Here is a 144,179-nt window from a genome sequence, read left to right as displayed (position 1 = left end):
GAGAAAATTTACAGCCCTTTTTGGCGTGTATTAGTGGCAAAAAAAAGTATTTTCCGTTCAGAGTTGCAGTTATATGTTCTAAAGTCTTTTGTGGCGTGTATTAGTGGCAAAAAAGGGCTTATTAGCCTTTGTGTGATGAAGTAACAAAATTACAGCCCTTTTTGGCGTGTATTAATGGCAAAAAAAAGTATTTGCTGCTTAGCGATGCAGTTATATGTTTTAAATCCTAAACCCTTTTTTGACTTGTATTAGTGGCAAAAAAAAGGATTGTTAGCCATTGTGTGGTGAAGTAAGAAAGTTACAGCCCTTTTTGGTATGTATTAGTGGCAAAAAAATGTATTATTTGCTGTTAAGCGGTGCAGTTTTATGTTTTAAAGCCTTTTTTGGCGTGTATTAGTAGCCAAAAAAAGGGTTATTAGCTGTTGTGTGGTGAAGTGACAAAATTACAGCCCTTTTTGGTATGTATTAGTGGCAAAAAAAAGTATTATTTGCCGTTAAGCGGTGCAGTTTTATGTTTTAAAGCCTTTTTTGGCGTGTATTAGTAGCAAAAAAAGGGTTATTATTAGCCATTGTGTGGTGAAGTGACAAAATGACAGCCCTTTTTGGCGTGTATTAGTAGCAAAATAAAAAGTATTTGCCATTCAGCGGTGCAGTTATATGTTCTAAATCCTTTTGTGGCATGTATTAGTGGCAAGTCGGTAGTGTGGGCGGGAGTAAGCAGGGTGGCAGCAGTGGGAGGTCAGTAGCCAAATGTGCCCAGGGTAGACCTCCTGCTTCTCATGAGCCTACCTGCCGGAAAGTAGTGGTGCAGGGGTTCACGGAGTCAGTGGCGGTATTAATAAGTCAGTGTGGAGTGTTGGGGGTAAATTCACCTACTTGGCGGTGTGGCAGTTTTTTGTTAAGCCTCTGTAGGAAGTAAACATGGCCATTTGCCGAATCTGTGGGCAGAAGGTGAAGTGTGTCCACGGTGCCAATGTTGACACCACGGCCCTGCGTCAACATATGCAGTGTCACCATAAAGTGGCCTGGAAAAAACGTGACTCCAATGTGATGGTCCAGCCTGCCGCAGCAACCACTGCATTACCCAGTAGCACACACCCGATTACAGGCAGTCAAGGCTCCAACACCTCATCCGAAGGGAGCTGTCTGTCCTTCCCATTATCTGCTGGTCCTGATGCTCCTTGCCCTCCTACTCCTCGTCAGTCATTTAGTCATCAATTGATCACTGAAGCTGTTACCAAGAAACAACAGTATGCATGCACTCATCCAATGGCGCAGAAGCTGAACGTGCTCTTGGCCAAGTTGCTGGTGCTGCTGTCCTTCCCTTTCCAAGTGGTGGACTCTGCACCTTTCAGAGAACTGATGGCTTTTGCCAAGCCAAGGTGGAGAGTCCCAAGTCTTTGCCAAAAAGGCAGTACCAGCCCTGCACAAATATGTAGAACAGAAGGTGGGCCAGTCCTTGAGCCTGTCAGTGTCTGCCAAAGTGCACGGCAGCGCCGCCGTGTGGAGCTGTAACTATGGTCAAGGACAATATATGTCAAGAGTATAATTCCACCCGTTGGAATTCCACCCTCCATATGCTGGACCGAATATATGAACAAGGAAAAGCCATAAACGATTTCTCCAAGCAGACAGGAGTACTCCCCTGTGTAACTTCGATGTCAGCCAGTGGCAACTTATGCAAGACACCTGCCATTTGCTCAGGCCTTTTGAGGATGCCACGTTATTTGTCAGTCACCAGGACTATGGAATGAACAACGTCATTCCACTGCTTCGTATCCTGGAACAGATGCCTGTAAATCTGGCTGGTCAGGGAACTGGAGACGTGGTGCCTACATCTTAGGGTTACATGAACCCTCTGGGGGCTGAACTGGAGGAGGAGTATTGGAGCACAAGCAATGCGTAACAAAATGGGTGGTTTTTCTACACCGGTGACAGGAGAGGAGGAGCAGCCAGAGGAGAAAGAGGGAGAAGAGGAAGACGAGGCAGATGACCCAGGCACACTGTGCAATGGAGATGGAGTCACTCCGAGTGACTTGCGCAAATGGCCAGTTACATGCTCACTTGTGTGGGTAGTGATAGCCGAATTGTCACCATTAGGCAGAGAGATGACTTCTGACTCTCCACCTTGTGGGACCCTCGCTACCAGTCCAAAATGGAGGCCTTTTTTACATCTGCTGAGAGGGAGGACAAACTAAACTACTATAGCGACATCCTATGTAGTCAGTTGACCACTGCCTATCTGCACCATCGTCCATCCTCTCGCAAGTCTGACCGAGGGGGGCCCCCTGCGCTCTCGTTTCACTGCCATGGTTGGGGGGTAGAAGCAGTACTAGCTCCATCATCAGCAGCTTGAGTCTAGAGTCGATGATGAGCAGCTTTCTCTTAACCCGCCTAGTGAAGAAACTACTCACTAGTGTCGAGCGTGAATATTTGAATTGCGTATTTTAATCGCGAATATCGCCACTTCAAGAATTTGAGAATATTTAGAATATAGTGCTATATATTCGTATTCGCGAATAGTGTTGAATATTCTAATCACAAATTTATTGCAAATATATTACATTGCCGATTGTGGCAATCAAGTAAACAATGACTGGAGATCACAAATTCTCATATTTGCAAATTTATGGCGAATATTGCCTAAGCCGCTCATCAATACTACTCACCAGCAGCAGCAGATAGACCTGGAGCAGAACCTGAACCAGCAGGTGGTGGCATACTTGGACAGTACCCTGCCATTCCATTTAAAAAATCCGCTGGACTACTGGGCAGCCAAACTGGATTTGCGGCCACAACTGGCAGAGCTTGCGCTGGAAAAGCTGTCCTACCCGGCCAATAGTGTGGCATCAGAGCGGGTGATCCACCCACCAAAATGTGGCGAGACTGACCTTTGCCAAGATGAATCAGGCGTGGATCAGGCAGGATTTCCACCCACCAATGCCTGATGCATCAGATTAGATCATCCATGCTGCCTCACCCAAACCTTGAAAAAAGAGATAGGTTTCTTCTTACTACCAGCTTCAGCTACTATTCTGATGCTACCACGCGCCTTATGCCACACATCTGATGCCAAGTGCTCCTTCTTACACCCACCATTGTCAGCGGGTACTGTTATTGCCACCCACCTCCCCACTTTGTCACCTGGTCACTCTGTGGTCTCTTGATGCTGCTGCCACCTCACCACTCAGGTCTCCTCATGCTGCTGCTGCCACCTCCACACTATGTAATCTTGCCAGTCTGTGGCCTCCTCATGCTGCTGCTGCCACCTTTACACTCTGTCATTGTGCCACTCTGTGGTCTCCTCCTGCTGCTGCCACCTCCACACTCTGTCATTGTGCCAGTCTGTGGTCTCCTCATGCTGCTGCTGCCTCCTTCACACTATGTCACCTTGCCACTACGTGGTCTCCTCATGCTGCTGCTAAATAAACACTATGTCACTGGGCCACTCTGTGGCCTCCTCATGCTGCTGCCGCCTCCATACTATGTCACCTTGCCACTCTGTGGCCTCCTCATGCTGCTGCTAACTTAACACTATGTGTGGCCTCCTCACTATGTCACTTTGCCAGTCTGTAGCCTCCTCATGCTGCTACCACCTCAACACTATGTAACTGGGCCACTCTGTGGTCTCCTCATGCTGCTGCTGCCACCTACCCACTATGTCATTGGTCCACTCTGTGGTCTCCTCATGCTGCTGCTACCTCAACACTATATCATTGGGCCATTCTGTGGATTTCTCAAGGTGTTCTCCCACCCTTCCCATTCCATGACTTGGCCACTATTTTGCCTTTTTGGCCTGGTTGACTTCATCATTTATTTGACCCTTCTTCTGATCTGTCAGAAGGAAAGAAAAATGAGATGCAGCTGTAAGGCCTGTGTAGCAGCTGTAAGGCCTGTATTGTTACTTCAGAATTAGCTCATGATTTGGTAGCCAAAAGCAGGAGTGGGTACAAAACACAGATGACAGGCAAATATTCCATTCATCTCTGTTTTGGATACACTCCTGTTTTATTTATTTTTTGCTTTAGCAATATTGATGGATTACTGACCAAATGCTGACCAAGTGAAGGCAGGTGCTCAACAAACAGGATCAGTTTTTTGGGTGGTTATTGTTCTAACGAATCAGAGGAAGGGCAAAATAATCAGTGACATCAACACAAACTTACTGCTGACACACTCTCCACTCTGTCAGGGGGGCTCTATTTGTATAAGCGTTCTGTAGACATCTATGTGGAATCAGCTGACGATGGGTAAAAGGAGTGCGCTTTTTCACGCTACAGTAGGATCTTGGGCCTCTGCACGCTTCTTTAGACCTGGCGCTAACATCGAGCTGTAAGACTGAGTTCACACTTAAGTTGTTTGGTCAGTTTTAGCCCATAACTGCCCAAATAAGTGAAGTGTACAGTGATTCTAAGTGATTCTAAGAGCGAAGTCTGTAATGTGCGTGTCATACTGACTGTTTCACTACTCCCTATGCGTGTTACTGCAAGGCACAGTGTTCCACACCACTATACAGGCTCTCTGCAGCCAGGAAATAGACATTCGCCGCAAATAAATTCGGATGGAATCTAATCTTTTCGGAAAATTCAGCGATTCTGATATGTCCGAAGAACAGAAAAAAACCTGATCCATTATTTTGAGCATCCGTTATTAGTGATGGACAAACATCGCAAGTTCACGGTGAGCCCCATTCACTTTAATGGCAGGCAAACCTGAAAAATTCATATTTGCAGCCAACAAAGTGGAAGTGCACAAATAGTTCCACAACATGGACAGTGACATACTAGTGAAAATTTGGCCGGAGGTTTATTACACAGTCAATGGCTATCAATTTTACTGCAGGCCAGTACAAATACAGGTCAAATACATATGTTTAAAAGAACTAAAAATATAAAATTGAATTAAAAACATGGCTAACAAAATCCCCTCTCTTGAAAAAAACCCTAATGATAATAGTTGAAATTCGATAACACGTGGTTGTACAGAAAAGAACAAGTAAGGCTACTTTCACACTAGCGTTCGGGCGGATCCGTTCTGAACGGATCCGCTCATAATAATGCAGACGGAGGCTCCGTTCAGAACGGATCCGTCTGCATTAAAATGGCAAAAAAAAAGCTAAGTGTGAAAATAGCCTCGGACGGATCCGTCCAGACTTTCAATGTAAAGTCAATGGGGGACGGATCCGCTTGAAGATTGAGCCACATTGTGGCATCTTCAAACGGATCCGTCCCCATTGACTTACATTGTAAGTCTGGACGGATCCGCACGCCTCCGCACGGCCAGGCGGACACCCGAACGCTGCAAGCAGCGTTCAGCTGTCCGCCTGTCCGTGCGGAGGCGAGCGGAGCGGAGGCTGAACACCGCCAGACTGATGCAGTCTGAGCGGATCCGCTCCATTCAGACTGCATCAGGGCTGGACGGCTGCGTTCGGGTCCGCTCGTGAGCCCCTTCAAACGGAGCTCACGAGCGGACCGACGAACGCTAGTGTGAAAGTAGCCTAAGTATGTGGCTGGAGGTAGATTACACGGTCATTGATATAAATTTTACAGCAGGCCAGTGGACTACAGGCCCCAAAAAGTATGCATTCAGCGTACAGAAAAGAACAAGTGATTATGTGGCTGGAGGTCTATTAGACGGTCAAGGGATATCAATTTTACTGAATGCAAGTACAAATACAGGTCAAATACATATGTTTAAAAGAACTAAAAATATTAAATTATATTAAAAACATGGCTAATAAAATCCCCCCTCTTGAAAAAAAACTCTAATGATAATAGTTGAAACACGTGGTCGTCACAGGTGTTGAATTCTTCCGAGGCCCAAAACATTAGGCAGTCACTGGACAGAAAAGACCTTTTATGCCGATGTAATTACCTAAGACAGGGACCATTATTTGTTCTGGGTGGTGGCGGATATTTGTGGGCTGTCATGAGGAAATTCAATTAAACATTGTCGTTACATGTGTTTAATTCCTCTGAGATCCATGCCTCATTCATTTATAGAAATGTGAGGTAGTCCACACTGTCGTGAGCTAGGCGAGTGCACTTATCGGTCACGATCTCCACTGCTGTGCTGAACGTCCTTTCAGACAGGACACTGGACGAGGGGCAAGCCAAGCGTTCCATGGCAAATTGTGCCAGGTCTGGCCACAGGTCAAGCCTGCACAACCAGTAGTCCAGAGGTTCCTCAATTCTCAGAGCGTCCACATCGGCCGTTAACCCGATGTAGTCGGACACCTGCCGGTCTAGGCGTTCCCTGAGGCTAGATCTGGAGGGCGGCTGTCGATTGGTTGGCTGCGAGAATGATCTCTCATATCCAAAGTGACCAACACATCTTCAAACCGCCCTCTTCTTCCATGCACTGTTGGATTGGTACCCGTAACTGTTTCTCTGTGAGTAGAAATTCCTCTGCCAGTGCCCACAAAAGCAGAATGCAGCATTTCTCGAAGCAAGGCCTGGAAGTACTGCATTCTGACAGCCCTCTGTGATGCTGGTAACATGTCCGCCATTTTGTGTTTGTACCGAGGGTCTAATTATGTTTTCACCCAGTACTGGTCCTTGTTCTTTATGCTTTTTATACGGGGGTCCCTCTTCAAACACTGGAGCACGAAGGCCCCAATTTGCACTAAACTGGAAGCGATGGGGTGGCCTGGCTCCTGCTCATCATCCAGGATAATGTCATCCTCGTTCTCCTCCCCCCAGCCACGGACAACAACAGCTCCTGCTCCTCGATGGCTTGATCAATAGTAATGAGCGGCAGGGGCAATATTCGAATTTGTGATATTTTGGGAATATTTGGGCAAATATTCGCCATATATTCGCAAATTTGAGAATTTGTTCTCAGTCATTATTTTTTTGATTGCGCAAATAGGCAATTGAAAAATTTGCAATACAAAAGTTTGCAATTCGAATATTCGTGATCAACACTATTGATCAATGACACGACGCAATGCACGCTCCAGAAAGAAGGCGTAAGGTACAATGTCACTGATGGCACCCTGGCTGTGACTTTGGTGATCTCATCAAATGGCCGCAGAAGACTGCATGTGTCACGCATGAGCAGACATTGGCGTGGTGAAAAATCCAAGCTCCCCAGAACCTGTCCTGCCGCAGAGTTCGCACAGGTAGTCGTTAACTGCACGTTTCTGCACCAGTAGAAATTATTTGTTCCAATAGCGTCTGTCACTCTGTGTAGCTGCGGTAACGCAGAAAAACTGCAAACAAATGCTGCACTGCCCAAATGCACTATATAGAAAGTATATTATTGGTATATAACACCTCTGCCTCAATCACTTTTTTTTTGGGGGGGGCAACTGGTATATAACACCAGTAGAAATTTGTTCCAATAGCGTTTGTCACTCTGTGTAGATGCGGTAACGCAGCAAAACCGCAAACAAATGCTGCACTACCCAAATGCACTAAATAGAAAGTATATTATTGGTATATAACACTTCTGCTATAATCTGTTTTTTGGGGGGGCAACTGGTATATCACACCAGTTGAAATGATTTGTTCCAATAGCGTTTGCCCCTCTGTATAGCTGCAGTATTGCAAACTGTTAGTAATTATTTCATAACTTCTAGCAGGAATAGTAAAGGAATGGCAAAACATAGAGTCATAAGAATAGATAATGCAGAATTTGTAGAACATTGGGAATGCAAGTAGTTACTAAAACAGACATGTCAGGAGAGGTTTACATTAGAGTTGAGCGAACACCTGGATGTTCGGGTTCGAGAAGTTCGGCCGAACATCCCGGAAATGTTCGGGTTCGGGATCCGAACCCGATCCGAACTTCGTCCCGAACCCGAACCCCATTGAAGTCAATGGGGACCCGAACTTTTCGGCACTAAAAAGGCTGTAAAACAGCCCAGGAAAGAGCTAGAGGGCTGCAAAAGGCAGCAACATGTAGGTAAATCCCCTGCAAACAAATGTGGATAGGGAAATGAATTAAAATAAAAATTAAATAAATAAAAATTAACCAAAATCAATTGGAGAGAGGTTCCATAGCAGAGAATCTGGCTTCCCGTCACCCACCACTGGAACAGTCCATTCTCAGATATTTAGGCCCCGGCACCCAGGCAGAGGAGAGAGGTCCCGTAACAGAGAATCTGTCTTCATGTCAGCAGAGAATTAGTCTGCATGTCATAGCAGAGAATGAGGCTTCACGTCAGCCACCACTGCAACAGTCCATTGGCATATATTTAGGCCCAGCACCCAGGCAGAGGAGGGAGGTCCCGTAACAGAGAATCTGTCTTCATGTCAGCAGAGAATTAGTCTGCATGTCATAGCAGAGAATGAGGCTTCACGTCAGCCACCACTGCAACAGTCCATTGGCATATATTTAGGCCCAGCACACACACAGGCAGAGGAGAGAGGTCCCGTAACAGAGAATCTGGCTTCATGTCAGCAGAGAATCAGTCTGCATGTCATAGCAGAGAATGAGGCTTCACGTCAGCCACCACTGCAACAGTCCATTGGCATATATTTAGGCCCAGCACACACACAGGCAGAGGAGAGAGGTCCCGTAACAGAGGATCTGGCTTCATGTCAGCAGAGAATCAGTCTGCATGTCATAGCAGAGAATCAGGCTTCACGTCAGCCACCACTGCAACAGTCCATTGTCATAAATTTAGGCCCAGCACCCAGGCAGAGGAGAGAGGTCCCGTAACAGACAATCTGGCTTCATGTCAGCAGAGAATTAGTCTGCATGTCATAGCAGAGAATGAGGCTTCACGTCAGCCACCACTGCAACAGTCCATTGGCATATATTTAGGCCTAGCACACAGGCAGAGGAGAGAGGTCCCGTAACAGACAATCTGGCTTCATGTCAGCAGAGAATCAGTCTGCATGTCATAGCAGAGAATGAGTCTTAATAACCACAGGCGAGTCTAGAGTACCCCTCGGTCACGAGGGGAACGAAAAGACAAAAGAAGGGGTATGGGGAGCGCACAATAGGGTAATACGTTCAATGAAAACTTAATTTTTAAAAACAAGTTTTAAGGTGCTCACCTTTTTGGGTTGTGCAATAATAGACACAACTCTATTGTAGATATATAAGTGAATGAGGGATTTTTCGGATCCGTGGATGCAGCCGCAGAAAAGGTGTCTTTGGGATCGGAGGCCCAATCCCCCAAAGGATGCTTGTAGAGAAGAAGGTTTCTGGTCAGGCGCAAGACACATAGGATCCAATCCGTCTTTTATCGGTGAAACTTTTTTTTATTTCATAAGAGATGTAAAACAACGCTTTTCGGGGCTCAAAATGTCCCCTTCATCAGGTTAGCAATAATCACAATAGATAATGTTGATACAGGTATATAAAGGTGCAAAAAAACCGCCAAAAAACGGATTACCTGAGAGCTGCCCACAAATGGGAGGGGCTAAGCTACAGGCAGTCTGTCAAAGGTGGACATAAGATCGGTCAAATCATATATATAGTTACAAGATATAGTTACAGGCCATCATTATAGATAATCCAGGCGGATTTATTTCGAATAATCTATAGTTATCTCCTAATTTTACTATGAAAAAAACGGAGTGTCAGAGTCACATGACCGCAGTGATGTGGTCATGTGATCGGAGCGGAGCGGCTCCTGTTTAAGGCGCTCGGCGTCTGTGATCTGCCCATCTATCCTGCTTGTACGTGCGCCCGGTCATGTGATCGCTACCATCGCGATCACATGGCCAGTATCCATGACTACAGGGACGCCTCTCTACGGAGGCACAGAGTGTGCGCTCGCACTAAACACATAGAGGGCGGCTGTTTGGATGAAGGCACAGTAATGGTCAATCTCTATTTAACTATTGGAAATGGTATTGGGGGGGGGGGCGAGGATTAAAAGCAATGGGCTTAGTATATTAAAATGCTGTACTGTGGATTAGTCCGCACCTAATATGAAAAGTACATATATGGGCCAAATCAATCTACATATAAATACATGTACAGAGAAAGATAGAATGAACCATAAAAACTGAAAAATGAAAAATGAGTATAAACAAATATATATATATATATATGAAAATAATGCGCTCAAATGATTTAATTTATATAAATAAAAAAATAATGAATAAATAATGAATTAATAATGAATTAAAAAGGGTATATGTATTGTTGCTGAAGGAACTAATACTCATGAGGACCGTTTTTTGTCCTGGGGTAAAAATATCTCAACGTCATAAATTAATATGTAAAAAAATGCATATATATAAAAAAGTGCATATATAAAAAAATTTGCATATATAAAAAAATTGTAAAAAAAAAAAAAAAAAAAAAAAAAAAAAAAAAAAAAATCTGTATATATAAAAAAAATTATATATTGTTATAAAATTTATATATAAATTTCCTATAGATTAATCTCAAAAGCTTCATTGAGGCCATACGGATGCAAACTGTTCAACTTGAAGATCCAGTACATTTCTCTACGTCTAATGTGCTGGATATCTTTTTGTAGGTGACGTGGAATTTGTTCGATTGGGGTTACTCTAAATTCGGCTGAACTACCCCCATGGTGTTCCGCAGCATGTCTAGAAACACTATGTTTCCAAAATTTCTTCTTGATCTTAGATCTATGCGTGTTTACTCTATTTCGCAGTGTTTGGATCGTGCGCCCCACATACTGTAAGTTGCATGGACATTCTAGGAGATATATAATATGACTAGATTGACAATTAAGTGCGGACATAATGGGGAATGATTCCCCACTCACTTGGCTGTAAAAAACAGAAGTTTGGCATATATTAAGGCAGCATAGGCATTTTTTATGTCCACACTTAAAGCTACCTTTGGGGGTAACAACATCGTTATTCTCATTGTGATTTGTGGCAGAATTCAGTTTACTAGGTGCCAGAATATTTTTGAGGGTACGTGCTCTTTTATATGTAAGTCTAGGAAATTCGGGAATGACTTGATTCAGAATCGGGTCTCTTTTTAGAATGTGCCAATGTTTTTCTAAAACCGCTTTGATTGATAGATGGTTTTGGTTAAAGGTAGTAATAAAATTGCAACCATATTCTCCATTACTAATTTCTTTCTTCTTTTTATTTTTAGATTTAGACAGTGGGATCAGACATTCTTCTTGGGTGAGTTCCATAGCCTTTATCCTCGCGCCAGAAATAATATTCGAAGGATACCCTTTCTGAGTAAACCTGGAGGCCAAAATATTGCACTGCTGGTGAAAATCATCTTCGCGAGTACAGTTCCGTCTAAGTCGTTTAAATTGACTGAAGGGGATATTCGTTTTCCATTTTCTATAGTGTGTACTCTTGAAGTCTAAATAGCTATTGCTATCTACTTTTTTGAAAAAAGTTCGTGTGTTTATTCTGCTGTCTTGAATAAAGATCTCTAAATCAAGAAACTCAGTTCTTTTGTTATCAGAAGTACCAGTAAAGGTAATGCCCCAATCATTGGTATTGATATATGAGATGAAGTTATCTATAGATGTATGGTCCCCATTCCAAATAAAAATCAGATCATCTATATATCTGCGGAAGAAGACGATGTTGTTATTGGACCAAAAACTGGATCCATATATGAAAGTTTCCTCAAACGCCCCCATGAACAAATTCGCAAAGCTGGGCGCGAAACGCGTCCCCATCGCGGTTCCCCGTATTTGTTTGTAGGTATCGTTTTGAAATGTAAACACGTTATGCGTGAGTATAAACTCAATACCCCTCATAATAAATATTTTTTGCACAGTTGGCATGTCTTGATCATTATCGAGAAAACTTGAAGTGCACTTCATCCCTAAGTCATGGGAAATATTCGAGTACAGTGCTGATACATCCAAAGTCACCCAATGGTAACCATCTGACCACTCGATGTCTTTGAGTAAGGAGATAAGTGATGCGGAGTCTCTAAGATGGGATTTTAAATTCAGAACATATTTCTGCAAATGAATGTCAATGTAGTGTGACAGATTTCGTGTGAGGGAAGAGACTCCCGATATTATGGGACGTCCCGGTGGATTTTGGGTATCTTTATGAATTTTGGGAAGATGGTAAAAGGTCGCTGGTGTGGACTCTTTTACCATAATGTATTCCCTTTCTTTCTTGTTTAGACACAGATCCCCAGATTTTATCAGAGTCTGAAACTCTTCTACATAGGTTTCAGAGGGATCACACTCAAGAGGCAAATAGTATTTGTTATTGGAAAGAATATTCAGAGCTTCTTTCACATAGTCTGTACGGTTCTGAATAACAACCCCCCCCCCCCCTTGTCTGCATTTCTAATGATTAGATCGGTATCAAGTTGTAGTTTTCTCAAAGCTGATATCTCAGATGGTTTCATGTTCTGCCTTGTTTCTGATTTCTTATTGATATCCCTGAAGTCATTTGACACCACAGAATAGAATGTGTCAAGGAAGTTTCCCTTATGATGAATGGGATAAAATGTAGAAGGTGGTTTGAGGCCAGTGGGTATTGGGGGTGGGACTACGGTCTGTTCCATATTCGGGGATATGGTACTGGGCTCTGGATTGGACCCAGTGTTTGAATTTTCTTTAATTTTAAAGTGTCTTTTTAAGGTAAGTTTCTTTATATACCGATTAAGGTCGAGAAAGAGGTCAAATTCTTTAATTTTGTTGGTGGGACAAAACGAGAGTCCTTTAGAGAGTACTGCGATCTCATTATGTGTCAATATATGACTGGACAGATTAAAGATGCCATAGGAGAGGGGTGATATGTCTCAGTTTGCTCCGATTTGGAGGTTGACTCCCTTCTCACCATCCATGAGAGTACCCCTCCATCAACCACCTCACACGCAGATACACAAATTAACACATCCTCCATTACCCCTGTTTATATTGATCATAATCAACCAAATGGCTCACCTACCATAGAATCCTCATCAGTTGGTCCCTTTACATCAATGGTATCCTTTTTAGATCTCCCTCCCCTGATCCATCCCACTACCATCCAACCCATTCCGAAAAGCCCTAAAACCACCAATATAGCTCATTTTTTTCGCCCACTAGGCCACAAATCTGTAAAAAGAAAAAATCAAGGAGAGGCTGTAGAGCAGGCCAGCGCAAAAAGAAAAATTCCAACCCCTCGCAACCAACATTGACCTCCAAACAAGACATATCACCCCTCTCCTATGGCATCTTTAATCTGTCCAGTCATATATTGACACATAATGAGATCGCAGTACTCTCTAAAGGACTCTCGTTTTGTCCCACCAACAAAATTAAAGAATTTGACCTCTTTCTCGACCTTAATCGGTATATAAAGAAACTTACCTTAAAAAGACACTTTAAAATTAAAGAAAATTCAAACACTGGGTCCAATCCAGAGCCCAGTACCATATCCCCGAATATGGAACAGACCGTAGTCCCACCCCCAATACCCACTGGCCTCAAACCACCTTCTACATTTTATCCCATTCATCATAAGGGAAACTTCCTTGACACATTCTATTCTGTGGTGTCAAATGACTTCAGGGATATCAATAAGAAATCAGAAACAAGGCAGAACATGAAACCATCTGAGATATCAGCTTTGAGAAAACTACAACTTGATACCGATCTAATCATTAGAAATGCAGACAAGGGGGGGGGGGGGTTGTTATTCAGAACCGTACAGACTATGTGAAAGAAGCTCTGAATATTCTTTCCAATAACAAATACTATTTGCCTCTTGAGTGTGATCCCTCTGAAACCTATGTAGAAGAGTTTCAGACTCTGATAAAATCTGGGGATCTGTGTCTAAACAAGAAAGAAAGGGAATACATTATGGTAAAAGAGTCCACACCAGCGACCTTTTACCATCTTCCCAAAATTCATAAAGATACCCAAAATCCACCGGGACGTCCCATAATATCGGGAGTCTCTTCCCTCACACGAAATCTGTCACACTACATTGACATTCATTTGCAGAAATATGTTCTGAATTTAAAATCCCATCTTAGAGACTCCGCATCACTTATCTCCTTACTCAAAGACATCGAGTGGTCAGATGGTTACCATTGGGTGACTTTGGATGTATCAGCACTGTACTCGAATATTTCCCATGACTTAGGGATGAAGTGCACTTCAAGTTTTCTCGATAATGATCAAGACATGCCAACTGTGCAAAAAATATTTATTATGAGGGGTATTGAGTTTATACTCACGCATAACGTGTTTACATTTCAAAACGATACCTACAAACAAATACGGGGAACCGCGATGGGGACGCGTTTCGCGCCCAGCTTTGCGAATTTGTTCATGGGGGCGTTTGAGGAAACTTTCATATATGGATCCAGTTTTTGGTCCAATAACAACATCGTCTTCTTCCGCAGATATATAGATGATCTGATTTTTATTTGGAATGGGGACCATACATCTATAGATAACTTCATCTCATATATCAATACCAATGATTGGGGCATTACCTTTACTGGTACTTCTGATAACAAAAGAACTGAGTTTCTTGATTTAGAGATCTTTATTCAAGACAGCAGAATAAACACACGAACTTTTTTCAAAAAAGTAGATAGCAATAGCTATTTAGACTTCAAGAGTACACACTATAGAAAATGGAAAACGAATATCCCCTTCAGTCAATTTAAACGACTTAGACGGAACTGTACTCGCGAAGATGATTTTCACCAGCAGTGCAATATTTTGGCCTCCAGGTTTACTCAGAAAGGGTATCCTTCGAATATTATTTCTGGCGCGAGGATAAAGGCTATGGAACTCACCCAAGAAGAATGTCTGATCCCACTGTCTAAATCTAAAAATAAAAAGAAGAAAGAAATTAGTAATGGAGAATATGGTTGCAATTTTATTACTACCTTTAACCAAAACCATCTATCAATCAAAGCGGTTTTAGAAAAACATTGGCACATTCTAAAAAGAGACCCGATTCTGAATCAAATCATTCCCGAATTTCCTAGACTTACATATAAAAGAGCACGTACCCTCAAAAATATTCTGGCACCTAGTAAACTGAATTCTGCCACAAATCACAATGAGAATAACGATGTTGTTACCCCCAAAGGTAGCTTTAAGTGTGGACATAAAAAATGCCTATGCTGCCTTAATATATGCCAAACTTCTGTTTTTTACAGCCAAGTGAGTGGGGAATCATTCCCCATTATGTCCGCACTTAATTGTCAATCTAGTCATATTATATATCTCCTAGAATGTCCATGCAACTTACAGTATGTGGGGCGCACGATCCAAACACTGCGAAATAGAGTAAACACGCATAGATCTAAGATCAAGAAGAAATTTTGGAAACATAGTGTTTCTAGACATGCTGCGGAACACCATGGGGGTAGTTCAGCCGAATTTAGAGTAACCCCAATCGAACAAATTCCACGTCACCTACAAAAAGATATCCAGCACATTAGACGTAGAGAAATGTACTGGATCTTCAAGTTGAACAGTTTGCATCCGTATGGCCTCAATGAAGCTTTTGAGATTAATCTATAGGAAATTTATATATAAATTTTATAACAATATATAATTTTTTTTATATATACAGATTTTTTTTTTTTTTTTTTTTTTTTTTTTTTTTTTTTTTTTTTTTACAATTTTTTTATATATGCAAATTTTTTTATATATGCACTTTTTTATATATATGCATTTTTTTACATATTAATTTATGACGTTGAGATATTTTTACCCCAGGACAAAAAACGGTCCTCATGAGTATTAGTTCCTTCAGCAACAATACATATACCCTTTTTAATTCATTATTAATTCATTATTTATTCATTATTTTTTATTTATATAAATTAAATCATTTGAGCGCATTATTTTCATATATATATATATATATTTGTTTATACTCATTTTTCATTTTTCAGTTTTTATGGTTCATTCTATCTTTCTCTGTACATGTATTTATATGTAGATTGATTTGGCCCATATATGTACTTTTCATATTAGGTGCGGACTAATCCACAGTACAGCATTTTAATATACTAAGCCCATTGCTTTTAATCCTCGCCCCCCCCCCCCCAATACCATTTCCAATAGTTAAATAGAGATTGACCATTACTGTGCCTTCATCCAAACAGCCGCCCTCTATGTGTTTAGTGCGAGCGCACACTCTGTGCCTCCGTAGAGAGGCGTCCCTGTAGTCATGGATACTGGCCATGTGATCGCGATGGTAGCGATCACATGACCGGGCGCACGTACAAGCAGGATAGATGGGCAGATCACAGACGCCGAGCGCCTTAAACAGGAGCCGCTCCGCTCCGATCACATGACCACATCACTGCGGTCATGTGACTCTGACACTCCGTTTTTTTCATAGTAAAATTAGGAGATAACTATAGATTATTCGAAATAAATCCGCCTGGATTATCTATAATGATGGCCTGTAACTATATCTTGTAACTATATATATGATTTGACCGATCTTATGTCCACCTTTGACAGACTGCCTGTAGCTTAGCCCCTCCCATTTGTGGGCAGCTCTCAGGTAATCCGTTTTTTGGCGGTTTTTTTGCACCTTTATATACCTGTATCAACATTATCTATTGTGATTATTGCTAACCTGATGAAGGGGACATTTTGAGCCCCGAAACGCGTTGTTTTACATCTCTTATGAAATAAAAAAAAAGTTTCACCGATAAAAGACGGATTGGATCCTATGTGTCTTGCGCCTGACCAGAAACCTTCTTCTCTACATAGCAGAGAATGAGGCTTCACGTCACCCACCACTGCAACAGTCCATTGGCATATATTTAGGCCTAGCACACAGGCAGAGCAGAGAGGTCCCGTAACAGACAATCTGGCTTCATGACAGCAGAGAATCAGTCTGCATGTCATAGCAGAGAATGAGGCTTCACGTCACCCACCACTGCAACAGTCCATTGGCATATATTTAGGCCTAGCACACAGGCAGAGCAGAGAGGTCCCGTAACAGACGATCTGGCTTCATGTCAGCAGAGAATCAGTCTGCATGTCATAGCAGAGAATGAGGCTTCACGTCAGCCACCACTGCAACAGTCCATTGGCATATATTTAGGCCTAGCACACAGGCAGAGGAGAGAGGTCCCGTAACAGACAATCTGGCTTCATGTCAGCAGAGAATCAGTCTGCATGTCATAGCAGAGAATGAGGCTTCACGTCAGCCACCACTGCAACAGTCCATTGGCATATATTTAGGCCCAGCACCCAGGCAGAGGAGGGAGGTCCCGTAACAGACAATCTGGCTTCATGTCAGCAGAGAATCAGTCTGCATGTCATAGCAGAGAATGAGGCTTCACGTCACCCACCACTGCAACAGTCCATTGGCATATATTTAGGCCCAGCACCCAGGCAGAGGAGGGAGGTCCCGTAACAGAGAATCTGTCTTCATGTCAGCAGAGAATTAGTCTGCATGTCATAGCAGAGAATGAGGCTTCACGTCAGCCACCACTGCAACAGTCCATTGGCATATATTTAGGCCCAGCACCCAGGCAGAGGAGGGAGGTCCCGTAACAGAGAATCTGTCTTCATGTCAGCAGAGAATTAGTCTGCATGTCATAGCAGAGAATGAGGCTTCACGTCAGCCACCACTGCAACAGTCCATTGGCATATATTTAGGCCCAGCACACACACAGGCAGAGGAGAGAGGGCCCGTAACAGACAATCTGGCTTCATGTCAGCAGAGAATTAGTCTGCATGTCATAGCAGAGAATGAGGCTTCACGTCAGCCACCACTGCAACAGTCCATTGGCATATATTTAGGCCCAGCACACACACAGGCAGAGGAGAGAGGTCCCGTAACAGAGAATCTGTCTTCATGTCAGCAGAGAATTAGTCTGCATGTCATAGCAGAGAATGAGGCTTCACGTCAGCCACCACTGCAACAGTCCATTGGCATATATTTAGGCCCAGCACACACACAGGCAGAGGAGAGAGGTCCCGTAACAGACAATCTGGCTTCATGTCAGCAGAGAATTAGTCTGCATGTCATAGCAGAGAATGAGGCTTCACGTCAGCCACCACTGCAACAGTCCATTGGCATATATTTAGGCCCAGCACACACACAGGCAGAGGAGGGAGGTCCCGTAACAGAGAATCTGTCTTCATGTCAGCAGAGAATTAGTCTGCATGTCATAGCAGAGAATGAGGCTTCACGTCACCCACCACTGCAACAGTCCATTGGCATATATTTAGGCCTAGCACACAGGCAGAGGAGAGGTTCATTCAACTTTGGGTAGCCTCGCAATATAATGGTAAAATGAAAATAAAAATAGGATTGAATGAGGAAGTGCCCTGGAGTCCAATAATATATGGTTATGGGGAGGTAGTTAATGTCTAATCTGGACAAGGGACGGACAGGTCCTGTGGGATCCATGCCTGGTTCATTTTTATGAACGTCAGCTTGTCCACATTGGCTGTAGACAGGCGGCTGCGTTTGTCTGTAATGACGCCCCCTGCCGTGCTGAATACACGTTCAGACAAAACGCTGGCTGCCGGGCAGGCCAGCACCTCCAAGGCATAAAAGGCTAGCTCTGGCCACGTGGACAATTTAGAGACCCAGAAGTTGAATGGGGCCGAACCATCAGTCAGTACGTGGAGGGGTGTGCACACGTACTGTTCCACCATGTTAGTGAAATGTTGCCTCCTGCTAACACGTTGCGTATCAGGTGGTGGTGCAGTTAGCTGTGGCGTGTTGACAAAAGTTTTCCACATCTCTGCCATGCTAACCCTGCCCTCAGAGGAGCTGGCCGTGACACAGCTGCCTTGGCGACCTCTTGCTCCTCCTCTGCCTTGGCCTTGGGCTTCCACTTGTTCCCCTGTGACATTTGGGAATGCTCTCAGTAGCGCGTCTACCAACGTGCGCTTGTACTCGCGCATCTTCCTATCACGCTCCAGTGCAGGAAGTAAGGTGGGCACATTGTCTTTGTAGCGTGGATCCAGCAGGGTGGCAACCCAGTAGTCCGCACAGGTTAAAATGTGGGCAACTCTGCTGTCGTTGCGCAGGCACTGCAGCATGTAGTCGCTCATGTGTGCCAGGCTGCCCAGGGGTAAGGACAAGCTGTCCTCTGTGGGAGGCGTATCGTCATCGTCCTGCCTTTCCCCCCAGCCACGCACCAGTGATGGACCCGAGCTGCGTTGGGTGCCACCCCGCTGTGACCATGCTTCATCCTCATCCTCCTCCACCTCCTCCTCATCCTCGTCCTCCTCGTCCTCCAGTAGTGGGCCCTGGCTGGCCACATTTGTACCTGGCCTCTGCTGTTGCCAAAAACCTCCCTCTGAGTCACTTCGAAGAGACTGGCCTGAAAGTGCTAAAAATGACCCCTCTTCCTCCTCCTCCTCCTCCTCCTGGGCCACCTCCTCTTCCATCATCGCCCTAAGTGTTTTCTCAAGGAGACATAGAAGTGGTATTGTAACGCTGATAACGGTGTCATCGCCACTGGCCATGTTGGTGGAGTACTCGAAACAGCGCAACAGGGCACACAGGTCTCGCATGGAGGCCCAGTCATTGGTGGTGAAGTGGTGCTGTTCTGTAGTGCGACTGACCCGTGCGTGCTGCAGCTGAAACTCCACTATGGCCTGCTGCTGCTCGCACAGTCTGTCCAGCATGTGCAAGGTGGAGTTCCACCTGGTGGGCACGTCGCATATGAGGCGGTGAGCGGGAAGGCCGAAGTTACGCTGTAGCGCAGACAGGCGAGCAGCAGCAGGATGTGAACGCCGGAAGCGCGAACAGACGGCCCGCACTTTATGCAGCAGCTCTGACATGTCGGGGTAGTTGTGAATGAACTTCTGCACCACCAAATTCAGCACATGCGCCAAGCAAGGGATGTGCGTCAAATTGGCTAGTCCCAGAGCTGCAACGAGATTTCGCCCATTATCACACACCACCAGGCCGGGCTTGAGGCTCACCGGCAGCAACCACTCGTCGGTCTGTTGTTCAATACCCCGCCACAACTCCTGTGCGGTGTGGGGCCTGTCCCCCAAACATATGAGTTTCAGAATGGCCTGCTGACGTTTACCCCGGGCTGTGCTGAAGTTGGTGGTGAAGGTGTGTGGCTGACTGGATGAGCAGGTGGAAGAAGAGGAGGAGGAAGCCGAGAAGGAGGAGGTGGCAACAGGAGGCAAAGAATGTTGCCCTGCGATCCTTGGCGGCGGAAGGACGTGCGCCAAACAGCTCTCCGCCTGGGGCCCAGCTGCCACTACATTTACCCAGTGTGCAGTTAGGGAGATATAGCGTCCCTGGCCGTGCTTACTGGTCCACGTATCTGTGGTTAGGTGGACCTTGCCACAGATGGCGTTGCGCAGTGCACACTTGATTTTATCGGATACTTGGTTGTGCAGGGAAGGCACGGCTCTCTTGGAGAAGTAGTGCCGGCTGGGAACAACATACTGTGGGACAGCAAGCGACATGAGCTGTTTGAAGCTGTCTGTGTCCACCAGCCTAAATGACAGCATTTCATAGGCCAGTAGTTTAGAAATGCTGGCATTCAGGGCCAGGGATCGAGGGTGGCTAGGTGGGAATTTACGCTTTCTATCAAATGTTTGTGAGATGGAGAGCTGAACGCTGGCGTGTGACATGGTTGAGACGCTTGGTGACGGAGGTGGTGGTGGTGGTGTTGGTGGTACATCCCCTGTTTGCTGGGCGGCAGGTGCCAACGTTCCTCCAGAGGCGGAGGAAGAGGCCGAGGCGGCAGCAGCAGAATAGGCCGAGGCGGCAGCAGCAGAAGAGGTAGCAGGGGGAGCCTGAGTGACTTCCTTGGTTTTAAGGTGTTTACTCCACTGCAGTTCATGCTTTGCATGCAGGTGCCTGGTCATGCAGGTTGTGCTCAGGTTCAGAACGTTAATGCCTCGCTTCAGGCTCTGATGGCACAGCGTGCAAACCACTCGGGTCTTGTCGTCAGCACATTGTTTGAAGAAGTGCCATGCCAGGGAACTTCTTGAAGCTGCCTTTGGGGTGCTCGGTCCCAGATGGCGGCGGTCAGTAGCAGGCGGAGTCTCTTGGCGGCGGGTGTTCTGCTTTTGCCCACTGCTCCCTCTTTTGCTACGCTGTTGGCTCGGTCTCACCACTGCCTCTTCCTCCGAACTGTGAAAGTCAGTGGCACGACCTTCATTCCATGTGGGGTCTAGGACCTCATCGTCCCCTGCATCGTCTTCCACCCAGTCTTGATCCCTGACCTCCTGTTCAGTCTGCACACTGCAGAAAGACGCAGCAGTTGGCACCTGTGTTTCGTCATCATCAGAGACATGCTGAGGTGGTATTCCCATGTCCTCATCATCAGGAAACATAAGTGGTTGTGCGTCAGTGCATTCTATGTCTTTCACCGCTGGGGAAGGGCTAGGTGGATGCCCTTGGGAAACCCTGCCAGCGGAGTCTTCAAACAGCATAAGAGACTGCTGCATAACTTGAGGCTGAGACAGTTTCCCTGGTATGCATGGGGGTGATGTGACAGACTGATGGGGTTGGTTTTCAGGCGCCATCTGTGCGCTTTCTGCAGAAGACTGGGTGGGAGATAATGTGAACGTGCTGGATCCACTGTCGGCCACCCAATTGACTAATGCCTGTACCTGCTCAGGCCTTACCATCCTTAGAACGGCATTGGGCCCCACCATATATCGCTGTAAATTCTGGCGGCTACTGGGACCTGAGGTAGTTGGTACACTAGGACGTGTGGATGTGGCAGAACGGCCACGTCCTCTCCCAGCACCAGAGGGTCCACTAACACCACCACGACCATGTCCACGTCCGCGTCCCTTACTAGATGTTTTTCTCATTGTTATGGTTCACCACAACAACAAATATATTATTTGGCCCAATGTATTGTATTCAAATTCAGCGGGATATAAATTTGAGGCCTAGTATTTAGGCGCTGGGTGACCGGTATGGATTTAGTGACAGAATTAGACTTGGAAATGCACAGAAGCGTGTGTGTGAAGTTATTCTGAATGACCCTATGTGCACCTTCAATATGATCTACCCTTTTAGGGATAGATTTCAAATAGCTCTGATATAGCAGAAACGACTAAATTATGAAATTGCTAAATTGGGAATTGTATTTCAACCCAGAACAAAAAATGTGCTTTGACGGACACTAAATAACTTTCCCAGCCACAACAGGACAGCGGTAACGAGAGATTTAGCGGGATATAAATTTGAGGCCTAGTATTTAGGCGCTGGGTGACAGGTATGGGTTTAGTGACAGAATTAGATTTGGAAATGCACAGTAGCGGGTGTGTGAAGTTATTCTGAATGACCCTATGTGCACCTTGAATATTATATACCCTTTTAGGGATAGATTTCAAATAGCTCTGATATAGCAGAAACCACTAAATTATGAAATTGCTAAATTGGGAATTGTATTTCAACCCAGAACAAGAAATGTGCTTGAACGGACACTAAATAACTCGCCCAGCTACAGCACTAGGGACAGATTTAGCGGGATATAAATTTGAGGCCTAGTATTTAGGCGCTGGGTGACAGGTATGGGTTTAGTGCCAGAATTAGACTTGGAAATACACAGTAGCGGGTGTGTGTGAAGTTATTCTGAATGACCCAATGTGCACCTTGAATATTATATACCCTTTTAGGGATAGATTTCAAATAGCTCTGATATAGCAGAAACCACTAAATTATGAAATTGCTAAATTGGGAATTGTATTTCAACCCAGAACAAGAAATGTGCTTGAACGGACACTAAATAACTCGCCCAGCTACAGCACTAGGGACAGATTTAGCGGGATATAAATTTGAGGCCTAGTATTTAGGCGCTGGGTGACAGGTATGGGTTTAGTGCCAGAATTAGACTTGGAAATACACAGTAGCGGGTGTGTGTGAAGTTATTCTGAATGACCCAATGTGCACCTTGAATATTATATACCCTTTTAGGGATAGATTTCAAATAGCTCTGATATAGCAGAAACCACTAAATTATGAAATTGCTAAATTGGGAATTGTATTTCAACCCAGAACAAGAAATGTGCTTGAACGGACACTAAATAACTCGCCCAGCTACAGCACTAAGGACAGATTTAGCGGGATATAAATTTGAGGCCTAGTATTTAGGCGCTGGGTGACAGGTATGGGTTTAGTGCCAGAATTAGACTTGGAAATACACAGTAGCGGGTGTGTGTGAAGTTATTCTGAATGACCCAATGTGCACCTTGAATATTATATACCCTTTTAGGGATAGATTTCAAATAGCTCTGATATAGCAGAAACCACTAAATTATGAAATTGCTAAATTGGGAATTGTATTTCAACCCAGAACAAGAAATGTGCTTGAACGGACACTAAATAACTCGCCCAGCTACAGCACTAAGGACAGATTTAGCGGGATATAAATTTGAGGCCTAGTATTTAGGCGCTGGGTGACAGGTATGGGTTTAGTGCCAGAATTAGACTTGGAAATACACAGTAGCGGGTGTGTGTGAAGTTATTCTGAATGACCCAATGTGCACCTTGAATATTATATACCCTTTTAGGGATAGATTTCAAATAGCTCTGATATAGCAGAAACCACTAAATTATGAAATTGCTAAATTGGGAATTGTATTTCAACCCAGAACAAGAAATGTGCTTGAACGGACACTAAATAACTCGCCCAGCTACAGCACTAAGGACAGATTTAGCGGGATATAAATTTGAGGCCTAGTATTTAGGCGCTGGGTGACAGGTATGGGTTTAGTGCCAGAATTAGACTTGGAAATACACAGTAGCGGGTGTGTGTGAAGTTATTCTGAATGACCCAATGTGCACCTTGAATATTATATACCCTTTTAGGGATAGATTTCAAATAGCTCTGATATAGCAGAAACCACTAAATTATGAAATTGCTAAATTGGGAATTGTATTTCAACCCAGAACAAGAAATGTGCTTGAACGGACACTAAATAACTCGCCCAGCTACAGCACTAGGGACAGATTTAGCGGGATATAAATTTGAGGCCTAGTATTTAGGCGCTGGGTGACAGGTATGGGTTTAGTGCCAGAATTAGACTTGGAAATACACAGTAGCGGGTGTGTGTGAAGTTATTCTGAATGACCCAATGTGCACCTTGAATATTATATACCCTTTTAGGGATAGATTTCAAATAGCTCTGATATAGCAGAAACCACTAAATTATGAAATTGCTAAATTGGGAATTGTATTTCAACCCAGAACAAGAAATGTGCTTGAACGGACACTAAATAACTCGCCCAGCTACAGCACTAAGGACAGATTTAGCGGGATATAAATTTGAGGCCTAGTATTTAGGCGCTGGGTGACAGGTATGGGTTTAGTGCCAGAATTAGACTTGGAAATACACAGTAGCGGGTGTGTGTGAAGTTATTCTGAATGACCCAATGTGCACCTTGAATATTATATACCCTTTTAGGGATAGATTTCAAATAGCTCTGATATAGCAGAAACCACTAAATTATGAAATTGCTAAATTGGGAATTGTATTTCAACCCAGAACAAGAAATGTGCTTGAACGGACACTAAATAACTCGCCCAGCTACAGCACTAAGGACAGATTTAGCGGGATATAAATTTGAGGCCTAGTATTTAGGCGCTGGGTGACAGGTATGGGTTTAGTGCCAGAATTAGACTTGGAAATACACAGTAGCGGGTGTGTGTGAAGTTATTCTGAATGACCCAATGTGCACCTTGAATATTATATACCCTTTTAGGGATAGATTTCAAATAGCTGTGATATAGCAGAAACCACTAAATTATGAAATTGCTAAATTGGGAATTGTATTTCAACCCAGAACAAGAAATGTGCTTGAACGGACACTAAATAACTCGCCCAGCTACAGCACTAAGGACAGATTTAGCGGGATATAAATTTGAGGCCTAGTATTTAGGCGCTGGGTGACAGGTATGGGTTTAGTGCCAGAATTAGACTTGGAAATACACAGTAGCGGGTGTGTGTGAAGTTATTCTGAATGACCCAATGTGCACCTTGAATATTATATACCCTTTTAGGGATAGATTTCAAATAGCTCTGATATAGCAGAAACCACTAAATTATGAAATTGCTAAATTGGGAATTGTATTTCAACCCAGAACAAGAAATGTGCTTGAACGGACACTAAATAACTCGCCCAGCTACAGCACTAGGGACAGATTTAGCGGGATATAAATTTGAGGCCTAGTATTTAGGCGCTGGGTGACAGGTATGGGTTTAGTGCCAGAATTAGACTTGGAAATACACAGTAGCGGGTGTGTGTGAAGTTATTCTGAATGACCCAATGTGCACCTTGAATATTATATACCCTTTTAGGGATAGATTTCAAATAGCTCTGATATAGCAGAAACCACTAAATTATGAAATTGCTAAATTGGGAATTGTATTTCAACCCAGAACAAGAAATGTGCTTGAACGGACACTAAATAACTCGCCCAGCTACAGCACTAAGGACAGATTTAGCGGGATATAAATTTGAGGCCTAGTATTTAGGCGCTGGGTGACAGGTATGGGTTTAGTGCCAGAATTAGACTTGGAAATACACAGTAGCGGGTGTGTGTGAAGTTATTCTGAATGACCCAATGTGCACCTTGAATATTATATACCCTTTTAGGGATAGATTTCAAATAGCTCTGATATAGCAGAAACCACTAAATTATGAAATTGCTAAATTGGGAATTGTATTTCAACCCAGAACAAGAAATGTGCTTGAACGGACACTAAATAACTCGCCCAGCTACAGCACTAAGGACAGATTTAGCGGGATATAAATTTGAGGCCTAGTATTTAGGCGCTGGGTGACAGGTATGGGTTTAGTGCCAGAATTAGACTTGGAAATACACAGTAGCGGGTGTGTGTGAAGTTATTCTGAATGACCCAATGTGCACCTTGAATATTATATACCCTTTTAGGGATAGATTTCAAATAGCTCTGATATAGCAGAAACCACTAAATTATGAAATTGCTAAATTGGGAATTGTATTTCAACCCAGAACAAGAAATGTGCTTGAACGGACACTAAATAACTCGCCCAGCTACAGCACTAAGGACAGATTTAGCGGGATATAAATTTGAGGCCTAGTATTTAGGCGCTGGGTGACAGGTATGGGTTTAGTGCCAGAATTAGACTTGGAAATACACAGTAGCGGGTGTGTGTGAAGTTATTCTGAATGACCCAATGTGCACCTTGAATATTATATACCCTTTTAGGGATAGATTTCAAATAGCTCTGATATAGCAGAAACCACTAAATTATGAAATTGCTAAATTGGGAATTGTATTTCAACCCAGAACAAGAAATGTGCTTGAACGGACACTAAATAACTCGCCCAGCTACAGCACTAGGGACAGATTTAGCTGGATATAAATTTGAGGCCTAGTATTTAGGCGCTGGGTGACAGGTATGGGTTTAGTGCCAGAATTAGACTTGGAAATACACAGTAGCGGGTGTGTGTGAAGTTATTCTGAATGACCCAATGTGCACCTTGAATATTATATACCCTTTTAGGGATAGATTTCAAATAGCTCTGATATAGCAGAAACCACTAAATTATGAAATTGCTAAATTGGGAATTGTATTTCAACCCAGAACAAGAAATGTGCTTGAACGGACACTAAATAACTCGCCCAGCTACAGCACTAAGGACAGATTTAGCGGGATATAAATTTGAGGCCTAGTATTTAGGCGCTGGGTGACAGGTATGGGTTTAGTGCCAGAATTAGACTTGGAAATACACAGTAGCGGGTGTGTGTGAAGTTATTCTGAATGACCCAATGTGCACCTTGAATATTATATACCCTTTTAGGGATAGATTTCAAATAGCTCTGATATAGCAGAAACCACTAAATTATGAAATTGCTAAATTGGGAATTGTATTTCAACCCAGAACAAGAAATGTGCTTGAACGGACACTAAATAACTCGCCCAGCTACAGCACTAAGGACAGATTTAGCGGGATATAAATTTGAGGCCTAGTATTTAGGCGCTGGGTGACAGGTATGGGTTTAGTGCCAGAATTAGACTTGGAAATACACAGTAGCGGGTGTGTGTGAAGTTATTCTGAATGACCCAATGTGCACCTTGAATATTATATACCCTTTTAGGGATAGATTTCAAATAGCTCTGATATAGCAGAAACCACTAAATTATGAAATTGCTAAATTGGGAATTGTATTTCAACCCAGAACAAGAAATGTGCTTGAACGGACACTAAATAACTCGCCCAGCTACAGCACTAAGGACAGATTTAGCGGGATATAAATTTGAGGCCTAGTATTTAGGCGCTGGGTGACCGGTATGGATTTAGTGACAGAATTAGACTGGGATATGGCCAAAAAATAAACAGACTATTGCTGGTTAAATGCACTTGGTGTGACAGCTTCACCCTGATGTAGGCTTTAGCCAAAAAACAACCACACCATTGAGGGTTAAATGCACTTGGTGACAGGCGCAGCTTGCCCCTGATTTAGTATATGGCCAAAAAATGAACAGACTATTGCTGGTTAAATGCACTTGGTGTGACAGCTTCACCCTGATGTAGGCTTTAGCCAAAAAACAACCACACCATTGAGGGTTAAATGCACTTGGTGACAGGCGCAGCTTGCCCCTGATTTAGTATATGGCCAAAAAATGAACAGACTATTGCTGGTTAAATGCACTTGGTGTGACAGCTTCACCCTGATGTAGGCTTTAGCCAAAAAACAACCACACCATTGAGGGTTAAATGCACTTGGTGACAGGCGCAGCTTGCCCCTGATTTTGTATATGGCCAAAAAATGAACAGACTATTGCTGGTTAAATGCACTTGGTGTGACAGCTTCACCCTGATGTAGGCTTTAGCCAAAAAACAACCACACCATTGAGGGTTAAATGCACTTGGTCGCAGCTTGTGCTGGCGCACCACAAGACACAAAATGGCCGCCGATCACCCCAGAAAAATGTGACTGACAAACGGTCTGGGCAGCCTAAAAACAGTGAGCAATTGAGGATCAGCAGCTCAATGATCCACAGCTGCAGATCGATCAGTTAATCAAGTCCTTTGGAGGAGTTAATCTGCCTAATCTCGCCCTACTGTCGCAGCCGCAACCTCTCCCTACGCTAATCAGAGCAGAGTGACGGGCGGCGCTATGTGACTCCAGCTTAAATAGAGGCTGGGTCACATGGTGCTCTGGCCAATCACAGCCATGCCAATAGTAGGCATGGCTGTGATGGCCTCTTGGGGCAAGTAGTATGACGCTTGTTGATTGGCTGCTTTGCAGCCTTTCAAAAAGCGCCAAGAAAGCGTCACAAAAGCGCGAAGAAAGCGACGAACACCGAACCCGAACCCGGACTTTTACGAAAATGTCCGGGTTCGGGTCCGTGTCACGGACACCCCAAAATTCGGTACGAACCCGAACTATACAGTTCGAGTTCGCTCATCCCTAGTTTACATGTCCTCTTTAAACCTCATGTCACCTGTCTGCTTGTGACATTGTATATTATAGTATATAGGATCTGAATATGTTCTAAAAAGTTTCTTTGGTGAGAAATCTGTCTGGCATGATTGCATCATTATGCCATTAGTATAAAATGGATACATTCACATGGTCACACCTTTGGGCCTCTGCATCATTTATATGTTGCAAAAATTGGTCAAAACAGTGTGGCCATGTTTGGGGTCTTATGGCTTTCTGCATTTTAAATCTTTTTAAATTTTAAACATCAGGGCTTTGTCATAGATTTGCAGCAGGTTCTACCCATGATCTGTAATGACAAAAACACAGCAATCAAAACAACACTTAAAAACTACGATCACATTTACCAGTGACGTTACAGTCATTGGTCACCTGGTCTATTTGCAGCTAAGTTCCATTCAAGTTAATGGGCCTGGGTTGCAATACCAAGCACAGTCACTATGCAATGTATGGCGTAGTGCTTTGTATACTCTGAGGAGCACAGTGGTCTTTTCAAACAGCTGATCATTGGAGGTGCCGAGAATCAATCAGATATTGATGACTTATCCTAAGGATAGGAAATCAATATATAAGTCCTAGAAAAAACCCTTTAATATTTCAAATACTGAGGAAACAAGTCATAAATAAAGTTGGTGATCTCACATATGTGAGAAGCTTGAGACAAGCAGGTATGAGGCTGGCCTCCATACTAATGTTCATCATATCTGTTGTACCCTATGACTTGACACAACATACAGGGTAAAGGCTTCGAGAAACAAGCCTGGGAAGTTAAAAAAAGATTTAGTGACAGGGGTTATAAGGACAGATTTATGGATACAGGTTACTAAATGGGACAGGGATAAGGAGAGAATAGAGCTAAGGCACAAAGGATAAGATGGATCTATTACTATTGATGTTTCAGTGTTCCCTGTGGTACAGATTAGTGTTGAGCGAATTTGTGTTTTAAGTTCGGCGTCTAAAGTTCGGGTTCGGATTATCGAAGTATCTCGTTATGAATTCTAAATTCCGTTATGGTCCGTAGTACCGGAATCCATAACGGGATACTTCAATAAACCGAACTTTAGACGCCAAACTTAAAACACAAGTTCGCCCAACACTAATATCGATCTCACCAAGTGCAAGCAATAACAATAAGTACATTTGGTTAGATTAAAACAATAACTTTTGGGGAGATTTATCAAAAGTGGTGTAAAGGAAAACATAATGAAAAATGAAAAGTGAAATCTGATTGGTATGGGCAACTAAGCCAGTTTTCTGTTACACCAGTGTTGGTAATCTCCACCTTTATTCTGCCAATATCATTTATTGCTTCTATTTTTATAAAAAAAACATTAAAAGTAACAAAGTAATTACTAATTTATAATTCTCAGTGCCATAGTGTATTTTTTAGTGATAAAATAGGACCTCTATAAAATGTATGCCAAGCACTAGGCCTTATGATAGAAAACCTGGCTGGAATAACACGAGAGGCTAATCTTGGGCTAAGCACATTAACAGGGCTTGGACTAGAGCTGTTCAGATCTGTTTAATTACTAAACCCAGAGCCTGAGCTAATTCGCCAGTCAATCCATACCCAAGTGACTGGTTAACAGCGTAATCCACAAATATGCTATATGATCCTCCATATACACAAAAAAGTCAGATCTAGGGCTGCCAGCCGTTCATAAATTCATGGACAGTCTGTAAAATTAAATGATCATAATTTTTTTTAATCTCGAGGAGCTAGTTCTGTGGCTGGAATTCTCATCCTTGTACAGACCACAGTAAATGCTGTGCTCCTGGGAATATTTTATATACATGTTACTTGTTATATTTTTGATTCACTTATGTTTTTCGCTATTAGTTTGGGGGGACATTTATCATGGCAAAGTTAAAAAGTCGCAATTTATGCTGCATGCCATTTTTGTGAAATAATTTGCCACTTTTCTGAAGTGGTGAGAAACAGGGGCGGATTAAGTGGATCATAGGCCCTGGGCTGTTTCCCAAACTTTTGCCCCTTTCCTCTATTTATCAATGACCCCACCCCCCCCTCCCCCCACTTTTATTTAATCATCTGAATAAAATTAGCAGTACAGTAGTAGGGATGAGCGGCAGGGGCTATATTAAAATTTGCGATATCTCACAGATATTTTGTAGAATATTCGTCATATATTCGCGAATTTTGAGAATATTTTATTGAATGCAAAAAGTCGGCAATGTAAAAATCACGTAATGCGAATTCGTAACGCAAAATAAGGCGTGGGTCACTTTGGCTACATTTTTCAAGCTGCTAGAAGTTACATGAGTTTCTCCTGAGACTGGAGAAAATGGTTGGCACGGCAGAACATTACAATAGCTTTATATGCAGATAGAGTCAAGTGCTCCAATATAGTCACGATTGCGCTAATCGACAGTGATTAGAATACTTTTTCGCACTACGTGCAACTTCACATTTTAGCAGGTCTGACTACAGAATACGGATTGGTGCACTAAGTATTGTTGTGAACTTGACATTGCTTCCTTCTCATTGGCCTGCAAGCAAGAAGCAGAGAGGAATCATGTGTTCAGATGGAAAAAATGCCTAATATTCGATATAACGAATATATAGCACTATATTCGAAATATTCGTGAATTCTTGAAGTGGCAATATTCACGATAAAAATTCGCTATTTGAATATTCGTGCTCAACACTAGTCAGCAGTAGATCACCCATCGCATACGTGATATTCAAACACTTGATGTGCCATTATTAATCCACCATTTCTATGGTCAAACACACCTTGTGCTGGGCAGTGGCACCTGTGAAAAAAGAGGCAGAGCAGGCAGAGAGAGAGACTGAGGCCAGCAGCAGCCATTTCCGTCAGATTAGAGACAAAGCTGCAGAGTGGCTATAATCTGACAAAAATGGCTGCTGCTGGCCTCAGTGGGTCTCTCTGCCGCTGCTGCTCTGACTGTGTGCCTCTCACTTACAGAGCCTACTGACCTGCCCTGTCGCCCATCAACATTCATTAAAATTTACTATGGAGCTTTGGCTGCTGCTGGAAGCAGGTCCTCCTTCTTGCTGGTTTCTCACAGACCCAGCCCGCGGTCTGATGAAACTGTGCTGGCACTAAGAAGACTGGGGGCGGGCATTAGTTAGGTTATGGGGCGGGCACATCAGCACTGGCGGGGATAAAGCACTGAAGCTCGCCTTCTGTGCCAGAGGAGGTGGAGCTCCAGTAAGTTCCGTGCCCTCCCCTCCTACGCACTCTGTCTTCCGCCTAGCTTCATTTTTCCAGCCTTCCACGGTGGCGCTGATGGGGGCTGGACTAACCCAGCTGTTAATGTCTGCAGCGGGCAGCATATATTTTGCTATATGAGTATTGGTGGCGCAAAATGGGGCATTTGGGATGGAAAATCGGCGATGGGCCCTTCACTCACCCTGGGCCCAGGGCTGCCGACCCAAAGGCCTAATTATAATCCGCCAGTGGTGAGAAAAGGGGGCATGGCAGGCAGGAGGGGGTGTGGTCAATAGGGCTGCAATCCAGGCTGCAACTACCCTGCAATCCAGCAAAGGTAGCCGTGCTTGCACACTTGAGAAAAACACTAGCCTATGTGCAGTTTCATGGTCCCGGTCACCAGAGAGGCTTTTTCCTATAATGTGCAAGCACAGCCACAGCTGATGGATTACAGGGTGGTTGTAACCATGAAAATTTGCAGTGTATAATGTGATTGAAAAATAAATCCAGGCAGCAAAGGAGGCAATATGGACAATCACAGTACATTAGTAATTGGTTTGTATTAACTTTCTCTACATGATAAATGCCACTTGCTTAAGAGACACAACCCCTTTAAGTGGTTCTGTGGGCTCTCATGACATGTCTATTTCAGTCAATAATTTCATTCTCCATATTATAACTATTCATCTTCTGTTATAATTGTGCCCTGTTATTCCTTCTAGAGATGTATGAATACGTTGTCAACAGGTTGTCACCAGTTAAGTGGCAAAATGGAAAACGGTAAATCCCAGTTGTCAATTTATTCATATACTTCTAGAAGGAAAAACAGAGGCATTGCACCACTCAAAGATAAGAAAGGCTAGTTACATAGATTGCCATCAACAAGCCTCAAAATATGTGCACAAAGGCAGACACAGGATGACATCTACCTTACAATATTACCCCCAGATTATTAGAAATAAAATGATGAAATCTATCATACACTAAGTAATTATTGCAAAGAAAAATTGGGGGTCAGTAAGCACATCCAGTGCGCAGGTGCGCATTTCCATAGCTAAAAGCACAAAGGCCAAAAAATATATACAATGCAACAGCACTATGCAAACCAAAAAAAGTACAATAATGCCAAAATAATAGAAAGTATTCTGGTGCAAATGCTACGCTAATAAATTTGAGAAGCTTGGCAAATCATTTTGTACAAAATTATTTGGGCCCGTCTGCCAAACGTCAAGGCGATCTCAGTAGGACGGGAACCTAACTCTAAATACCACATTAACTGGTGCCATACTGACCTCCATTACATTCAGGGAATGCAGGTTCCACATGCATGCCGAGCCCACATTATATTATGCCTCTTGTGGTGCCAAAATGGCCTCCATTATATTCAGGGGATGCAGGCTCCTCATGCATGCCGAACCCACATTATATAATACCTCTTTGGTGCCAGCCTCCATTTTGTTCAAGGAATGCAGGAGGCCATTTTGGCACCATAAGTGACATAATATAATGTGGAATCAGCATGCATGTGGAACCTGTATTCCCTGAATGTAATGGCACCAGTTAATGTGGTATTTAGTGTCAGGTTCCCGTCTTACTGAGATCGCCTTGACGTTTGGCAGACGGACCCAAATAATTTTGTACAAAATGATTTGCCAAGCTTCTCAAATTTATTAGCATAGCATTCACACCAGAATACTTTCTATTATTTTGGCATTATTGTACTTTATTTGGTTTGCAGAGTGCTGTTGCATTGTATTTTTTTGGACTATGTAATTACTGTACCTTCAGTCCTTTGTTTGCTTCTATTTTGTTGTGTTTTGCGATAATGAGGAGATAACAAAAAACAATTATTTAGTGATCTGCTGCTTTATAGCGAATCTTAGCTCTTACAGCAAAGATTTAGCGTGTAATGGATGGTATTGGAAACTCATTCCACAGCAATAAGCATCGGAGCGTACAAGGCTTGCTATGCTTTTGACATGTTTATGTTGCTTTTAAGTATATTGAGTGTCAATAATGTTTCACAGCGCACACAACTTATCTTCCTTTTATTTACATGTTCAGTCTGCTGGGTCAGATGTATCATTAACCTCTTGGTTAAATAATCTGCAAAAGGTGTAAGAGACAGACAGCTCCTGTTACAGAGTTATCTGAACCTGATGAGTGGAACCATTTTACCCACATGGCTTACAGTTAAAGGTGTAGCGTTCTTAAGGCGCTGGCAACTTTGTGTTGGAATAATCTCTCTACACAGACCTTTGATTTATGTTCTACTCAGCAGATGATCTGAAGTTAGGCCAGTCGAGCGCTTCTCTACTGGTGGTCGCCTATTCATAAATCTGGTGGGTAGCAGATCACAGGAGAAAGGTGGGTCTTTATGCAGAAAAATAACAGATGCACTATATCATAGAGAGGTTGAGTATAACTCTAACTATAATTTATTATATACAGGGTAAGACAAAAGTCGTGCGCACCCCTATAATTGGTGTAATTTGTAGATAATTGTCTTCTAATGTGTGAAAGGATTAATTGGGATGGAGGCTATATTATTTGGTAGAGAAAACATTTTGAGCTGTCATTTTGAAATCCACCATATTGAATTCAGCTCAGGTTTTTCCAATGGGAAAGGGGTCATGCGATATATCAATCTTGGATAGAATTTATTAAGAAACACACTGGAAGGGTCAGTTAAGTTTTGAACAATCTTCACCTGTTTAGAGCTTAAGCTAGGTCAAAGGTTCCTAAAGGGCTTTATATAATGTGTTTGAAGTGGCCACCATTCTGCCAGATGGTTAAACGTTTAATCCAGTCTTCGTAACTGTATAAGGCAACTTTCCTATTGGTTTGCTAATGGTATGTGTATTTTACGAATATTCACTATATTGCTATATATTCTTGTTTTAGAATATGACGAATATTCTAAAAAATGAAGTTATAGCAATATAGCTAATATTCGTAAAATACACATATATACTGCAATTGAACTAATATCTTTTGAACTTCAGATTTGGAAAAAAGGTACCCTATTATCCTTTGGAAAATAAAAGTTGGTTGTTAGGGGGCCAGTTCTACTTTACACCAGTTTGATAAATTATCCCATAAGTAATCAATACAGTGAAAAATAGTGAGACTCTTGTGTGTCACCATTTTTTATATATTTCTGCCTGCGCACCAGTAAGATCACAGTTACATGAGACTCAGGAATATCAGGAGGTTGAAGCACTACACATGCAAAAAGACAGGAGAAGAAAAGCAATATTACTCCATAGTGATGAGCGGCAGGGGTCATATTCGAATTCGCAATATTTTGCAAATATTTTTTAGAATATTCGTTGAATATTCGAAAATTCGAAAATTCTAAAAAAAATTTACTAGAAAAATCGGCAAGGTAATGATTGTGTAATATGTGAATTTACGTAATTCTAATTTTTATTGCGAATTTTTCAACTATTAGACAAAGATTATAGCACTATATTAGCTAAATTGCTCTATATTAGTTTTTTTTCGAATATTCGCTATATTGCTATAACTTAGTTTTTTCGAATATTCATAATATTCTAAAAAGAATATATAGCAATATAGCGAATATTCGAAAAAAACGAATATAGAGCAATTTAGCTAATATAGTGCTATAATCTTTTTTTATAGTTGTAATTTTTTCCAATCTGAACTTCTTCAACTATTAGACAAAGAAGATTATAGCACTATATTAGCTAAATTGCTCCATATTCGTTTTTTTTCGAATATTCGCTATATTGCTATATTTTTGTTTTTTCGAATATTCATAATATTCTAAAACAAGAATATATAGCAATATAGCGAATATTCAAAAAAAATGAATATAGAGCAATTTAGCTAATATAGTGCTATAATCTTCTTTGTCTAATAGGTGTAATTTTTTTCTCATCTGAAGTTTTACAACTATAAAAAAAAGATTATAGCACTATATTAGCTAAATTGCTCTATATTAGTTTTTTTTTCTCGAATATTCGCTATATTGCTATAACTTCTAAAACAAGAATATATAGCAGTATAGCGAATATTCGGAAAAACAAATATAGAGCAAAATTCGCAAACACTACTACTCCTAAAGTCAAGTATATTGCAGCCTTCTTATTGGCCCACAAGCTAGAAGCAGGGAGGGATCATGTGTACTGATTTTAAAAAATTGAATAAAAAAAAAAAAAAAAAGGAAAAAAAAATTGAATATTCGAAATTACGAATATATATAACTATTCGCGATAAAAATTCGAAATTCGAATATTAGTGATCAACACAATACTCCAATGTCTGCCGTGCAATACAGTCGTGGGTCACTGTTGCTACTTTTTTTAAGCTTCTAGAAGTTTCTTGAGACTGGAGAAAACATTACAATAGCTTTATATGCAGATAGAGTGCTCCAATATATTCACAATTGCGTAAATCTGCAATTAATGATGCGCATATTTTTGCGCAATACTTGCAGCTTCACATTTTAGCAGGTCTGACTACATATTACTGATTGGTGCACTAAGTATTGTTGTGAACTTGTGACATCACATCAAATATGTAGCATGTATGTATGGACAGCAGAACCTATCACACTACCTAACACCCTGCACTGGAAAATATCAGCTACACTATATCACTATCTAACCTACACTGACTATCTCCCACTAACTCTCTGTATTATATATATATATAATACAGAGAGGCTGCAATGTCTTTGTCTGAGCTTAGCAACATCCCTAGCAACCAATAGGAAAGTTGACTACCCCTTTACTATTTAAGAACCTCCCCAGCAGCCATTTTCTGCATTTATTTGCATTCATGAGAGAGACAGCAGCGTCATTGCTGTGCTCTGTGCTTTAATGTTTAATTGCATTACATTAGTTAGTTAGCTTATATATATATATATATATATACACAGTACAGACCAAAAGTTTGGACACACCTTCTCATTCAAAGAGTTTTCTCTATGAAAATTGTAGATTCACACTGAAGGCATCAAAACTATGAATTAACACATGTGGAATTATATACATAACAAAAAAGTGCGACACAACTGAAAATATGTCATATTCTAGGTTCTTCAAAGTAGCCACCTTTTGCTTTGATTACTGCTTTGCACACTCGTGGCATTCTCTTGATGAGCTTCAAGAGGTAGTCACCTGAAATGATTTTCACTTCACAGGTGTGCCCTGTCAGGTTTAATAAGTGGGATTTCTTGCCTTATAAATGGGGTTGACACCATCAGTTGCGTTGTGGAGAAGTCAGGTGGATATACAGCTGATAGTCCTACTGAATAGACTGTTAGAATTTGTATTGTGGCAAGAAAAAAGCGAGTGGCCATCATTACGTTAAGAAATTAAGGCCAGTCAGTCCGAAAAATTGGGAAAACTTTGAAAGTGTCCCCAAGTGCACTCACAAAAACAATCAAGCGCTACAAAGAAACTGGCTCACATGTGGACCGCTCCAGGAAAGTAAGTCCAAGAGTCACCTCTGCTGCGGAGGATAAGTACATCTGAGTTACCAGCCTCAGAAATCGACGGTTAACAGCAGCTCAGATTAGAGACCAGGTCAATGCCACACAGAGTTCTAACAGCAGACACATCTCTAGAACAACTGTTAAGAGGAGACTGTGTGAATCAGGCCTTCATGGTAGAATATCTGCTAGGAAACCACTGCTAAGGACCGGCAACAAGCAGAAGAGACTTGTTTGGGCTAAAGAACACAAGGAATGAACATTAGACCAGTAAAAATCTGTGCTTTGGTCTGATGAGTCCAAATTTGAGATCTTTGGTTCCAACCACCGTGTCTTTGTGAGACGCAGAAAAGGTGAATGGATGGACTCTACATGCCTGGTTCCCACCGTGAAGCATGGAGGGGGACGTGTGATGGTGTGGGGGTGCTTTGCTGGTGACACTGTTGGGGATTTATTCAAAATTGAAGGCATACTGAACCAGCATGGCTACCACAGCATCTTGCAGCGGCATGCTATTCCATCCGGTTTGCGTTTAGTTGGACCATCATTTATTTTTCAACAGGACAATGACCCCAAACACACCTCCAGGCTGTGTAAGGGCTATTTGACCATGAAGGAGAGTGATGGGGTGCTGTGCCAGATGTCCTGGCCTCCACAGTCACCGGACCTGAACCCAATCGAGATGGTTTGGGGTGAGCTGGACCGCAGAGTGAAGGCAAAAGGGCCAACAAGTGCTAAGCATCTCTGGGATCTCCTTCAATACTGTTGGAAGACCATTTCAGGTGACTACCTCTTGAAGCTCATCAAGAGAATGCCAAGAGTGTGCAAAGCAGTAATCAAAGCAAAAGGTGGCTACTTTGAAGAACCTAGAATATGACATATTTTCAGTTGTTTCACACTTTTTTTTATTTATATAATTCCACATGTGTTAATTCACAGTTTTGATGCCTTCAGTGTGAATCTACAATTTTCATAGTCATGAAAATAAAGAAAACTCTTTGAATGAGAAGTTGTGTCCAAATTTTTGGTCTGTACTGTGTATATATATATATATATATATATATATATACTAACTAATGTAATGCAATTAAACATTAAAGCACAGAGCACAGCAATGACGCTGCTGTCTCTCTCATGAATGCAAAAAAATGCAGAAAATGGCTGCTGGGGAGGTTCTTAAATAATAAAGGGGTAGTCAACTTTCCTATTGGTTGCTAGGGATGTTGCTAAGCTCAGACAAAGACATTGCAGCCTCCTCATTGGCCCACAGGCAAGAAGCAGGGAGGGATCATGTGTTCAGGTAAAAAAAATCTAGAATATTCGTGAATAGGAATACATAGCACTATATTCGAATATTCGCGCCCAACACTATCAACAGTCTGGCCATGATAGGGATGCAAACAAATCCCTTGCAGAGAGGCACAGTTTTTGAATGTTATACAGTCTAGCTTATAGTTATAACAGCAGTGCTTCCCACACGGTACTGATGCCAAATATGTAATTCTTCACTGTTTCAGGGGTATGTGGTTGTATGGTGACTATGACCTGCAGACCTGCTGAAGATGTGACAAACACATGCAGAATCTCCTTGAAAGGTTTGTCCATGTTTGGGGGCGTTTTGGCCTGAACCCCACCAAATCCCTAGAATAGAAATTTATATAAAACATGATACATAACATCAATAAAAATAGCAGCAATACATGAGGTGCTGTGACAAAAAGTATTCTTCCACCATCAACCGGGTCACAAATTTATAAATTAGAACTGGATATACAGTACGCTAGATGAACTTATTGACCAAATATGTCAATATTTGTATCATCCATACATTTAGTTGCCCTGGTCCAATCTCAAAGTATTATATGCCACAATATAGTTCATCTCCATATCCAACAACAAAATAACTGCTAATGCAAAAAAGTCTCTAGATAGGGCTCAAAGTAATTGGTGTTTGATATGAAAAACATAGTAAGCAACATAAACCGGTGGCAAGAAAATTACATAAAGACCCAGGACCTGGATGGAACACCAACCCCGACACCAACCCCGAACACCAACCCTCGCTTCCTCTTGGGGGGCAGTGTGGTGGAAATTACTATGTGGGGGCAGTGTGGGGCAAATTACTATGTAGGGGAAATTACTGTGTGGGGGCAAACTACTATATGGGGGCAGTTTGGGGGAAATTACTGCGTGGGGGAAAATTACTATGGGGGGATTACAATGTGGGGGCAGTGTGGTGAAAATTACTATATGGGGGTGTTGCTATTGGGGAGGCACTGTAGGGGCAATTCTATTATTTTTGGGGACACTATACAGGGATTATTACCTGGAGCACAATATAGGGTGTTATTATTAGTAGGCGCACTCTAGGGGACATTATAGCTGCTGTGGACACTATAGGAACATTTGGGGTAATTTATCAAACTGGTGTAAAGCAGAACTGGCTTAGTTGCCCATAGCAGCCAATCAGATTCCACCTTTCATATTTGACAGCTCTTTTGGAAATCCAATTCTACTTTACACCAGCTTGGTAAATGACTCGAATTATGTCTATTAGGGTCACTATTTTTTCAGCAGCATAGTACCTTGGACATTGGGGAGCAAAACGGGCACAGTATTGGGAGTGGCAGCAGGATGACACTGTGGGGACACCAGGATGAGGAGGTTGATGGAAAAATTTAAAAATCTAACGTGTCTTTGTTACAAACTGTAGAGACGAGATGTGGCTGAAAGAATTTGCCATGGTGGTCTGGGTCAAATGGAGGAGAAGAGGAAAGAGAAGGTCTACATGACAGGAGATGTCACTGGATGTAAGAGGTATGTGGTGCTGTATTCTCCTTCATGTCTTTTTTATTATAATGTTATGTATTTTAAATGTGGCGACCAAACTTTTCAGTTTAGGACCCAATTTGGGGTATTTTTTTTAGCCTTAAGATGTCATATGGCCTAGGAAGAGACTGTGGCGCTTATAAAGCGACGCAGCCTCTTCATACAAAAAAAAAAAAGCCTCGGGCCTGTCATGCACTTAATCCGCCCCTGACCGTACAGTACATCGCTGATTATCCCAGTTGCCCCAATTTTCTGCTCTAAATTTATAGATATCTGTGTCACTGCTTCTTCCACTGATTATTCGATTTGGTAGTCACATAAAAATGTTCATCTTTAATATATGACCTGGTTAACATGTTCCTTTTTTTTTTTTTTTTTTTGTGCCTGCCTTTTTACAACATTTGTCATGGTTCTGAGATATGACGATTGCCCATGCAGCTTTTAAAGGTGAAACACAAAATTCTGAAAAAAAACAGAAAAAAACAAACTGCAATGTGTAAACCTACCCAAAGTTTGAGAAAAATCAATCTAAAAGTATTTGTACACATATACTGGATGCATTTAACCCAAAATTGAAGACAAATATGCTTGCTGGCTGAAATGATACTTCAAGGGCTTATCTTTTACAGCAATGTACAAGTTCTGTTACATTTATGGTCCATCTAGTATCCATGGACAGCACACAGGCGTCTATCACAGTCACTCATTAATCTTTGTTTTGACAGGTCCTCACCTCCACTCATAAATCAGGTTAGCAGCCTCAGGCAGATTTTATTAAGCTGTGAGGGTGTATCCTTAATCATCTCCTCTGTATCCATGTCAGATATATAATCTGATGGCGCATCTACCTTTACATTTTTTGTTGTTGTAAGAAAACAGCAGCATAAATGATAAGGAGCGGTTTCCTAATATACTTCACAAGACCATGCTACTCTGTCTCTTTGGTATAGAGAATCGTTTCTCTGTTTCTCTTGCCTTACATTGTTGGCATTGCTAGCACCCAGCATCCAGGGCACATGCCCGGTGCCTCAAATCTTTAGGGAATGCAGATATAGTTAAAAACTATGGCAGAAGCATTGACTCCCTGCAGAACATTTTCTCTCTTAAGCCTGGTCAGACATGTGTCCTATGAGACATTGCATGTGGCGCAGTGACTTTACTGCATTGTGCCACCTGCACTGATGGCACAGAAGAAGCAATGCTCTTTGTGGGAAGGGCTAAGTACCTGTAAGTTGTATTTTTCTAATGTCACAAACACAAATGAGGCACTAATAATGGGGGTTTGCCACCCAAAAGAGACAATACTAATGTGTGGGGGGAACATGGCCATCATAGCGCCGGAGTGCTGCCCCTAAGTATGTGGGGTAGTTCTTCTTTTCTGTGCCTTTTCGTATCTCAGTACCGCTCCTATTCACACTCACATTAGCAGCTCCTGATGAGGCATCTTCATGATGCAGAAACACGTTGAGCTGAGGGGTTAAGTCTTTATATGTGCAGCATGTGCAGGGCGAGCTAGGTATCAATGGTATCTTTATAGACATGCTGTGTGGGAGGAGGGGGGTATGCACTGTAGGGATTTGCAACCAGCATCACTATTTGTTTATTGTGGTTGCGTTCCCCTGCCTGTAAGTTAGAGACTAGCTGTTCACTATTTAGTGGCAGTGTCTCCCACACGCATTGGTCTAATAGTTCAACAGGCTTTGGGTGTTTGATCAGCTGCTTTGACAGTTGCACGCCCAAACCCTGAGGTTGATGTTCGGCCCATTGCTATTGCCTATTCCAACTGTGTGATACTGTTTGAGGGGGTTCATTTACCACGTGATTCCGTGACTGGTTCATTGTGATCCCAGTTGGTATTCTTTCAATAGGCGTGTGGACCTGACATCATATATACATTTTGGGTTTTATTTGCCTACTTTCTATTTACATCAATAAACTTTTTTTAGTTTTTTTGATTTTAGCACCCCAAAACTTATTTCAATTATTTACTAGAGTCACTTGGTGGTGCCCACCTGATCCGTGCTTAATTTAGTGAGCTGACAGTTTAGAGACCTGCTTCAATTTGTACCTTTGTAGGAGGCCAAGGAAAGGATCCAGTCTTAACTGGAAAAAACCCTTGTGGAATACAGGTTCGAAATACATGTACTGTACTTCATCTATACGTGTCTCTGTTTGCCAGTGCACTGTATGAGCTCCTATTGACCACATTGGCCCTCTTGGGGTAATTATGGGAAAGTATGTGAGTGGATAGAGCAGAGGAACATTACTTTCTACTAAAATAGCACTGTAAACTTAAAAGGGTTATCAAATACCATAAACTGCCCCCCATGTGCCAGGCCCCTTACAGGAAATATACTTACCCCTCTTCCCGTTCCCTGCGACGCTCCTGGTCCCGCACCGCCGCTGCTGCTTCTCCCTGTGCCTGGATGAAAGCAGCAGTAGCGGCGGGGGGAGGCAGGACCTGGAGCGGCACGGGGAGCGGTGTAAGTATATTCTCTGTGAGAGGTCCGGCACATGAAGGGGCAGTTTATAGTATTGGATAACCCCTTTAATAAAGGTAAAATGAAATATACCAAACTCATGTAAAAATACTGCACATAGCCCATCAGGTTGCTAGTAACATGGTAGGTTGCATATCCATAAATCATCTACTGTATTACAGCTCAATCAATTAAGAATGTATGAATTAAACAAAAAATTATGCAAGTATTAACAATGATTTCCACTCAAGGGGCTTTCTGAACTGTATCTATACTGCCCAATCTCTAGAATTAAGTCTTTTTTTGTAAAAATCACTCACTGAACAATTTTTCTTACAGTATAGCAGCATTAATGCATTCTTTAAATACTTAGCTTCTATCAGCCAAAGCTTGAGGTTTAGAACTATAGCAGCATAGTTTAGTGGCTATTTTGAGGGTCATAACAAAATTTCAGAAGGTCTGGTTAGACACAAAACAGAACTATTCAGAATAACCTGGCATGAATTCTTTTACAAGGGGCTCGATTCATCCTCAAGTTCTGCAGTTCTGTAGGGGACAGAAAATAAAATGCATTTTGCTGCCTCATTTGTGCTTGAAGAAAGCAATCTCTTGTTATCAATTTAGCAACTGTGTTGAGTCCAATGGCCTATTTTGCCCTTGAGGTTTTAATATGAAATTCCGTTGGAACATACACGCAAGTGGATTTCCCATGGAAAGTTTTCTCCAAATCTGGAAATAATAGACATTTCTAGTGCATACTGTATTTCTTTTAATTTATTTAAAATCCAGTTACATACATTTGTGTGTATTTATGAAACTACAATTTATATAAAAATAATAAAAGGCTGTTGAGTATATTAGGTATATGTATGTGTTAGAGCCTGTAATAGTCAGATTAGAAAGGTTTTACAGCTTTGACTAGGTTCATACCACATTTGATTATTGCATTAAAACAATGCTACCAAATATATTTCCAGAATATATATAAGTTTACATTTGCATCACATTTCTTTTAACTTACATCTGACTAATTGAGATATACCATATTTTTCCCCCTATAAGATGCACTGGCCAATAAGAAGCACCTAGGTTTTAGAGGAGGACAATAAGAAAAAAATATTTTTCATTAGACCTCAGGTCAGACCACCAATCAGACCCCCAATGTTAATCAGACCTCAGCTGACAATCCCAATCCGACCCTCAATGTTAATAAGACCCCAATAAGACTTTAGATCAGACCCTCAATTAGACCTCAGCTCACACTCCAATGTGAATGACCCCCAATCAGACCTCAGATAAGAGCCCCATGCATCAGCCCCCATATGCCTCTCACCAGCCCCCAGCAGTCTCATATCAGCTCCCAGCAGCCCCCATTGCCTCATATCAGCCACCAACAGCCCCATTGCCTCTCATATTAGCCCCCAGCAGTCACCATTGCCTCATATCAGCAATAGCCCCAATTGCCTCTCATATTAGCCCCCATTGCCTCATATCATCCCCAAGTAGCCCCCATTGCCTCTCATAATAGCCCCCATTGCCTCTTATGTTAGCCCCTATTGCCTCAGATCATCCCCCAGCAGCCCCATATTGCCTCAAATCATCCCCCAGCAGCACCATATTGTCTCAGATCATCCCTCATCAGCCCCATAGTGCCCCAGATCATCCCCCAGTAGCTCCATATTGCCTCAGATCATTCCCCAGCAACTACCATATTGCCCCAGATCATCCTCCAGCAGCCCCATATTGCCCCAGATCATCCCCAGCAGCTCCATATTGCCTCAGATCACCACCCAGCAGCCCCATATTGCCTCAGATCATGCCCAACAGCCCCATATTGCCTCAGATCACCCCCCAGCAGCCCCATATTGCCTCAGATCATGCCCAACAGCCCCATATTGCCTCAGATCACCCCCAGCAGCCCCATATTGCCTCAGATCATGCCCAGCAGCCCCATATTGCCTCATGTTTTATAATATAAAATAAAACACTTACCTCTCCTGCTCCGCTGCTCCTCTGCTCCAGTTCTCTTCTTCCTCCTCTTCCATCGGCTGTGATCTGATGCGCACAGTGTGAGGTCACAGAGCACCCTCACACTGTGCGCAGCCACAGTACAGTGACAGCCGAGAACCAGGAAGCGGTGATTACAGAGCCTTCACCGCTTCCCGGTCCTCTGGTACTAATGAGCACTTCCATAAAGAAGCGCTCATTAGTATTTGCCCCATAAGATGCAGGGGCCTTTTCCCCCACTTTTGGGGGGGAAAAATGCATCTTATGGGGCGAAAAATATGGTAGTCTATGTGTGCTTTAGATGTAAACAAGAGATGGGGGAATCGATTCTAAACACATTTTCATCTGCCAAACAAATCCAAAGCTTTTGCGCTTCTTTTCAAATGAATGGCGTAAAAATAGCACCTAGCACCATTTTACTGTTAATATTGGTGGGGAAAACTACAAGGGAGAAAGAAGGATCACATGACATTGGGAGAAAGTGTGGTGGAGGGCTTGCCCTGATTGACTCAGAGCCTTAAAGACAGCCTTATCAGCTAATAAGGGGGCAATAGGAAGTAAGATTCATATGCTGATCGAGAAGAAGTATGATACTGCGTTCAGCTTCTGACCTGGAAGGAGTGTGCCTGGCAGTGTCTGACAAAAAAAAATGATTATTTAAGCAACTAATATAGTGTGATAGGTACAATATAGGCAGAAAGAGAGATAATTGTGTACATTTTAGGGAATTTAAACAGGGAAAGCTTTGAAGGATTGAGGCGCTGGTCACACTGTGCTTAATACAACTGCTTTTCTGGCAGTTCTGCATTACAAAACCCCCTGCAAGAAAAAAAGAAATTTTTTTTTCAATATATGCAATTATATGAACAGAGACAGCTTTTTTATTCAATATGTCAAGTTTCTACATAGGATTATTACCAGCTCAGCATGGCAATAGCATTCTGCTGCAAGCACACTTTTTCACTTTTGCTAAAAAATTTCAGTGCATTAAATTAGTGTAAATAAACACAATGGATTTAAGAAAAAGTATTTTACTGCAATGACAACATTTTTATTCCCTATGAACGCATAGTTCATATTTTATAGCAAACACTGCATTGTTATATCATTATTAGCAGACACTTTACCACAAGGCCGTGTGTTTCATAGACATCTTAGTACAAAAAATTCATTGTTGAACCAGTGATATTAAACACAGAGTTCAAATATATTTCACCACAAACACTACATTATTTACAAAGTTAATTGTCAATACCAGTGTGTAGTGTGTTTGTAGAAGGGGAGAGACATTTAATTGTGCCTTTGCTTTTAAATGACAGAAAACACACTTATAGTTTTGCTAGAACTGTTTAATAATCTGTTTGTACCAAACTCATGATTTTTTCTTTATTGGAAGCCCGTGAATTTTGATTTATTGGCATCATAATAAAATGTCTGGGAAACAGAAGGGTGCAAAATGAAAGATCCATGCCTCATCCTCCCACAGTCGAAAAGTCAAACTGTGGGTATTAGCAGCATTAGCAGCACCAGCAATCCAGCCAGTAGCAGTAGTAGTAGTAGGCCACAGTTCAACTTGGCTTCCAAAAAGTGAAACATTATTATTAAGGATAAAGAGTATGAGACTGGATGGCTTATTCCTCCTCTCAGTCATGGCAGGATGATGTGGAGGTCACCTCTGAATCTGATGCCATACCTTGGAGCCAGGAGTCACAGTATTCCTCCTACTCTTACTCCTTGCAACCCCAGAGAAGCCTTTCAGGTGCATCCTCTCAGTCTTTACTACCCCCTCCTAGAGAGATTACTTATTTTTACCTAAGAAGAGGCAACAGAACCCCACCATGAAAGATTCTCGAGAGAGTCTCCCTGTTGATGATTTATGTGGGAACAGTCAGCATTTGGACTGCCATGAGGAGGAGGTTCAGGGGGATGCATGTGACCCAATGCATAGCTGTGTTAGTGGTAGTAGTGCCAAATGTAGCCATAGTCATGCTGGCAGATGCACTGGTAGTGAGACAGGCACTTAGAGCAAATAGAGAGCAGGAAAGGGGTCCAAGGAGCCACACAGCGGATTACTTGCTAAAATGCATCAAACAGTAAATATCCAAATATCCAACTGGCTGTCTCCCTGTGAACTCCACCTAGGCAGGGGCAGCTATAACAACGATACATTTACACAAGTACGCTTCGAAATGCTGCGATACCTAAAACCGCAACAGGGAAGAAAAGTCCAGCTGTCTGTGGATGACACTTTTATAGAGAGGGGGATCTGTGGATGACACTGCTATGGGGGAGATCTGTGGATGCCACATACCGGGTATAGCATCTTATGCTATATGTGTCATCCACAGATCCACCCCATGACAGTGTCATCCCCATTTCCCCCTCCATAACAGTGTCATCCCCATTTCCCCCTCCATAACAGTGTCATCCACAGATCCCCCTCCCCGCCTCTCACAGGAGTGTACATTTGACATTTCTAAACCGTAATCCATATCCTGCAGTAACTTTAACTTTAAATCAGGAATCAGCAGCCGCTCATCTCTACTAGTACCTTAACCTTACACCACTCGGCTAGCTTCGGTAACAGGGCCAGGCTACAGCCTACAGGTACTGCCTGTTAGTTGTTATCGAGCGAGCGCTCATTTCTGCAGGTCAGAGGATACGGATTACAGTTTAGAAGAAATGTACACTCCTGTGAGCGGTCCAGACCAGTGGCGGATCCAGAGCCTGGTCTCGGGAGAGGCACTTCCAGATTATTTTCTGTCCGCCGCCACAGAACAAGGGTGCTTATAGAACAGACTCCACAGTGTAGCGGTATACTGTATACTGTGTGGCACAGTGTAGCGGTATATTGTATATCGTGGGGCACAGTGTAGAGGTATACTGTATATTGTGTGGCACAGTGTAGAGGTATACTGTATATTGTGGGGCACAGTGTAGCTGTATACTGTGTGGCAATAGCGGTATACTGTATATCGTGGGGCACAGTGTAGAGGTATACTGTATATCGTGGGGCACAGTGTAGAGGTATACGGTATACTGTGTGGCACAGTGTAGAGGTATACTGTGTGGCACAGTGTAGAGGTATACTGTGTGGCACAGTGTAGAGGTATACTGTGTGGCACAGTGTAGAGGTATACTGTGTGGCACAGTGTAGAGGTATACTGTGTGGCACAGTGTAGAGGTATACTGTATATTGTGTGGCACAGTGTAGAGGTATACTGTATATTGTGTGGCACAGTGTAGAGGTATACTGTATATTGTGTGGCACAGTGTAGAGGTATACTGTATATTGTGTGGCACAGTGTAGCGGTATACTGTATATTGTGTGGCACAGTGTAGCGGTATACTGTGTGGCACAGTGTAGAGGTATACTGTATATTGTGTGGCACAGTGTAGAGGTATACTGTATATTGTGTGGCACAGTGTAGCGGTATACTGTATATTGTGTGGCACAGTGTAGAGGTATACTGTATATTGTGTGGCACAGTGTAGAGGTATACTGTATATTGTGTGGCACAGTGTAGAGGTATACTGTATATTGTGTGGCACAGTGTAGCGGTATACTGTATATTGTGTGGCACAGTGTAGCTGTATACTGTGTGGCACAGTGTAGAGGTATACTGTATATTGTGTGGCACAGTGTAGAGGTATACTGTATATTGTGTGGCACAGTGTAGCGGTATACTGTATATTGTGTGGCACAGTGTAGGCTATATGTGTATAACATAAACATATTTCACATGAACACTTACAGTTACTTGGCTTGGCCCTTGGGGATCTCGGACGCCACTTCCACACTTTGTCCGGGGGCTCGGCGGAGCTGATGTGTTTTATCCTAATGAGAAAGATTTCATATTAAGGATTTGGAGAAGGAGCAGAGGGATAGCAGAGCAGGGAGAGGCTGGTGCTGCTACTAGGGGGTCATACCATGGAGGAGTAATAAAGCCCACCATTATGCCCCCCAGTAGAAATAATTCTCCTTATAATGTGACAATGCAAAAAATACCCCCTTATGCCCCCAGTTGAGCTAATGTCCTCCATAATGTGCCAGTATAAAATACCCCTATATAGTGCCCCCAGTAAATGCCCCCATAGTGCTCCTCTCCCCCTTCCTCCTAGTGCCCCCCATAATGTACCAGTATAAAATGCCCCAGTAGATGCCCTCAGTGTCCCCCATAATTTTGCAAGTATAAATTACCCCTTCTTAGTGCCCCCGTAGATGACTCCATAGTACTCCTCTCCCCCCTTCCCCATAGTACCCACCATAATGTGTCCCAGTATAAAATGCTACTGTACAGAGCCCCCCATATAAAACACCCCTTCTTTATGGCCTCAGTAGATGCCCCTATAGTGCCCCCCAATGTGCCAGTAATAAGCCCCCCATCACGTGCCAGTAATAAGCCCCCCATTACGTGCCAGTAATAAGCCCCCCATCATGTGCCAGTAATAAGCCCCCCCATCATGTGCCAGTAATAAGCCCCCCATTACGTGTCAGTAATAAGCCCCCCATTACGTGCCAGTAATCATGTGCCATTATTAAGTCGCCCCCCATTACGTGTCAGTAATAAGCCCCCCATTACGTGCCAGTAATCATGTGCCATTATTAAGTCCCCCCATCATGTGCCATTATTAAGTCCCCCCCCATCATGTGCCATTATTAAGTCCCCCCATCATGTGCCATTATTAAGTCCCCCCTCCGTCATGTGCCATTATTAAGTCCCCCCCATCATGTGGCATTATTAAGTCCCCCCCATCATGTGGCATTATTAAGTCCCCCACCCCTTCAGTATCACTATTGTAAGAAAAAAAAAAAAAAAAAAAAGAACACACATACTTACCTCAGTGGCAGCGATGCGATGCAGGCCTCTTCTGGTCTGTGTCCCACGCTGTATGGCTCAGGCAGCGCGATGACGTCATCGCGCCGCCTGCGCCGGCTTCTGATAGGCTGCCGGCCTAGTGCCGGCAGCCTATCAGAGCAAGGGAAAGGGACACGCCTCTCCCTCCCCTGCACCGCCGCTAGCACAGGCAGTAGTAAGGAGATGAGCGCAATGGAAGCGCTCATCTCCCTGTGCCCGGCGGCGGCGGCTCACTTTGGGGGGGGGGCGCATTTTAGTTGGGGGGGCACATGGGGGGGCCGAGCATGATGTAGGGGGGGCCGTGGCCTCCTCTGGCCCCCCCCTGGCGACGCCACTGCCTCCTAAACTTGCAGCATCAGAATGGTCTGCCATTGCACTTCTTCATCCATGACATTCAAGCTCACTGGAATTCCACCTTGCATATGCTAGAGCAGGGATGGGCAAACTGCGGTTCTCTAGCTGTTGTAAAACTACAAATCCCATCATGCTATGCTGTAGGCAGACTGGGCATGATGGGATTTGTAGTTTTGCAACAGCTGGAGAGCCGCAGTTTGCCCATCCCTGTGCTAGAGCATCTGTAGGAACAGCATATAGCAGTGAATGATTTTGTCAAGCACCTCAACGTGGAGCATGTGTTGCTTCAAGCTCAGGCCCTTCAAAGAGGCCACCAGATTTGACAGTGTCATCCCCTTGATATTTATCTTAGAGCAGAAACTAATGCATTTATCTTAGAGCAGAAACAGCAAACGACAAATAGATGATGCATTTTGCTGGACACCCTGTAGCTGTTGGGGACCCACACACAAAGTCCCATGGAGGAAGATGTGGAGGATGAGGAGATACCACAGGAGAAGGAGGAGGAGTAAGTGGTGTAGGAATAGCAGAATGCTTATCATGACAACACTGGCTATTATGACCAATCTTCAGAGTAAGGGGTGGAGTTAGAAAGAACAGGTTCCTCCGACACAGTGGCCAGAATTGCAAGCTGTACGCATGCTTGCTTACTTAATGACGCTGTGTCCCAATGCAGACAGTCGCAATGGTGCCATAGTATTCAACTGTTTTGAAGAACTAAGGTATGCATCATATTGCACAAAACTTGGCTTCAAAGAGCAATATAAATTAGTCAACTCTACCTGTATTTGTAGCATTCGTATGGACGCTTGTTAGTGATGATTTGGCAGTGTAATGCTGCCGCTGATTACCTGATGAAAGAGTAATTAAAATCTTTTAGCAGGTTTAAAAATCATCATTTGCCGGTGGCAGATCCTGCTGTGTAATCAGGGTCTGCGGCAAATAATGATACAGTAGGGAACAAGTGATGGCATTTGCAATCGCTCCTCTACATACTGAGGAGGAGATTGCTGCATGTAATAGCAGCGGACGAGCAAGCGATTGCCGGGAAGGAACACTTCCTCCCTGACAATGGCCTAGATGATCTACTGGATCCAATTCCTGGCTCAGCAAAAAACTAAACATGTTGCATTATCGAACTGAAATTAACAGGAAAAACCTTATTTAAGGTAACTTTATGTTATTAAACATTTGGAAACATTTAAATGTTTTAAGCAGTAATATTTTAACGTATGCTGATGATATTTCTAAGGGTGAAATAATAGACTTCCATTGAGAAGCATGGTAGCCCAGTCCTTTACACTGTTTTCTTGTGGCCCTGAGCCCTGGGTTGAAATGTGACTTGAGGAACCATTGGTATAAAGTAAAAAAAATGTAAATGAGGTAAATGAAGCTGGACATAGTGCTATGTAGTGAGTGGGATAGGGAGTTATGGGAATTATTACTCTCAGTGTTTAGCAATATAGAATATATAGGCCTGTGTTGCTTGATAGGGTTTCATAGCACCCTTGGATTCTATGGAACCCTAAAACAGGTTCCACACATTGTCTGTGGTTCAGAACTTTGCAAAGATGTCTATCAGGATCTCAGTGCTTATAGTTGTAACCAGGCCACATAGTCCAGGCCTCTGTCACATCAGGTCCTTTAGAATTCAGCACACAAGGTCCTAATGCTGATCAGCATCTAGATTTTGTGTACTGTATACATCCTGGTGCTGGCTGGTGTCAGGACCTGTGTGCAGAGCCCGGAAGACAAGAGAATCTGGGAGCAAGGAGAGGCAAACATACTTTTGGGGTTTGTTTTTGAGCGAAGTCCTGGGGTCTGATTCAGTGGTGTGAAGTCTCACTTAGGAGTCTTATCCTTCGTCAGATACATTTAGGACTCTGTGGTCTTATTAATTAAGGGTCTAATGTGGGGTCCGAATTAACTTTGTGGTCTGCTCTGGGTCTGAATTAATTTTGTTGGACTGGTCTGGGGCTTGAGTAAACTTAGGGATCTGATCTGGGGTCTGAATTATTCATGGGTTACATCTGGGTCCTGAATAAATTTAAGGATTTATTCTTTGGACTGATTGATTTAGAGTCTTTTAATTTTTTAACTCATCGCGTTATCTTGAGACAAAAGCCATCGAAAAGAAATTTAAAGGTGTTTGCTTAGATTAGATAACACAACTCAGAAATCTCAGAAAACAGGAGTGTTAACTCTACTCCATCCGTATCTCGGGTCTGAATAATTTAATGATCTGGTGCCTGAATAATGTAGGATCTGAGCTGGGGTCTGAAATAATTTTGAGAGTCTCTGTAAGGACAGTTTCACCCATAGCTTTTACCTGCTTTCTTACTTCAGAGAATTATTTTCACAATTTTTTTACTTTATTACTTGGCAATTTTTTGTGTGAAATTTGGGACATTTATTTTTTGAAACGGGTAAGCATATTTATGAAGCAGGTAAGCATGACTGGCTGAGTGGGCATGGCTTAATGGTAGAGAAATGGTTTATTGGGAAAGAGGGTGTGGCTTATGATGCTACATTTTGCCTCAACATTTGGCCAAAAAATCTGTTGCAGAGTGAGGCAACCAATAGGTGGTATAAAGTTAGAGAAAAGTATCTATCTGTGAACCTAATTTATCATTCAGCCTGAACGATTGGGATAAATTTGACAGATCTTATGACAGTCTGTTATTCTGTGTACAGTCGTGGCCAAAAGTTTTGAGAATGACACAAATATTGGTTTTCACAAAGTTTACTGCTAAACTGCTTTTAGATCTTTGTTTCAGTTGTTTCTGTGATGTAGTGAAATATAATTACACGCACTTCATACGTTTCAAAGGCTTTTATCGACAATTACATGACATTTATGCAAAGAGTCAGTATTTGCAGTGTTGGCCCTTCTTTTTCAGGACCTCTGCAATTCGACTGGGCATGCTCTCAATCAACTTCTGGGCCAATTCCTGACTGATAGCAACCCATTCTTTCATAATCACTTCTTGGAGTTTGTCAGAATTAGTGGGTTTTTGTTTGTCCACCCGCCTCTTGAGGATTGACCACAAGTTCTCAATGGGATTAAGATCTGGGGAGTTTTCAGGCCATGGACCCAAAATATCAACGTTTTGGTCCCAGAGCCACTAAGTTATCACTTTTGTCTTATGGCACGGTGCTCCATCTTGCTGGAAAATGCATTGTTCTTCACCAAACTGTTGTTGGATTGTTGGAAGACGTTGCTGTTGGAGGGTGTTTTGGTACCATTCTTTAGTCATGGCTGTGTTTTGGGGCAAAATTGTGAGTGAGCCCACTCCCTTGGATAAGAAGCAAAACCCACACATGAATGGTCATTGGCTTCAAATTCAGCTTAATTTTTTTTCTCCTGGACATTTGGGGCCCACTATGGTATCAGAGCCTATCCACACCAGAGAATCCTTTGGTGCTCTGATGGGCCAGTCCAACACTGCACATCTATATACTGTAGCAGCTGGAGCTTTTTTGTTCCAGATTTTCAAAACTCACTGTATAGTGGCAAAGTTAAAGGGGTTGTCACTTCAGCAAATAGCATTTATTATATAGAGAAAGTTAATACAAGGCACTTACTAATGTATTGTTATTACCCATGTTGCTTCCTTTGCTGGCTGGATTCATTTTTCTATCACATTATACACTGCTTGTTCCACAGTCACGTCCACCCTGAAATCCATCAGCAGTGGCGGTGCTTGCACACTATAGAAAAAAGCACTGGCCTATCCATCCTCCCATGGCCCTGGCCACCAGAGAGGCCGGCATTTTTTCCTGTAGTGTGTAAATACGGCCAATGCTGATGTATTGCAGAGTGGTCATAACTAGTGATGGTCAGTTCGCAGTGTTCGCCAGTGAACACATGTGAGCTGCCATCTATAGTAAGGTAGACTCACCCATCCGGTGATGCACAGGTAAGCCCATTTGATTTCAGACCGGCTCCCGGCAAAGGCACAGGTAAGGTCTTACCTGTGCATCGCCGGACGGGTGAGTCTACCTTACTAAAGATGGCAGCCCGCATGTGTTAACTGGCGAACACTGCGAACAGACCATCACTGGTCATGACCGTGGAAACAAACTGTGTAAAATGTGATGGAAAAATGAATTCTGCCACTAGGGGAAGCACAGATGCTAACTGTTTACTATTTGAACTCAATAATAACAGTACCCAGTAAGCTGCTAAGCTCTCCCTAGTGGTAACACATATATATAATTTATCTTTATGGCTGTGCAAAGGATATGTAGTTATTTATTACAAAACAAAAGCTCCTATAACGAAACTAGCAATGTTATTTTAGACAGACAACCATATACCAAGCCAGCCGAAGATAGAAGTGCTGCAGGCCAATCGAAAATACATATCAAATGGATGTGTGTAAAAGTAATATTAAGTTAAAAAAAGTTTACTTATTTTTCATTTTTCCACGCTGAAATGTCCCAGGTTGTCTGTTGGTCTTGCTTATGTCAGTAAAGAAATGATGGATCAACTTCAACAGCATCCAGTCAATGACGTCAGTAAGGTTGCCACCGAGGGCTGTGGCCAGCTGTGACATAAACAAAGACAACTATGAATCCGACAACAATGGGGCGTTTAAACAGTAAGAACACATTTATTTTGTTATTCTAACACATTTATGGATTAAAAATAAATTATGGCACTGTAACACCTTTTTTAACAAAACTTACTGTTTATGCAAGTGCATTATGAGAAAATAATTGCAGACATACTTTTTTTTTCTTTTTTGAGTACATTTAGAGTAAGTGAAATCTTTCTATAATGGAAAGAAACAAGAAGCATCCTAAATACATGTCTTGTAACATTTTATATTTTTATTTGTCAATAAAGACACATTAGGGACATTTAGGGTTCCTAAGAGCCAGTCTTGAGCCCAGTACATCATTGTGAGATGCGCCTAATTTATTAAGTCTATGCGCAGTCCATGCACCAGAAACTGCAGTCTGGTAGTGTCACGACCCTTGGTCATGGTCGTGACTCCTTGGGAGCCGCATGCGGTTGCCTGCGGCTTGGTGTTGTCAACCGCAGCTGGGGGCACTTAGTTGTTGGCCTCAGGTGCGGTTGCCGCGGACAATAGGCATGCGTGCGGTTGCCCTTGGCAACGTGTTTTTTGTGCACTCCCTTTGTGTGTTTGTTGTGCACGAGGTTGTGTTGGTTGTATGCACTTGGACACCTCCCTTCACCTGCGGTGGTCCGCGGCAACGTCTGGTGTTGTGTGCATGTGGTGGCAGGGTCTCGGCCTGCTGGTTGTTCTTCAGGACACGGCTGCCACGCATGCCGTTGCCAGCGGTAACAGGTGAGTGAGTGTGTGTGTGCTATTTCCCTTTAAGTTGGTGTTTTCCCTTTTCTGTGTGCTGGAAGGGTTAACTCCCTTCCCAGTGTGTGTGATGTCACTGGGTGTGGTTGACCGGTGGGTGTGGCCTTTTGGCCTATATAGCCTGAGTCTCTTGCAGGCTTCAGTAGGTTGCTTCAGCCCTGCTAGCTGGAGCAGCCTCCTGTGTATTTTACCATCTACCAGTGGGGGCCTCCCTTCTGGTCATAAACCTTTGTTACCTTGTCTTATGTTATGTTTATGTGTATGTGGTTGCTGGCTTGTTGCACCTTATGGTTCCCTGGTTCCCTGTGTGATGTATGGTGTGTGCTGTTGTCTTTTCTGTTGTTGTAGACAGACAGCACTTTTGCATGGGTTCCGGGCTGTGTGTTTGTGGCAGGTAGGTGAGGTTGTAGTTCCACATACCTGCCACTGCCATAAGTTGTATTGGATTCCCCTTATTACCAGCTTGGCCTTTCTAGGCTCCTGTTCCTCCGTGTTCTGGAGGAACAGGTAGTCTATCCAGCTCCTAGCCTAGGGACCTGCGGAGGGATAGTAGGGACCCGAGGTTCCTGCGCATGGGTCCTCCTACCCTAAAGGTCGGCCCATGCAGGTTAGGAGTTAGGGTCAGATCAGGGAGACTTTAGGAGGTGATCTGCTCCCTGATCCTGTGGTCCTGGCCTTGCAGCGACCAAACATCTTCGGGTACCGCACGGCTGGGGGTTTCCCCCACCACCAGCCGTGACAGTATGAACAGAACTGGCACCTCACCTGGTCTCCTTCGTAAGAGGGTGAAGCATGCATCCATTGACCATTGGGGTGCATGCGCGTTCTCCGGAGGGAGAGCGTTACGGGGTTCACCGTTAACGGCACGGTTGGTGGCTTTTCCCCGCCACCTTGCTAACCGTGTCCGTGTTGGTGACCCCTCGTCCCTCTCAGGGTTCCTATCTCTGGTCGTCTGCTGGCAGCATTCCTTCGGTGTTCCGGCAGGTGTGCTGGTTGGGGAGTGTCTGCTGGCAGCGACCTGGAGTAGGAACGTCCTCCTGAGTTGGACGCGGTGTCCTGTTTTCCTCCTCCAGACTGCTTTGTTGGCTGGCGACCTGGGGACTGTTGTGTACGGTCCAGGTCTGTTGGCGGCAGTTCTGGGGGGAGATACGGGCATCGGTCTGGTGTCCTGTGCTCCTCCTCCGGACTGCTTTGTTGGCTGGCGACCTGGGACTGTTGTGTACGGTCCAGGTCTGTTGGCGGCAGTCCTGGGGGGAGATACGGGCATCTGTCTGGCAGTGCCTCCAGTTGTTCTCCCTTCCAGTCTGCTTTGTTGGCTGGCAACCTGGGACTGTTGTGTACGGTCCAGGTTTGTTGGCGGCAGCACTGGAGGGAGACACTGGTGATTAGCAGGCATTGCCCCTCCCCCCTCCCTGTTTGGTCCCACCAGCTTCCCTTTTCGGTTGGGGGGGGGCTTTGAGGGGAGGGAGTGTCACGACCCTTGGTCATGGTCGTGACTCCTTGGGAGCCGCATGCGGTTGCCTGCGGCTTGGTGTTGTCAACCGCAGCTGGGGGCACTTAGTTGTTGGCCTCAGGTGCGGTTGCCGCGGACAATAGGCATGCGTGCGGTTGCCCTTGGCAACGTGTTTTTTGTGCACTCCCTTTGTGTGTTTGTTGTGCACGAGGTTGTGTTGGTTGTATGCACTTGGACACCTCCCTTCACCTGCGGTGGTCCGCGGCAACGTCTGGTGTTGTGTGCATGTGGTGGCAGGGTCTCGGCCTGCTGGTTGTTCTTCAGGACACGGCTGCTACGCATGCCGTTGCCAGCGGTAACAGGTGAGTGAGTGTGTGTGTGCTATTTCCCTTTAAGTTGGTGTTTTCCCTTTTCTGTGTACTGGAAGGGTTAACTCCCTTCCCAGTGTGTGTGATGTCACTGGGTGTGGTTGACCGGTGGGTGTGGCCTTTTGGCCTATATAGCCTGAGTCTCTTGCAGGCTTCAGTAGGTTGCTTCAGCCCTGCTAGCTGGAGCAGCCTCCTGTGTATTTTACCATCTACCAGTGGGGGCCTCCCTTCTGGTCAAAAACCTTTGTCAGTAAATTCTATGTTTCACGGTGTTATTTAGGTGTGTATGGGATTGTGTTATTGCAGCCTATGGTCCAGGGTTCCTGTGTGATGTCTGGTGTGTGCTGTGTCCATTGTTGTCTTGTACTTACAGCACCTGCACATGGGTTCCTGGTTGTGTTGTCTGTGGCAGGTGAGTGATGAGTTGGTTCCATTTGACTGCCACTGCCATAGCTGTTTTCGTATCCCCTGTGTTGCTTGGCCATTGAGACTCCTGCTCCTCCGTGTCTAGGAGGAGCAGGTCGTCTTACTCTGTCCCCTAGTTCAGAGCCGACTTGAGGGCTTGCAGGGACTTTTAGGTTCCGGCGTATGAGCCCTCCTACCACCAAGGTCGGCTCATACTGACAGGAGACAGGGTCAGCGTTAGGGACGCAATAGGAGGTGACCTGCTCCCTAACTCTGTGGTCCCGGCCAAGGGGTAACCCTACCATCTCCTGGCACCGCACGGCTGGGGGTTTCCCCCTCCGCCAGCCGTGACAGGTAGTCTGTCTGGGTATTTCGGAGCCTGTTTGCCATGTGTGTGTGTGCTCTCACATAAACACTGCCCCCAACACTTCCTAACAGCTAGTTCAGAACAACCAAAAGGGTGGCCAATTTATCAAACTGGCAATCCTGCTTCTATTAGTCCAATGATGTACTTCCACTCAAAGTCTGTCAACTGGGCAAGATGTCTTCAAATGCATTGTAGCCGCATGTCTAGCAGTCAATGATCTCTCACCAAGTGGTAGACTACCCAAAAGTAACCTCTGAGAGTAGAGTTGGAGGCACTTTCACGTCCTCTTGTGGCAAGACTCACACCTGTAATCATTTACATATCTGCCTGAGAGATAGCGGTGTATACTTACATTTTCATCCTTTCTATTCCAGTTCACAGATAAGCAGTTTTCAATGCATGGATTCAATTGAGTGATGGATATGATACAATAGATCTGTTTAGGTTCGTTTTCCAATGACGTCTAAGAGCCATTAGACAGCCAATCTGAACGTGCATGTTTATGAGTTTGGAAAGCTATCATAAGTGTCACAAACAACATCCATTGTACATCTATTGCTAAGGATAAAAGAGAAAGCAATCTAGCACTCCAATAATTTTTGAGCCGTCGGTTCCTTTATTACAGTGATAAGAATTCGCACAGTGGTACAACCTCCATTAGTGCCATTCGCAATCTACGCGTTTCGAACTAAACAGTTCTTATTCATGACTCCATGTGTAACTCAAATCCATGTAAAATATATATAGACTCCTGAGGAAAAAAGGTTCCTCCTCTATAGCGGAGGAGGCCACTCAGGTGTTTTAATTATCAAGCTGGATCCAAAGTCCACATGGTAGCTGAGAACCTTTTCACATGTGATTAATTAAAACTATGATTCCCAACAGAAGAAATACAAAAAACACAGAAAACACAGAAAAAAAAATCATGTATATATACACAAATAAAATAATCGGAGAGCTGAATCTAAGCCATATGCTTGTCCAGTGGTCTGAAGATTTGTGTCTTGTACACTGAATTTGATGTAAGGCAATCGAAAATTACATGACATAAAACAGGAAACAGGGAAAAAAACAACTGAAGGTAATGACATTGATTTAATCCTGTAGTACCAGAGGAAAGAAAAAGAGAGGGGGGGGGGGGGGTGAGAACTCAATAGAAGTGCATCAATTCCTTCGTGTAATTTAGGCCTTTGGGAATTGTGGTTTCTAGTCTAAATATCCGAAATGCCTCTCTCTGTAGTAGTATTCTTTTAATGCTACCACCTCTTAAAGGGGACAACACTTTTTCTATCCCAAAGGCACTGAAGGTATGTGCTCTTCTATTATGTCTCTCTACAAAATGTTTGGCAGCTCCTGAAAGGTTCACATAAGATGCGTTACTTATATATTAAGATGCTCCAGTATTCTGTTCTTCAATTTTCTTGTGGTGCTTCCCACATATAAAAGATCACACTGGGTACATCTGATAACATAAATAACATTTTAACTGTAAAAATTAATATAAGATTTTATTGCGAAATCTGAACTGTGCTCTGAATCACTAAAGGTTTTTGTGGGTGTGGTGCACCTACATCTCTTACATGGATGTCCTCCACAATGTGCAAAACCTATGTATCTCAACCAAGTGTGAACAGTGGCTTTGGAGCTGGAGGAAAAGAAAGAAGGTGACAAAATAGAAGCTACAGTGGAGGAGCATCTTGATAACCACTCTGCAGCCCCCTACAAGTTTTCTGTGCACCCAAGGACTGCAAAACACGTGGCAGGTGAGCTGGTTTACCTTACAAGTCTTACATCTATTTCTATCTTTATTCATAAATGCAAAAAATGGGGGTCAGTCTGCACATCCCAATGTGCAGGTGCACACTGCCATGGCTAGAAACATACAGAAAAAAACCACAATGCAACAGCACTCTGCAAACACAAATAAAGTAGAATAATGCCATAATTATAGAAAACATTCTGGTGCTAATGCTACACTTATTTTGCAAATTTTAGTTTCTTGGCAAATACATTTTGAACAAAATTATTTCGGCCCGTCTGCCACACGTCAAGGCGATCTCTATCAGACGGGAACCTATCACTGCCTGTTATGTGCCCTAATGGCCACCATAAAATTCAGGGAGTGCAGGTTCCACATGCATGCTGGGTCCACTCTGCTTTTTACCATTTTTGGTGCCATAATGGCCTCTATTAAACCTGCACTCCCTGAATTTAAGTACATTAGTAAGTTGCAATGCCTGACAGGACAAGCACAGAGAAAGGGAAAAATGTATACATGGATAACCCCTTTAACTTGCTGTCATTAGCCCTTAAAGAGAACCTGTCACCCAAAAGTTTAATGCAAATTGCTAGAAGCATGTTATAGAAAGGAGGAACCGAGTGTCATGGTCTTACCTCCTTGCTGTTCTCCTTCGTTTGACATGTGCTGGCGGCCATCTTGGTTTCTGGGTTTCTTGTAGCCTCCCACCCTGCGGCTCCTCCTTCCCACTGGGAGGAGCTGGATGCCTAGCTCATATATATAGGAGTTCTGTGGCTTCAGTTCCCTGCTTGGTCCTCCTGTGCTCACATGCTTCTAAGACTGCTGCTGCTTCTGGTTCCTGATCCTGGCTTCGTCTGACTACCCTGCTGATTCCTGATCCTGGCTTCGTCTGACTACCCTGTTGGTTCCTGATCCTGGCTTCATCTGACTACCCTTCTGGTTCCTGATCTCTGGTTTCGCAAGACCCTGCTTCGGTTTAGCCATCCGTTTGGACTTTTGCCTTACAGCTTTATTTTCAATAAAGCCTTCTTATTTCCACTCATCTCTTGTTGTACGTCTGGTTCATGGTTCCATGACATTAGGACCAAGCCATGAATTCTGACGGTACAGGGCCATCCTCGCTACCTACGCTGGTTGCCAGACTTGATCAGCAGGATCACCTGTTGGGTCGGTTCGCTGTGGCGTTGCAAACCCTGCTTGAATGCACGGCTCATTTAGCTTCCGTTGCCGATGGGTCGGTTGTCGCTCCTGGGCCCGCTCCTACTGCCACTCCGGTTGTTGCGCCAGAGTCTACCCCGACACCTGTTGCTGCGCCTGCGGTGTTTCGGGGTATGACCGGTTCTGCCCCCCTTCCACAGCGCTTTGGGGGAGAGCCAACTCAGTGCCGAGGTTTCCTTAACCAGGTGGGCATTTACTTCGAGTTGCTGCCACATGCCTTTCCTACTGAGAGATCAAAGGTGGGCTTCTTGATCTCGCTGCTCTCGGACAAGGCCTTGGCCTGGGCCAGCCCTTTATGGGAGAACAACAATCCGGTGGTTGCCGAGTTTTCCGGTTTTGTTGCTTCTCTTCGGAAGGTATTCGATGTGCCGGCTCGTGCTGCCTCTGCTGCGAAGCTCCTTATGTCCATCAGACAGGGTTCACGATCCGTAGCTGAATACGCCATTGAGTTTCGTACCCTGGCAGCAGAGGTGGGCTGGAATAATGAGGCTCTGGTCGCTGCTTTCTCTCATGGTCTCTCGGATGCCTTGAAGGATGAGGTTGCAGCTAAGGACCTACCTGTGGAGCTCGAGTCTCTTATTTCTTTCCTGATTTTGATTGACACCAGACTCAGGGAGAGACCTTCCTTTCAGGAGAGCCTGCGGAGGCCTTCTAACAGATTGGCGCCTACGTTTGCTGTCCCACCCGTGCCTCCCTCTCCTCCCACACCTCCTGGGGATGACTTGTCTGGGGGTGAACCCATGCAGCTGGGGTTTGCTCGCCTGTCCGAGGGGGAGAGGGTACTCCGGAGACGCGAGGGCCGATGCATGTACTGTGGTCTCGGTGGGCATTTTCGGTTGGCATGCCCGAACCGTCTGGGAAACGCTCGCACCTGAGATCCTGTCGGGGGCAGATCTTGGGTGGAGTCTCCTCGTCCCCGGTTTCCCGTGTTGACAAACCACTGATTACTGTTGTCCTCTCCTGGGTCGGGGGCTCGGTGACGACCCAGGCGTTGGTGGACTCTGGTGCTGGTGGTTTGTTCATTGATAGTGTGTTCGCTGCCGCCAATTCCATTCCTCTGCAGCCTTGAGGTTCCCCACTGGCTCTTGAGGCGATAGACGGCAGACCCCTTCTGCCGCCACACGTGACTCATGAGACCCTTCCAGTGGGGATGGCCATTGGTGCCGTTCACAGAGAGTCGGTCTGTCTCCAGGTTATTTCGTCTCCACACTACTCGGTGGTCTTGGGGTACCCCTGGCTCCAGAAGCATAATCCGACTTTCGATTGGAAATCGGCCGAGATCCTCTCGTGGTCACCGCAGTGTGGGGCTAGTTGCATCCATGGGCCTGTCAAGTTGCTGTGTACTTCCTCGGACTCTCTGTTGCCTCCTGAATACGAGGAGTACCGGGATGTATTCGATAAGGTGCGTGCGGTTGCCCTACCTCCGCACCGCCCATACGATTGTGCCATAGAGTTACAATCTGGTGCCGTTCCTCCTCGTGGCAAAGTCTATCCACTGTCGGTAGCGGAGAATGAGGCCATGGAGGAGTACGTGAGGGAGGCGCTTTCACGCGGACACATTCGCAAATCCTCGTCCCCGGCAGGGGCTGGATTTTTCTTTGTGAAAAAGAAGGGCGGTGAGTTGAGGCCTTGCATCGATTACAGGGGTCTCAATCGCATCACGATCAAGAACGCTTACCCGATACCCTTGATTTCCGAGCTGTTCGATCGCCTCAAAGGGGCCACGGTCTTTACCAAACTCGACCTGAGGGCGGCATATAACCTGGTAAGGATCAAGGCGGGCGATGAGTGGAAGACCGCGTTTAACACCAGGACCGGTCATTATGAATCCTTGGTTATGCCCTTTGGGTTGTGCAATGCGCCCGCAGTCTTCCAGGAATTCATCAACGATGTTTTCCGTGACCTGTTGCAGCAGTGTGTGGTGGTCTATTTGGATGACATCTTGGTATATTCTGAATCCATGGAGGCCCACATTCTGGATGTCAGACGAGTGTTGCAACGGTTACGAGAGAACAAGCTGTTCGGTAAGCTTGAGAAATGCGAATTTCACCGATCCCAGGTAACCTTCTTAGGTTACATCATTTCCGCTGAGGGGTTCTCCATGGATCCTGAGAAGGTTTCGGCTGTCTTACAGTGGCCCCAGCCCAGTGGTCTTCGTGCCCTGCAGCGCTTTTTGGGCTTCGCCAATTATTATCGGAAGTTCATCAGGGACTTTTCCATGCTAGCCAAGCCTCTCACGGATCTGACCAGGAAGGGCAGTAATCCCCAGGTCTGGCCGCCCGAGGCCATCCGAGCTTTTGAGGCTCTAAAGTCCGCCTTTGTGTCGGCTCCGATTCTGTCGCATCCCAACCCTGGGTTGCCGTTTGTCCTCGAGGTGGACGCGTCTGAGACGGGAGTAGGCGCCCTCCTGTCTCAGCGTAGAACACCAGAGGGTCCTCTGCTTCCTTGTGGGTTTTACTCCCGGAAACTGTCTTCCGCGGAGTGCAACTATCAGATTGGTGACAGGGAGTTATTGGCCATCGTGCAGGCCCTTAAAGAATGGAGGCATTTGCTCGAGGGCTCGGTGGTTCCGGTTCTCATCCTGACGGACCACAAGAATCTGACCTACCTCTCTGAGGCCAAGAGATTGACACCACGTCAGGCCAGATGGGCTCTGTTCTTGTCACGTTTTAATTACGTGGTCTCCTACCTACCCGGTTCCAAGAACATCAGAGCGGATGCCTTATCACGGCAGTACTCCGAGCTGTCCGGGGAGGAGTCGATTCCGACTTCGGTCATACCTCCGAATCAGATCCTGGCCGCCATTCGCACCAGCCTGACCTCTCCCCTGGGTGAGCAGATTTTGGCGGCTCAATCTGGTGCTCCCTCTGGGAGACCCAACGGCAGGTGTTTTGTGCCTGAGGAGTTGCGCACTCGGTTGTTGCGAACCTACCATAACTCCAAGGCCGCGGGGCATCCTGGAAAGAATCAGCTGTCCTGGGCTGTTTCACGTCTGTTCTGGTGGCCTTCTCTACGTTCCGACATCGCCGCATATGTAGCGGCATGCTCCGTTTGTGCCCAGAGTAAGTCCCCTCGGCACCTTCCGTTGGGCCTTTTGCAACCCATAGCCACCGGGGAGCGTCCATGGTCACACCTGGGGATGGATTTCATTGTGGACCTCCCTGCATCCCGAGGCCATACGGTCATTCTCATGATAGTGGATCGGTTTTCCAAAATGTGCCACTGTGTACCTCTCAAGAAGTTACCCTCTGCACAAGAGTTGGCTTCGATTTTTGCCAGGGAGGTCTTCCGGTTGCACGGTTTGCCCAAGGAGATTGTGTCGGATCGGGGGAGTCAGTTTGTGTCCAGGTTCTGGCGCGCCTTTTGCTCCCAGTTGGGGATTCATCTCTCTTTCTCCTCGGCCTACCACCCTCAGTCCAATGGGGCCGCAGAACGATCCAATCAGGCCTTGGAGCAATTCCTTCGTTGCTATGTCTCCGATCACCAAGACAATTGGGTTGACCTCCTGCCTTGGGCTGAGTTTGCCAGGAACACGGCGGTGAATTATTCCTCTGGGACGTCTCCCTTCATGGCCAATTATGGGTTCCAACCTGCCGTGTTACCGGAGGTATTCTCTCCCCAGGATATTCCGGCTGTGGAGGATCACCTTTCCGTCCTACGTGCTTCTTGGGTACAGATCCAGAGGTCCCTTGAGGTCTCTGCACAGCGCCAGAGACTCCAGGCTGATCGCAGACGAGCGCCCGCTCCTTCCTACCAGGTCGGAGACCGCGTATGGTTGTCCACCCGCAACCTCAACCTTCGAGTGCCCACTCCCAAGCTGGCGCCTCGCTTTGTTGGTCCCTTCCGAGTGCTTCGCAGGGTAAACCCGGTAGCCTATGCCCTTGCGCTTCCTCCTGGCATGCGGATCTCCAACGTGTTTCATGTCTCCCTCTTGAAGCCACTGGTGTGTAATCGTTTCACTTCCTCGATTCCTCGGCCTCGTCCGGTCCAAGTGGGCAATCGTGAGGAGTATGAGGTGAGCAATATCCTGGACTCACGCCTGGTCCGCGGCCGCGTGCAGTTTTTGGTCCATTGGCGTGGTTATGGTCCAGAGGAGCGTTCCTGGGTTCCCTCCGCAGATGTCCATGCTCCTGCCTTGCTCCGAGCCTTCCACGCACGCTTCCCTCAGAAACCGTTCCTTACTCCGCGGAGGAGGGGCCCTTGAGGGGGAGGTACTGTCATGGTCTTACCTCCTTGCTGTTCTCCTTCGTTTGACATGTGCTGGCGGCCATCTTGGTTTCTGGGTTTCTTGTAGCCTCCCACCCTGCGGCTCCTCCTTCCCACTGGGAGGAGCTGGATGCCTAGCTCATATATATAGGAGGTCTGTGGCTTCAGTTCCCTGCTTGGTCCTCCTGTGCTCACATGCTTCTAAGACTGCTGCTGCTTCTGGTTCCTGATCCTGGCTTCGTCTCACTACCCTGCTGATTCCTGATCCTGGCTTCGTCTGACTACCCTGTTGGTTCCTGATCCTGGCTTCATCTGACTACCCTTCTGGTTCCTGATCTCTGGTTTCGCAAGACCCTGCTTCGGTTTAGCCATCCTTTTGGACTTTTGCCTTACAGCTTTATTTTCAATAAAGCCTTCTTATTTCCACTCATCTCTTGTTGTACGTCTGGTTCATGGTTCCATGACACCGAGCAGATCGATATAGTTTTATGGGAATAAAATTTAGTATTATTTGTAGTTTATACATTTATAGTCTGCTTCCTGAGCTTAGTTGTACACAGGGGAGATGTTATCAATCAGTGATTAATAATATACTCTGTGTTAGGGCTCAGTCAGACAACCGCTATTTATGTGTCCGCATCCGTTCTGCAATTTAGCAAACTTTTTAAAATACTTGAAATTTTTGCAATTACATAGTAACATAGTACATAAGGCCGAAAAAAGACATTTGTCCATCCAGTTCGACCTGTCATCCTGCAAGTTGATCCAGAGGAAGGCAAAAAACCCCAGTGAGGTAGAAGCCAATTTTCCTCACTTTAGGGGAATAAAAATTCCTTCCCGACTCCAATCAGGCAATCAGAATAAATCCCTGGATCAACGATATCTCTCTAGTAGCTATAGCCTGTAATATTATTACGCTCCAGAAATACATCCAGGCCCCTCTTGAATTCCTTTATTGTACTCACCATCACCACCTCCTCAGGCAGAGAGTTCCATAGTCTCACTGCTCTTACCGTAAAGAATCCTCTTCTATGTTTGTGTACAAACCTTCTTTCCTCCAGACGCATAGGATGTCTTCTCGTCACAGTCACCGTCCTGGGAATAAATAGATGACGGGATAGATCTCTGTACTGACCCCTGATATATTTATACATATTAATTAGATCTCCTCTCAGTCGTCTTTTTTCTAAAGTGAATAACCCTAATTTTGATAATCTTTCAGGGTACTGTAGTTGCCCCATTCCAGTTATTACTTTAGTTGCCCTCCTCTGGACCCTCTCCAGCTCTGCTATGTCTGCTTTGTTCACTGGAGCCCAGAACTGTACACAGTACTCCATGTGTGGTCTGACTAATGATTTGTAAAGTGGTAGGACTATGTTCTCATCACGGGCATCTATGCGCCTTTTGATGCAACCCATTATCTTATTTGCCTTGGCAGCAGCTGCCTGACACTGTTTTTTGCAGCTTAGTTTGCTGTTTATTAAAATTCCTAGATCTTTTTCCATGTCAGTGTTACCGAGTGTTTTACCATTTAATAAGTACGGGTGACTTGCATTATTCCTTCCCATGTGCATAACTTTACATTTGTCAGTGTTAAACCTCATCTGCCACTTATCTGCCCAAGCCTCCAATCTATCCAGATCACTCTGTAGTAGTATACTGTCCTCTTCAGTGTTAATTACTTTACACAGTTTAGTGTCATCTGCAAAAATTGATATTTTACTATGCAAGCCTTCTACAAGATCATTAATAAATATATTGAAGAGAATAGGGCCCAATACTGACCCCTGAGGTACTCCACTAGTGACAGTGACCCAATCTGAGTATTTACCATTAATAACCACCCTCTGTTTTCTATCACTGAGCCAGTTACTTACCCACTTACAGACGTTTTCTCCCAGTCCGAGCATTCTCATTTTATATACTAACCTTTTATGTGGTACAGTGTCAAATGCTTTGGAGAAGTCAAGATACACGACATCCATTGATTCGCCGCTGTCAAGTCTAGAACTTACCTCCTCATAGAAACTGATTAAATTTGTTTGACATGATCGATCCCTCACGAAGCCATGCTGATATGGCGTTATTTGCTTATTTCCGTTAAGATGCTCTAACATAGCATCTCTCAGAAAACCTTCAAACAGTTTACCCACAACACATGTTAAACTTACCTGCCTATAGTTTCCAGGCTCTGTTTTTGGACCCTTTTTGAATATTGGCACCACATTTGCCATGCGCCAATCCTGTGGGACATTCCCTGTCAAAATAGAATCTGCAAATATCAGAAATAAGGGTCTGGCTATGACATTACTTAATTCCCTTAGGATACGAGGGTGTATGCCATCCGGTCCTGGCGATTTGTCTATTTTAATCTTTTTAAGTCGCTGATGTACTTCTTCCTGGGTCAGACAGGACACTTTTAATGGGGAATTTATTTCAACATTCGGCATGTCATCTGACAGTTTATTTTCCTCAGTGAATACATTGGAGAAAAAAAATATTTAACAGCTTTGCTTTCTCCTCGTCGCTCTCTGCGACTCCCCCCTCATTACTCTTTAACGGGCCGACACCTTCAGATTTATACTTTTTAACATTTATATAATTGAAGAACATTTTAGGGTTAGTTTTACTCTCTTTGGCAATTAATCTCTCAGTCTCTAGTTTGGCCGCTTTTATTTGTTTTTTACATGTTCTATTTTTTTCCTTATAGTTTTTCAATGCTTCCGTGCTACCTTCCTGTTTTAGTGTTTTATATGCTTTCTTTTTGTCATTTATTGCTTTCTTTACAGTTCTGTTTATCCACATTGGTTTCTTTTTGTTCCTTAACCTTTTATTCCTATACGGTATGTACCTCTCACAATGAGATTTTAGGATGCTTTTAAAGATATCCCATTTTGTGGCTGTATTTTTATTTGTGAGGACTTTATCCCAGTTAGTTAGGCCTATGGCCTCTCTTAGTTGGCTAAATTTAGCTTTTTTGAAGTTTGGTATTTTTATTCCTCCCTGTACAAACGCTCTCTTGAATGATAATTGGAAGGTTATTACTTTGTGGTCACTATTTCCCAGGTGTCCCCCGACCTGCACGTCTGTTGTTCTGTCAGGCCTATTGGTTAATACTAAGTCCAGTATGGCCATCCCTCTAGTCGGGTCCTGAACCAGTTGGGAGAGGTAATTGTCTTTGGTTATTGCCAAGAACCTGTTTCCTTTATGAGATACACAAGTTTCAGTTTCCCAGTCTATATCTGGGTAGTTGAAGTCCCCCATAATAACCACCTCATTATGATTTGCCGCCTCATCTATCTCGTTTAGTAGTAGATTTTCTGTGGACTCTGGTATATTAGGTGGTTTATAGTAAACGCCTATTAGTAATTTATTATTGTTTTTATCGCCATGTATCTCTACCCACAGTGACTCCACATGTTCATGTCCCTCACTTATATCTTCACGGAGTGTGGGCTTTAGACAGGACTTTACATAAAGGCAGACCCCTCCTCCTCTCCGGTTTTGACGATCCTTTCTAAACAGGCTGTAACCCTGTACATTAACTGCCCAGTCATAGCTATCATCCAGCCATGTCTCAGTTATGTCATAGTCCTCCTCACACATCACTAATTATTATTTTTTAAATCATATTACGGGATTATTATTTTTCAACTTTATTTTAAACTTGTAATACTTAAACTCCTGTATGCTAATACATTACACCCTGCATCAATATGACACAGGTTGCTTTTAAGGCAACATTAGAAAGCTCCCGATCAAATGACCCAAATGCAGGTGGCGAGTCCTCTTTGATCATGTCACTGTCCATTGCCAAACAAAGGGTTAGTAGCTGGGATTGGGTATGAAGCAGGAGCTTGCTCTAAGAACCCCAGCCAAACAGTCAGTATTGAGAGCATCACCAAATGACATCACTGCAGATTGAGGAACCCCACAACCCACTATTAAAAGACAGAGGGTGGTTGATAGGGGAACAGAACAAAAAAATGTATAGAAGTGCCAGATTCAGCATATAAGTGACTCTCACTGTGCTAAACAAATCCCTTGATTATAATGGGGTAAATTCAGTTTCGGTTTGGGGAGTACACTTTCTTAGCCAAGAAAAAGTGACTGCAATGCCTGCAAAGCCTCCAACGCAGATGGGAAAATGCCCTAAAAACTCACACACACATTAGTGTATTGTCAACAGTGTATGGAGCTCCCAGCTCTACCCTGACTGACGACGTTGTGGAGAAAAGATCGGGCTAAGTGAAAATTTTTGCCTGAACCATTTCTCCTCCTAGGAAATATGCTGCTTCCAGAGGGGTCTGGCAGCGTCTTGCTCCCCTCTCCCCATTGAATACACTTGGCCGCACCAAACATGTGTGTGTATGGAAAAGTTTGAATGGAATCGGGAGAGATAGCTGTCGGCCGAATTGAAAGTGTATGTGGCAGCGGCTGTTGAATGTGTATGATAGCCTTAGAAGAGTTAAACATTATGTTCAGCTTCTCGCTCTCCTGAAATGAACAATAGATTCGATTTTACAGCATTCAGAAACGTACACTATTTTAGTTTCTAAAAATAGGAAAAAGAAAACACGTAGATGCACAACTTTTATTCCAGTATCTCAAGAGCAAGGCTTCTACAGCAACATGAGTGGTCGATGACGCTAGTAACATCTGTACTTCATTACTAATTGATTACATGTTAGTTCCCTTGAGTACTGATGACCTATAATATTTATCATGATACGTGACTGATGAGCTGCTTTAGACATTTACTATATGTTTTTCTTGACTCCATTTTTCCTTGCTCTGAGTTCCATTTTCCTAAACTGTACCATTTTGGGAGTGCACACGTTTCCCTCAGCAGAAGCAATGAGAAATCACAAAGCCCCTGTTGAACTGAATGCATTTACATAACATAGTGACAATGGAATGTTGTGCAGCCCCTCTGTGCTCAATACCCCCCCATGCATCAGCTTCATTCCTTTGTCTGCAACTCATTTGTGGTTTGTTTCACTGGAAACTACCTAATTCCACTTCCAAAATTGAATCTGATGTAAGTGATAAAAATCTGTTGCCTCAGATGACCAGCTTTAGACACGTGTGAAGACAAAGTGATAAAATCATGGAGAGGCGTACACTCTGAGTTCGGGAAATGGTTTTTTACAGTACAAATTAATTTATGAAGTTATTACCTGAAGTCTCGTGAGACTTCGCGAAGCAATAACTTTGGCTTATTGGAGCTAATACATTCTAATACTGTAGGGAGCTCCTGCTCCGTACAGTTTTGGAACAAAGTTTTATGCAAATCAACTTTGGATGTTTCATCCGAAGTCGATTCGCTCATCCCTAATAGCCACCACAGCAGGACAGGTTTTGGGGAGGTACTCGGGAACAGCTAATCTGTGTTTGGGGGGGTGTTGATCAGATATTGACAGCCTATCCTGAGGACAGACGGTCAATAAAAAATCCTGGAAAATCCCTTTAATCATTCGACATCTAAACCATAAATGTATGTCTTGAAAATCCCTTTCTGAAGTTATACCCCTTAGTTCACGATATCCTGCATATCTTTGAAACTGTCTGCTTGGTGGTAGATGATGCCGTGTATGTTATCTTCAGGCCATTCAGTCTTGTGCTTGAAGCTTGTACAGTGCAGCCTAAAACAGGCACTGTTTGCAGTGTGCGCGGTACATTTCCCCTGTTCTGGGCAGAGGAATCAACTTTGTTCTGCGCATGTGCTGGTTCTGGTGTCACATTGTTTCCTTGCTGCAGCTAAATTACCCAATCAATTAGATAAACCTGAGGACCTGGATGCTACATTGGGACAGTGCAAAAAAAAACTTAGAACCTCAGTCCAGAACAGGGCAGACACCAGGGCTGGATTAGGACTTAAAGAGGACCTTTAACCTGGATATCCTTAATCTAATTATTATCCTACCTTATAGTGCGGCCCCCACTGATGTCTTGGCACATTTTTTTTTTCTAAAGAACCGCCCGTTTGTCCGCTGTGGTCCCCGTATCTTTTGACGCCTCATATAACTGATGGTTATACTAGGTGTGGGCTTGTATTTCTCCTGGGCACGGTTATCTTCTCCCTGGCTGCGAGCGCATCCAATCAAAGCGCCCCGGTCTTAGCCAGGGAGAAGGAGCTCAAGTTCTTGCGAGAATCGCAGCACCTTCTCCCTGGCTAAGAGCAGGGCGCTCTGATTGGATGCGCTCGCAGCCAGGGAGAAGATAACCGCACCCAGGAGAAATACAAGTCCTTAGTATAACCGAGTCGCCTCATTAGAATATGAGGCGCCAAAAGATAAGGGGACCACAGCAAATGAACGGGGGGTTCTTTAGAAAAAAAAAAATGGGGGCCACACTATAAGGTAGGATAATAATTAGATTAAGGATATCCAGGTCAAAGGTCCTCTTTAAAATAAGCCCTGGAATGTTTAACCACATGGGCTCACCAAGGCTATCATGATAAAAAGTCTAACACACTAAACTCATACTGTACATGCCACTCACACACTGTACACATACAACACACCCCACTGACACATGCTTCACACACCACTGACACTCTGGACACATGTTTCACACACCACTGACTCACTGGACACATGTGGCATATACCAGTGACACACTAGACACATGTGGCATATACCACTGACACACTAGACACATGTGGCATATACCACTGACAAACTTGACAGATGCAGCACACAATACTGACACACTGGACACATGCTGGTACACATACCACTGGTACACTGGACATGTGGCATACACCACTGACACACTGGACACATGCTTCACACACCACTGACAACATGTGGCATATACCACCGACACACTGGACACATATGGCACATGCCACTGACACAATGGACACATGCGGGACACACCACTGACTCACTGGACACATGCTTCACAAACCACTGGCACACTGGACACATGTGTCATATACCCCTGACATTCTGGATATATGCTGCACACACTACTAATACACTGGACACATGTGGCATATACCACTGACACACTTGACACATGCAGCACACAATACTGACACACTGGAGAAATGCGTCACACGCCACTGACACACTGGACACATGCTGGTACATACACCACTGGTACACTGGACACATGGCATACACCACTGACATGCTAGACACATATCACACACACCACTGACACTGGAGGACACATGTGGCACACACCACTGACACACTGGATATATGCTGCACACTCCACTGACACACTGGACACATGCTGCACACACCAATGACAGACTAGACACATGCTGCTTCGCAAACTGCTGGCACCCTGGACACATGTGGCATATACCCCTAACACACTATATATATACTGCTTTACACACTACTGACACACTGAACACATGTGGCATACAACACTGACACTCTGGTTATATGCTGCACACACCACTGAAACACTGGACACATGCGGCACACACCTCTGACACAATGGATATTTGCGGCACACACCTCTGACACACAGGACATATGGCATACACCTCTGACACTCTGGACACATGCGCCACATACCTCTGTCATACTGGACACGTGGAATACACCTCTGACACACTGGACACATGTGGCATACACCTCTGACCTGAGACCGGATATATTCTGCACACACTAGTGCCTTTTTCTCATAATTCAGACATATTTCAGTAATTCATCACACGCAGTGCTTGTATCATTCATATACCTTTCTTTAACCTGTAGAGGACCCATGTACGGCAAAGATGTCCATGACTTAAAGACCAGCGCTGTACATCCGCGGCAGGGGTCTGGCAGTCACTGATATCTGGACCCCTGCTTTATGCGCCTGCTTTGGTGAAATCACTGATGCCGGCGAATTAACCCTTGATGTGCTGCGGGTATCGGAGCTTCCATCAGTTCCCCGTGCTGCTGTGACGGGGACCCAATGGCAGGGAAGCCAGCCCGATGCCTTCCTTAGGCATCATGGCTGCCTTCCGGGAGAGCCTGTGAGATCATAACATAATTTGGATGATTATGGCTTACATCTTATGAAAACCCCAAAGTCACAATTTTGAGGTACCCTTTGCTCAGGGGGCATGGATTAATTAGTTGACTAGAGGGTGACACTTTGAGCCTAGAATATTGAACCTTTTCACAAAACTCTAATTTTAAGCTGCATTTATGCAATTCCTTTTCATTTGCATTACTGAAATAAATGGACTTTTGCACGATATTCTAATTTTTCACTTTTCACTTGTATATCAACGTGGGACTAATAAGTATAACCTTATGAAAGAATTTTCAACTTGGGGAACCGGGGTACTGGCTTTCCTTAACCACCTAACTGTTTTGCCGGAGTCCAGCTCAGGCAGTGGGAAAAGTAGCTAACTGGAGAGGGGAGAGCTGCTTTAGATGCCGCTATCTCCAGATTGGTAGCAGCTAGTAACATGCAACTGGTCTTGTATGGAAGCTGACATTCCAAACCTTCAGACAATACCAGGCAATATGTTCAGGACAGGGAAAGATATTACTGATAGAAATCGTTGATCTCTAAAGAAGCTCTCCCCCCTCCAGTTAGCTACTTTTCCCACTGCCTGAGCTGGACTCGGGCAAAACAGTTAGGTGGTTAAAGGAGTTGGCAACTTTCTGGCTACTATTGACCAATGTGTTTGTAAGATGACTATATGGAACTTACTAATGCAGCCTTTATTGAAATTCTGCACCATTTTCTATATGCTGTCCACACAGAGGTCTTGTCCATAAAATGGCTGCTAATGAAGGATCATGTGACCAGGCAAATCACCTCCATGTGATGTCTCCTCTACTAAATACACTGCACCTGCCATCTGCACTTCACTTTTGGAAGGTTGGTGCAGGTTCGGTGAGCTTGAATAGAGGAGACATCACATGGAGGTGATATGCCTGGTCACATGACCCTCTAACAGTGGCCATCTTACTGACAAAACCTCTGTGGCCAAGGGGACATGGCTTATGAAATATAACAAACAGCACAGAATATCAACAAAGCCTATATTAGTAAGTCCCATATACTGTAGTCATCTTACGTGCACATTGGTCACACGTAGCCAGAAAGTGGGCAACCCCTTAAAGGAGACTAGATTTATATGGAGTCCTAGTGGCAATGCTCCATGAGAAAGTAATATGCAAAGTTGTATCTTGGATATTTTCCCTTGTCACTTCCCAAGGCTTCTTAAAAAGTCTGACTTTGACTCTTAAGTAGTAACTTCCAAAAGGTAGTGCTAGTGCAAAGTTATTTTCAAAGTTTACAACTTTCAGGTGGGTAAATATGATGATAATACTCCTTTACATATTGGGGAGGGGCAAATTGCGCAATTGTTTTTGAATTTTTTTGAGTAAAATTGTTAATATGTTATATGATGGAAGATGTATCCTTCTCCATGATGGCACAGGTATACAGGAGAAAAGCCATGTCTTATATGGGAAGAAACATATTAATGATAAAACAAAGACTTTAGAGCTAGCTCTTCTTCAACATCACACCCTATGGAATTGTATATTTTATTATATTGCTGTTATTTCCTATTTGTATCATAGCATATTTAACTAAAGCCTGTCTCAATGGGACACAATAATGCTTCTCAGTGAAAGTAATTGTTAAAGTTTAATGAGCTCAGATCTGAGCAAAAGTCCCAGAGGAGAGGATTGGTAATCCTTCAATGAGATTTCCATATTGTTTTCAATACTATTTATAAATATATAATGCATATCCTATTTCAAATACCTCAAATGATACAGTAAATCCTCTCCAAAAGATCATTTCTTTCAGAAATTCACCCCTTTTATACAGGCCACATTTCATGTGACAGATTTTAATTTTCACCATATATCATCCATACTTCCATCTTCTTTGTGAAGACCATCCCCCTAGAAGAGCACTTTCCAATGCAATTTTGAGAGGTCATCGCTGCATATGTTTAGCCTGCAGAGTCCATTTTTAGACTTATCTAGATCTTACAACAATAAGAAATTATACAACCCTTTGACTATAAAGCCATTGATCAAAGCTAAATCTGAGTATTAAAGGGACACCTAATCAGAATTCAAACAAATTAAATTAAGAAGAGATACAATACAACATTATCTCCTCATTTTTCTTGCTCCTCTATTACAGTATATGACAGTTTTAGACCATAAAATAGAACAGAAAATCAGTGTACTCTTCTCTCAGGCTGCAGCCATGTTTTCTCTCCCATCTCGTTTCCTACTCTGATGCTAGTGCACTTGAGCCAGGAACTTTAGGAGAAAGGGACTGGGTTTACGCTACATAACTTTCTTCTGTATTTTCTTGGAAGGAATCCTAGTTACCAATAGTATTAAGAAATACAGTGCCAGCCATGGTATGAATAGTATCAGTAGCAGTATTATCATATAATATCAGGGCACATTACAACACCCTGGATATGCTGGGAGTTGTATACCTCATCTTATAAAGTACTCTGATATTACATAATAACTGCTTTGACATGCTGGGAGTTGTAGTCTTCTCTTATACCTCTCCCTGTAATGTGCTCTGATATTAAATATTAATGGATTAGACATGCTGGGAGTTATAGTCCTCTCCTGGTATACCTCCTGCAGTAATGTGCTCTGCATTAGGGCCTGGACAATGGATAGGTGATGTTAGACATCCGCCCAAGGGCGCCACTTTGCTACCCATAAAGGGGGGCTCACTCATGGCCATCCAACTTCACAAGCCTCAGGCCGCTAGACCCAGTGGCGTACCGCCAATAGAGGCAGGGTATGCCACTGCTATGGGGCCCGCGGCACCGGGGGCCTGGAGCGCTCGGAAGGCCCCGCCCCCTGCAACTACGCTCACTGCAGGCTCAGAGGTGGTCTGCCCACTTATATAATTGACTCCCAGCGGCGCCGATAATACACGCCCCCCTTCCCCTCTGTCTGACTTCTCATTGACTGTGCGCTCCCTAGGACCCAGCCGCGCTCCCTCGGCTCGTGCATCTGCTGCGCCTGCACTGCTTCACATACTGGGCCAATCAGCATTAGCAGTGTGCAAAGATCCTGCTGCTGATTGGCCCAGCCAGTGCAGGCAGCAGGCGCGCACCCAGCATGGAAGAACTTTAGAGTGAGTTGTGCTGCCCACCCGCCACCCTCGCCAGTGCCACCCAAAACCGTCATCTCACAGCCAGTCCGGACCTGTGCCACTGCCAGCCAGTCCACACAGTAGGACTGCCCCAGCCACTATCTTTACAACCGGCATCATTAATGAAAAAAATGTCTGTACTAATAACAGTCTCTCTTAGCACTGGCGTAACTAGAAATGACTGGGCAGTGGGTCCCACAGGAAATTTTTGAACGGGCCCCCCAGCAAATTTTTTAATGGGCCCCCCCCAGCTGTTTGGCACCTCTGACCGGCAGAGACACTTGATTTCTTCCCTAATACAGTCCAAATTCCAATCATCATCCAAAAGACAAGTCATGGAAATATATTTATACTGTAGTATGATATTTTGACAGTAAAGGTAAGAATAAAGGTCTTCTGGTTAGTACAGTATACTTTCTATATTTCCATGATTTGTCTATTGGACGATAATTGGACTGTATTAGGGAAGTCAAGTGTCTCTGCTGGTCAGAGGTGCCGGACAGCTGGGAGGGGGGCAATGTAAAAATTTCCTGTGGGGCCCGTTCCAAAATTTCCTGTGGGGCCCAGTCATTTCTAATTACGCTAGTGCTAATAGAGAATGTATAAAACGTTCCAGTTCCAGAACTTCATGTATGGGACTTTCTGAGGGCAGCAGCAAGCAGAGTTGCTGTGGGGGTGGGCAGTACTGTAGGCTCATAGAGGACTCAGGACAGTGCCCCCCCTCGCCCCCCCATGAACTCTGCTTGCTGTTAAAGGGAACCTTTCACCTCAAAAACAGAAATAAAACCACCAGCATTAGTCATCCCCAGTCTGTTCATAATTAGAGATGAGCAAATTTCATATTTTAAAATTCGTTCATGCTTCGTTTGGTGGTAAAAGGTGAATTCCATTATGGATTCCGTTACCACGGACCATAATGCAATTCCATGACGGAATGCATAACTGAATGCCTTTATAGGCAGCTTTATAGGCATTCCATTATTCATTCTGTCATAAAAGAAGTCTAGGGCCTGCATAACGGATCCGTCCGGTTTGCGTTATGCTGGAGTCCTCGGTAGATCATGTATACATTTCTTTATTGGCAAATGGGGGTGTGGCAGGCGAGGAGCCAGGGCTGGAGGTGGGATGGGCCAAGGTAGTGGGTGGGGTTAGGGGGCCCTATTTAGATTCATGCTATGGGGCCCAATGATTTCTATGTACGCCCCTGGCTAGACCTCAAGCCTATGAGGCATTAGAACAGAGCAAGAAGCCACAATGACATCACTGCAACCTCCTGCTCTGGGTCTCACATGATGACCAGTGGCGTACATACCAGGGTCGCAGGGGTCGCAGTTGCGACCGGGCCCGGCACTCCAGGGGGCCCGGCCGCCTGTGGACCCCCCCAGGCCGCTGGCAGGGCTCCCGCTGTACTCACATGTAATGGAGCGCTCTGGTGGGGCCCGGCATGAAGTACAGTGGCAATTTCGGGCCCCATCAGAGCGCTCCATGCCACCATTACATGTATAATATGGAGGGTGGGGGGGCCGGAGGGTCAAGTAAGGGAGGGGGGGGGGGGGGCACGCACTCACACACACACGGCCGGCAGTTCCGTTTCTATAGTGAAGCAGGGAAACCTCTCTGCTCCCTGCTTCACTGATCTTCAGAGCTCAGGAGCTCCCCCTGCTGGCCCCAGATCGCGCTGCTGCCTGTCACTGTGGGAGGAGACCTAAAAACCCGGCAAGCTGCCTACTCTCATCAGGGAAGAAGGTAAGTATGTAAGAATTTTTTTTTCTAATGCTGCAGACTGGGGGCAGGGGGGCAAAGGGGCAGAGGGGCAGAGGGGGGGGGGGGTTGATGGGAACAACTAGAGTGAGGGGGCACAAAAGTTGGCATCTCTACTGAGGGGCACCTAATCTGCCATAACTAATTTGAGGGGGCACCTAATGTGGCATAACTACTGTGAGGGGGCACATATAAAGGCATAACTATGAGGGGGCACATATAAAGGCATAACTATGAGGGGGCACATATGAAGGCATAACTACTGTGACGGGGCATGTAAGGCTACTTTCACACTAGCGTTCGATCGGATCCGTTCAGTACGGATCCGTCTGCATTAATAACTTAGAAAAAATTCTAAGTGTGAAAGCAGCCTGAGCGGATCCGTTCAGACTTTCAATGTAAAGTCAATGGGGGACGGATCCGCTTGAAGATTGAGCCATATGGGCTCATCTTCAAGCGGATCCGTTCCCATTGACTTACATTGTAAGTCTGAACGGATCCGCTCGCCTCCGCACGGCCAGGCGGACAGCTGAACGCTGCAAGCAGCGTTCAGCTGTCCGCCTGTCCGTGCGGGGCGAGCGGAGCGGAGGCTGAACGCCGCCAGACTGATGCAGTCTGAGCGGATCCGCTCCATTCAGACTGCATCAGGGCTGGACGGAGGCGTTCGGGTCCGCTCGTGAGCTCCTTCAAACGGAGCTCACGAGCGGACCGACGAACGCTAGTGTGAAAGGAGCCTAATCTGGCATAACCAATGTGAGGGGCACATATGTGAGCATATCTAATGTGAGGGGCACATAATCTGGCATAACCACTCTGAGGGGACACATATCTGGGCAAATTTACTTTGAGGGGGCACATAACCGGGCATAAATACTGTGAAGGGGCACATAATCTGGCATTATTACTGTGAGAGGACACGTAATCTGGCATAACCACTCTGAGGGGGCACATATGTGGGCATATTTACTTTGAGGGGGCACATAACTGGGCATAAATACTGTGAGGGGCACATAATCTGGCATTACTACTGTAAGGGGCATATAATCTGGCGTTACTAGGTGAGGGGCACATAGTCTGGCATTAATACTGTGAGGGGGCACATAATCTGGCATTACTACTGTAAGGGGACACATATTTGGCATAACTACTATGAGGGGGCACATATCTGGGCATAATTACTGTGACGGGAACAAAGGTGGGCATAACTACTGTGAGGGGCCACAAGGTGGGCATTAGTACCGTGTGGTTGCACTTAGGGGAAATGTCCTAGATTACCCTGCTACACATTGGCATGGCTCAGTCTTACAGGCCAGCTGGTGATTTCACAGGGGCAGTCACCATCCCTTCCTTATGTGATTATTCTTTTTTTCTCACCACAGGGACCTTGTTCTGGATCCAGCGGACATCACGCCGATACCAGCGACACCCTGGATGAGGTAGGACCAGATTTTATTAGGACTAGGTGAGTGTAGCCATGCATTGGGCTTAGGGCTCTTTAACACAAGCGGATCCCGTGCGAGGAATCCGCTGCGTAAATGAGAGCCAAGCCCCGTTCCGGACAGCAGAGACACAGAGCATTAACATGACTGATAATGCTCCGTGCCTCTCTGTGATCTCTTTACTACAAAATCACAGAGACATAAAGTTGTCACCGTGATTTTGTAGTAAAAAGATCACAGTCAATCATGTCACTGCTAAAAAAAATCTGCCGGTTCTTTGAAAAAATGTTTGCACTGTGGCCCATAACACTATAGTTACACCACTGGTAGGGGAGGTAGTGGGGGGGGGGGGGGGGCTAGGAGGCAGGTTGGGGGGGGCGACGGGGAGGGGGCCCCATAGATCAGTTTCGCACCGGGGCCCCATGGATTGTGTGTACGCCACTGATGATGACATAATCAAGTGAGACCCGGAGCAGGAGTGGTGATGTCATTGGGACTGCATGCATCAGGACGCAGCAACACAAGCCACAGATAAAACTGTGATCTGCATCGCAGACAGCGGCGGGGGGACAGAAGGGAGGCATATTTTTATTTTTTTATACAAAATTTCCACACCAGGGATTGGGGAAGGAGATCATTATATATACCTGGCACTACTGGGGAGGAATGGAGGAGAATTATATACATCCTGGCACTACGGTGGAACATTATATATATATATTGGCACTATGGGGGGAAGCATTATATATAGGAACTAGTGGGGGGGCACTACAGGGGGACATTAGAGCCACTGGGAGCATTATGGTTATATTATTACTACTAGATTAATGTAGGGGCGATATTATTATTTGACGCAATATGGAGGGCATTGCTACTAATGGGGGCTATCTTTCTTGGGGAGTATTATCACTATTGGGGGCACCATTACTAATGAGGGCAGTCTGGGTGTATAGTATAGTATTGTGTTTGTGGACATGGGGAGAGCACAACAGGCACAGTATTAGGGGTAGCTTCAAGAGGTTTTCCAGGTGTTATTATATTGATGAGCTATCCTTAGGATAGGTCATCAATATTAGATCAGCGGGGGTCTGAAACCCGGCACTCCTGACATTCAGCTGTTTGAGAAGACACCGTGCGCTGTGCCCATGTGCCAGCTCCCTTCTCTCTTCCGGCTCTGCTGCTGTATGTCTATGGGACAGTAGCAGTGAACAGCATGCGCCGTCTCCTCAAACAGCTGATCGGCGGGGGTGTCGGACGTCGGACTGTGTTTTTAGCACATTATTACAAGATGTGGGTCCCCTCTTTTGATTTTGCCCAGGGCTATATTTTGATTAAAACCAGCCCTGATTACAGTTCTACAGCTTTCCAAAGCTGTTATAAGGCAAATCTGTCTAATTACACCACTGTAATTCCCGCCTCCTGCATTGTTGCGAAATTAGGCTCTTTTGCCTTTCAATATCTTTGGAAAGGTGCACCAGCTCCTTGAGGGAGATTAGTGCGATAAGGCTCGCTGTCCTTCTCCTACCCTGCCTCTGGATGAGGAGTGACAGGTTTATTTCCTTAACACAGCAGGAAAGAAACCTATCAATCATGGTCCAGGGGAGGGGGAGGGTGGAGATAGAGAGCCTCATCGGATTCATCTTTCTCGCAGTGTTGGTGCGCGCTATGGCATTCAGCATGTCAGTACTCTAAAAGTACTGACTCATATCATAGAAGTGACAGACCACTGAAATCAGTGGATCTGTCGCTACACCATGCTGCTTTCAGTATGAGCAGCATAGTATTGGTGACAGGTTGCGCTAAAAAACAAACCATATACATACAAGGCATCGCACAATCATCCCTCACAACTTGATATGATTTGTGAGGTTTGATGTAGCTAAAAATACTGTGCTTTCAAGCTGTCTTCTATGCTCCTCCCACATGCAACAGATTGGAGCTAGGTGCATGAAATTTCGATAATCTGCACATTTTAGCAACGCCGGTTAATTCCTTGAATTGCGGAATGTTGAGGAGTGTATATATATAAGTTTTCAATGTTAGAGCGAAGTAATTTTAGTTTATGACTCTGATGAACATGAAAAAGTTTATCTGAAAGGTGATTCTCATTAGAATAAGTGGGGATTGGCATTACTGACAGCGTGACATCTCTATTTTTCTCTTTAATGGACTAGATAAACATACAGAGGATCAATACATTGATAAATGTAATGTGAGAAGTCATGACCAGCCACTATCTTAAAGTAGCATAGGTTAGGGATTGTGCTCACCACCTCGCATTCCTCCCTGGTCTGACTGATAGTCTGACAGAGTGTTAAGTGAGACTTGCTGCTGTGCTAAATCTCCAGACAAAGAGGAATGGAACAAGCATACTTGGATTTTATTGCGACAGGAGGCTCCCATTGTGCATTAACTTTCTTTACTACTCCCATTAGCAGCAAGAATAAGTATTACAACAGGTGAAAGAGTTTTTTCAAAACAGGTAGTAAATATGTAAATGGGGAAGTCCAGGTAGCCAATCAGTGATCCTCTTAGTGTATAAATGATGGTGATGGTGTAGATTCTGCCTCTTTCTTGCTGCTCCCAACCAAAGAAAAATACGTATTAGTAGTTTCACCTTTTTAATATATTACCATTTGTGTTTTTAAATGCATAAAATGTAATTTCATGTGTTTATTGTCCATATTTGCATGCAGTGTTTCACTGGCGCATTTCCCCAGTCAGGCACTGTATCCTCAGCACCGTTTTCATTGCGGTAGTGCGTCTCTCCTCACTGACTTAATAAATCTCCCCCTGCGCGCTTTATGTACCCAATTCGGCCTTCCACCCATTACTGTACCCTCAATCTTACCTCCGTTCCCTCCTTCAGTCCCCATGCACCGTTTCCTCCCATTCTAAGCCGAAGTCTCGTGTATCGCAAGACTTCGAGCGCTCCACTCTCTGGTCTGTGAGGTGATTGCGCGTGCTTTTCAAATCACCTCAGCGCAGCTAAATCACCTCACAGTGACAAAGCACGTCGGTACAGTTTCTCCTCCTCACATTAAAACAACTGTTACATATATATTCACATTCTTATATATATCTACCTCTCCTATCTAATTGTAAGTATATTTAATATATTTACTTGTGCATGCATTCAGGGACTTATACTGGTCTGTATATATTTATGCTGACTAAGTATATGTACCTGAATGCGCGTACTTGTGTTCGTACAAGTATAAAACACAGATTTTTTTTCCCATTTTCTCTTCCATTTCATATCCACATATTTAGCAATATGAATCCTTCTGAGGAACAAACTAATACCCAATCCATTCAACCCATTCCCATTGGATATGAGGTATTAATTCCGGATTCTATCCAACAAATGGTGGATCAATCTGTCTCAAAATCGGTATCTGTGGCAATACAGTCAGCCATGGTATCCATTCAGGACTCCATTGCTAAATCCCTTTCCCTGGTAGTAAACCAAAGGTCCCCTCAAAATTATCCATCTACCCCGACTGACAACTTCCTCTCAGCGGAAGATTCAATTACGGAGCTGGCCAAAGGTTTTAAACAACCGGGCAAATCAGCCAAAAAGAGAAGGTTTACAGAAGACCCAAAATCCTACACACTGGGAAAGGGTCAAAATTCTAAAGAATATCCGCATAAACCATGCGGCAAAGGTAATGGTGGCGAAAATCCCCACAAAGGACCCTCCACCCGGGAGGAGACTGCCAATAGCCGGGTTATGACAGCCAGTAAGAGGGCTAAGTTCATCTCTTACAAAGAAATATCTTCCTCCGCATCATCAGATGATTCTGATTCAATTCTGAAAGATGAACTCCCATTTTATTATGAGGATGACTATCCTGAGGATCCTGAAGAATCCTCTTCAACCAGCCAAATCCCAGAATCTTTAATTCTAGATAGTCAGGGTATCCCTTTCTTTAACCCCGACCAGATAAAACACCCTAGATCTGGAGAATGGGTTCCCCAACCTCAAATTTCAAAATTTCTGATGCACTGGGTCAATAAATCCCTGGATAGATCCTCCAAAAACAAATTAAAAGCAGAATGTCCAAGACCAACTTTACCACATAAAAAATCCCTAACTTCTGAGTTAGACCCTATAATTTTTAAATATTTAAATAAAATGGGTAAGAACCCCAAAAGAGGTCTGGACAGATCATTTAAACTTTGCCAAGACAAACTTCTAGATTTATTGGGACCCCTCACAAAAATATTAGATCTATCAGAGCAATCCGCTATTACAGACCAACCAGTAGACACGTCGGTCCTTCGTGGCTGGGCCCAAAGAGCCATCTGTTTCTTTGGAAACGTTAACTCTGCCCTGAGTGCGGAAAGAAAACGCAATATATTAATGAAATTAGACCCACAACTCTCTCATCTGGCCAATTCAGACCCTGATGAGTCGGCTGAAGGCCTCCTGTTCGGAGATTCCCTTATCAAGGAGATAGGGAAATTCGTTGGAGTATTTTCCTCCCTCGATAAGGCCAAAACATCCCTAAAGAATATGGGTCAACCCAAAATTTTTGGCAGGGCTGGGAAAGGCAGGGGCCGTTTTCCCAGCCGAAGTTCACAATTCAGACAAATTCAGCAGGCTCCCTTCCAACCAGACAGACCTTTTACCTTCACACCATCCACTACACCATTTTTCCCTACCAGAGGACGCCCATGGAGAACCTGAGGCCAGCGAGGTTTCCCTAGATCCAGACCATCATCAGGTAAGCTCTTCTACCCCAAACTATTCCCACATTCCTCTAGGGGGAAGACTGAAACATTTTTTCCAAACATGGTCTTCTCTAACCTCAGACTCATGGATCCTGAACACCATCTCAGGATATCAGATAGATTTCCAATCCTCTCCCTCACAGAATCACATCCCTCAACCAATACATTTCTCCACTCTAGATCAAGACCTCATAGAGTCAGAGATACTAGATCTTTTCCACAAGAGAGCTATCATTCAAGTACCTCCTCTATCTCCAGGTTTTATCAGCAACATCTTTCTAGTAAAAAAGAAAGACGGAGGTCACAGACCTGTCATAAATTTGAGAACCCTCAACGATTTCGTGATTTCTCATCACTTCAAAATGGAAGGAATTCACCTTCTCAGGGACCTATTACTCCCTCAAGATTGGCTAATAAAAATAGATCTAAAGGACGCGTATCTCACCGTACACATACATCCTCTCCATCAACCTTTTCTACAATTTTTCTGGAACAACCAAAAATGGCAATTCACTTGCCTTCCTTTTGGCCTATCATCAGCCCCTTGGTGTTTCACCAAATTAATGAAACCAGTGATATCATCCCTAAGATCCCGAGGTGTACGCCTAATCATATATTTGGACGATATTTTAATTATGGCACAATCACTCTCTTTAATCCTTACCCATTCACAATGGACCATTTCTCTTCTAACCAATCTGGGTTTTCTAATCAATTACAAAAAATCCATCCTATCCCCATCGAAAGAAATATAATTTTTGGGATTCAATATCAACACCGACTCTGCTCTACTGATTCTTCCTACCAAAAAACTCACTTTGATTCGAAGAGAAATCCGTTCAATACTAAACAAACATCTAGTCTCACTACGAACCATTGCACGAATTGTGGGCCTCTTGTCGGCCTCCATACAAGCAATTTTCCCCGCCCCGTTACATTACAGAGCCCTCCAACGTCTAAAAACTCAACATTTAAGGGAGGGCCTACAATATTCGGACAAAGTTCCACTATCCTCAGAAGCCAAAGAAGAACTTCTTTGGTGGCTTCAACATATTCAGACATGGAATGGGAAGATGATATTCAATTCCCTACCAGATCTAATTCTAGAATCAGACGCCAGCCTTTCGGGATGGGGCGCTCGTTGTGGTCCTTATTCCACAGGAGGGAAATGGTCAGGTTCAGAATCTCAGCTACACATCAATTGTCTGGAATTACTAGCCACCTTTTTCGCCATGAAAAGTTTTGCGAAAGACAAATCACACTGCTGCATCCTTCTACGTATGGACAATATTGCAGCAGTTCAATACATCAACCGTTTCGGGGGCACTACCTCCAAGATCCTAACCGACATTGCCAAAGAATTTTGGCACTTCTGTCTAGACAGGGATATCATCTTAAAAGCAGAATACCTTCCAGGTCTAATAAACTCAGTTGCCGACTGGAATTCCCGATACCTTACGGATTCCACCGACTGGCAATTAAACCCTTTCATCTTCAAACAAATCAACAATCTATGGGGTCCCCTCCTCATAGATCTATTTGCATCACGACTGAACACCCAACTTCCCACCTTCTTCAGTTGGCGTCCGGATCCAGAAGCCTTAGCCCTAGATGCTCTCCACCAAATTTGGCCACAAGGACGCCTTTACGCCTTTCCCCCCTTCGCACTAATCTCCAGAGTTCTACTTCAGACAATCACTCAGAAATCCACACTAGTGATCATCACCCCATGGTGGCCGTCTCAAACATGGTTTCCCACACTACTCAGTCTGACGATAGATATCCCGAGAATTCTTCCCTCTCTCCAAGATCTGCTCCGAGACCCTTCGGGTCACCTACACCCTCTAATCCTATCGGGACACCTAACACTAATAGCTTGGTTGATTTCAGGCAACAAACAATCGATCTCGACCTTTCACAATCTGCTATTGACATCCTCTCTGACGCATGGGCCCCGGGTACCAAAAAGGCTTATAGATCAGCCCGGAAAATTTGGCTTCATTGGTGCACTCAACGGAACCTTGATCTCATTCATGCACCTATTACCCACATATTAAATTTTCTTTCTGAATCTCTTAATATGGGGAAAGCTTATAGGACCATAAACCTCTATCGTTCTGCAATATCATCCGAACATGCCCCTGTTAACTCAATCCCCGTGGGCAAACATCCCATGGTTTGTAGACTTATGAAAGGTATTCGCTTTAGAAACCCCCCGAGACCTAGATATCACTCCACTTGGGACGTTACCTCCCTTCTAAATCTTTTTTCTACATGGGAAGATAATGAACATCTCTCACTAAAATTACTCTCTTTTAAAATCACGACCCTCTTATGTCTCATATCCATTAAAAGGGTTTCAGATGTTAGAGCCTTAGACATTTCTCACAGATTCTTCACCCCTAACGGTGTAACCTTCCAAATCACCAGAAGAACCAAAACCAATCTCCATACGGTTTCTTACCCGGCCTTTCCTTCTAACAATAAACTATGCATTGTCCGTTGTTTAAAAACATACGAATCCATGACCCAATCTTTACGCTCTCCTCAATCTTCCCAACTCCTTATCTCCTTTTGCAAACCACATCTTCCAGTATCTTCCCCTACATTAGCAAGATGGATTAAACTTACCATGCAAATGGCAGGAATTGATACAGCAATCTTTGGCCCACATTCTTTTCGAGGAGCGGTTTCCACTAAAGCATTCCAAAAAGGAGCTTCCCTCTCTGAGATTTTGAAGGCCGCGGATTGGTCTTCAGAATCCAGTTTTAAAACTTTTTATTTTAAACCGGATTCTCATGTATCCATGTCTATCATATAAACTACATTTGTGACTTTGGATATACATTTAGCTTTAAACTTGCACAATGGGAGCCTCCTGTCGCAATAAAATTGGAGATTTTCCTAGCTATTGTAACGGAAAATATGGATTTTATTGAAGACAGGAGGCGAGCATTGTCCCCCCCTATTAACCCAACCCTAATCGTATATATATTTTTCTGTTTCCATAGCATACTAGAATATCTTCAATTCCTCAATCCTTCAGCGACCATCGAATGTTCCTGTTATTCCGGATTTGTTCCCTCCAGATCTACTCTACATTCCTTTTATACTCAAGATCCATTTAATTCTACTTACTACATCTCAAGCCATCAATAAAGAGGCAGAATCTACACCATCACCATCATTTATACACTAAGAGGATCACTGATTGGCTACCTGGACTTCCTCATTTACATATTTACTACCTGTTTTGAAAAAAACTCTTTCACTTGTTGTAATACTTATTCTTGCTGCTAATGGGAGTAGTAAAGAAAGTTAATGCACAATGCTCGCCTCCTGTCTTCAATAAAATCCATATTTTCCGTTACAATAGCTAGGAAAATCTCCACTTTACTTCAAAAAATTATATTCAGAAAACCATCCACCCACTTTTTTTTTTATTCTGAATATTCGTATATAAAGCCTCATTCACACGTCAGTGTTTTGGGTCAGTGATTTCCATCAGTGATTATGAGCCAGAACCAGGATCGGAGCCTCTAAAGACATAGGATATGAGGAAAAGATCTGCAACTGTTCTGTGTTTAGAGCCAATCCTAGCTTTGCCTGAAAATCACTGATGGAAATCACTGACTGAACACTGATGTGTGAATGAGGCATACGTTGTTATCTGTGACTAAAACAATTTGATGTAAGCATCCCTAAAGAAGACCTGTCAACACTCCTGACATTTATGTTTTAGTAATTACTTGCTGTGATGAAACTGTCAAAGTACTATATACTGTGCAACAACTGCCCATAGACATCCACTAATGGACTTGATGTTAACTACCTGGTTCAGCAAGAGTTGGTGAACTTGGCTGCAACACCCCTAGCATTACAGGAACCCTGCCTGCAGAAGAATAGATGCCCTCATAGGAGGATCTTACTCAGGAACCTAACTAGTTACCGTATTTTTCGCCCTATAAGACGCGCCGGCCCATAAGACGCACCTAGGTTTTTAAGGAGGAAAAAATAAAATAAAAAAATTTGAACCAAAAGGTGTGCCTAATGGTGTTATGTGGGATCTGGGGATGGCACTGTTATGGGGGGGTCGGTGGATGGCATTGTTATGGGGGTCTGTGGATGGCACGGTTATGGGGATCTGTGGATGGTACTGTTATAGGGGTCTGTGGATGGCACGGTTATGGGGGGCACTGTGGATGGCACGGTTATGGGGGGCACTGTGGATGGCACTGTTATTGGGGACTGTGGATGGCACTGTTATTGGGGACTGTGGATGGCACTGTTATTGCGGACTGTGGATGGCACTGTTATTGCGGACTGTGGATGGCACTGTTATTGGGGACTGTGGATGGCACTGTTATGGGGGATCTGTTGATGACACATAAATAGCATTTTACGCTATGTGTCCACAGACCCCCATAACAGTGCCATCCATAGAATGACCCCCAATAGGGATGAGGGGCCGGCATCCAGCTCTGTAACTACAGCGGGCCCGGTGCAGTCACTGTATTCTGCTACACCGGGCCCGCTCACTGTAGGAATCCTAACTGCAGGCAATGCTAACAGTCTTTTATCCAGCCTGTACTTACGATACTAACTTTCCGGCAGGCAGCGGGCTGGAGGCTGAACTGGTGGGCGGGCGCTTACAACGTAACTCACTATGTCACGCGCCGGCTCTCCCTTCTTCATTCATAAAGTGGGCGGAGCCGGCGCGTGACATAGTGAGTTACGTTGTAAGCGCCCGCCCACCAGTTCAGCCTCCTGCCCGCTGCCTGCCGGAAAGTTAGTATCGTAAGTACAGGCTGGATAAAAGACTGTTAGCATTGCCTGCAGTTAGGATTCCTACAGTGAGCGGGCCCGGTGTAGCAGAATACAGTGACTGCACCGGGCCCGCTGTAGTTACAGAGCTGGATGCCGGCCCCTCCTCCCTCATCCATGCCCACTAATACACCCGCCACCGCGCTGCGCAGCATGCGGTCGGCGGTATACAAAGTCAAGTATTCGCCACATAAGACGCACTGCCTTTCCCCCCCCAATTTTGGGGGGGAAAAAGTGCGTCTTATAGGGCGAAAAATACGGTAACTCCTTGCGAGTAGTATGGAATATTATCTACTGCTCACCAGGTAGCTCCCAGTAGGTGGGGCGAAGAGGGTCAGAACCAGAGGGAAAAAAATGTCAAAGCCAAATCAGTAATCAAAATAACAGAGACAAGGCGGGTGAAAACAAAGAGAGATACCCAGTATAATAGCAAAAGGTAGAGAATAGTGAGGGGAAAGCTCCGATAGCTCCGATAGCAGCAAATACATCACAAGGGAGAAGGCCAAGAGTCAGGTAAAGTAGCTGGGTCAAAAATACAAGTATACTTAGTCTACTTTCACACTTGCGTTTTGGCTTTCCGTTTATGAGATCCATTCAGGGCTCTCACAAGCGGTCCAAAACGGATAAGTTTGCATTCTAATGCATTCTGAATGGAAAATGATCCACTCAGAATGCATCAGTTTGCATCAGTTCAGTCTGCATTCTGCTTTGGAGGCGGACACCAAAAAGCTTCTTCTAGCGTTTTGGTGTCCGTCTGAAGAAACCGAGCCAAACGGCACACAATGTAAGTAAATGGGGACAGATCCGTTTTCACTGACACAATCTGGCACAATAGAAAACGGATCCGTCCTCCATTGACATTCAATGGTGTTCAAGACAGATCCGTCTTGGCTATATTAAAGATAATACGAATGGATCCGTTCTGAAGGGATGCAGACGGTTGTATTATCTAGACGGACCCGTCCATGACGGATCCACACAAAACGCGAGTGTGAAAGTAGCCTTACAAAATGCACAGATTTATCTAGCATACACAGGGACCAGGTTGAAAGTTTAAGTTCAATAATTGGCACTCAGCAACAGCACAGCACAGCGGGATTTAACTAGAACACAGATCTCAGGCCAAGCCTCTCTGCTCCATGTCAAGAGCCAGGAAAGGTGAGTGTATCGCATATCTTAGGCTACACCTTCCTTTGCCTCTTTGGCTGGCTTCTGGAGCATAGATTGTTACATTTCCATTACATGAAATAATTCTGAAGGATCTATTCTCGTGACTCTATGTTGTCCCATTCTTCTATTATTCCTACGAAAAAATCTGTGTACAAATTGCCAACTGTGTGCTACCAATTGCATTGTGTCCATGGATAGTCCAAGACTGTCCAATTAGTGCTGCCAGTGGCAGACTGGGCTGGAGCACACACATTTGACAAGTAGAATGGTAACACCCTATTGTCAAATTTAAGTAGGAACAATAGAGAAATAGAAAAACATGCAGTTACAGTATATGAAAAGATGTCCCAGAACTGTTACTGCATAGTGTGTGTAAATAGTTATTAAAACAGACATGCCAGGAGTGAGGACAGGTCATCTATAAAGGATTGTCTTATGAAGACAATGCCTCCACCAATAGCCTGGAGAAAACACACAATTACACTATAGTGGCCACTACAGCAAAATGTTGCATGTAATTGTCCACCCGAACGGTAGCCGCTCTTACAGAGCAGGTCTTCCTTCTGACACATCCATTTGACCTTTTAATACATTTTCAGGGGGAATTTTAGCTACATGCACAAAACATTATAATCCTTGCAGTAATTAAAAAAATTATCTGAATTAAATGGAGATGGGTGCCAATCTATGTGTCAGTAAATTCCTTTGACATACAGGTGAAACTTGAAAAATCAGAATATTGTGCAAAAGTTCATTTCAGTAATGCAACTTAAAATTATAATATTGTAAAAAGGTTTAATATTCTAGGCTTAAAGTGTCACCCTCTAGTCTGCTAATAATCTATACCCCCTGAGCAAAGGGGACCTGAGATTGTGACTTTGGGGTTTCATAAGCTGTAAGCCATAAAAATCCAATTTATAACAAATAAAGGCTTGAAATATCTCGCTTTGCATGTAATGAGTCTCTCTCGTAATTTAGTTTCACCTTTTAAAGGGATTCTGTCACCTCCCCTAAGCCAAAAAACGATTTAAAAGCAGCCATGCAGCATAGCTTACCTGGATTAGGCTGTGCTCTTTTATCTTGAAATCCGTCCAGCAGTTACTTCAAAAAACGACTTTGATCAATAAGGAAATGCGTCCTGAAGGTGCCCAGAGGGGCGTTTTTTTCTTCTTAGTGAGCCCAGTACCGCCCCTCTTTCAGTGCCCAGCCCGCCTTCCTTGTACTTTCTAACCGCCGCCCCCAGCCTGCCACAGCCTCCCCTCCCTCTCCTCCCCCTCCCTCACGCCGAACGAAGTCTCGCACAGGCGCAGTACCCACTGAGGGCTGCGCCTGTGCGATCATCAGGAGACTGAGGGCAGGAGCTTCATCCTCGTCACTGGGCATGCGCCGAGCCCAGTGACGTCCGATGCTCGCTCTTCCCTCAGTCAGCAGGGAAGAGCGAGCATCGGGCGTCACTGGGCTCGGCGCATGCCCAGTGACGAAGATGAAGCTGCTGCCCTCAGTCTCCTGCTGATCGCACAGGCGCAGCCCTCAGTGGGTACTGCGCCTGTGCGAGAGTTCGTTCGGCGTGAGGGAGGGGGAGGAGAGGGAGGAGAGGCTGTGGCAGGCTGGGGGCGGTTAGACAGTACAAGGAAGGTGGGCTGGGCACTGAAAGAGGGGCGGTACTGGGCTCTCTAAGAGGAACAAAACGCCCCTCTGGGCACCTTCAGGACGCATTTCCTTATTGATCAAAGTCGTTTTTTGAAGTAACTGCTGGACGGATTTCAAGATAAAAGAGCACAGCCTATTCCAGGTAAGCTGTGCTGCATGGCTGCTTTTAAATCGTTTTTTGGCTGAGGGGAGGTGACAGAATCCCTTTAAGTTGCATTACTGAAATAAATGAACTTTGCATGATATTCAAATTTTTGGAGATTAACCTATAATATAAAATCGATACAAAATTGTGTAAACCAAAATAATGTCATTGCCAGTGGAAATTGTGTTCCTTTTTCTGAATGCTATGGAGACTACAGAAAAAGCATCTAGACTCTAAGCTGACGAGACTACACTGGCAGGTGGTGTTTGAGCTTTTAAGAATGCTGCTTGTATGGCAGAAAGTCATAAAACAGACTCCTGCCAAATGTTCGCACTTTTGGAATAGACTATACTACTACAAGCAAATCATTACTTGTGTAACTGATATTTCCTATAAGAATTTATTGAGTCTAACAGACGTAGCAATGCAGCACACAAAAAAACACATCAATCTCAATCCATGTTAGCCATTACTTATGTTTAAGGAACAAATTCCCGCAAAAGGGTGTAAAAGTGCTTCCCCCGCTGCCCTATAAAAAGACTATCAGAGGCTACTTTTGGGTGGTGTACCTTTTTGTGAGAGATCGTTGACTGCTAGACATGTTTCTATGTGCTCAATGACATTATGCCCAGCTGACAGACTAGAGGCCATCATTGGACTGAGAGAAGTAGTCCAATTGCCTGGCATCTATGCCATTCTGACCTAGCTGTTAGATGCTGTTGGGAGGTGTGGTTATTTAAGGGCACACCCACACAGCAAATAGGCTCTGAATGGTCCAGACAAACCACCAGTAAGAGAGGCTTATATGATCCACTGACAAGTATGAGCAGCTCCCACAGTTTAATTATCTACCATTCAGACACAAGCAATACCTACATGGACAATTTCCAGACTCTTAGCAAAAGGAAATTTGGTGACACGGTACCCAATACATGTCCTTCCATTGACAGCCAGCCACTGTCCCCTTTATTTGCACTAGTGTCATGAATGAGAAACCTTGACTGCTATGGGCTGGAACCATACAGTCTTTAGCAACGAGTTCAAGTTCTGGTTGGGATCTGAAGTCAGGTTCAAGTATGGAGGCATCGTGGTAAGCGCTTCAATCCTGCCTTTGCTGTGGAGAAACACAATTCTATTGCGTTCTGTTGTGATGATTGGGGGAGCTATCTGTCACATATGAACTACCCTAGCACATGATGTGGGTGTGACTGCAAGGGGTTAATTTACTCCAATACATCATGCACTAGCTTACTACTTAGGCTGTTCGCAACTTTTCTGCTTTCTTGGGCAAGTACAGTCATCGCTACACTCTCCCTGTGTGTATTAAGACTAGTGCTCAGTTAACTTTCTTACAGCACTGCTAGAGTTAACCCTTTCCTAATGCTCCCTTTCCAGTTGCTGACTAAGGTGTTGATCAGCCTTCCTATTTAGCTGGGCTTTGAGGTTTTCTAGTGTCTACTAACCAGCATAGATGTGATCTGTTGTCTGACTACTCGTGTACTATACGTTGCCTGACTACCAACTCTGCTCCTTGCCATTTGCCCCCACCTTGGTATTGCTATCTGTATTTACACACATGCTCAGTCTGCCCAGCCCTGACTATGCCTTTTGCCTTTTGCTTCGGACTGGTGTCTCTGAACCCTGTGGGTCAGCTTTCAACTAAACCAGGACTACTCCAGAGAAAGCGGCCTGGTAGGTTACCTGCAGGTTACCATATAGAGGCTCTATTCCTTGCCCAACCATTTCTCATGTTATATCCGGGATAGAGGGTCCTAGAGCTTTCTTTTTAATTGTACTGTACAGTGTTTCCCAATAAACTCATAATTTATGTCCAAAATTGTAATTAGAACAACAGGTTGTGAGACGCACAGGGCTGAGGAAAAATATGGAGGAGGTGCTCACAGTAAAGAGGATCCGTCCTTCCTCTAGTAGGGAATAAATAAATTTTAAAAAATACTGGGCACTCTCACTTATGTAGAACCATACAATTTATTACAGTACATATAGTCATAAACGCACAATCTCAATAATATAATAAAAATAGATAATAAATGCCTAAAATCACTATAATAAAAATGGATCCAAAAAAATGCTGAGGGAAAGTCAGTCCATATGTATCAGACTGGTAGTGGGCGGTAGTCGGTAATTAAAGATGGGATTTAATGTCCTGTACAATATACAGTCCCACTTTTTTGGAGAGAAGTAAAGATGCTACGGTTTGTAGACATTCACTTGAGTGAGTCTGTTTGCGGCGTCCCGCTTGTACTCACTGTGCAGTGAAATCTTGTGTAGATCTTCGGCTTGTAATCCAGAAGTTGCTCCTGTCCGCTCCTGTCGCCACCGGATACTGCTGTAGCTTGCTTGCCCGTGTTAAGTCCTTTAGCTGCCGCTCCGTGGTATCTAAGAGCCGGCAGGCAATAAGGCTTGTATTCACTCTCCCCACGTCGGATATACAGCGCCACGCTACTGTGTAGCCTCGTGTATTGCGCTTGTGGTTGCCGATGTGTCAGGGATCTTAATAAAACACAGGATCCTCGGTTGATCCGAAAAAGCAGCACAGCGTTTTTTTAAAAGGTTCCAGTACGACTTGCTTTGGGATTACTATGGGGGTCTCTTCACCAAACGCGTTTCGGGGTACTTGCCCCTTCCTCAGTGAGGAAGGGGCAAGTACCCCGAAACGCGTTTGGTGTCCGTGACACGGTGTCCGTGACTCTTATCTACTACTACTAACTTTGTTTGTACCATTGATTTAAATGGGTGTCTGGCTCACGCCTGACACCTACGATCACAGTCTGCCACTGCTCAAGTTTTTGATATCTATTGTTTTTTTTTTTTTTTTTTTTTTTTTTTTTTATGTACGTAAACAAGTGTTGGGTCTATTATATATGTATATGCCTATATAGCTATACCCCCTTCCTAGACGGGTCTGTATAAATTAACGTCAGGTTGCATAGAAATTTCATTTTGCCATTTGACTGATACAATTACAAAACCGGACGCTGAAACAGCGCTGGGATATCCTCGCCAGGGGGGCGGCACTGGGAGAGCGTCTGCTTTTGGAATAGTATACGGAGTACCCTTGCTTGAAAAACTTGATAATATGCCTCCTAAATACAACCGGAGATCCGGGGGTACGGGATCCCCTAGGGCGGGCGGTGGTAGCAGTCCACAGGCGAGAATGGATAAATACCTGAAATCGCCTCCACCGAAACAGAGGGGGGGGAAAAAAATACCCGAACTGGCGGAAATACAGATAGACCCACCTATACAGACTGAACAGTGCATGAGATTTGACATTATTGAGAACAAATTAACGGATATATTATCGGTAGTGCAGACCACCAATCAATCAGTCTTAGACGTCTCCACCACCGCACAGACACTACAGACTGAACTTACACTTATTAGAGAAGATATGAATCAAATTAGGGTCGGCATCTCACTTGTAGAAACTGGGTTATCCAAGGTTCAAACAGAACAGCTACAGATGTAAAAAAAAATAGAAGAATTGGACAACGAAAATAAACGGATTAATGCAAGACTAACTGATATGGAGGATAGGGCACGCCGTAACAATCTCAGAATAGTGGGCTTCCCTGAGGGGGTAGAGGGGGGGAACCCCGTGGCGTTTATGCAAAAATGGCTGATTGAAACGCTGGGATCTGGCGGTGATACTCCTGCACTATGTGTGGAGAGAGCGCATAGAATTCCAGCAAAAAAGACTCCGCCGGGTGGCCCCCCCCGAGCCATCCTAATTAGGATACTCTCTTCCAGTGATAGAGATTGGGTGCTTCGACGCAAGAGGGATCTAGCTGACACTATACTTGATGGACACCCCATACAGATATACCCCGATTTCTCTAGGGATACCCAAAGTAAGCGTAGGGAATATTTTGATATTAAGAAAAGATTACGCGAGGGAAATATTAAATATTCCATGTTATATCCCGCTAAGTTAAGAGTGGTGCATAGAGATACCGTAATGTTTTTTCACTCCCCTAGAGAAACCTTAGAATGGCTAGATTCTGTCAGGGTTTAGACGCCGGGTTTTGGTTGATGTGGCAGGAATGCCACTCAATCAAGGGGTGGGGGAATAGCGGGGGCGACCCATGGACGGATGGGCGAAATGTAAAGAGGTTGACAATGATGCTTTGCATCAGTGAACCAGTAAGGGGGTTGTCGGGGGGTGGGGGTCAAAGGGGGTGGATGGATAGAGGGTGGGGGGGGATCCTGGCTTGGTGGCGGTTGCCTTTGGGGGGCGACGGACGCCTCCTTCACAATTTATGACATGACTAATAATAGAGTCATGATATGGAATGTGCGTGGACTGGCCGATAGAACGAAAAGGGTAGTGGTTTTCGATTTGATTACTCGACATCTCCCTGCAATAGTTGCCTTACTAGAAACGCACGCTACACCTAATATCCCTGAATACTTAATAAAGAGATGGGCAGGGCATCAATTCCACTCTGGTTTCTCGGCATATTCCCGAGGGATCAGCGTGTATATACACCATAGCATTGATTTTATCCTGCTTGACCAGTCGATTGATAGAGACGGGAGATATATCTTTCTCTCTGCCCAATGGAATGGCAGAAGGTGCGTCCTTGCTTTCCTGTATATTCCGCCACCGTTTACAATGACAGTCTTAAAGCAGCTGGCGCTTTTTATGCACAATATAGAGCGTTCTCCGATATTAATATGCGGTGATTTTAACTGCGTGCTTGACCCGGCGCTGGATAGAATTTCAGCTGCCCGGAAAAGTGCGCAGGGAAAACATGCCTTACTTCGTGGGTTCTGTGAGGAGATAGGTTTAACAGATGTTTGGCGATGGCTTTATGGCAATAAACAGGTGTTCTCTTGCTTTAGTAAAGCGTATAGCGCTATGTCCAGGATTGATATGGCCTTGGCCAATGAGCAGATGCTTGAATCTATCTTAAAAATGACATATGAGATACACGGCATTTCCGATCACTCACCGATTTTACTGGTGATGAAGACCGGACAACAAACCGGAATTAGCAGATCATTTAGATTGAATGAACACTGGCTAACCATACTAAATGACTCCGTCGGGATAGATAAAGAACTTCTACAATTTTGGCAAGAGAACAGCGGTACAGCACACGTCCACTTTGTTTGGGATGCTATGAAGGCATTTATGCGCGGGCTTTATTTCTCTAGAATAAAAAAGAAAAAAAATGAATTCTTTGCGGAACAAAAAAAGTTGGAGACAAATATTGCATACTTGGAGGGCTGTATTCGGGTACGGAGTGATGCGAATATGCGTACCAAGTTAAAATCTGCCAAAGATCATTATACTACCTTTATGAAGGAAAAAGCACAGAATCAATTATTCTTTATGGGCTATAAAGATTTCTGTGAGGGGGGCACCCCGAGTAAACTATTGGTCTCTATTATAGCGAATCAAAAACCCCCCCAGAGAATTAGACAAATACTGACAGGTGATGGGCGTATATTGGAAAGAGGAATGGAGATGGTGGCAGAGTTCTTTAATTATTTTGATAATCTATATCGATCCGGCGTGGTAGATACAGTGACTAAAATAGATGACTTCCTAGAACGAGTCAAGATCCCGGCGCTGTCGGACTCCGACTCTGCCCCCTTGAGCGCCCCCATTTCTTTGGGGGAACTACAGGCGGCTCTGCATGAGACCCGGGGTTCTTCGGTGCCTGGATCGGATGGACTCCCATTTGGCATATATAAGCGCCATGCGGAAGTACTTTTACCTGGATTGTTACAGGTCCTAAATGAATCTAATAAATGTGGAAAGTTGCCCCCGTCGTTGACCGAAGCAACGGTTACACTGATCCTCAAAAAAGGGAAAAAGGGCAACAGAGTGGAGGACTATCGCCCAATATCACTGCTTAATGCAGATTATAAAATAATCGCAAAAGTTCTTTCTAACAGGCTAAAAAAAGTAATAACCCGCCTGATCCATGTAGACCAGACAGGATTTATTCCTGGGCGACAGATACAGACCAATATACGCCGGACCATCCTTAATACTCAGATTGGAGGGGGGGAGGACCGCTCGATCCTATCATTGGACGCCGCTAAGGCGTTCGATCGGGTCGAGTGGCCCTTCCTCTGGCGTGTTATGTATAGGATGAATCTGGGCCAGGAATTTATTGGATGGGTTAAATTGCTATATAGTGAAGCAACTGCCAGAATTAAGGTTAACGGGGTGCTCAGCCCGGCTGTCTCCCTAAAGCGGGGAACACGACAGGGATGCCCCCTTTCTCCACTTCTCTTTTCAATCTTTATGGAACCCCTTGCCTGCAGGATACGGGCTGAACCTGGGATAGCGGGTTTTGGGGGGAGAGGGACGGATGATAAGATTTGTTTATATGCAGATGATGTCTTACTCTACCTGAATGATGGATGGAGAAGCGTCCCCGATGTTATGCGGATAACAGAGGAATTCGGCAGAATTGCCGGATATGAGATAAATTGGGTAAAGTCTGTACTTTTCCCCCTGAACCGGATGCCCCCCCCGAATGACCTCAGGATTAGAATTATCGCCCCAACAGACCACTTAGACTATCTTGGGATAAAAATTAGCAATAACATTAGGGAGTTTATTCAGCTAAATATTACCCCTTTAGTTGGGAAAATAAAAGATAAAATAAGAGTTTGGCAGAAACTTCCGCTCTCGCAGATTAATAGGATTGCGCTCATTAAAATGGTTTTGTTGCCTTGGATATTGTACACGGTTAGTTCCTGCCCTGCTTGGATTGAGGACAGCGTCTTCAACTTGATTGATCGTTTGATAAATGATTTGATATGGGGCAGAAAAAGGGTCCGCATTAAATTACAATATTTGCAAATGGCTGCAAGCAATGGGGGCCTAGGCCTGCCCCATTTTCAAATCTACTATCTATGCGCACAACTACAATGGTGTGTAAACACCGGGGACGGAGTATTACTATCCCATATCCTGGGTCAACGCCAACAGCACGTAAATAACATTTTTAGTATATTGGAATCCGGGCTGCTTCAGCGCGCAGATTACTCCTGCCCCATTGGGGCCGCGCTACAGAAAGCCTGGAATAAAATCAAGGTACTGATTCGTGCTCCTCAAATTTTGGACTTCTCCCCGTTATGGGATAATCCCGCGCTAACAGAATTTCTGACACTTAACGAAAATGAATACTGGACTCGAAAAGGTATCACATTAGTTTCACATATATACACCAAAGGGAAAATCAAATCAATAAGGGAATTGATACAACAAGCACCAATAACTGCACTTGAGCACTATAGATATTGTCAATTACAACACGCATCAGCATACACGCTCAAAAAAACACCTCTGTCAAGAGCAACCCAGGGGTTTTTACTATTTTGTTATAATACAGTAGGGAATAAAGTTAAGATTTCACTAATATATAGGAGATTCATTGAGGAATTAAGCACTATCACTAAATTCAAAAGTGTAGATAAATGGAAGACGGACATTGGGGAATGCAACCCCTCACAATGGCGGGAAATATACCAAAACATTAAGAAGGCTTCCCTTTCACGACAACACCGATTGATACAATTTAAAATAATACATCGTCTATATGTTACCCCGAGTCTATTATCCAAAATATACATCAATAAAGGTCAGGAATTTAGTTGTCTGAAATGCTCCCTCGTAGCCGCAGGGCTTGTACACATGCTGTGGGACTGCCCCGCTATTAGGACCTTTTGGGGCTGCTTATTTCAGACAATGGCGGTAAACAGTAGGAATAGCCCCCCCTTGACTATTCAAGTAGCTGTGCTTGGACTCTTTCCCCCCGAGTACAAAAACAAAACCACCAAAAATGAACAGGCGTACTGGTTGAAGGGATTTCTATTGGCTAAGGTGATAATCATGAGACAGTGGGTGAAAGATAGATCTCCAACAATAAATGAATGGCAAAGTCTAATGACGAGAATAACACATTTTGAGGGCATGAAACGACGCGGACTGAGCGATGTCATAGGAATGGGCGTATAGAGAGGGGAAACAGCTAGTAGCAATATCTGGATTAGAACTGATGACTACCTATCGGTGGAGACTATGACAAAATTACAACTTAACAAATTATTATACAGCCTCCCAAGATAAACTCTATCAACACAGTCCACATTAAGCGGGTTTGATATTGAAAAGGATTGTAGAAAATATCTATGAGGGGGGCAAGAGCACTCCGCCGCCCCTCGTGGCGGCCGCACCAAGCCAGGTGGGATGGGTGGGGGGGTGGCGAGGGGGGGGGGGGATGGGTTTTGTTTGGGGTTTGATATCTATGCCAGAGAATCGATATCAAAGTTGGGCTATCCTGATTATAGACATCTTGCTATATATGTTTGCTTTATGGTACGTAAGTGATACATTCTACATGTAATTGTTATATGTGCTCATTCTCTGTGATCTGATGTCTTTTTTTTATACTGCTTATAAACAAAAAAAAAAAAAAAAAAAAAAAAAAAAAAAAAACATTAAGTCTCAGAAGTGATAATTCTACTATTCCAAAGTTTATTGTTCTCCTTAAGGAAAAAAAATTGTTGATATTTTTCCTTTGAACCAAAACATTGAAAGCAATTTTCTAAAAATGGGCAGCAATTCATCTGGAACAACTGGACTCTGAGAAAGAATCAAGGAGTTTTATCTACAGAGAATTGAAAATGTATTGTCATTGTAAATGGATTTATGATAAAGAAAATTTTCACAGTGGTTCATCGCTGGAGTTTATAAACATCTTCTGTTGGAATAGGGAGTTTGGGAAAAACATATCAGTTCATCCTACATCCTCAGAGATATGTAAAAAAACAGACATATTTCTTGATAATAAAATGGAACATGATAGGAAAGGGATTTTCTTTATTTTCAAAAATCTTGCCCACAGCAAAAATGTCTGCCTTTGAAAACAATTTGTCAGATGGGATCCTAGATGAGTGTATCTAAGATACCAATGTTCTTGGAGGCTTAGCAACTCCAAATTTCAAATTCCAGCTCAGGGTTTTTCACATCTGTGCCAAATACTTCAGTTGTTCTGCACTGTTATAGCAGAAGAACAATGAAAATAAAATAAGTGCTAGTCCATTGTATACTGTACTTGAACAGTGCCCAGTTGACCCCATTGACTATAATGGATTCCTTAGGGTTTCCATCAGGGAGCTGTCATGTTCTAGGATCACTAGAACACATGAACATTTTACAAGCAAGTAATCTCCAGTGTTCACAGAGCAAACACATAAAGCAGAAGCCAAACTAATGCTTTATTACATACAAATACAAGAAAAATAATATGAATAACCTAATATGAATAACCTGGACAACAAGGTAGGAAACAGTGGCAGATGTAAAACCACATGGCCAAGTGACCGGTTTGACTTGGGGCCAAACCCTGAGGGAGTTATTCCGGTGCTCTGCTGGTTTTAACCCTTTAACCCTTTAAACCGCTTAATTGTATGTATACTAATTACAGAAGCCTGAGTAATAAAACTGGTGAACTAGAATTAGTGATGTGTGAGGAGGACTATGACATAGTGGGAATAACTGGGACATGGCTGGATGATAGCTATGACTGGGCAATTAATGTACAAGGTCACAGTCTGTTTAGAAAGGATAGTCAAAACCGGAGGGGTCTGTCTTTATGTAAAGTCCTGTCTAAAATCCACAGTCCGAGAAGATATAATAGAGGGAAATGAACATGTGGAGTCACTGTGGGTAGAAATAAATGGAGGCAAAAATAATAATAAATTACTAATAGGAGTTTACTATAAACCACTAAATATACCAGAGTCTACAGAAAATCTACTACTAAACGAGATAGACAAGGCAGCAAATCATAATGAGGTCGTTATTATGGGGGACTTCAACTACCCAGATATAGACTGGGAAACTGAAAGCTGTACATCTCATAAAGGAAACAGGTTCTTGGCAATAACCAAAGACTATTACCTTTCCCAACTGGTTCAGGATCCGACTAGAGGGACGGCCATACTGGACTTAGTATTAACCAATAGACCTGACAGAACTACAGATGTGCAGGTTAGGGGACACCTGGGAAATAGTGACCATAAATTAATAACCTTCCAATTATCCTTCAAACAAGCGTTTCTACAGGGAGGAACAAAAATACCAAACTTCAAAAAAGCTAACTTTAGCCAACTAAGAGAGGCAATAGGCCTAACTATAACTGGGACAAAATCCTCAAAAATAAAAATGCAGCCACAAAATGGGATATTTTTTAAAAGCATCCTAAAATCTAATTGTGAGAGGTACATACCTTTATGGGAATAAAAGGTTAAGGAACAAGAAGAAACCAATGTGAATAAATAGAACTGTAAAGAAGGCAATAAATAACAAAAATAAAGCATTTAAATAACTAAAAAGGAGGGTAGCGAGGAAGCACTGAAAAACTATAAGAAAAAAAATAGTAAAATACAAATAAAAGCCGCCAAACTAGAGACCGAGAGATTAATTGCCAAAGAGAGCAAAACTAACCCTAAAATGTTCTTCAATTATATAAATGGTAAAAAGTATAAATCTGAAGGTGTCGGCCCTCTACAGAGCAATGAGGGGGAAGTTGCAGAGAGCGACAAAAGGAAAAAGCAAAGCTACAAAATATTTTTTTCTCCACTGTATTCACTGAAGAAGATGAAATGCAGAATGTAAAAGTAAATTCCCCATTAAAAGTGCCCTGTCTGACCCAGGAAGAAGTACAACAGCGACTTAAAAAGATTAAAATAGACAAATCACCAGGGCCAGATGGCATACACCCCCGTATCCTAAGGGAATTAAGTAATGTCATAGCCAGACCCTTATTTCTGATATTTACAGACTCTATACTGACAGGGAGTGTTCCACAGGATTCGCGCATAGCAAATGTGGTGCCAATATTCAAAAAGGGTGCAAAAACAGACCCCGGAAACTATAGGCCGATAAGTTTAACATCTGTTGTGGGTAAACTGTTTGTAGGTTTTCTAAGAGATGCTATCTTGGAGGATCTCAATAAAAACAAGCAAATAACATCACATTAGCATGGCTTTATGAGGGACCGGTCATGTCAAAATAATTTAATCAGTTTCTATGAGGAGGTAAGTTCTAGACTTGACAGCGGCGAATCAATGGATGTCGTATATCTGGACTTCTCCAAAGCATTTGACACTGTACCACTGACAAGGTTATTATATAAAATTAGAATGCTCGGACTGGAATAAAACGTCTGTATGTGGGTAAGTAACTGGCTCAATGATGGAAAACAGAGGGTGGTTATTAATGGTACACACTCAGATTGGGTCACTGTCACTAGCAGAGTACCTCAGGGGTCAGTACTGGGCCGTATTCTCTTCAATATATTTATTAATGATCTTGTAGAAGGGTTGCACAGTAAAATATAAATTGTTTCAGATGACTCTAAACTGTGTAAAGTAATTAACACTGAAAAGGACACTATACAGCTACTGATGGATCTGGATAGATTAGAGGCAGATGAGGTTTAACACTGACAAATGTAAGGTTATATACATGGGAAGGAATAATGAAAATCACCCGTACATACTAAATGGTGAAACGCTGGGTAACACTGACATGGAAAATGACCTAGGAATTTTAATAAACAGCAAACTAAGCACTAAAATCCAGTGTCAGGCAGCTGCTGCCAAGGCCAAAAAGATAATAGGTTGCATCAAAAGGTGGTCCGCCACGGGTATCCTCCACTGTATGTATTTTTGCTGGGGATCGCCATTAGCAACGGGCCACAAGTGCAGGATTTGCTCCCCTGTTTATATATGAACAACTGCATATGGGTTTGAGCACTTCCTACCTGTTTAACACATTTTTTTTCATTTGTTTGCATATAGAGATACCTGGAGGTGCATAAACTTTAATATAAATGTGCCTGTTTTCCATCTACAGGCTACATTTAGGTGCACCTGCGAGGCCTGGGCCATATCAGCCAGTCTTGAGTGGGACTCGCAGACACATCCCTCCTCCCATTGCTAGCATGGTTTCATGCTGGAGGTAACTGGTGAGTTGTCTGTGAGTCGGACCTCCTGTAATTTGCCCACTGGCCCCTGGTATTGCCCATACGGCTCAAGTAGGTGAGTGTTAGGACTCGAGCTACTTGAGAAACCCTGGCATGGTGTTCGGGCTCAGACATGTCCCCCTAGTGGGATATGTTGGCTAATCTCTTATCATCAGTTTGAGGGTTTAGTAAGTCTGCAGAGTGCACCTGTCTTTGCTATTATTATATTGTTGCATCAAAAGGGGCATAGATGCCCGTGATGAGAACATAGCCCTACTACTTTACAAATCACTAGTCAGACCACACATGAAGTACTGTGTACAGTTCTGGGCTTCTGTGAACAAGGCAGACATAGCAGAGCTGGAGAGGGTCCAGAGGAGAGCAACTAAAGTAATAACTGGAATGGGGCAACTACAGTACCCTGAAAGATTATCAACATTAGGGTTATTCACTTTAGAAAAAAGACGACTGAGGGGAGATTTAATTACTATGTATAAAGATATCAGGGGGCAGTACAGAGATCTCTCCCATCATCTTATCCCCAGGACTGTGACTGTGACGAGGGGACATCCTCTGCGTCTGGAGGAAAGAATCTTTGTACACAAACATAGACGAGGATTCTTTACGGTAAGAGCAGTGAGACTATGGAGCTCTCTGACTGAGGAGGTGGTGATGGTGAGTACAATAAAGGAATTCAAGAGGGGCCTGGATGTATTTCTGGAGTTTAATAATATTACAGGCTATAGCTACTAGATAGGGGTTGTTTCCCCCTTAAGTGAGGAAAATTGGCTTGTACCTCACAGTTTATTTTTGCCTTTCTCTGGATCAAGTTGCAGGATAACAGGCTGAACTGGATGGACAAAAGTATTTTTTCGGCCTTATATACTATGTTAGGGATCTGGTCTTCACCGCAAGGGAGCTACCGGATGGCTGATTCCTGGGATGATCCCGGTCATTTGGCATCTGACCTCCAAAGAACAGACACTGGGGCAAAGTCCATGCAAAACATAAAACCAGGAACACAGGCAAACAAGCAGAACAGAAACCCAAACAGACATGCAAATCATAGGGCACTGTCCAGACACAAGACAGGGTAGAAACACAGAAAAGGCACATCCTCAGGAACCCATGCGGAACTGGATACAGGGAGCATGGCACTAACTGACAGACAGGACCAATGCAGAGACATACAGACAAGAGGAAATGGATACAGAGAGCATGGCATACACAGGCAGACCAGTACATGCAGACAACATAGAAACATGCCTGGACCCCATGCAGAACTAGGGGCATGGTGGTCACAGATGAACATACAAAATATGGAGACATAGAAACAAGCCTGGACCCCATGCAGAACTGGGTGCATGGAGATTACAGATGGACCTACAAACATGAAGACATGGTAACAAGCCTGGACCCAATGTGGAACTGGGTGCACAGTGATCACAGATGGACCTACAAAAATTAAGACATAGTAACATGCCTGGACCCAATGCAGAACTTTGTGCTTGGTGGTCACAGGCGGAACATATGTACAACCATGAGGAAATGGTAACAATACAAACTCCCAGACAGACTAGGACAGGGTGACATAGTACAAACTCATAGACAGACTAGTACATGGTGACATTGATGAAAAATCATCCTGACCACACAAGTCGGGGTAGAATCACACACACACTGGTCAGTAGAATGCACCCTGCACACAGGATTCCTGGAGACAGACTGAAACCTCAGGCATACAACACACAGGCCTAAATAGCAGGGTCAATTAAAGCACATACACACAAACATATTTTATTTCCGTGTCCGTTCCATTTTGCAGAACCATTCATTTCAATGGGTCCACAAAATAACAGAAGTTACTCATTGTGAATTCCGTTTCCGTATGTCCATTCTGCCAATAAAGAAAACATGTCCTATTATTGTCCGCATTATGGACAGGGATAGGATTGTTCTATTAGGGGCTAGCTGTTCCATTCCGCAAAATACGGAATGCACACGGACATCATCCCTTTTTTTTTTTGCGGATCCATGTTTTGCAGACTGCAAAATACATAGGGCCAGATTTATCATTAGCTCAAGTCAGAATAATGGAGTGAAAAAGTCGCAAATTTTTGCGCAATCACTAAAACTGCGCAAAAATTTGCGACTTTTTTCTGCTCTGCACTATGCTTGCCAGTTTTCTGAAAGTGGGCGTGTTTTCTTATGTAAATTAATCTCTAGACAGATTTACTATTGAGACTATTTAAAAAGTCGCAAAAAAGTCGCAAAAAATTGTGCAATTTCACTCCAGTGAGGACCATGCTTATCTTATGAGACTTTTTAATAGAACATGCGACTTTTTCGTAAAGACGTGCGACTTTTTCGTAAAGATGTGCGACTTTTGCAAAGCTGCTTACTGACGGATAAACTGCTACCGTCAAACCACATTTATTACAGTCTTAAAGGGCCGATCATAAATCTGACTTGGCTAAAACTGACTTTAGCCATAGCAATCATGAAGCACCCAAGCAACCAGCATACACAGGTAGTGGCCCGCAGCCGATACGCAAGAGCAAATGCAGCCAGCCTGCATGTCAACAAGTGTCACAGTACCACACCGCGACAGTAGCCCAGCATTTTACCAGATGGATGGTATCAGGATGTTGCCTTAGTTAGCTTTTTTTTCTTTACTTTTTAATTGAATTTGTGAAGGTTCCTATATGTTAGAGAACTATATAGGACCTCTGAGCTATAAATTAGGCATCCTTCTGGACAAGGTATCCCTGCACCAATGTGCTATGTGGACCTGTTGGAGGAGACTGTTACAAAAATAATAAGATTAACCCCTTAAGGTCCCATGACGTATATGTACGTCATCTCTGGACGTGACTTAAGGACCAGAGAAGTACATGCACGTCATGGTGATCGGGTGGGTGCAGGATTTTAGGTACACTTTAAAACTCTGCTCATTCCTTGTTTAGGCTGCTTTCACACTAACGGCAGCCTTATCCTGCAGGCTATTCCTGTGGGTGAGCAGTCTGCCGTATCTGTACTGCTGCTAGTGCACGCATGCCGCCGGAGGTCCGCTCCAGACTATAATGGGGGCGGGCCGGAGTTCCGGTGGCAGCCCAGCAAACATGCCGAGAGTTGGCCGGAAAAAAACTACGACATGGTTTGAATGGTTTTCCACTTTTGTTTCTTGCCATATATGTTGTGTACCATTTGGGTCAGCACTCAGCAGCTTTCTTTTTTTAAACACAGTATGCTCTATACATGGTATTTTTTTCTGTGTGCTTTCCAATAGGTTTCTCTATAGGACTAGAAAAGAAGCACAAAAATACATGTGAAAAAAATTTATGATTACAAAATAATGCTACACACAAAAACGATTTTCAAGTGAAAACAATGCTACAAAAAACTATATATGAAGGAAGTCTTGGGGTACATGGACACGATACGGATTGCGCTTGTGGATTCTAATGTGGAAAAACAGCAGTGTAATACAGTACCAGAAAAGTGTAGGGGAATAGACTTTTCTCATGTACACTTTGTGGATTTGTTTTTCGCGAACATTGGCCAGCCATGCAGATTTTCAAATCCAGGGCGTGTCAATTATGTTTGCGTTTTTAGTTGTGGATTTTATCCTTTTCCAATGAAGGGTGAGATCTGCGGCAAAACTGCATCAAATCCGTACCAAAAACTGCAATTAGAAATTACAGATTTTGGAGTGGTTTGGGTGCAGAAATGCATAGTAATCTGCATGGAAATTTGTGCAGCTCTTCTGTGCGATCATCCACATGCATACATCCTTAGGCTTAGTTCACACGCAAATCGCGGGCCGCAATACACGGCCACAGTTTCGTGTGCATTCTGCATCATGGATGCGGACCCATTTACTTCAATGGGTCCGCAAATCCGGAATCGCAGAACGGCCGCACGGGACGGGACCCCTCGGAAGCACTATGGAGTGCCTCCGTGGGGTTACGTCCCGTACCTTAGTTTCGCAAAAAGTTAGAACATGTCCTATCTTTTAGCGGAACAGGCGGATCGCAGACCCATTAAAGTGAATGGGTCCGCGATCCGATGAGGCTGACCGACGGCCGTCGATCGTGCATTGCGGCCCGCTATTTGCATTCGTGTGAACTCGGCCTTAGAGTTTCTTCTGTGTCATCCTTTCCATCTCTCTCTTCACCTCAAAGAGTTAGTAACAGGGTTCCTCATGGTTTCATTGGGGAAAAAAGTAAAAAACACAACAAAACAATATGAGACTGAACGAAAAACCATGGAAAATTATTTTCTGAGGTGAAAGGGGTTGATACAACACAGGACCTTCAAAGCATGCTGAGGACTTCATATGTTCTTGCTGACTAATTGAAAACAGCTGGCAGCGCCATCATTGGCAAAAAATCCAAGAAAGAAGATTTAGACAGTACCTATGGATTCAGCCTAAAAGAGGTTGATTATTATTAGAGAACTTTTTTGATATTCTAAAGTTTTGTATGTCTGAGGAAGGCGAATACCCCATAATGTTGTGTCCTGCAGAAGAGCAGAAAAGAATGTTCTATATAAAAATGGGTCAGATTTATCACATTTTAAGATAAAAAAAAAGTTTTAGAAGGCTTACGGAATCAGAAAAATGTATATTGAGGCCTGTATGTGGATTACTATTATGCAGTGAGTTTGGGTCAGCCTAGCAGCAGGAGGTCTGGGAACTGGTGCCTTCACACAGGACGTTTTTCCTGGACCATACTTGCCTGTGTGAAAATAACTCAAAATGTAACATGTCCTGTTACTACAATGTGATTAGTTACAAGCATCCCCTTATACTCTTCATAGTAATACACAAATTATCGCTTAATTCAATTTTGTTCTATTTCTGTAAGTACGTCACTACCTAATAACGGTAAACACAAACTGAGGGCTTCATGGTCCAAGCATATTCAGTACTTACATTGTTTAGATTGGGAAGCTATTTGTACAATGACTCACACATATTATTGTAAAGTTCAGTCAAATAATGCAAAGGATGAGAATCAATATTGCCATGGAAACTAAGGCATAAAATGCTGCAAAATAATTGGATGACTAAACTGAGCAGGATATGGGTCTAGTGCCATCTCATTTTATGTAAACTAAGTATTTTCACAGTGTGAGCTGGCATTTAATACACTTACACTTTTAGGCTCCTTGCAGACGAGCGTTTCCGGATTAGGTCCGGATGCATTGCGTCTGTGATCAGGGAAAATCATGCGAGTAGGTATGCAATTACAGTCAGTTTTGACTGCGATTGCGATCCGATGTTCAGTTTTTATCGCGCGGGTGCAATGCGTTTTACACACACGTGATAAAAAACTGACTGTGGTACCCAGACCCGAACCCGAACTTCTTCACTGAAGTTCGGGTTTGGGTTAGGTGTCCTGTATATTTTATTATTTTCCCTTATAACAGGTTATAAGGGAAAATAATAGCATTCTTAATACAGAATGCTTACTAAAATGTGGCTTATGGGGTTAAAAAAATAAAAAAAAATAACTCACCTCATCCTGTTGTTCGCGCAGGCGGCATCTTCTTCTTTCAGGACCTGCCAAATGACCTTTGATGAGGCTGTGACATCAACGCAGGTCCTTCACCCAGCAACCATGCGTGAAAATTGTACCACACCCGCACTTGCTTGCGGATGCTTGCGATTTTAACACGCAGACCCATTCATTTTTATGGGGCCTGCGTTGAGAAAAAAAACGCAGAATATAGAACATGCTGCGATTTTCACGCAATGCACAAGTGATGCGTGAAAATCACCGCTCATCTGAACAGCCCCGTTGAAGTGAATGGGTCCGGATTCAGTGTGGGTGCAATGTGTTCACCTCACGCGGAATTCTCGCTCATGTGAAAGGGGCCTTAGATAAATCATCAGTATATGGGGCATGATCGTACCTTCCAAATGCACTAGTTTATATAGCATTATTATTATTATTATTATTATTTAAGATGACATTCTACATTGGTTGCTGTGTAACTATAATTGCAATAAACTGGATTCTGCAGGCTGGGTTTCCGCTTTCAGGTTTTTAGATGTAGATTGTGAAGCCAAGACCAGGAATGGTTTCAGAAAATGGGGAAGACCCAGGAGAACATTTATTAAGACCATCATTTTATATGAATTCTAAGAAGAGATGCATCAGAGTTGTTATTTCATGGAGGATATAAGTATTTACTAAAACAGACATGTTATACAGATGACAGGTCCCCTACGCTACATCAACTACTGGTAATTAGAATAACAGCTTGTTTGCATGGCTGTAGTTGTGGTCTGCATAAGCATCTGAGATATTGCTGGCCTAAAACTGGATGGAAAGAAGGTAAATCTAGGGACAAATGAAAAACAGGAAATTTGGAAGAACTGACCACAAAAAATAATTTAAAATAAACGTATACACTTGTCACATAAATAATTATATCCTATACATTATATACAATGACTGCAGGATATTAAGCATTGCTGAGCACAATTCTAAGGGCTGTATTACACCAACAGATTATTTGACAGATTTTCTGACCAATCAGTCAGATGGCCATTTACACACACAGATCTTTTGTTATAGTCACCAAATAGTGGTCCGATTGGACAGAAATTGGTCAGATAATCTGTTGGTGTAGTACCCTAAGGAGGGTACTCGTTGACTGTATAACTACAAAGATGACAGCTAACTGAATATTTTAGATAGGAAATAACATACCGGTGTTATACTTCCATTGTAGTCCCCCCCCCCCCCCCCCCCGATTACTTGGTCCTCCAGTGACAAACCACTGATCTTTTTCCACCACCTGGTAGCAATACTGACACCATTGTAAAATAAGAACACCCAAAAACAATTTTTCACATGTGACTTGTCACCAGTTTTATACCATTGCAGGTCCTTGTTCTGAATAATGAACTACCAGGTACAATGGGGGAGATTTCTCAAAACTGGTGTAAAGGAAAAGTGGCTTAGTTGCCAATTGCAACCAATCAGATTCCACCTATCATTTTCCAAAGGAGCTTTGATGGTGGAATCTGATTGCCATTTTGTGACTAGGTGCTTGTATGGCGACAATCTAAAAATGCTTTGTAAAGTTCTTACTGCTACATCTTGTAGATAAGATAAGACTACTGATCTGTAGTTTGCACAGTGCCTGTGACATGCATGCTGCCGCACATTTACACTATGCCGCTTCACTCATGCCTTTACAACCTTATCTGTAACTATACAGCATTCTGATCACAATTTAGAACAAATTATAACTCTTTCTCTCTCTCTCTCTCTATATATATATATACATATACTCAACGATAGATGCGATCTGGACATACAGTTTTATGTGATGCTTGAGCAAAGCATCTTGTGTATGTAATTACCACAGTTCTTACCTGCAGATAGTGATCTTTAGCAAATATATTAATATAGTAGATAGATGCTGAATTATTCCTTTTCGGAAAAAGAACAAAAAGGGAAAATAAATTTAGAGGATGCTTGGGAAAACTGAAATACACTGATGTGAGTTTTAATCTATGGCTTGGTGGTTATACATTTGACAGCTGTTGACCATACTTGAAGATGAGTCTTATACCTAAAACATGTTTTCAACATATAAGTTGCAAAACAAATTATTCTAGCCATGGTGACATGGTGACTTCTGTGCCTTTTCATTTGATTTATTCATAGCTGTATATCTGCATGTTTCTATTTCACTATACTATATTTCGCACCAGACTTAGTTAGACATATGGCTGCATCAAAATTTTTGATATTTCTTTTAAATTTTTAACATACTTTAAAAGTACTACTACTCCTGTAGGTATCTCTAGGGAAATAGACACTGCAATATACTGTAACCTGTGGCTCACTAGACATATACAGCAATAATGCAAGCACCATATGACATGACTCATGGAAACTACTGATAGGAAGCTACAATTCCAACTGTGGCGCTCTGGAAAAGTGTGTTGTTAGACCTCCAGGAATATACTAGAAATTTCCATTTAGGAGGCCAAATAAATATCTGCTGAGCCAGTGGGATAGCGAAAGATATTTCAGAGGTTGCACTGCTAATAAGACTTCCTACCATGTAAGAGTACAGCAGTGTAATAAGGTGCCATGTCATCATATAAATGCAGACAGGCTTTGTCAGTGTTGTACGCAGGTCTGCAACAAGTGATAATGGAGCTCCATAGCAAAACTTGAAAGGAACCCTCAGAACTATACCTAAGATTTTTTTTTTAACCAAGTGTAAAGATTTAATGTTGTGCTTCCCCCCAACTCTTAGTTCTATACCACCATTTATTTACAGTACTGTCGTACCACACATACATAATGCAGTTATACCGCACACATGCATCATGCCACTATACCATACACAAAAATGCATAGTGCTGCTATACAGCTCAGATATATAATAGTGCTATACTAAAGACATATATACTATAGTACTACTAAATTACACAATTACACACATACCGTATTTTCCGCCCTATAAGACACACTGGCCCATAAGACCCACCCAGGTTTTAGAGTAGGACAATAAAAAAATGTTTTCATTACAACTCTGGTCAGATCACCAATCAGACCCCTAATGTTAATCAGACCTCAGCTGACAGACTTAATAAGACCGCCAATGTTAATAAGACCTCAGATCAGACCCGCAATCAGACCTCAGCTCAGACCCCGATGTGAATGACCCCAATCAGACCTAAGATAAGAGCCCCATACTTCTCATCAGCCCCCATATGCCTCATATCAGCCCCCCATATGCCTCTCACCAGCCTCTCTTCAGCCCCCATTACCTCTCATTAGCCCCCAGCAGCCTCATATCAGCCCCGATTGACTCTCGCCAGCCCCAGCAGCCTCTCTTCAGCCCCATCCATGTTTTATTAGCCCACATCAGCCTCTCTTTAGCCCCCATCAGCCTCTCTTCAGCCTCCAGCCATGTTATATTAGCCCACATCGGCCTCTCTTCAGCCCCCAGCAGCCTCTTCAGCCCCAGCAGCCTCTCTTCAGCCCCCAGCCATGTTATATTAGCCCCCATCAGCCTCTCTTCAGCCCCCAGCCATGTTATATTAGCCCCAGCACCCTCTCTTAAACCCCCAGAAGCCTCTATTCAGCCCCGGGCCATGTTATATTAGCCCCATCAGCCTCCCTTCAGCCCCTAGCAGCCTCTTCAGCCCCCAACAGCCTCTCTTTAGCCCACAGCCATGTTATATTAGCCCCCATCAGCCTCAATAAATAAAATAAAAAAACACTTACCTCTCCTGCTCCTGGCCGCCGCTGCTCCTCACCTACATTGCAATCCTCTTCCTCCTGCTGTCGGATGTGCTGTGATCTGACTCGCACAGTGTGAGGTCAGAGAGCGCCATCACGCTGTTCGCAGCCTTCACAGCCGACAGCCGAGGACCAGGAAGCGATGAGTACAGAGTCTTCATCGCTTCCTGGTCCTCTGGTACTAATGAGCGCTTCCATAATGGAGGCACTCATTAGTATTCACCCCATAAGACGCAGGGGCATTTTTCCCCCACTGTTGTGGGAAAAAACACGTATTATGGGGGGAAAAATATGGTACGTACACAATACACATAAATGCATACATTGCCTTTAAAAAGTCTTCAGAGCCTTTCCCCTTTTTTACATTTTGTTATGTTTCAGCCTTGTGCTAAAATAAAAAACAAAAAATAAAGTTTTCAACCATTAATTTACACTTAGTACCCCATAATGAGAAAGTGAAAATGGAATTTTAGAAAGTTTTGCAAATAGGAAAAACTTAAATTTAACATTCAGACCCTTTGCTATGACATTTGAAACTTATTTCTGGGGAACTCCAAATTTCTCTTGATCAATCTTTGAGATATTTCTACACTTTGATTGGAGTAAATCTGTGGTAAATCCAGTTGAGTGGACATGATTTGGAAAGACACAGTCCTGTCTTTCCAAACCAAGCCATGAAGAGTAAAGAACTGCCTGTAGAGCTCAGAGAAATGTCTGTGTGGAGGCGCAGATCTGGAGAAAAGGACAAAAATATTTATGCTGCACTGAAAGTTACCACAAGCACATTGGCCTCCATGTTTCTTAAATGTAAGACGTTTGGAACAACCAGGGCTCTTTGTAGAGCTGACCGCCCCTCAAACTAAGTAATTGGGGGAGAAGGGCCTTGGTAAGAGAGGTGACCAAGAACCCAAATGGTCAAGCTGGCTGAGCTCCAAAGATTCTGTATGCAGATGGAAGAAACTTACAAAATGGTCGATCATCACTGCAGTACTCCACTAGTCTGGGCTTAATGGCAGAGTATTCAGAAAAAAGTCTCTCCTAAGTGAAAGACACATGAAAGCCTGTCTGGAGTTTTTTTTTAAAAATGCACCTAAAGGGCTCTCAGACTGTTAGACACAATATTCTCTGGTATGATGAAACCAAGATTAAACTTTTTGATCATAATTATAACAGTCATGTCTGGAGGAAACAAGGCATTGCTCATCACCTGTCCATTACAATCCCTATGGTGAAGCTTGGTGGTAGCATCATTCCTGCCTTGGACAGGAAGAATGGAGAGTGAAAGCTGAATGGAACAAAGTACACAGATATTTTTAATACAAATAGAAACCTGATCCAGAGTGCTCTAGACCTCAGACTGGGCCGAATGTTCACCTTCTGAAAAAAACAATGACCCTAAGCACACAGCCAAAATAACACAGGTGTGTCTAAGGGACAACTCTGTGAATGTCCTCGAGTAGCCCAACCAAAGCAATGACTTGAACCTCTCTGAACTTACTGTAACATCTCTGGAGAGATCTGAAAATGGCAGTCCAATGACTGTCCCTATTAAACCTGACAGAGCTTGGGGTCAAGAATGGCCAAATGTCCCCAAATCCAGGTATGCAAACCTTGTGGCATTATACCCAAGAAGAATGGAGGCTGTAATCTCTGCCAAAGGTGCTTCAAAGAAGTTCTGAGTAAAGAGTCTGAATACTTATGTCAATGCAATAGTTAATAGAAAAAAAATAACTTTTAATACATTAGCAAAGATGGCAAACATTCTGTTTTTACATGATTATTATGGGGTATTGAGTGCAGAAAGATGAGAAAAAGCTGTAATTTTCTTTAGCACAAAGCCGCAGCATATAAAAATGTGATAAAAGTGAAAGGGTCTGAAGGCTCTTCAAATGCATTGTACACATAAAACACAAATTAGACAAATGCATGCACATTACACACACATACACATTAGGCTACATTCACACGACCATATGTGTTTTGCGGTCCGCAAATTGCAGATCAGCAAAACACGGATACCAGCCTTGTGAATGTAGCCGGCCCTATGATAGAAATGCCTATTCTTGTCCACATGCTCTATCTTTTTTGAGGGGCCGTGGAACGGATCTACGGATACGGACAGCACATTGTTTGCTGTCCGCATCTTTTGCGGCCCCATTGAAATGATTAGGTCCACACCCATTCCGCAAAATTGCGGAACGGATGCGGAGCCAAAAATACGGTCGTGTGAATGTAGCCTTAAGCACATACATATGATGCACAATAGTTACACATATTACATACACTTACCTCTTCTGCAGAATATTTCTAGTAAGGCCTCTTGCACATGACCGTATGGCTTTTTCAGTATTTCGCGGTCTGCAAAAAATGGATTTGCAAAAAATACAGATGCCGTTTCTGTGCATTTACTTTTTTTTTGCGGTACGGAACCGCTGGCCCCTGATAGAACAGTCCTATCCTTGTTTGTTATGCGGTCAATAATAGGACTTGTTCTATCTTTAAATGGAACGGAAAAACGGAAATACTGAAACGGAAGTCATGCGGAGTACCTTTCGTTTTTTTTGCGGATCCATTGAAATTAATGGTTCCATATACGGTCCGTATACGGAACGCAAAAAACGGAACGTAAGCGAAAAAACTGTTTGTGTGCAAGAGGCCTAATACTTATTGCAGAGACGTCCGTAGGTGTCAGTACAGCCTATTAGTAAGAATGAAGCTCGCTCTTAGGCCTCTTTCACACGGGCGTCATGTTTTTCGCCCGGATAAGAGGCGGGTGCGTTGCGGGAAAATGCGCGATTTTTCCGCGCGAGTGCAAAACATTGTCATGCGTTTTGCACTCGCGTGAGAAAAATCGCGCATGTTTGGTACCCAAACCCGAACTTCTTCACAGAAGTTCGGGCTTGGGATTGATGTTCTGAAGATTGTATTATTTTCCCTTATAACATAGTTATAAGGGAAAATAATAGCATTCTGAATACAGAATGCATAGTATAATAGTGCTGGAAGGGTTAAAAATAATAAAAAAGTTAACTCACCTTGTCCTCTTGTTCGCGTAGATCCCGGTCTGTTCTTTAGCTGTGGACTGAATGACCTGAGGTGATGTCAGATCACATGCTCCAATCACATGGTCCATCACCATGGTGATGGAGCATGTGATCTGACATCACCACAGGTCCTTTAGCCCACAGCTAAAGAACAGACCGGGATCTACGCGAACAAGAGGAGAAGGTGAGTTAACTTTTTTATTATTTTTAACCCTTCCAGCACTATTATACTAAGCATTCTGTATCCAGAATGCTATTATTTTCCCCTATAACCATGTTATAAGGGAAAATAATACAGTGAATAGACTGTCACCTAGAACCCATGCGTAAAAATCGCAACGCATCCGCACTTGCTTGCAGATGCATGCGATTTTCACGCAACCCCATTCATTTCTATAGGGCCTGCGTTACGTGAAAAACGCACAAAGAGGAGCATGCTGCGATTTTCACGCAACGCACAAGTGATGCGTGAAAATCACCGCTCGTGTGCACAGCCCCATAGAAATGAATGGGTCAGGATTCAGTGCGGGTGCAGTGCGTTTACCGCACGCATCGCACCCGCACGGAAAACTCGCCCGTGTGAAAGGGGCCTTAGAGTGCTTAGCGACATCAGTTTTTGAGCTAAGGAAACCTCAAATAGCCAAACTTCGTCCATTTATTTTGGAAAAGAACGCTAGAGCCTTCTTTTTGAAACATGTTGGAAGTTTGCCTCTTTGAGGTTTATAATTACTTCAGTATAATATTAAGAACAATACTCTGATATAATGTACACATTGATGCATCAAGATGAGGATCTCATGTAATAATAATAATGCCAAAAGTGATGGCCCAGAAGCCCGATGATACATGCAACAAGGGTAACCTCGGGGCTGTATAATAATGGTAGTCTGTTACCATGGGGAAATATTCCTTTTAACTAACTATGTAGCTATCTCATTATACAGATCTCATACAGCATACCAGTAATTCTATCAGTAGCTGGCAGGGGTGTAGCTAAAGGCTCATGGGCCCTGGTGCAAGAGTTCAGCTTGGGACCCCCTTCCCTCAGTGCTTTGTGGCCAGGGGCAAGGAATCACATAGCCTTTGTGCTGCCTGAGGCAAACATTGAAACGTCACCCTTCCTCCTGACCTTACCCCTTCCGTCCAGCCAGAGGTGTAACTTGACCTGTATGCACTTTCTATAATACCAGTGTTACCAGTGTCTTCTTATGTGTCACAAGGGTCTTTGGTCCCCCTCAGGCTCCTGGGCCCGGTAGCGACTGCTACCTCTGCACCCCCTATAGCTACGACCCTGGTAGCTTGCCTAAGTAACCATGTGGCACACTATGCTTTTGTGTAGTAAATTCACCTACTGTATGACAAATGCTACAATGAATGCATAGCTGTTATTATCTGTTCGTGCAAGTATTATTTAAATTGCATAGCATTGGCAGAATTGAAAAAAATGTTTTCTATTAAATAATTTGCTTTCTTGTATACTGTATACATATTACACATTGTAAAAGTTGAGCTTTTTCTCTATTGGGCCTTGTTACGTGTTTTTTATAATTTTTTTACATTTTTAGGAGTAGGTTATGATGGTTTAGTACACATGAAATACCAGATTGTATAACTTTATTAGTGGCTAACAAGCCTCTTCCGCAGGCACTTCAAGGACGACAAAATGAATGTATTGTAACAACAGGTGTTCATCTAAAGTCCTAGCACAATGATTAACTTATTTCTCCAATTTCCTGCTGTGAATTCTGCAATTTCAAGTAAACAAGCCGACACTCATATCAAGTAGCTAAGATTTTCTGCTTAGATATATAAAGTGCTCTGCAATGATAGCTACGTGCAAGCACAACAGTTATCAGGCGGCACATCATTTCACACAGTGTCATAGTTAGGTTTGGCGGACTGCATGAGACAAGAAATTTGCAATAAACTGATAAAATGGACTCCAGCCATTATGATTATTTGTGAATATTACATGAGGCTGAGGTCCCCGCACGGCCAGCTGCAGCTTCACAGCATCCCATTGACCTAGATTCAGCAGCATATTAGTGTTTGCTCTGGCCTGTGCTGCCATCCTTACATTGGGAACCTGATTTTATCCCCTCTGACTGAACTTGCACGCTGTTCTGACCCACATTACAGACTGGGGTTGAAACAGGAGAGCAGACATATGACTTACAAATATTTCCAGATTATAATTATTCCGGCTCACGTTTCTTAAATAATAATTTGAGATCACAGGGAAAATGTTGAGTATTTTTTCCTTCAGTGTCTATGTACCAGTCAATACTTTTCCCTTGGGAACATTCAACAAATAACAATGGCTTCAGTTGTAGCAAGTAACAACTAGAAACATTTGTAAATGTGGCCTTGAATATGCATTTGCCGAGAAGTTTAAGCAGCAATGATCTTTGACTGCATTGTTCTAGATATGTCTTAAGCAAATAGACTGATTGGATGCTGCCACACATAGTTTTTTGTTATGGCTTTTATTTTTTGTAAAAAAAAACAAAAAATGCATCAGAAAATACATTTGAGAGGTTCTTGTATTTTTAGGCAAATAGTGCAGCAACTTGGGTGTCCTTGGTCCTCTCCCTCACTACCAGGGCTGGCATGTGAGGAGAGGGTCGACCTAGATGTTAGAAGAAGGTTTGCCTTTGATGGTGTGGTGTGAATCATAGGAGACCAGACAGTAGATGAAAAGCACTTCCCCACAGGATGGAGGCACAAAATGTTAGCACAACAGTTTCAGCAAAGTTCTGGCTGAAGTATGGGTTACCTTGCCGACTGAAGTGGAAGGGTTATCCGGACCCCACAGATCCCAGGCTGTTGGGCAGCGACTTTTTCCCTTGTGTTAAAGGGTCACTAAGCTTTCACAAAACTTTTTATATGTTACAACAATTTTTATTGGTGGGGGTCTGAATGATGACACCCCCACCGATGATTAGAAGGAGAAGATGCAATTATTATGGGCCAATTGACTTTCTATAGAGTTTGCTTGCTTGTTCCCATTGTAAAGTGCTATGGAATATGCTACTTCTTCCTTCCTTTCTTCTTCTACCACTGTTCTTGATATTACATTGATGAAATCTATAGCTCTATTTTAAATTAGTTTTATATGTTACTCTAAATTATGTGTTTGCATTTATCTAAATGAAAAAAATCTTGACTAGAGTTCCAGACATGAGATTTTGCCTTCTGGTATGCAGACAGACTATCATCTGGCTCAAAATCAACTTTCACCCCATACCTGTATATCTGTATGGAATTATGTAATCAATAATTTCTGGAGGGGCAGTAAAACGAGCGCTTACTATCATCTGATTGATGATCACCGCGGTGGCATGTCTAGGAAACAACAGGGGAACGTCTGCTACCCTAAGAGGTTTCAGTATGATCTCATGGAATGCTTTAAAGTGGCTTGAGGCCTAAACACAGCTATAATTCCCAACACAAATCTGTTTCATGCAGCAAGATTCATTCCCACTGACACCTTTGTGTATTCACAGTAAATTCCAGACACACAGCCACCCAGGAGGGACAGTCCTAACAGGATTGTTTCATGCAATAAAAAAAAAGAAGCATTATACAGCATCTAGTAACTTCTAAAGTTGCAGGTTTACATATTCACCAAATGACACTCTGGGCAGCCGTCCAAAGTGTCTTTACATCCTGCACTAACATGACCAGGGAGCCAGCCAGCAGACAGGCTTAAGCCAGGTTTCTATTTAAAGGGAATGTGTCATCAGAAAATGACTTATTGTTTAAATCACGTTTCAATGCTTAACATATTTTTAAAGAATTTTGGTGATATTATTTTTAAATGTTTTAAACAAAAATCTTAAAATCCTGCAGTTTTTGCACTGGCGACTAATCCTAATAAAAGGCACCACATCTGTACAGATCACTTTACTGCAGTTACCTGCTTATCTATATACAGAGATGATATTAATACAGGCAGAATTAGAATTAGAGATAAGACTGGATCCTCCATTCACATTAGGTGATTGTCTTTCCTTGTACAATGACCTCTGTACAGGTCACAGAGCATGCCTAGAAGACTGTTCCATAGAAATCAATGAGGTCCCCTCCTGACCATTGCGTCTGTGGACCATGGGGCTGCCGTAAAGCAGTTCTCTTAATGCTTTTTAAATGCTGTTAAGAACACCTCAGGCAAGATGGCAGCCCTCATAATAATGGTTAGGAAACTGAATAAAAAATCTACAGTCAGAAAATAAAAAGAGATTAGATAAAAATAATATGTGCTGCTATATACTGCTATGCAGAAAAAGATTCTGGTGACACATTTCCTTTAACCTTTTAGATATAAGACAGAAAGAGATTATTATATTTAGCCTATAATGGCAAAAAAAGAATCCTAAAATATATAAGCCCAGAATTTTTTTGGGGATGGGTGTGTGGGTAAAAGAAAATCCAATGACTGTTCTGGACATCCTGGTTTTTGTGTAATGTTTCCATCCCCACTTACAGTCCCAACCTAGCTGGAAGAGTGACTATCTTGACTCCCTGAATGTCATACTTCCATCAGTGGCCACAACAGTGATGCGTGCAGGCACGGTACATGACTGCTAAGGCCATTGGTTGGCAGTGGTGTTGTGCAGGGAGTCGGCATCCACATTTCCAGTCAGGCTGGGACTGGAAGCGCTGGGATGTGCCACAGGAACCAGGATGACCGGAGAACAATACACACATTTTTTTTCAGGTCTGCTCCACCCCTTTAAGGTTACATCTCTTTGAAGTTCCAAAGAGCATAGCACTGGTATATGAGTATATGAGTGATATGTAAAAGACATGAACTCTAGACAAGCAATACCTGGTTCTGGTAACAGTTTTAGAGCTGAATTACAGGTCCTTGAAACATAGTACACCTGCTACTAAAGTGCCACTAACCCAGGCATAAGGTGATCAGGTCATTAAGGCTGTCAAACATGAAACTTTTGAGTCATGGTGTCATTTCTACCTTCATATATACAGTCATGTGAAAAAATTAGGACACCCTTTGAAAGCATGTGTTTTTTTGTAACATTTTTAATAAAAGGTTATTTCATCTCAGTTTCAACAATACAGAGAGATTAAAGTAATCCAACTAAACAAAGAAAACTGAAGAAAAGTCTTTTCAAGATCTTCTGTAAATGTCATTCTACAAAAATGCCTATTCTAACTGAGGAAAAAGATAGGACACCCTCACATGTATTCCCTCTTAAATTGGCTCAGATCTCACACAGGTATATCACACCAGGTGCACATAATTAGTAGATCGTTACTCTGCATGTTGAATGAGGCTTGCCCTATTTAAACCTCAGACATTTAGTTTGGTGTGCTCCTGACTGTTGAAGTGAGAGTGAGCACCATGGTGAGAGCAAAAGAGCTGTCAGAGGACTTCAGAAAAAAGATTGTAGCAGCCTATGAGTCTGGGAAGGGATTTAAAAAGATCTCAAAAGATTTTGAAATCAGCCATTCCACTGTCCGGAAGATAGTCTACAAGTGGAGGGCTTTCAAAACAACTGCCAACATGCCCAGGACTGGTCGCCCCAGCAAGTTCACCCCAAGAGCAGACCGCAAGATGCTAAAAGAGGTCTCCAAAAACCCTAAAGTGTCATCTCGAGAACTACAGCAGGCTCTGGCTACTGTTGATGTAGAAGTACATGCCTCTACAATCAGAAAGAGACTGTACAAGTTTAACTTGCATGGGAGGTGTGCAAGGAGGAAACCTTTGCTTTCCAAGAGAAACATCGAGGCCAGACTGACATTTGCCAGAGATAAAGTTGACAAAGACCAGGACTTCTGGAATAATGTTCTTTGGACAGATGAGTCCAAAATTGAATTATTTGGACACAACAGCAGAGGACATGTTTGGCGTAAACCAAACACAGCATTCCAAGAAAAGAACCTCATACCAACTGTGAAGCATGGAGGTGGAAGTGTCATGGTTTGGGGCTGCTTTGCTGCAGCAGGACCTGGTCAGCTCACCATCATAGAATCCACGATGAATTCTACTGTGTATCAGAAGGTGCTTGAAGAACATGTGAGACCATCAGTTAGAAAATTAAAGCTGAAGCGGAACTGGACCATGCAACATGACAATGACCCAAAACATACTAGTAAATCAACCAAAGATTGGCTGAAAAAGAAGAAATGGAGAGTCCTGGAATGGCCAAGTCAAAGTCCAGATTTGAATCCCATTGAGATGCTGTGGGGTGACTTGAAAAGGGCTGTACGTGCAAGAAACCCCTCAAACATCTCACAGCTGAAAAAGTTCTGCATTGAGGAGTGGGGTAAAATTTCCTCAGACCGATGTCGAAGACTGGTAGATGGTTACAAGAACCGTCTCACTGCAGTTATTTCAGCCAAAGGAGGTAACACTCGCTATTAGGGGCAAGGGTGTCCTATCTTTTTCCTCAGTTAGAATAGGCATTTTTGTAGAATGACATTTACAGAAGATCTTGAAAAGACTTTTCTTCAGTTTTCTTTGTTTAGTTGGATTACTTTAATCTCTCTGTATTGTTGAAACGGAGATGAAATAACCTTTTATTAAAAATGTTACAAAAAACCACATGCTTTCAAAGGGTGTCCTAATTTTTTCACATGACTGTATATATAGTTCTCCAAAAAAGAGGCAGCACTCCAATGTAAAAGTGAAATGACCCGCTTTTTTCTCCTCTGCCGGTCATTTCACTTTTACATTGGAGTGCTGCCTCTTTTTTTGAGAACTACAACCATTGATGACCGTTTTGCCCATGGGCTGAGGATTTTGCACCAGGATTTACTATATAGTGCTGCTGTTTTTCTTTGTGTGATATACAGTATATATATATATATATATACAGTGGAGGAAATAATTATTTGACCCCTCACTGATTTTGTAAGTTTGTCCAATGACAAAGAAATGAAAAGTCTCAGAACAGTATCATTTCAATGGTAGGTTTATTGTAACAGTGGCAGATAGCACATCAAAAGGAAAATCGAAAAAATAACTTTAAATAAAAGATAGCAACTGATTTGCATTTCATTGAGTGAAATAAGTATTTGAACCCTCTAACAAAAAAAGACTTAATACTTGGTGGAAAAACCCTTGTTTGCAAGCACAGAGGTCAAACGTTTCTTGTAATTGATGACCAAGTTTGCGCACATTTTAGGAGGAATGTTGGTCCACTCCTCTTTGCAGATCATCTCTAAATCCCTAAGGTTTCGAGGCTGTCTCTGTGCAACTCTGAGCTTGAGCTCCCTCCATAGGTTTTCGATTGGATTAAGGTCCGGAGACTGACTAGGCCACTCCATGACCTTAATGTGCTTCTTCTTGAGCCACTCCTTTGTTGCCTTTGCTGTATGTTTTGGGTCATTGTCGTGCTGGAACACCCATCCACGACCCATTTTCAGTTTCCTGGCAGAGGGAAGGAGGTTGTCGCTCAGGATTTCACGATACATGGCTCCGTCCATTTTCCCGTTTATGCGAATAAGTTGTCCTGTGCCCTTAGCAGAAAAACACCCCCAAAGCAAAATGTTTCCACCCCCATGCTTGACGGTGGGGACGGTGTTTTGGGGGTCATAGGCAGCATTTTTCTTCCTCCAAACACAGCGAGTTGAGTTAATGCCAAAGAGCTCTATTTTGGTCTCATCAGACCACAGCACCTTCTCCCAGTCACTCTCTGAATCATTCAGGTGTTCATTGGCAAACTTCAGACGGGCCTGCACATGTGCCTTCCTGAGCAGGGGGACCTTGCGAGCCCTGCAGGATTTTAATCCATTGCGGTGTAATGTGTTTCCAATGGTTTTCTTGGTGACTGTGGTCCCTGCTAATTTGAGGTCATTAACTAACTCCTCCCGTGTAGTTCTAGGATGCTTTTTCACCTTTCTCAGAACCATTGACACCCCACGAGGTGAGATCTTGCGTGGAGCCCCAGAGCGAGGTCGATTGATGGTCATTTTGTGCTCCTTCCATTTTCGAACAATCGCACCAACAGTTGTCACCTTCTCTCCCAGCTTCTTGCTAATGGTTTTGTAGCCCATTCCAGCCTTGTGCAGGTCTACAATTTTGTCTCTGACATCCTTGGACAGCTCTTTGGTCTTTCCCATGTTGGAGAGTTTGGAGTCTGCTTGATTGATTGATTCTGTGGACAGGTGTCTTTTATACAGGTGACTAGTTAAGACAGGTGTCCTTAATGAGGGTGACTAATTGAGTAGAAGTGTCTAACCACTCTGTGGGAGCCAGAACTCTTAATGGTTGGTAGGGGTTCAAATACTTATTTCACTCAATGAAATGCAAATCAGTTGCTATCTTTTATTTAAAGTTATTTTTTCGATTTTCCTTTTGATGTGCTATCTGCCACTGTTACAATAAACCTACCATTGAAATGATACTGTTCTGAGACTTTTCATTTCTTTGTCATTGGACAAACTTACAAAATCAGTGAGGGGTCAAATAATTATTTCCGGCACTGTATATCAATATATATATATATCACACAAATGGTTAACGCCTTAAGTAAACAATGGCAAGAAAATGTTAATTGGCTTTTTTAATGTATTTCAATGGATTTTGTCATGAGATAACACTATGACGTGTTATCAGAGACAATTTTAGCTCAGCTACATTCTGTATGTGTGTATATATACTATATATATGTGAAGGTGTTACCACATGTTGCTGCTCTTTCTGGAAGGGATAGTAAGGTGTGGTGCACCCCAATGGGAAAAAAGTCCAGAGAGTTAGGGTCTGCAATAAACCAGTGTGCTTCTTTACTAGAGGAACTCAAGTGCAAAACAATACAGGCAACGCACTGAGATGGGTTCTCTAGGCTCCTCCCTAGCAGAAGAAGGTTTTGTGCTGTGAAAAGCGTGAGCTAGCTATCTCTCAAAAGGCTGGTACCCTGGCTAAAGTGCTGGTGACACAGGGTCTCACCATCTTCTTCTGGTCACTGGTGCAATCTGGCAGATTCTTTTCTACTAAACATCAGTCCGTATCTGGAGAGAACTAGGGCCTCTAAATGCTCTCCTTATCTACAATTTCTAGCTGAACTAGAACCTTCTAGTGGGAGCGGTGGGGTGAAGAAGCACAGCCTAAATGGGAACAATGTTGCAATTTCACTTTGTCATAGACTTGTATAGAGTTTCAATACAAGTCTATGAAAATGAATAAGCAGTTTTTCCAGATATAAAGAAGTCTTCAGACATACATAACAGAGTTAAACAAGACAGTCAAAAGATCACTGTGTCTGTTTCTTTCCTCCAAAACTTTGCATAGTCTGTTATATGACTGGAGAGAGATTTCTGCATACTGGGCCTGGATAGGTTTCTTTGTAGAGGTTGCTCTATGAGGGATGGAGCAGAGTGGTTAACCCTGTTACCGCCAGCCACTGCCAACCAGTACCTCCTCTGCTGAATAAAATGACATGGAACATAGAAAATGCATAACAGGTTGCATAAGAAACATATTAAATGCAGCAATAAAAAAGCACAATAGTAGCACCCCCAGGTCTGGGGTACAACACGTGCCTATATGTATTCCTGACAATGTCTGGGCATGCTCCAGATAAGATGGTATCCTGGGGGAAATTTCTTTCCAGACCTGGATGAGGGCATCAGTGAGCGCTGCTCAATTGGATTCAGGTCTGAAGAATGTGAGAGCCAATCAATGGCATCTTCTACATCAATGACAGGCAAAAGCATAAACTCATACTGCACCTATCCTGTCAGGTTTAACAGTTTTATGGTTGAGTTCCAGGTGCTTGCATCAGCAACATAGTTCGCCTGCTACTATAGTGACACTTACCCACTGTATCTTCCTAGTTTTTCATATCTGTCACATGTGCTCAGTGTGAACCTGTTTTCATCTGTGAAAAGAATGAGGTACCAATGGTGGATCTGCCAATTCTGTTGTTTTTTGGTGAATGACAATCAAGCCTTATAGTGCTGCCCTGTGAGCACAGCTCCCACTACAAGACACCAGGAGGTCATGGCACCCTCATGGAATTTGTTTTTGAAAATTTGGTCAGAAATATACAGATCAGTAGTCCACTGGAAGTAATTGTATAGGGCTCTGGTGGTGTTCTTGTTCCACCTCACACAAAGGAGCAAATACTGGCCCTGACGCTGAGTTGATGACATTTTATGACCTTGTCCTGCTTTCCTTGTGTAATGTTTCTAGAAAAGTCTCCATGTTCTTGAGACTTTACTGGGAGGCACAGCAAATCTTCTTCCAGCACGCGGATGGATGTGCCATCCTGGAAGGGCAGGAATATCTCTGCAGCCTGATTGGGCTACAAGTGCTGCTGCATGCGAACAGTAGAGACAAAGAAACTAGTAGAACACATAGAGAAAAACCAGTAAGGAAGGCTACCAACACCTACAAAGTGATTTCGATTTTGGGAGTTGTTTTTTAGGTGCCTCTAAAGTGAACTTGTTATCCCTTTCATTTGTGCCAAAGCATATGAAATTAATTCACAATTGCATGTGCTTCTTAACTGGACAGATTGATGTCCCTAAAGTTTAAGTAAATAGGGGTTATAATGTGATGCTTAAAAGGCTAGTCCAGTTTCAGGACAAAATCAGAAGACACAGAGGGTCTGCCCGCCATAAAGAAGTGCTTGTTACCTGGCTGCATGGGATCTATGTACCCTGCTGCAGCAAATATATTGCATTGAAAATATGTGACCATTACAGCCAATCACTTGCCTCAGTGGTTTACCAGAGAGGCCAGTAAATGCCTGCCGTGATCGAGTGTTGTTGATATGACATCACTTCTGTGGCCAGGTGAACATATCCTAGCCAGATGAACCAGTTCATGGGATCTGCCCTGTAACAATTATAAGGCAGGTAGATTCCTTATGCCCAAGCATGCAAGGATAACGTTTGAAAGTTTGCAGATTACACAGGATTCTGGGTACAACTTACCTTGGCCAGTTTTTTTTTCTCTCATCACAGTAAGACAGTAAGTGTACATTCCATTTCAATCACAAAAATCAAATCCTAACCTTGTCCAAGCACTAAATAGACATTTGGCTATCCCTCGCTATCAGGTTCTTTCATCAACATATACAACTCATACCGAGTTGCCAACCAGAATTTTTATTTTTCTGGATGACTTATTCCAAAATCACGGACAGCCAACATTTTTTACGGACAGAAAATCATTATAAAGATATGTAATACAGGTCTATAGCTCGATATAATGCTAAAACCTCATTACCAGCATTTACTGTGAGCTTTAAAATGATAATCTAGTCAGGTAACACCAGCCTAAAAAAAATCATGGACACATCTATTTTTTTTTTACAGACACAGGGAAAAAGGTGCCTATTTTTACGGACAGTCCAGAAATTTCTGGATGGTTGACAACTCTGAACTCATACCATCTGCATGGTTCTCTATTGTGATTTCCTCAGACCAGGACTAGATGCTGAATCCCTAACCAAGAAGCTTAGCAGCGCTTATTTAATGGATCTTTCCTGCTGGCTCCTAATGAAACAAATTTCTTGAGCTCCAAAACATAGGTTGAGAAGAAGGTGGATTTGTTCGGAGTCTGTCCTTTTCTTCCTCAACATTATCAAAGTACACCTTTTTCCAGGTTTTGTACTTAACCGAAATACTAACCGCTTCCAGTCTCCACTCATTCAAAGGCTCAACAGACACATCTTCTTGAATGGTACAGCAGTGGTGTATCATTTAAGCAGCTATGATGGCTGAAGTCTGTGATTGGCCGCAGTGGTCATGGGATCTCAGGGAACTGGATATTGCTGGGAATGTGGCAGTGGCGGAGGCACGATAGACCATGGACAAGTTTTTTGATAGTGGGACTGGGCAGGTCTGGAAAATTTGGGTTGCCAGCTCGTAGGCTGGATAACCCAATTAAGGAGTTTGAATAATTCAATAGACACTGAGCTGAAATGTATAAATCCAAGTAAAAGTTTAGAAGTTGCCAATAGCAACCAATTAGATGTTAAAACCTGATTGGTTGCTGTAGGCAACTGCTCCTTTTTCCTTTGATGAATTTCCCAATCTGTCTTGATATTGGGGTTCAGTTATTGAAACAAATTCTAACAGATAGATTTTAGGATTGTATTGAATTCCAAGTCAGCGTACTGAAAAAGCTATGGATGCCTTTTATACCAAGTATATGGTTGCGAATAGAAATTCACACAGTCATACACACAGCCCCGCACGTGTCAACTGTTAGCTTCAAAGCAGCCAAAACCACACAGAGAGGAAACTTACCAAACTTGCAGACCCCAAAACATCAGATTATGCTGTAACCACAATTCTTTCAAATAACCGATTCCCACCCAAAACGTGTTCATCCAGGACTCAAGTCCTCCTTCTGATTACTTATCTGTAGAGTTTATGCCTTTTAAATAGTACAATAAGAAATTTCAAAATCTTGGAAGTCTAAACTTCTGAAACAGTTGCTTAATAAAACCACATTATTCATGGAGTTGGTTTAAAAAAATCTTTCTTACTGAAACTTGGTTTAACTTCTTTCTTTGCTTAATGCCTGAATGAGAAAAATAGTTTCTCGTCTGAACCAATAGACTTTTCTTAATTCTTTTTTTCCCTGTGCTTTCTTATGATAATTGCTTGGCACCATGGCAACATTTGAAACAAGAAGGTTTGATAACAAAAGCTGCACCGGGAGAGGATCAGTGCACTTTCACAGTATCTATAGGCATGGCAGCCAGCGTCAGCTTTTTGAGAAAGTTATTTGATGGATGTGTCTCAGAAAGCATTGTGTTGGCTCAGGCAGCCGGCTTGTAATTAATGCAAGGATTTTCCATTTAGAATCTACCTGATTCCTGTTGCCATGCTGTATACATGACCAGAGAGAATGTGTCAAGGGTGGCCAGTGAGCAAGCATTGTTTTTTTCTCAAGAGAACACTACAGTATATAGTGTAGCTTGGATTAGCTTGGTATTTTAGCTCTCCACAGACAGATTCACATCATACACGTGGAGTAAAAAAAATAAGGGGATGGTCATGAAACTGTAATCAGTTATACACACATTAGTTTTATGGCGAGGAACACATTTTGCAGAGCTTGTAATAAATGATGCAGAAATACTATGTAAGTCATTGTAGTGCCTTTCCGGGGTGGAAAGTGAGCTGTACAAACAGACTTTACTAGCTTGATAGGTGTTACTAGTGCTAACAAAGTCAGTGTTAGACTGCTGTCATACCGCCATAATACGGGTGAGTTTTGTGAAAGCCACAATACCCATATCCCGGGGGTTCAATTAAATGGAATCTGTCATCACGGTTCTGAAAGTCCCTTACAGGGGTTGTGCCATAAGCTACTTTTCACTCTAAAGTTTATTTTCATCAAGTACTTTAGCTCCCATTCCTTGGATTTTTTTATGACATTTTTTTTTACATTTTTCTTTTCAAATTTACCTAATTTGCTGTTTTTTCTTATCCCACCATTCCCGAATCCTACTTCCTGGTTAGTCATGTGACTGATGTCCCATCATGCCTTAGGGCAGTGTGATGTGTACTGAACAGCAACAGGATTGTGACACTAACCAGTTAATTTTCTGCCTCCACATATTCAAAAAGCTCTTTGTAACTGGATTTATAACAGACAACTTGTGCTAATACCCATCATTTGTTCGACCAGAATTCATCCTTATGTCTATCTATCTATCTATTTGTCTCTCTATATATTGTCTGTTCATCCATCGATCCATAATTGACATGTCACTGACATTGCACATAGAGGAGTGGTTATTGAAGCTTGTGAGCTTGAGCGTCCTGTATTACAAAGCTAAACTACAGGACGTAACCAACAGCAACTGAAATAAAAACTGATTTGCCACAGGGCACGATGGTAGGCTAATAATTTTAGAGTAAATCAGTTTTGATAAATGGTGGTATTTGGGAAAAGTGATATAACAGAGATATTGGGTAGGATACATTTATATTAGTGACACAATCCCTTTAACTTCCTTTTTATTATACTACTTAAAGGGGTTGTCCGGGTTCAGAGCTGAACCCGGACATATCCCCATTTTCACCCAGGGAGCCCCCCTGACTTGAGCATCGGAGCAGTTTATACTCAGATGCTCTCCTTTGCCCTACACTTCATGGGTTTTCCATGGGGCTGCCAGGCGGAGGCTTCCGCCCAGCAGTGAGCCCGGTGACATCACTGGCACTGATGGGTAGGCTTTAGCGCTGCCCTAGCCTGTAAAATAGTTAGGGTAGTGCTAAAGCCCGCCCATCAGAGCTGGTGATGTCACCGAACACACTGCTGGACAGAAGCCTCCGCCTGGCTCCACTCCGTGTGTTATTGTAAACAAAAGAGCCCATGCCCTGCGCGATCCAGCGCAGGGCAAGGGAGAGCATTGGAGCATGAAATGCTCCAATGCTAACATCAGGGGGAACTGCCTGGGTGAAAATATGGGTATATCCGGATTCAGCTCTAAACCTGGACAACCCCTTTAAAGGGATTATGCCATGATTGATGTAAAAATTTTAATCAGACATTATATAATACATGACAATCTCTTTCTAACAAAATTAGAGCCAGCCTTGTATGGATCCAGAGATCTTCCCATTCATTTCCCCAGTTGCTCTGCTAGATTATTTTCAGTCTGGCAGCTCAGGGAGAGTGTCCTTTCTGCTGCAGCTTTCTCTCTCTGCCACAGCTTATAATTAAATATATGGCTGAAGACAGTTGTAGTTTTAAACAGCATGTTCAACCAGCTCAATGAGACAGGCAAAAAATAAGGTTAACAAACAGGTGGCACTATACAGATACATTTTATTGAATAACTCAGTCGCTATACAGCATTTTCAATTTCATGCAATTACAAAAGTATTGAAATCCAGGTGCTGGTTTGAAAAATGGTCTCATGCACACGACCGTATGTATTTTGCGGTCCGCAAAAAACGGATCCACAAAAAATACGGATGACGTCCGTGTGCATTCTGTATTTTGCAGAATGGAATAGCTGGCCCTTAATAGAACAGTACTGTCCTTGTCCGTAATGTGGACAATAATAAGACATGTTCTATTTTTTTGCAGAATGGAGATATGGACATACTGGAACAGAATGCACACGTAACTTCCATTTTTTTTGCGGACCGATTGAAATGAATGGTTTCGCATACGGTCCACAAAAACCCCGAAACGGACACGGAAAGAAAATGCGTTCATGTGCATGAGCCCTAAGGTTGAGTTCAGTCATAGGTTTTTGCCGGCGTTTTCCTGCATGTTTGGTTTTCAGCTGATCGTGGTGGTGTGGGGTGTCAGACCCTTCCTGATCGGATATTAATGATCTGTCCTCAGTTTAAGAAAAGTAATGTGTGTATATACACTCACCTAAAGAATTATTAGGAACACCATACTAATACGGTGTTGGACCCCCTTTTGCCTTCAGAACTGCTCAGGTAGCCCGTGGCATTTAAACGATGGCCAATTGGCACTAAGGGGCCTAAAGTGTGCCCAGAAATCATCCCCCACACCATTACACCACCACCACCAGCCTGCACAGTGGTAACAAGGCATGATGGATACATGTTCTCATTCCGTTTACGCCAAATTCGGACTCTACCATTTGAATGTCCCAACAGAAATTGAGACTCATCAGACCAGGCAACATTTTTCCAGTCTTCAACAGTCCAATTTTGGTGAGCTCGTGCAAATTGTAGCCCTTTTTTTTCCTATTTGTAGTGGAGATGAGTGGTACCCGGTGGGGTCTTCTGTTGTTGTAGCCCATCCGACTCAAGGTGGTGCATGTTGTGGCTTCACAAATGCTTTGCTGCATACCTCGGTTGTAACGAGTGGTTATTTCAGTCAACGTTGCTTTTCTATCAGCTTGAATCAGTCGGCCCATTCTCTTCTGGCCTCTAGCATCAACAAGGCATTTTCGCCCACAGGACTGCCGCATACTGGATGTTTTTCCCTTTTCACACAATTCTTTGTAAACCCTAGAAATGGTTGTGCGTGAAAATCCCAGTAACTGAGCAGATTGTGAAATACTCAGACCGGCCCGTCTGGCACCAACAACCATGCCACGCTCAAAATTGCTTAAATCACCTTTCTTTCCCATTCTGACATTCAGTTTGGAGTTCAGGAGATTGTCTTGACCAGGACCACAACCCTACATGCATTGAAGCAACTGCCATGTGATTGGTTGACTAGATAATCGCATTAATGAGAAATAGAACAGGTGTTCCTAATAATTCTTTAGGTGAGTGTATACTTTCAATGAAAAAAATAAAATAAAAAAAATATATAAGTATGAAGATAAAAAATAAAGGTAGGGTAGAAGAAAATATATAAAATATGTACAAAATATTAAAGCTTTCAAACTTTCAATGTTCCTCTTGTTTCTTTACAATGTTGTTACAGTCATGGTTCTTGATGTGAAGAAATGTATCCTAATTGCCTTTTCTAAAATCCTTATGTGAGCAAATATTTTGAAGGAGAAACTTACTCCTCTTAGTTCAGCACAAGTTGAAAAGTTATCATTTTGATTCAGATGTACGTGCTATACTCTAGTTATGGCTGTTTATTGATTTTACGCTCCATATGAAAAACTGATAAATACTTCTCAGTTTAGAATGTTTGAATGTATCATACTTACTGAAGTCTTGCCTCCGCTTGTTACTGTTAATAGCCCTTTGCTTTGGTCACATGATGCATCGTTTTAATTTTTTTTGGAGAATGTTAAATACACTTTTAATAACATGTGGCTAATGATAATCCTATTTGTATACACAGCTTAAGTATCTTAAAAAGGGTTTTTATATATGAACAACCATTTTATGTAACCACATTTTAGTTCTATCATACAGTAATGAATGACATGTATGCAGACTTGTATAATTAGGTTGTGCACAATCATTTCACACTGAGGACGATTTGTTGCAGAGATTTCTTTAACTAAAAATTTGTATCATGAATTAGAAAGGGGTTGTTTTAGCAGCATGTGCATGGAATTCTGCAAACCCGATGAATAGGACAGTTGCAGAAGACTAAGAGACAGTTGCAGAAGACTAAGTCTAAAACAGCATTTTTAAGCCTAAAAAAGTGCAGACATTATAGTAAATGTGCCCATTAAGTGCTGTGTATACAGCAAAAGGAAAGACGGGGCTTCGCCTTCTCTGTGGGAAGTCTGGGTGTCTCTGACATATGGCTCCCTGCTCCTACAGCTGCATGATCTCTGTGCAGCTTCTAAAGGTGGGTTTAGATGGTCTGTTGTACAGCCAATTGTCAGGAAACAAGTGTTTCTTGCTTCTAGTGAAGCATTTACATGCTATTGTGGTCACTCTTCCCCATATAGAATCATTATTTCTGGGCAGCAGATCACTGTTTAGGCAGCACAATCTCCTGCCCAGAAACAAAGATTGATGTGCATGCACAAATGACAGGATCACCCAATGAATGAGCGTTTAGCTTATAAATGAGATGATCGGCTACACATTTAGATGGGCAGATTATCGAGAACGAGTTTTTGCAGGAACTTTTGTTCCTGAACATCTGCCCAATTATCAAGCAGTGTAAGTCCACCTTAACTCTGCAAGAATGTTCAGAAACAACCTTAAAAGGTTAAGTGTAGACCACCAGAACATGTAAATGGTAAATGTCTATTGGTGGTTTACAGCTAGTTAATTCTAGAAGTGATCTAGATCATGAAACATTTCCATTCAACATTCATTATAAGTTCTCCTTTTTGTTTCCATTACTATAGCAAAATGTAATGCATTTAATTATTTATTCCATTTTTCTTGGTTCACCAATCACATATCAACATGTCTTTTCCTGTAAACTAGTAAGATATAAAGTTGGAATCAAAACAATCCATTCAGACACGGGGGCGGAGCCTAGCTGTGACTGCAGATGGTTGTGTGAGACCTCGGCTCCTCCACACTCTAGCGATTCAAACCATTTAAACAGCGGTGACCCACTTTAAAATGGTCAAATACGGGAGAGATAGGAGTGCTGATGCTCCTGACACTCCGAGAACCCAAAAGAGCCAGCAAGCCATGCAGAGATTTCTCAAGAAGAAAGCGCTCATCTCTCCAGGCGCAGGCCCTAAGATGGCGGCGGCAGCGGCATGTGAAGAAGGGGAGGACTCAGATGCAGCTAGCTCTCAAGGAGAAGCAGCGGTAGTGAGAGACCCTTCGCCAGTGTCAAAATCCTTTCTCACAAAGGTACTGGGACAAGCACTTGAAAAAGCTATAAAGCCCGTACTTAATGAACTGTCTGATATCAAGTCGGAAATAGCGCAGACGGGACACAGAGTCGAGGCCCTGGAGGCCGCAACGCAAGAGATTGTGTCGCACTCCACAGGAGTAGAGGAATACCTCAATTTTCATACCGCAGAGCTTAACAAAGCAATGTTAATGCTCGAAGACCAGGAGAATAGGGGCAGAAGACGTAATGTACGCATCAAAGGCCTGCCTGAGTCCTGGGCTGCTGAAGCCCTGCGCAAAGTCGCCCTTGAAATCTTCGCTGATCTACTTGGTGAGGAGTCGGTGGGCTCAATTGTAATCGAGCGGATTCACAGAGCTTTGAGGCCCACACCAAAGCCGAATGACAGACCCAGAGATGTCATCTGTGGCCTTCTTTCGTATGTAGACACCGCACGTATAATGGCGGCTGCCAGGGAAAAGAGGCAAATTGTTTATGACGGCGCAGAAATAGCATTGTACCAGGACATTGCGCCTTCTACACTGGCGAAGCGGCGCTTAATGAAGCCACTCTTGGACGAACTGAGAGCGCAGAAGATCCCATATGTTTGGTTATATCCATTCGGAATTGCGATTATCAAGAGCGGGAAACGCATTGCTATCCACACTCCCGACGACCTGGAGAGAGCCTGGGATGCCATTGGAATCTGCCCTGTAGAAGTCCCTTCCTGGATGCCGATAGCACAATCAACGGACTTACCAAGCCTCCCGCGGATGGAACCCTGGAGGAAGATGCAGAAATCGAAGTCCAAGGCGAACAGGTCGGAGACGGAGATGCGCTCTCCTCCACCTTGAAAGCTGACCCTGGGTTTGCTGATCACAGCGCACGATGGACAGTTGGAGAATTCAACAGATGACTGCTGTCCCTTAGAGAACTGTCTCCTTTTGGAGGGTTTGAGATCTATGTTTTCTCATTTCTCTTGTTTTCTCATTTTTCTTGCTTGTTCAGTCAGTGGTCATTTGACATCACTTAACATAAGTAAGATTTAATAGGGCTCTGATATGTGAATGTCCTATACATCTTTTAGATTTAAATGCATATTTCCATGGTTGGTTTGTTAGAAATTATATCCTCCCATCTACCTGCCTCATGTAGATATCTGACCCATAACGATTCACTTGATGCTGTCCAACCCAGGGAGGAGGGATTAGGGGTTTGGATAAGTGGGTTCACCAATTAGTTGGTGACATGAAAACGGGTTTGTGGGTTGGAGTGTGTGGGGACAGTCCTGATTCTATACTCTCTCCCGACTCCTACTCGACACACCCCCTACCAAGAATCTATTGTATTGATTAATACTTGCATTCTTCTATTATTTCTCCAATTTTCTTTTCTTTTTTTTACTTAGTCCTACTCTATACCCTACTGTTCTCCTCTCCCTTTCCCTCTCCCTTGTCCCCCATCTGGTCAAAATACACAAATATACTGAGCTAGAAAGGACAATCAGGGTTGTGTCACTAAGATAGACATGGCGGAAATCAAAATAACGACCTTTAACGTAAAAGGCCTTAACTCTCCTCAAAAGAGAGGTCAGGTGATGTTAGCCTTAAGAAAAATGGGCACTCAAATAGTCTTCTTACAAGAGACTCACCTGCGTCAGAAAAAAATCCCTAAGTTACCATCCCATCCATTTAGTCAATGGTTTCACTGCGCTCACCCTACGTCAGCTTCTAAGGGAGTATCTATTGCCATCCATCACTCGATACCTTTCACACTAAATCAACAGTTGACAGACGAAGAAGGCAGACTCCTGATTCTGAAGGGTGAAATAGCCTCACGAAAATACACCTTAGCTAGCCTATACGCCCCAAATAAGGCCACGGTTCAATGGCTTCTCAAAGCTTTGGACACTCTAAAACACTTTGCAGAGGGTCAGGTAATACTGGGAGCTGATCTTAACCTAGTTCTCAATCCAGAAATCGACTCTTCCACCTCCAAGTCACACATCTCTCAGAAACACATAAGCAAACTACATAAAAAACTACAGGACTTGCAACTGATTGATCTATGGAGATATAGCAATCCATTGGTTAAGGATTACTCTTTTTTTTCCACTCCACACGGCTCTTATCAGAGACTCGACCACATACTAACGTCTACCTCTCTTCTACCCGTTTCCAGAAAAGCCGAGATCGGGAGTATCACCATCTCTGATCATGCACCCTGCCATGTGACCCTTGCCCTGGCCTCCTTACCAAGAAGAGAATGGAATTGGAGACTGAACGAATCTCTGTTGAATAACAAACTTCATATGGAACAGGTCAGATCTCAACTGGAGCTGTATTTCCAGGTCAACTCCACCGCACATAGCACCTCTCCTATCGAATGGGAAGCCCACAAGGCCTACATTAGAGGCTGTTTCATTTCCATCGGTACTAGGGCCAAAAAAGAACAGCAAAAGGCCATAGATTCCATCCTATCCCAGATATCGAGAATAGAAAAGCTAAACAAACTGTCTGCTTGTAGGAAAAAACAGGAAGAGCTAGCAGACCTCAGAGCCCAACTTAAAAAACTGTTGTCTCATAGAGTGAGGAAACAGCTGCTCAACTTCCAGCATAGAATATACGCACATGGTGATAAGGGAGGCAAAATGATGACCTCGATCCTAAAGAAAACTAAAAATATTTCTCACATTTCCAAAATAAAAAAGGTTGATGGTGAAACCATTCAGGAAACGCCTGAAATAGCTGAGGCCTTTCAAAAATTTTATGAAGGCCTATACAACCTAAATAAAGACAAACCCGTAGACCAAGAGGATAATAGGCAAACTCTAACCAGGAATTTTCTGGACTCCCTGAATCTACCGGAAATGCGACCGGAGGACTCAGACTCTCTGACTACTCCAATTACGCTAGACGAAGTAGAATCCATTGTTGGTAGTTTCCCCCCGGGGAAGAGCCCAGGACCTGACGGTCTGCCTTTGCTCTACTATAGGAGTTTTCGTGATATCCTTTTACCCAGATTCACCAACGTTTGCAATACACTTTTACAAGGAGGTCAACTCCCCAGACAGACGCAAGAATCTTATGTCACGCTTATACCTAAAGAAGGGAAAGACCCTCAGAAGTGTGGAAGCTATAGGCCAATTTCCCTTTTGAATTTGGATTTGAAGATTTGGGCCAAAATATTAGCAACTAGGCTTGGCAAACTACTACCTTATCTAATAGGCCCAGAACAGTCGGGGTTCATACAAGGGAGAGAGGGGAAGGACAACGCTTGTAGAATCTTCCACGCAATTCACGCAGCTAAAACAAAGGGGTTCCCGTTGGCCCTGTTGAGCATAGATGCTGAAAAGGCGTTCGACAGGGTCAACTGGAACTTCATGAAAATGACACTTGAGAAATTTGCCATACCAGAACCCTTCATACATTCAATATTCACCCTCTATCAGCACCCACATGCTAGATTGAAGGTCAATGGTACCCTGTCCCCGACCTTTGAAATAACAAATGGAACAAGGCAGGGATGCCCTCTGTCCCCCTCCCTATTTATTCTAGTGGTAGAAACACTCATCCAGCTAGTTAGACAGACTTCGGAAATTAAAGGAGTTAGCAGAGGCCAAGGAGATCTGAAATGTACTGCGTTTGCAGACGATCTCCTGTTTCTGGTGACTAACCCGGAGACAGGACTAATACATCTAGCCCAAAAAATTGAGATCTTCAGTTCAATCTCGGATTTTAAGGTCAATCATTCTAAGTCTGAAATTCTAAACATTTCTTTCCCTGATTCACGAGTTACTTCCCTAAAATCCCTCCTTCCATTCCACTGGACTGAGGGCCCACTAAAGTACTTAGGGATTTTGATACCAAGAAAATTAGAGGAACTATTTAAATATAATTTTTCGCCTCTTAAAGACGATATTATTAACCTGTTACAGAAATATAACTTGCCATACTTATCTTGGATGGGTAGGAAGAATGTAATCAAAGCCTATGTTTTCCCCAAGATTCTCTACGTAATGCAAATGGTCCCGATCCACTTACCGAAAACATTCTTCAGGGTGATTAGACAAACTTTTTCAAAGTTCCTATGGAACGGGAAAAAACCTAGACTCTCACATAACCTTCTAATAAGGCATAGACATAAGGGAGGTCTGGGGCTCCCGGAAATATCAAACTACTACCATGCTATCCAGTTAAATAGATGGCTAGAGTCAGTAGATCCCAAGAGACAAACAGATGTACAAAACCTTTTGCGTCAAAGTGCGGGACCCGCTCTCCAAAGACTCCTCTGGCTACCTGATACAGGACAGAATATGAAAAATTTAGACCCTCTATTGAAAGGGATTAGCGAAACATGGAAAGAGTTAAGCAAAACTCTAGCACCCAGCCCATCCCCACTCTTGCCAGCAAATCTCATCCCGGATCTGCTAGGAAAACACAGAGACATTCATCAGGAGGTCTGGTCATCACTAGCTAATAATAGACTAAGGGATTTATTACCTGACACTGAGGCAGCCATACTGAGTAGATTACCGGAGCAAACTAAGAACTCGGCTGGCTTTTTCCTGACGAGATCTTATTTGGGTGCTGTGTGCGGTGAACTTGATAAGAGGTGCAACCCTGGTAGGTCTTTAACTGACTTTGAGAAGATCTTATTATCACCACTTCCTAAACAGAGGAAAATTTCGTCACTCTATGCTTTGGTAGGAGCCGAGGGATAGGTGAAAAAACCTCTGTACATCAGGGAATGGGAGAGAGAGCTTGGTACTACCCTCTCGGATCTGGATCTTAAGAGGGTTTTAGCCTTTTCACATGGAACTTCACCATGTATACGCCTACAGGAAAACCATTTCAAGCTTTTATCGAGATGGTACAGAACCCCTGAGTTCCTACATAAGTGTGGTCTGGCCCCCGATCGGCTGTGCTGGAGGTGTGGTGAGGATGTGGGATCATTATCTCACATATGGTGGTCTTGCCCTCTCATAAAACCCCTCTGGGAAAAAGTCACTAAGATAATTAACAAAGTTTCCACCTCTGAGCTCAAGGTTACCTTGGAGATGGTTCTTTTCTCTCTACCATCTGATCTATATAAGCCGTCCAAACGCAATTTGGTGACCCACCTTATCTCGGCTGCAAAGGCTATTATACCCCTGCACTGGAGAAGCACAGATGCTCCCTCATTACAGGAATGGAAAACCAAAGTAAACCAAATATGCCAATTCGAGGAAATGACGAGCTGGATTAATAGAAGTCATGAGAAACATTGGAAAACTTGGCAACCTTGGAAGAATCTGGTCGAGGGTGAGTGCAGTGAACTCGCTTTAGAGATGGCTTGAAGTGACGGGCATGGTTAATGCTCATTATAAGCACAATAGCATCATTAGGATGTAATTTCATTAGGTGACTGAGATACCAAAGAGGCATGTTGGTTCTTAGTCAGCGGTATATGCCGGTATAAGCTTGGTGATGATGATCTGGTGATGTATTATCTATGCTTGTCAAGATAAAGGTGAGGTAGACATGAGGCCTACCGTGATTCTGTTAGCCAAGAGGCAATATACCTGAAGCTTTTCTCTTAGGAGAAAACATTGAGGTCTGAAATTGTGCCAATATTTGCAGCGTTTGATACGTCTAATGCTAGAAATATCCACTTTGCTTTGCTCATAAAGGAGGTGTGACTTCAGGAAAAAAGATTGTGGTTTGGTGGGAAAGAAGTGTGGCCTCAGACGTGACTTTTTGTGGCAATATTGTACTACAATTCTGCCATAATATTCTGTCTCAAAGCCAACCAATAGTTGGTATAGAGTTAGGCAAAAGTGTATATTTTCCGCACCAAATGTATCATTCATCCTGAGCCACTGTGATAATTCTGGTGCATGTTTAGGTAGTCTGCCTGTTTACGCCATCTACAGGATTAGTAAATCTGTACCAGTAAGGCCCCTTTCACACGGGCGAGTTTTCCGTGCCGGTGCGATGCCTGCGGTGAACGCACTGCACCCGCACTGAATCCTGACCCATTCATTTCTATGGGGCTGTGCACACGAGCGGTGATTTTCACGCATCACTTGTGCGTTGCGTGAAAATCGCAGCATGCTCCTCTTTGTGCGTTTTTCACGTAACGCAGGCCCTATAGAAATGAATGGGGTTGCGTGAAAATCGCATGCATCCGCAAGCAAGTGCGGATGCGGTGCGATTTTCACGCATGGGTTCTAGGTGACAGTCTATTCACTGTATTATTTTCCCTTATAACATGGTTATAAGGGAAAATAATAGCATTCTGAATACAGAATGCTTAGTATAATAGTGCTGGAGGGGTTAAAAATAATAAAAAAGTTAACTCACCTTCTCCTCTTGTTCGCTTAGATGCCGGTCTGTTCTTTAGCTGTGGGCTGAAGGACCTGTGGTGATGTCAGATCACATGCTCCATCACCATGGTGATGGACCATGTGATTGGAGCATGTGATCTGACATCACCTAGGGAAATAGTGTCACCTGATGATCTCATTGTGCCTTAGGGGAGGTAGGTGATAATTTGGGGGTCATGTGGAAAAAAAATGATATATATATATATTGCCCTTGGCTTAGGGATATTAAGTTAAAATATTACAGTATCAAGATGTTTAGAAACTTCATATTATTCAGATTTATCAATAATTTAGGTACATTTCTATATTTACTTCCCATTTTTTACAGTGCCAACATCATATTCTGCAGCGCTGTACACAGTGTCATCGTTCACATAATTTTCTGCCCCTTATAGTTCAATCTGCTTCTCTCGGGGCATTTCTATATGACACTTATTAAACTTTGGGAAGTGTGAAAAGGAATAAAAGTTTCTGGAGCAATGTGACCATGAGCAGTACATTGATAATTTTATCAAGAACTTCTGGCAAGGAGTCAATGCCACTCCAGCCAGCCCCTACACTGTACTTCTCTAGTAAACTTGACACATACAAGGATTTTCATTTGAAAGCAAAATTGTCTCAATAATGAATAATTATAATAAGATACTCTGGTTTTAACTGAAACTTTCCTTTAAAAGAACAAATAAACATATTTCCATTCCAATATACTGAATATGTTCTGGTTTATATTTAGCTCTTGCCCTTTGGTGGCTTAGCATCTTTAACACAGATAAATCCAGCTTACTGAGCACTTAAGACACAACTTCCCTATAAATGCTTCCTTATTTTAAGAACAGAAAAAGACCCAATTTTGAAATAGTCAGCAGGTTTCCTAAGTTTCATAAACTCATTAACTGAAACTTCCATATATATATATATATATATATATATATAGTGGGGATTTGCGCTGGTAGACAGGATTAGCGGACGCAGTATAGAGGCAACAACAAGTTCTTTGGATCAAAAAGTTCAGTGTTTTATTCGCACTTTAGGCAAGTGACAAAACAAGCAGTCATATTCAATCAAAAAGTCACCTTGCTGTGTTGGTGGTAATTCACACCATGCGGCAATTCTACCTCAAAGAGTCCTTGCTGACCAACCTGTTTTCACGGCAAACAGGTAGCAGGTAGGGATGAGCGAACTCGAACTGTATAGTTCGGGTTCGTACCGAATTTTGGGGTGTCCGTGACACGGACCCGAACCCGGACATTTTCGTAAAAGTCCGGGTTTGGTGTTCGTCGCTTTCTTGGCGCTTTTGTGACACTTTCTTGGCGCTTTTTGAAAGGCTGCAAAGCAGCCAATCAACAAGCGTCATACTACTTGCCCCAAGAGGCCATCACAGCCATGCCTACTATTGGCATGGCTGTGATTGGGCAGAGCACCATGTGACCCAGCCTCTATTTAAGATGGAGTCACATAGCGCCGCCCGTCACTCTGCTCTGATTAGCGTAGGGAGAGGTTGCGGCTGCAACAGTATGGCGAGATTAGGCAGATTAACTCCTCCAAAGGACTTGATTAACTGATCGATCTGCAGCTGTGGATCATTGAGCTGCTGATCCTCAATTGCTCACTGTTTTTAGGCTGCCCAGACCGTTTGTCAGTCACATTTTTCTGGGGTGATCGGCGGCCATTTTGTGTCTTGTGGTGCGCCAGCACAAGCTGCGACCAAGTGCATTTAACCCTCAATGGTGTGGTTGTTTTTTGGCTAAAGCCTACATCAGGGTGAAGCTGTCACACCAAGTGCATTTAACCAGCAATAGTCTGTTTATTTTTTGGCCATATACTACATCAGGGGCAAGCTGCGCCTGTCACCAAGTGCATTTAACCCTCAATGGTGCGTTTGTTTTTTGGCTAAAGCCTACATCAGGGTGAAGCTGTCACACCAAGTGCATTTAACCAGCAATAGTCTGTTTATTTTTTGGCCATATACTACATCAGGGGCAAGCTGCGCCCGTCACCAAGTGCATTTAACCCTCAGTAGTGTGGTTGGTCAAGCTATCACACCAAGTGCATTTAACCAGCAATAGTCTGTTCATTTTTTGGCCATATACTAAATCAGGGGCAAGCTGCGCCCGTCACCAAGTGCATTTAACCAGCAATAGTCTGTTCATTTTTTGGCCATATACTACATCAGGGGCAAGCTGCGCCCGTCACCAAGTGCATTTAACCCTCAGTAGTGTGGTTGGTCAAGCTGTGACACCAAGTGCATTTAACCAGCAATAGTCTGTTCATTTTTTGGCCATATACTACATCAGGGGCAAGCTGCGCCCGTCACCAAGTGCATTTAACCCTCAGTAGTGTGGTTGGTCAAGCTATCACACCAAGTGCATTTAACCAGCAATAGTCTGTTCATTTTTTGGCCATATACTACATCAGGGGCAAGCTGCGCCCGTCACCAAGTGCATTTAACCCTCAGTAGTGTGGTTGGTCAAGCTGTGACACCAAGTGCATTTAACCAGCAATAGTCTGTTCATTTTTTGGCCATATACTACATCAGGGGCAAGCTGCGCCCGTCACCAAGTGCATTTAACCCTCAGTAGTGTGGTTGGTCAAGCTGTGACACCAAGTGCATTTAACCAGCAATAGTCTGTTCATTTTTTGGCCATATACTACATCAGGGGCAAGCTGCGCCCGTCACCAAGTGCATTTAACCCTCAGTAGTGTGGTTGGTCAAGCTGTGACACCAAGTGCATTTAACCAGCAATAGTCTGTTCATTTTTTGGCCATATACTACATCAGGGGCAAGCTGCGCCCGTCACCAAGTGCATTTAACCCTCAGTAGTGTGGTTGGTCAAGCTGTGACACCAAGTGCATTTAACCAGCAATAGTCTGTTCATTTTTTGGCCATATACTACATCAGGGGCAAGCTGCGCCCGTCACCAAGTGCATTTAACCAGCAATAGTGTGGTTATTTTTTGGCCATATCCCAGTCTAATTCTGTCACTAAATCCATACCGGTCACCCAGCGCCTAAATACTAGGCCTCAAATTTATATCCCGCTAAATCTCTCGTTACCGCTGTCCTGTTGTGGCTGGGAAAGTTATTTAGTGTCCATCAAAGCACATTTTTTGTTCTGGGTTGAAATACAATTCCCAATTTAGCAATTTAAAAATTTAGTGGTTTCTGCTGTATCAGAGCTATTTGAAATCTGTCCCTAAAAGGGTAGATCATATTGAAGGTGCACATAGGGTCATTCAGAATAACTTCACACACCCGCTACTGTGCATTTCCAAGTCTAATTCTGTCACTAAACCCATACCTGTCACCCAGCGCCTAAATACTAGGCCTCAAATTTATATCCCGCTAAATCTCTCGTTACCGCTGTCCTGTTGTGGCTGGGAAAGTTATTTAGTGTCCGTCAAAGCACATTTTTTGTTCTGGGTTGAAATACAATTCCCAATTTAGCAATTTTAAAGATTTAGTGGTTTCTGCTATATCAGAGCTATTTGAAATCTATCCCTAAAAGGGTATATAATATTCAAGGTGCACATAGGGTCATTCAGAATAACTTCACACACACACGCTACTGTGCATATCCCAGTCTAATTCTGTCACTAAATCCATACCGGTCACCCAGCGCCTAAATAGTAGGCCTCAAATTTATATCCCGCTAAATCTGTCGTTACCGCTGTACTGTTGTTGCTGGGCAAGTTTTTTAGTGTCCGTCAAAGCACATTTTTTGTTCTAGGTTGAAATACAATTCCCAATTTAGCAATTTCATAATTTAGTGGTTTCTGCTATATCAGAGCTATTTGAAATCTATCCCTAAAAGGGTATATAATATTCAAGGTGCACATAGGGTCATTCAGAATAACTTCACACACACACGCT

The 144,179-nt window shown here is 43.4% G+C and overlaps 1 long non-coding RNA gene across 1 annotated transcript; it reads right to left on the bottom strand.

Moving 5' to 3' along the window:
• Positions 1-44,501: 44,501 nt before the first annotated feature.
• Positions 44,502-128,123, bottom strand: LOC122936050. The gene is made up of 4 exons (XR_006388872.1): positions 128,029-128,123; positions 53,904-54,040; positions 50,273-50,341; positions 44,502-45,096 (listed from the first exon to the last, which is right to left on the bottom strand). It is a non-coding gene; the product is annotated as an uncharacterized LOC122936050 (long non-coding RNA).
• Between the last annotated feature and the right edge of the window lie 16,056 nt (positions 128,124-144,179).

This window comes from Bufo gargarizans, chromosome 4 (genome assembly GCF_014858855.1).
Source record: "Bufo gargarizans isolate SCDJY-AF-19 chromosome 4, ASM1485885v1, whole genome shotgun sequence".
In the NCBI taxonomy this organism is placed as follows: domain Eukaryota; kingdom Metazoa; phylum Chordata; class Amphibia; order Anura; family Bufonidae; genus Bufo; species Bufo gargarizans.
This window is presented reverse-complemented; position numbering and strand designations above follow the sequence as displayed.